The 108,914-nt window shown below is 37.7% G+C and overlaps 2 protein-coding genes and 1 non-coding gene across 3 annotated transcripts; 1 reads left to right on the plus strand and 2 right to left on the minus strand.

The window, feature by feature from the left end:
• Positions 1 to 5,667: 5,667 nt before the first annotated feature.
• On the plus strand, positions 5,668 to 13,276 carry LOC144424605 (uncharacterized). The gene is made up of 8 exons (XM_078114043.1): positions 5,668 to 5,819; positions 6,220 to 6,454; positions 6,877 to 7,019; positions 8,884 to 8,958; positions 9,372 to 9,459; positions 11,209 to 11,333; positions 11,868 to 11,975; positions 12,223 to 13,276. Exons 1-8 carry the CDS (start codon positions 5,768 to 5,770, stop codon positions 12,873 to 12,875), a joined length of 1,479 nt encoding a protein of 492 aa, XP_077970169.1. The 5' UTR covers positions 5,668 to 5,767; the 3' UTR covers positions 12,876 to 13,276.
• Positions 13,277 to 15,326: 2,050 nt separating this feature from the next.
• On the minus strand, positions 15,327 to 79,630 carry LOC120330681 (G1/S-specific cyclin-D2-like). The gene is made up of 7 exons (XM_039397564.2): positions 79,239 to 79,630; positions 78,692 to 78,767; positions 72,514 to 72,622; positions 71,921 to 72,027; positions 56,002 to 56,161; positions 43,910 to 44,058; positions 15,327 to 19,815 (listed from the first exon to the last, which is right to left on the minus strand). The coding sequence occupies exons 1-7, from the start codon at positions 79,361 to 79,363 to the stop codon at positions 19,576 to 19,578; spliced, it is 966 nt and encodes a 321-aa protein (XP_039253498.1). The 5' UTR covers positions 79,364 to 79,630; the 3' UTR covers positions 15,327 to 19,575.
• LOC120332114 (U2 spliceosomal RNA) lies at positions 45,479 to 45,671 on the minus strand. The gene has a single exon (XR_005568069.2). It is a non-coding gene; the product is annotated as a U2 spliceosomal RNA (small nuclear RNA).
• Positions 79,631 to 108,914: the final 29,284 nt, after the last annotated feature.

Here is a 108,914-nt window from a genome sequence, read left to right on the forward strand (position 1 = left end):
ATTCTTAATTTATCGGAGCTGTGATGAATCAAAAATTGTTTTATTCCGCATCTGTGGCGGAATGAAGGATGAAAAACAGGACAGATTGGAATATCTGCAGAAGGCAAACGAACAACTCTTGACTATCCACATATGGGGCCAACCGCATATGGGAAACGTCAGGGATGTCGGAGTGCGTGGTCTACTGGAGATAAAGTATTCCAGCCCATATTCTGCCAGAGACATGGTAGGCTTCTGAAGCCTGTCGGATAATTCCAATTTTCTACCGTTACAGTTATTATCATATGCAGGGCCAACTTCTGGTATCATAAACATCTTGGAGTGACTGTACCCTACATGAAAAAGGATATCGTAATCACGAGGGTTACACCAGACATGAATGTAAAGTACCCTCTTAAAGTTACGGCATTTTATAGCAGTGCAGAATTGGTGATAGTTTAACTTTGATCAGATACTACATTGAGAACGAGAAATTTGGCAATGAAACGACTGCGAGGCGACGAGAGTTATCTACCAGAAGAAGACGCCGACGACTGCACGCCTACTACGCCAAAGAAGCGGAAAGAAGAAAATGTCTCGTACGAATGGGTACCAGTGAATGGAACAGCCCGCGCAAGGTGCAGGTCGTTCACGACAAGAAATGTACAGAATTGGCCCAAAACTCTGCCGAACGGGCTAGCAATCTGGATCGGCCCAATTGAGAGTTCTCATTTTCATTTAGCTCATGGGCTAATTGGGAACATTGAAACGAAGAACGACTCGTCACATCGAAAACAAATGATAGTAAAAGTGCTGAGACATCAGAATATACTCTTATAGCAAACGACAAACACGATACAATATCTACGCTATATTTACAAAACTGCTAAATTCAGTATCCCGAACAGCTTAACAGAATTTATTAACGCTGATGAAAGACTTGAAGGCTGCGGAAAAACTTCAAATCTAAACCAAGTGAACAGAAATGTCTTGCTGGTGTAAATGAAATACCAATCCGACGTTCCTAAAGAAATTGGCCACACACCAACTTTGAATGAAAGTCAAAAATATTATTAGAGTTGGACAATTTTAAATGCATGGCAGCCAAGTAGCGCTGGGAGTTGACGAAGCCAATGAACGTTTCTGAAACTTACCAGAATTGTTGGCGACCTTGTACACAATGTTCCACAGCGAATGGAGCGCAAAAGTGCACTCGACAAGAAAAGACCAAGAGGCAACATTATGCCTAATAACATCAAATGAGTTTGACAACCTTCGTCACATGATAGAAGTAGCGGATGAAGACGGAGCAAAAATACGGCTTGTCATCGCACAATTTCAGAACAACGGCGTATTGCTGACATATACTGTACATATATATTGAATTTGTCAATATTACTGCAATAGCTTAGGTGTTTCAAAAGTATGAAGTTCAATACATTGGAGTATTTTTTGTTTGATTATTTCTGGCCTCAGCCTCGTTTTTACTAGGTTTGTGTTTTTGTAATTTATTTTTGTGTGTGTGCTGGTGGGCGGGCACACGATATCTCTCATGTTTTAAAGGTTTTGCTCGCCCTCCAGAATTCTCCATTTTGAATTTGTGTATATTATGGAGTATTCAAATAAACTATCCATCAATCTAACAAACTAGACCACGGCGACGAAGAAAAATTTGAAAACTCCACATGCGAAGAACTGCTTGAAATTTGGTTTCATAAATTCGACATTGCTGAAGCAAAACTGCAGATGTATAACAGACTCAAAACATAGGACCAACCACCGTTATTCTACAGTGAAATCGTTAAAGCATTAGAAAAATTTAAACGAGTCGAACAGCAAGAAGTTGAAGGAGAAATTCATTTTGATGCAAACCAAGGTGCACAAGTATGTCATGAAGCCGGGCCAAACTGCTGCTGTTAAAGTAAAGGGCAGTTACAACAGGATTGCTACAACAAATTATGGTTAAATTGCGGAATGCGAGAACGCACCGATGATACTGAAGCAGAACAGTGGGGAGCGACAACTACTTGCGGCACTCGATGTTAATAATTTCACCGACTACACCACTGCATGTGGGGAGAATTCGAGTGATTCAAGCGAAATCGAGATCCTGTGGAATTATATATTTGTTATTTTTATTACTGCATTCGTATATACTTCAGATGTAATTCAGAATAATAAAGTGTAAAAAAAAATTAAAAAAAAAATAATTGGTCGGTCCAGATTACGGACGTCGAAATTAGGGTACTCCCGTAGTATGTGTACTTGGTTAGGTTTAGGCCATAATTTTATTACGATTTTCCTCATTTTAATTCTGTTACAAGTTCGGGACTGTCTGTGTTAGCCAAGTGAATATACCCTCTGCCCATGGGGTTCTGTCCCTTTACACAACTAGATGTAAAGTAGGCGAGCAAAATTAGCTACCTCCATTTATATTGGCACACATACTCCTGGAGCGCCGAAATTAGCTGAAAATCGGCAGCGTCTATTGAACAAGAATAAACAGTTTTGTATACCGGTATACAATATTTATGACTGTCTTACTACATAAACGGGACATTTAGGTCTGACGGCGGGACAACTTGCTAAAATCGGGACTGTCCTGGCTAAACCAAGATCTGTGGTAAGCCAGCCTAGTTAACTGCCCAGTGTCGGGAACGACAATGGATGTTTCTCCTAGCAACGCTTGATTATTTATTTTATGTAACAATGACAATCAACAATAAGTTATTAATGATGTAACAATAGAAAATTGTACAGTCGCTAAGATATGTTTTATTCAAACTGACTTTCAAAAATAGTTGTGAACATTTGCGCGTTTCAATAATTTTTGAGTGTTATTTGGTAATTTCAAGTCGTGTTTTCAAAGGTTAGTTACAAATCAAAGAACTCAATGGTCTGATTTAGTTGCAGTAATAAGATTAGTCCCGAAAACGGTGTCATAGACTAGGTCAGGATTTTCCAAACTGTGTTCCGCGGAAAAGGGATCGAAATTGCGACTAAATCGCCCATCATACCCACATAAATTCAGTCGAGGCAATTAGCTAGCTCGTGGTTGCGCTACTTCTTCATCGACGAGAGGGATTTAAGAAAGAAAATACATTTAGATAATTATGTATTGAACAGTCTCATGCTTCCATTGATAAAAGAAGATTAGCATAAATTATGAAGGACATAAGATAACCCGAGCATTATTTTCTAAATGAACGAAAGAGTAGAGATAGTACGGGTTGGGAGGGGCAAGCATGTGTATCGTTCGACCACTGTTGGTGTTTTCGTGTAGACATTTAAATGATTATTGTTGTTGTTTAGGTACACGTTTTGTTAATATTTTAGAATAGTTACTATTTTTTATACAGCAACAAAGTCTACGCCCCACTGTTTGATCATCACTGCTCTGAATCTAGAGCCGCGAATTATCCGATTCGAGGTAATCTTGGTTATTATTTTTAAGCACATAACATGTTCAGCAACAGTAAATAGGACTGGAGGATGAATATACCAAATCGAAGACAAGATAGTTCAATATTATGCAACAAAAAGGTATGAATGAATCGCCACAGCATTATGACGCACACAATAGTAGAGGACGACATAGGTCATTCGCGGGTGTCTTACTTTCGAGTGACCTTATAATGCTTTGCTCTGATCGTTCGCAATCCCAGATAGACAGTGGTGTGATTCAAATTTTTTTGTCAGCCGGTTCCATTACAAACGTCAAATTTTTCAGCCGGTTCTGCTACAAAAAGTCATTGACAGTAACCAGTAATTCCAACCGGCTCGCTGATCTTATAGAATTCCGCGAGACGGTTCTATAGAACCGGCTGAATCCCACCACTGCAAATATAGACTATTATGGGCGCGTAGAAAATTTAACGCCTTTTGAGATTCTTTTAAAAAAAAATTGATTTCGATCATCACGACTGTTTTCTTATTAAAACTATCCAAACGATATCGAATAAGAATGGGAAACACTGCCAGAAGGCAGGGGTGGCCAACACGTTCGATCGCCACTTCTCAAATAGTCGATCGCGCCTGATGTCGAGTGAATTCAATGACATACCCCCAAAAAAGTGAACCAGTATCATGCAGCGCATGTTGTGTTTTTTTTTTGAAACAGAAATGATACAGTATTGTACATGAGCAAAATGCCGAGCTTATTGGCAGCGCTGGAATTTTTTGTATGTGCAGTTATCTGCGTATTTAGTAGTAATTCATGTTTGTTTATGGCCTTATTACCGATCAGTCGATAGCGAGCTATTTTGAAGATTTTAGCCGAAACATACAATATTGCACATGCGAATAACACATAGCGCACGAACGGAAGCCTGCGTGCGGCTCTATTTACATTAGTGATTCATCATAGTCGGAACACCACTCCTCGGTAGAATAATCATTGAGGAAACGTACATTACGTCTGTCTCTCTTGTTTAGGCTCGGCTTAGTTCGAATCAGGGTTGCAAGACGTCAAATAAAGTGGAAATAGTACTAATAGATAAGTTATAGGCTCCCACTGATAAACTTGTTCAAATCCAAATCCCGACACCTTAAAAAGTTAGTGTACACCAAATAAGTTGAGTGTAGAGATATGGTTAAATACTAATTAGAGTCTAAAAAGCAAGTTATGAGTTACGCCTAGATGTTGTTTTTCATACAGGTTTGCCTGAATTAGGTACCCAAGTTCTCAATTGAAAGTGGAAAGAATATTGATAGATGAGTTGCAAGTAATCATTAGTAATTTATAGATATATGATTAAAATAACTTGTAATGTATGAATGTAACAATGTATAGACGCCCCAAATGAAAGTGGAATAGATAGAAAAATGGACTGATAGAAAAGCTGTAGGTTTGCTCGAGGCAAGGCGCTCATCTCCCGAGCCCTCAACCAAAAGTAGAAATGGTACAAATAGAGGTGTTGCAAGTTTGCCCAAATCAAGGACCCAAGTCCTCAACTAAAAGTGGAAAGAGTACTGATAGAAGAGTTGCAAGTTTGCTCAAAGCAAGGTACAGAGCCCTCAACTAAAAGTATGAAGAGTACTGATAGAAGAGTTGCAAGTTTGCTCAAAGCAAGGTCCCGAGCCCTCAACTAAAAGTAGAACGAGTACTGATAGAGGAGTTGCAAGTTTACTCAAAGCAAGGTCTCAAGCCCGCGACTAAAAGCGGAAGGGTGCTGATCGAGAAGTTGCAAGTTTGCTCGAAGCGAAGTCATAAATAAAAAATTATTCCCAGGACAATAAGATATTACCCAGACATAACTAATTGTAAACCAGCCCAAGATAAACAGGATCAAAGGAAACGTATTAAGAAAATTTCTGGTGGGGCCCAATCTGGACAAAGCCCCGCCACTAATGCAAAAATGTGAATCTGAGGGGGAAAACACCCCCGCTACGTTTTTGAAAAAACAAATTAATAATCACCCAGTAAAAGTTCGGGTTAGGAAGGATTTGAATTTTTACCCCAAATTTTGAGCTGGCTACGGTCTTGCAGAAAATAATTGTCCGAATCTTAAGACGTGTCGTACAAATCTCGAGAAGAGTCGTACAGAACCTGAGACGAGTCGTCTATAACTGGGACGAGTTGTACAAAACCAGGGAAAAATCAAATACTATATCCTGAAAACTATCTTAAAGTCTTAAACATCGAATATAGTGATTCTGCCAATTTTTTTTCTCCACAGGAAATTTTGAGGTACCATTAATTTTAGAATTCCTACAGCATATTTGGAACTAACTTGTTTCAAAATTAATAATTGAAGACGCCAAACTTGATTAACGGAAAAAAAATCTGATGGCTTGGATAAGTTTCAACGTTACTCTCGTCTTGGTCTTGTTTTCATCAGGTAGGAAGATAGTTTTTTAGCCGGATATTTTTGGACCAGGAATCAGAAGATACTTACCTGGTTTAAAAACAGCAAAATCGGGCAAGATATGACCCGTATCTCTGTTCCATTTAAAACAGTGGTTCCCAGACCGCGGGCCAATTGAGGCCCGCGTAACGATATAGTAAGTATACGAACCGGCATCGGCCCCTTCGCGCCGTTCCAACTCCCTCTCGGAGAATATCCTTTCGCTACTAATTTTGTTCCCTAGTCAATGAAAGTTGGAAACCACTGTATTAAAGGATCTATATTGGGGCAAATGCGCACAAATTATTTGCTATTTTTTATGTCGTGTATAATTTTTTTTACTGAAAATATATTTATGAATATATATCGAAAATTTATAAATGATTGTTTACAGTTGCAAGGTGTTGTGATGTCACAAGATCAGGTGACGCAATCGTGGTTGTCATTGACAACATTTGTGACGACATAACAACATCAATTACGCGAGAAACAGATTGTTGTGGCATGTTTGAAATTGAAACTCGTTGGAGACTTGAAAACTGTAAAAATCATATGGGGTGTGCAAAGATATCAAAAGGTGTGTTGAGTCATCCGGAAGAGGGACCGTGCGAGGGATTTCAAAACTGCAGGTACTCACGTGTGTAATATTAATTAAGAATGCAGTTTCATTAGTTCTCGTAACCGCTGGTCGGTATGGCTCATCGTGCAAATGGTTAGAAATACGCTCGCCATCGCACATCTGATTACTCTTCATGTGTTCGCAGGTTCGAACCCTATGCGGGGATGGTTATGTGCGAGAGGATTGCTGGACTCTTTGCCGCCATAGGGTGGTTCACGTAACCGCTGGTCGGTTACGGCTTCCTCCACTATCAAGTCCATGCAGTCGAAAACAAATAACTAACTAATTCCATGCCCGACATGCACTGGTAACCAGACAAGAAGCCACAGCTTGCCATATGGCCAAGCCGTCTGATCGGCTTTCCTCTCCCCGGGGATGAATATGAAATCATACCCCCAGCCTTGGTTCATAACCAAATGCCTTGTTCTACAGATGCTGCGAAGGTTTCCTACACAACCAGGACTTTTGCTATAATGTATGGATCATGACCCGTATAACAAACTTCAAGCAAAATGATATTGAAGGATCCAAAAAGGTCAAACTCAGATATATGGATTGCGCGGCAGATAAGATACGTAAGTTTTTTTTGGTAAGAGTTTGCTGTCCATGTTGTTGTTGCTGTTGTAAAATGAATCTAAGAATCGTTTTTTCAGGATAGGATTTACCTATTTATCCGAAGCTAATAAGACGTTTTAACCATATGGTGAGGTACTGCCCCTCGCCCGGTTACCAATCCATGTCGGGTGTTGGATTAGTTAGGTGTTTGTTTTCGGAAGCATGGACTTGAAGGTGAAGGAAGCCGTAACCGACCAGCGGTTACGTAAACCACCCTACGGCGGCGAGGAGTCCAGCAATCCTCTTGCACATAACCATCCCTGCATGGGATTTGAACTTGCGAACCCACGCAGAGTAATCAGAGGTGCGGGGGCGAGCGTATTCCTAACGCTTAGCACGATGAGCCACACCGCCGCGCCTTTAATATTGCGTTTTTGGATTCAAAGTGTACATTTATAAATCATTTTGCTAAATTGTTGTTGTTGTGGTACAATATGGACCTCGGGATCGCTTTCTCAATATTATTATTGGACACAAAATGACGTTGTTGGACCCGAAATGTGAATGTAGATCGTTTTGTTAAGTTAGTCATGAAATCGAAAATACATTTGATGCAAACAAACACTAGGGAAAACATGAAAATGGCATTTCACGGTGAAGGGTGACGCGAAAAAACCAACGTTGGTTATCGAGCAGCGACACCCGTGATAAAAGTCTAACTTTAATACAGGTTGAATAGAAAGTGGAACAAATTTATGTAATTAAAAAAAATGAATGTCTAAAAACCAAAACCGTTACAAAAAAGAGGTTCCAGGCACCGATGAGGTAACCATGGGTTAACATCACAACAGACTGAGTACAGTCAACGTGGGAGAGCTATGCAAGAACACTGCTTAGGAAAGGATTTACATATTTATCTATCAGAATGCCCTTTAGGGCGCGCGGTTTGGTAGAAGCCACGTACGCGGGCATATGTCGTAGGGCAGTTATTAAGAAATATATTTGGAAATATTAAATATATTGTTTCCTCCTTAACTATCGGCAAATTTGGGTTTTGCACTATTGTCGTTGTTAAAGACAAAATTTCCCGTTTGCTTTTAATAGTGTACTTTACAAATTAAAAAAGTTGCACGTGTCTTCTGATAAGCTACTATTATACTGAATCTTTTTTTCGGATACCTGGCAAGTTGCTTCATCAAAAATCACTGGCATCTCAAAAATTGGTCTTTTTTGCTCCGTCCAAGCATAAGCCGTAGGTAACTTAGGGTCAGCATGAAAAATTGAATTTATAACAGAACATTCGGTTCTCAAAAATGTATTTTCGTGAATAACAACAAATCAAGTTTAAAAGGTTAGGGAGCTTTCCAGAACTCAACATTCACTCTTTACACCACGTTTTATAACTTTCATCATGTACAAAGCTATGTTCAAGCATCGGTACTCCCGTAGAATGTGTACCAGGTTAGAGTTAGGCCATGATTTTATTCCGATTTTCCTTATTTTTGTTAAAATTTGGGGATTGTCTGTGTTAGCCAATTGAATATACCCCCATAGGTTTCAGTCCCTTTACACAACTTGATGTAAAGTAGGCGAAAAAAATTAGTTACCTCCATATTGGTTCACACACTGCCGGAGCGTCCAAGCATGTACTGATAGCTATAGGTAAGAATATATCGTTTTGTATTACCACCATATATATCTATAATTTGGAAACTAGGTTAGGGTTAGGCCATAATTTCAGGTACAAATACTACGGGAGTCACTTGGCTAGTCCCCAAACTCGAAATTCTGGCCTAACCTGGTACACATACTACGTCCCGGCGTCCGTCATCTTGGTTTACATACTTGTGGAGCGTCTATAATTTTGCTTATTCAATATAACAGGGACGACGACCGAACCTCAGCAATACATCACCAACTCTTCGGCGGCTATTGAAGATAGTACCAGCGACCATCTAAGTATGAGATTTATTTTGTAGGAGGGATAGGGCACGGCACTCTTCAAATGAAGATATGACCTCACTTTTCTGTTATGAAGACTCTGTTTCGTCATGACGTTACTTTCGCATTGTGACTTCACTTTTGTTTTTATGGCGTCACATCTGCGTTATGACGTTACTTCTGATTGTGACTTCATTTTTATTTTATGACGTCATTTTGTGTTATAACGTCACACTTCATATTTCACTCCAGTTCCCATTTACCATTATTGAATATCAATGTTCATCTGTTTTATCAAACCGTTCGAGTGTCAAGTTCGAGATTGTTTGTGTGTCTTGTGTTGTTAACACCTGCCTCAGTGCTAATATTGGAGTCAGATTTTTTACCTTTTCCGGAGTATGTATCTGGTTAATATTTTTCCTTCGTTTCAGAAAGCGATCCGGTGGCTTCTATGCTGATACCTGCTGTTCTTGCTGTCATGTTTATTGCTGGGCTTTGCGGACTTTTATTTATGGCGAGGTAGGTTTATGTGGAGACTCTTAAAGCTTTGCTGCGATGGATAGGGCCTGGGTTTCTCTTGTAGTTTGCACGGGCGAATGATTCCGGACGACTTAATGGTAGCACCTATACAAAAATAATCAAGCAAACAGAGTTTAAATTGTATATCGTCACGCTAATAACCGAATTGCGTAAGTCATTTTTGGCGATTTTGAGTTTTTTATAAAATAGGTATTTATGTAATGATGCGCACCTGTCTGTTAACTCAGATTTTATTTTAGGAATTCCGAAACCCATAAAAATGGAGATTTAGTATGACATGCACATTTGTGTAATTGTCTTGTCATAATGAATTATCATTGTTACCGCAGTACTATTGTGACGTCACACAGGCAAAATAACCTCGGCGAAGTATTTTCGAGTTTTTGCATCTCGGATTCTAGCTTAGCGCGTATTAATTTGAATTTTTACTACAGTATAGGAAGACGTTCACTTGTGATATTCAATGTCCGAGTCCAATTTACCTTGGTTGGCTTTTATATTGGGTGCATTGCTGTTTTATTCTTTATATTTAATCTTAGTCTTATTTCGGTGGGTGTGCAGAACGTATTATATTGATGAAATATATATTTTTAAACATAAAAAATAATGTAATTGAAACTGATTAGCTATTTTGGGGATTAGACATTGTAGATACTGAGAATTACATTCGTTTTTGGAATGTTAAGTTTTCAGGACTGGTGCATATAGTGAAGTTGCAAATTGCGTATGTCCCCAAGTCATAGACACATTTCTGCCTAAGTCACAGTGCGTCATTATGACGTCACTTAACTTCGTCATACAAACTAACCTAAATCCGGCTACGATCAAAAAATTGAACCATGGCAAATTATTGACTCTCAATTGCATAACAAAATCATTAGGAAGTTTTTTACGTTTTTCTCAAAACTGCTAAAAACGCAATTCGGTTATTAGCGTGACGATATTCCATTGCTAATCAGGGACATTATAAATGAAGATCTGCTATTCCCTTTGGAAGGTATCGAAAGGTCTTGATCGCGATTGCATAACTAACCGGCATCGGTACGGCCTTAGCTGTCCGCTACGACAGCCTGCTGAAAACACAGGCGAACAAAAGTATTCCGCATACATAATTAACACAAAACAGCAATCTATGAAATCATTTATGTTGCACCCAAGTTATGTTAAACTCAATTACACGGACACGAAGATCACGCGCGTATCGGTACGGTGAATCATTACCTGAACACGGAGTTTGGGGTTTTCCCTACACTTGGAATAAAAACAGCAAAATTTTGGAGCAAAACATTTTTCCATATTAATAACAATTTTGCAACGATCCATTAGTTGCAATTCATGTCCATAAATTGGCGCTCGTGAAGTGTGTGTACAAATATGGAGGTAACTTATTTTGTTCGCCTACTTTACATCAAGTTGTGTAAAGGGACTGAAACCAATGGGCAGAGGGTATATTCACTTGGCTAACGCAGACAGTCTCGGCACTCGCATTAAAACTAAAATAAGGTAAATCGGAAAAGAATTATGGTTTGACTCTAACCTGGTGCGCACACTGGAGTACCCAAACATTTTCTTCAAAGAAGTCCATATATTTCATGATAAATAAAAATTTCGATGAGAGTTCTTGAAAAGATTTATATTTTGAAAACTGAGTTCATTAAACACTTCAACATTGATCCAATCATCCCCTCAAACTTTGAACGTTAATCACTTTCTCACTTAATTCGACAGGAAAAAACGGATGAAGCGCGATGGTGGATACACAGATATGAAGGAAAGTAGTAACGCTAACACGAGCGTGCCTGGGACTCCAAGATTTACTGCAGACACAAATCTGTCAAGTGAAGGCCAATTGGGTAAACAGACTATTTTCATGAGATGTTTGCACTCTGAACAAGACTCTATTTACTTTAATGATCGCGGTTAAATTTAGTTTTGACACGAGGCTTATTGTTTCCCACCTTCGCTTTTGTAAAACTGAAAATATTGTTCATAAAATGTAACTTTTTACGTCAGACTTACATGGGCCGCCAGTCTAAGTGGGCAACTTTTTTGGCCCCTGGTTCAGAAACCTTGCCCCCCCCCCCCCCCCCCCCCCCTGTTTTTATACGTGTATAATAACAGCTTTGCACAATAGGATAATATTTTCACATTTATTTCGGAAAAGAGGAAAGCCGATAAGTTGGTCTAATCATAATATAGCGAGCTACATCTTTTCGTCCGGTTACCAGTCCATGTCGAGTATGGGATTATTTCTTTGAGGAGCATGGATTTGGCGGAGGTGGAAGCTGTAACTGACCAGCGTTTACATGAACCACCCTACGGCGGATTTATTCATGAATCAAAACGTTTGGTGGGAAAATAAAGTCAGATTTCTTTTTTATTTTCAGGGAAAAGTCCGGCACTAAGTCGTTATGCCTTACCCCTACCACAAACTAACATGACCGTACCGATGAGCGACAACAGACTTGAGGAACCGCGTAGCAGCCAACAATCAGGTTTGAATTACAGAAGTTTAATTTTGAACAAGTTTGCTCAAAGCAAGTTTCGGAGAATTTAACAAAAAGGGGAAGTTTGCACAGAGCTAGGTCCCGAGCCCTCAATTAAAAGTAGGAAGAGTACTGATAGAAGAGTTGTGAGTTTGCCCAAAGAAAGATCCCGAGCCCTCAACTAAAAGTGGATGTGGGAATTGGAAATTTTTATAATTTTATTTTCATGCGAGCCGACCTCTAAACTTTTTTTTAGAAGGCGGCAATTTTTACAGCAGCATAACTCTAGAAAGCGATGAACCAGTGGCCCCTCTTCAGCAAAAAAAATTGTCCAACGCCTCTGGGAGTTCTCATACTTATGCCTGTATAAGCGATCGAGGAAATGGCGTCGAAGTCCAAGAAAGGGGGACAATATCAGGGAACGAAGAGTGCCAGGGAACCATGCGATCTATTAAAGAGGAAAATTGGAATTATGAAGATATAGATATGAGTCCGAATATTTTATACGCCCCCGGTCTTGAGGGGGGAGAAAAAATTGAAATGAGAAATGTTCTTTATAGCTCGAACGAAGACATTTTTGAGGGCGATGGAATTGATCACTTATCTGTAAGCGCAGATGGAAAACCTAAAATTTCGTCAACTTCAAATGAAACTATGGACCCTAAGACTCATCTAACATCAGAAGCAGACCGAGATTCAAAAATCAGAACCGTTAGTTGGCGCTCTGAGTCTTTGCTAAAATCACCAATAAAACTTGAAGTTAGGAACGAAATATACAGTTCAAGCGAAGATGTATTTGAAAGTGAACACCCACGCGGAGAAAGTTTAAAAGGGGAACACAAATTAGAAGTTCAAGATGTTTTGTACGATTCCACTGATGATGTATATGAAGAAGTTAAATTAGGCTAAATTCTGATGATAAGATGCCGTGGAACTGAGTACTTATTCATCTTCTATGCTTTTACACCGATGGATCCGTATGAATATAATGCAAAGATGCTATAGCAAGAGTAAAGATAACTATCCTGAGTGATTAAAGAGTCTTGCTGCACACTAACACTCTGACACAAATGTATTTCTGTAGGATCGTTTTGTTATTATGCTGTTTTTGTTGTTCTTTTTATCGCTATGACCGCCTTACTCATTAACTACTGGACCAATTGCTTTAAATTTTTCAGTGGTTAAAGATTATATTTTTCGCTAGTTTTGTGTCCATATATTTAACCATAGCTCTCTTGTAATTCTTTTGTAATGTTTTTGTGAAACTAACAACCATTTTTCTTTCATGCCATTTTTCCTCTAAACTTTTATTTTACGTTACCCCTTCTCAATTTTCAAACAGTAAAGTTTACCTGATTAAATTTGTGTACTCTCTTTTACATGTGTGCTGCAAGTAAATTATCTAAAATTGGCGCTAGGCTAAACCGTCTCTCCGTAGTGAGAGCATAATAAACATTTATTACTTAATAGAAGAGATTGCAATGTGGTCAACAGCCTGGTTTGATCGTGTGCTTACTTGTTTTCCCAAAATTTACCTGATGAAATTGATCGCCAAGGGAGTACCATAATTTTGCACGGTGTATGCGATGCCAGGATGCTGTAGCAAGAATGCAGATAGTTTTAGCTCTGCAAGATAACAGATAGCTCAGAAAGTAATCCACTTGGAGTGGTTCCCAATCATTTTTTGACCTAATCAAATTAAAAAATCTCGCGAGCCAAGATTATGCTCAAATATTAAACGGCGTATTTTTATGAACTCGAAACTCAAAATTTAAATCTTTCCTAATACAAAAAAAAACAGTTAACATAAAATTTATTCCGCAAGAATTTATTTCAAAGTGAGGAAGAAGCTGCCCTTGTCTAGCATTGGCAATTTCTTCAAGTCAAGTTTATATTTTTCAGCCGGTAAAAAACAACCGTATATCATATTAAAATGAGAAATAATCCTACAATTTTACTGCGGAGAACAAGCGTTGTTTGGCGTTACTAGCAAAGTAGTTGCCGCCGAGTTTAGATGCTTACCACATGTAAAATTACCATCGAGTAACACTTCAATACCAAATATATATATATATAATAAACAATAAAATTTAAATAAGTAATTTTCAGATTTTTTTTAAGTTTTCATGCTTTGATACTATAACTTATACTATTCCTATTGAGCAAAATTGCAATACCCAATTCAAAATAAACAAACGACTGCGTGAACTCCGACACCCACACAACCTAGACTTGTGGTCGGGCAATGGTCAGGCGCATGGTTAATCTTTCATATCGACCAATCCCAAGCGGAAATCCTAGCCTGGTAAAACTAACCTAGCTAGAATGTATTTGATTCAGACTATCAAACCATCCTCTCATCATAAAATAACTACAAAAATCCTATTTTGACAGAACTGACTTGCCTGTACTGTTCAGATGAGACACTCCAATACTAATAATACGTCGTATCGCTTTCCTCTTTTCTCAGTAGGTATAGGAAATTTTTTTTATTCGAATTGTCTTAGACTATTCAAACGAGACACTCCAATACTGTTAAAACGCCTTATCGGTTTTCCTCCTAAAATAAATGTGAAATTCCGATCTTGTCCGCGGAACACCTACGCTTTTTATCTCGCAGAACACCAAGAAATTGAAAAATAAAATTGATACTAAAATATTGTGCAATGGATTTACTTTTTGTGCATCAACTTGCACAACCGGCTTATCACAGCATCTATTGGGGCTTCTAGTTTTAGCCAACAATCCATTGATAAGGGTGGTTTTCAAAAAATTTAGCCTATGGTAAAATTGAAAAGTTTGCTGTGAACTTGACAATTAAAATTTTAGGCCTACTGTTAACGATATTGAACGAGGGCTTGAATCCTGTCCGCCTGTTCAGGTAGCAAGGCGAGCAACGACCGAGATCTCCATGGCGACCAATCTAGTCGCAATTTTGGGTGCTCCCGAAGTATTCGAACCAAGAAGGCGCACAATCTGAACATAATATGTGTGTCAGGTTAAGGCTGTTCTTCCGCTCAGCGGAACACTGCGGATGAGCTCGCGGAACACAGTTTGAGAAACGCCGTTCTAACACCATCAAAGTGTTCTATCAGCTTTCCTTTCCTCCCGAGATGAATACTAAGATTACATCCTACTCTACTTTCTCACATCTATCGAGATAAGACGCCCTTTCTCTCCCCCAATGGCAAATATAAAAATTCCATTCTATACTTGAGTCATCTTATCGACTTTCCTCTCCGCCCGGCTAAATATAAAAATCTGATAATATGGGTAAGCCGTCTATTCGTCTTTTCTCTCCCTCTGGATAGAATAACCTTGCCTAAATATTCACTGACAATCAACAAAAAAGCTACGACATCCGGTGCATTGAAATTTATTTTATCCGAATGTCATAATACAATATTTTTACAATGACGTGATACGCACGCTAAGGGTGAGAGTAATAAAGGGGGGGGAGGTTATCCGAGAAAAAAATATTCCAAGAATTGAAGTTTGAATTAAGATGAAAGATCTATGGGTAACAGAAACAGGGAAATTGACGGATTATCGAATATATTAAAAAAACATTCCTAATAAATCGGATGGTATATACTCATTTTTAGGACCAAAATGACGGTTTCAGCTAAAATTTTATGAAAAAAGTATGAGTTGGGAATATGGAAAGGGAATTTTTTCTTACCTAATTTATCTATAGTAATTGTTGTCATATTTTGGAAGCTTTTATCATCAGGCGGAAGGATATAGGGAACGAAAATAGGGGAGGGGTGGCCGCACATATCACGTGTCTAAATTTTGGAATGCTACGATAAAGCCTACAATGCTGTTGCTAAGTGTACTACTAGAATCAAACACGGCCGAGCATGAAAAGATGATAACTTTTATAATTAGTGCCATTGCTGGCCGCATAGAAGTAGGGGGTTCCCCAGTAGGAAGGAGACTAATTCATATTATAGGAATTTAAACCGGGGAAAATCCGGGTGGGTAATTCCCCTAAATGCATATTCGCCCCTTCTTAGTAGGAAGGGGCCCAGTCCATAACGTTCCAAACTTGAACCGGGGAAAACCCGGGTGAGTAAGTTCCCTGAAGATATCTTCGGTGACAACACCATTGTTAAACTCGTTAAGAGACAAAATTATGCTAAAACCGAAAAACGATAAAATTATCGCTTTTTAACCAAAATTATTGACAGATAAAAATCGAGGGGGTAAAATTATCATTTCTAATAATTGAAAATTCAGGACTAAATAAAAAATGAGTTTGAGTTTCATGGGTAATCGACATTAAAGTTAGTCATCTAAAAACTTTTAGTGTGAAAGTGTCTTTTAGAAACGACTTATAATTCCTAAAGTGAAACGTCCACGAGAAATATTTGATGATTTCGAAAGAAAACGTTAAACTGTCATCTATTTTCCGAATCAGTGCGACTTTTTACAACATATTTACAAGAAAATCGCAAAAATACAATTCTTTTTCCATTGCTTTACGTAATAATTCAATTATTGTGATGTAATTATCGTAAATATTTATTTTTGTGACGTAATAATAACTACCAACTACTACCATTATGACGAACAATGTAAATGTTAGTTCGCCGATGACAAAAAATTCTATGATTGATTCTTCAGGAATGATCCTTTACGATTACTTCTATGATGTCATAAACAAATGACGTCATAATATAATAAAAAAGCATAAAAGCTTTCTACTCCTAAACGTGACGTTTGAACATGACGTCACAATATTATGACTTTGCGACTAAAGGCGGTCTAAAAAACATGAAAACATGCGAACAATAAATTAACCCAAAAATTTACGTTCAACTTATCTGTACATGTATAGGCTAGGCTCCTTAGCTTTTTGTCATATTTATTCTTATTTTATTCCGTGTCGAGGTCAGAACCGCTTGCTAAAAAAACGTTTTTTGTTTAATTTGTTAGCAGCTTATGCAAATTGCAGTTTGAGTTAAAACTAGGACTGTTAGTGGGAAAAGTCATTCACCGTTGAGACTCTTTGCGCGAAAATGCTGATTTCATATTTTAGTTTCTACTGGCTTTGCGAGAAATGTAATTTTCGTAAAAATGTAGAATCTTATGAGAAATGGCTTTGGCAGTAAAAATCAACGCCATTGCTTTTTTGTTTTCTAATTGGTATTTGTGCGAAACTGTACGAAAAAAGCATTTCAAAATCAAATATCAATACTTCATTGAGGATGACAATCAGCACGAAAGAATTTTCCCGACTATGATATTGGTCCTAACATGTACAGAAAAAATAGAGTAAATTTTTGGACCAAATCGTTGCTAAAATCTTAGTTTTAGCGAAAAAATAAAACAAAAAACCGCCCGCAGCATAACGAATTAAAATATTATTTACAAAGTTTTCACCGACGAAAGACATCAAACCGTACTCGGTATGTTAGGTTTGGAAGTTCTCACAAAATTTGAAATCGAATATTTCTTTGATTCACACAATTTTTTTTTCCAAAATTTGGAGAAACCGTTGTTCAACTTGATCTATTTCTGTTTTACTAGAACACCGCTTCTCAACCAATGGGCCATGGCCCACTTCTGGGCCACGGGAACATTTTCAGGTGGGCTACGTATCTATTGAAAATTCTGAGATATGATGAATTGGTTGACTTTGAATATAGCAGCAATGAATGGTGATTTCCATTCTTATTAGCGAAAGTGTCTATTATTGCGAGAATGAATTTTTCTTGTAGTTTTTTCCTTGCATTGGAAAGTTTTTGTGCAACAAAAGTAGGCCGCGACAGAGAAAAAGTTAGGAACCACTGTGCGAAAAGCAATGTTCTTTACCTAAAGTGGGATCACTTCTGGAGGAATATTTGCAAACAACTGTTGGTGCAAGCTACATTTAAATCGATTTTAGGTAAATGTGCTCAGAATTTATTGACATGAGAATATCAGTTGAAGTGACTAGAAAATCCGCACTGCCAGGAAACCGCCACATACCGAGCACGCTTCGATAAAGAATTTACGAGAAAATTCAATTTTCAAAAAGAAAAAAGGCGCGAAAAAAGAAAGATATTTCGAAAGAACGTGTTTAAAAAAATCGGTAAAATTTATCTGCATTTTGGGGTAAGATACAAATAAAATCCAGCGATTTTGGGTTAAAAATTATGTTTTTTAGCAGCATTGCGACATAACTAATTATATTGGGGGGTCGGAGCCCGAAAAACCCACCTTGCATTGATTAGATAAGATTTTAATCGCAGGGGAGTGAAAAGTTGGAAAAAAGGATAAAAAGGCCACAAAAGAATTGTTACGAAATAATGCTAATCGTTGTTATGATGATTCGGTAGATTATGACAAAAGAATCAAAGAAAACAATAACATTGAACTACGCAACAATGAACAAAGAAAAAAAACGAAATTTTTTTCGAACAATTTTTTTTCTGAATAAAAACAGTTAAAAACACGAAAAGGTAAGAAATTGAGAAAAAAACAACATTTTTCGATAAAAATTACCATACTCTAACATTCTACTTAAAACGGGGATCTCCCTACATTTAGGGGAATTTCCACGATGTCGGGAAATCCCCAAAAATATAAAAGTTCATTAATTCTCCTTCATCCATATATAGTTTTCTGTCGTCACAAACGCGTTCTCAAACCATTGTTACGTCATGATCAAAAAACTAATTCTTCCCCAAAACATTCGTTAATTTATAGAACTCAGTCGTGTAAAGAGAAAAGATCATTTTATGTACAGATTCGTTACTTGGTTTAGAAATTCACGAAAAAACGAAATTCCTAAGAAAAAAAAAGAAAAAAGTTGTGTTTTTCCTACAAATTGTTTATTTTGAGATAAAAATCATAGTTCAAACGAGTAAATTGTGTAAAAGCTGTTTTCTGGCTGAAAAATGCCCAAAAGCGATATTTTGATTTTCGAAATGACCATGCGATACCCGTAGATAAACAGGATAGAAATTCCCGTTTTATCCTGGGCCGTCTATGGCGAACACATGTTGGCAGTTTGGGTGTATTTTGAATTTTGCGCGGGAAAATCAGTGGTATTGTGACGTAGGCAGTGAAATAAAAACGAGATAAAAAAAGGTGAGAAATTGCACGAAGGCAGTGGTCCGTGACAGAAGGCAATTATGACAACACATTTCAATAAAAAATGGCAGTTAAACAAAAGTATCAAATTTACCTTGCATTTTTAGTAATAACATGAAATGCAAGGTAATTTTACAATTAAGGCAGCGACGAATGAGATTGGCAACACAAGTTCTACAAATTATTCTGAATCTTTAATAAAAGCTACAAATATAAAAATCCAACATTGGTTTGTTCTAGAAAAAATAAACTGCTTGTTCTTGAAAATGATCACATGATGGCGTCATAATAGTCTTAATCTAGAATCATGATGACGTCATAATAGTTTCTCATTATTAACTCATGATGGCGTCATAATAGTCTTAATATAAAATCATGATGACATCACAAAGTCTCTTATTTCTAACTCATGAAGTGACGACTATTCAAGCAAATCGTTCCGATTGCCCACCTGATATCCCGTGCCGCCATACCATATTGTGATGTCACCTATGACGTAACATGGCGGGCGTTGTTAATTATTTAATTAAAACATGACGTCACAAACGTCCGTCGGTGTATTGCCATCGCCCCTTTCTCCGTCATCCGTTACTCTGACGTAACCGCCTGTTGCGACGTCATACTTGTTTAAAGAACCGTTATTGTTGGTTGTGACGTTACTTGACGATGACGTCATATCAGACTCATTATCTCCAGATGACGTCACATGAAGCAGGTTGTTTCGTAAAATATTTTCGACTTGTTCAAGGCATTCTCGCAGGAGTTCCTAAAAAGAAAAATGATCTTTGAGTTTTTGCAAAGGTATAATTAGGTTTACGATATCAAACATGCAGAAATAGGAGGGAGTTGACTCTGATGACAGTTTGTTCGTATATATATTAATATATATATATGTTATTGTTGCAATTCTCGTTTTGGTTCTGGTTGACAAAAATAAATCTTTTTCTCTCGTGCAACCGGTCTACCCAACCTCACTTGGTATCCACCGATCACAGAGTTTGGGTAGCGACTCCCGCGTACTTCTGGTAATCCTATTTCCTATAGCTACGGCTACTTTTTGCAGTATAAGTCGCAAAGATTACATCGCAAAAATTACAATATTATTGATATCAAGGTCACGTGATAGACAAGGCGGGAGATCTACACGGAATTATGAACACATAATTCAATTCGTTATTATGTCTCAGAGGAAATCAAGATGCATTTAGGAGGCGTAGAATGGGCGTTGTCCTCTCGTAATTCAATCCTGAGGAAATCTAACCATATCTCCATCTAATTGTGACTTCAAAAGAACGTAATAATAACGACAGGAAAAGTCTCATTATGACTTTATAAAGATATATACATTGGTCGTTTATTACCGAATATTCAGGGATCGGAAATGGGAAGATTTGCTCCTTGATTATAATAATACGCAAAAATTGGGTCTTAAAAGTCTTTAAATTTCTTATTGCCAAGTTGGAGCAGAACAGCTAGCTTGCCGGATGCTATTGCTATGCACGATAAAGATTTTTTTTCACATTTCAGAATGTTCGGGGAGATGTTCCGACTCCATTAGTTTGCCTCCCGGCTACGCCTCTGTACGAGACTATATTATTCAAAGCTGTGGTGTCGGAGTTTCGCATATTCATATCGGAGTCGGAGTCGCATTTTCAACCATCCGGTATCGGATTTGTAATTTTGAATTATCCGGAATCGGAATTTGATACTTTTGTAATGATAATCAAACGTAAAATTCTCGTCGACTTAATTTGAATAAACGTTCTTAGCAGTCTATTCAAGAAGGCTTGCTTCAAAGTTTTTATTATTTCATTTTCCCGATAGTTAGGTGCTGGAATCAAAATATCAAACAATCCGGAGTTGGAGTCACAAAAATTATGTTTTTCAAACCCGGGTTGCGGTGTCTGAGTCAAAATTGTAGTATCTTGTGACTTTTCCCGCTTCCACAGACCCGAATGCAACATCCAGAGTCGTATCCAGGGAAGTGGTTTCGGGGGTCAGAATCCCTCTTTTGAAATGCAAAAAAAATCATTTTCCGTATCACACATAGAAATTGTTTGTAGCTTGGAATGGTTTTTTGACCCTCTAGGACAGCGTTTCCCAACCTTTTCTGGTCGCGGACTATTTTCTCACCGGCGAAAACCTGTGCGGACTCAACGTGAGTTTAATGCAACCGGACTCTGTGTGAAGAAGCAATAAAACAAAACACAACAGAATTTTAACGAATTTCAAAATTGCAACTGATTTCAATGATTTTTTTGTTGTATAAAATATTAAATCCATGACCGATATGCGCATTTTTGAAATGGGTTGCTTCAGCTTTATCAATTGAAAAAATTCGAGTTGCCACTCGAATCAACACCTACCAGGAAAAAACCTATTCCTCGTTGTTCAAACTCGCGAGAAACCACCTGTAATTATTGACTCCCGATTAATGTTATGCGAATAAACTTGCCTCCATGTAATTTCTAACATAAATCGTAACTTGGCCGATAGTTAAGTTTCGCAAAAACATTTGCGACCCGCAGTGAATTTCTGTCTCGTTGGGGACTCATTCAAACGCTCCGCGGACTCATTTGAGACCGCGGACTCGGTTGGGAAACACTGCTCTAGGATATAAAAAAAGCCCACTGTCTGTTATGATCTAACTTGGCAATCGGAAAATTCAGCCCCCCCTCCCCCCCTGAAAAATTTCTAGCCACGCCCTTGGTAACGTCACTTCGCATTCACCGTCAACCACGAGACAGAATTCGTTGAAATCCTAATGAAGCATTTAATATAAAATCCACACATCATGGATATTATAAGGTTATATTATTTCGCACGTAAATATAAACAGGCGAAGGTTACGTCTCGTTTGCGAAGAATAGCTTCCATCATTTATCAAATACCGATCAGTTCACGTCCAACCCATTTGATTCAATGATTTTAGGCGTTTCGATAACATCCGCCCATAGCTGGTTGAATGGTGAATGCAATTAAGTTTTTCCTGCTGTTTAGGTAACGTCCGTCTATAGCTGATGGCTAAAGAGTAAATGCAACTTAAGTTTTTCCGACTATTTCGGTAACGTCCGCCCATAACTGGCGGAAGAGTAAAGGCAACCCAAGCTTTCCTGCTATTTCGATAACGTCCGCGCAAACTTGGCGAGGCAGTGATTAAATTTTTAAAAGTTTTTTATTCGCGGCGTTTTGAGTACTTTCTTCATGCTTGGGGAAAAAAGTAACGGCAACTTGATAAGTAGTTTCGATTACGTCCGCCCATAGCTGGCTAGAGAGTAATGAAAACTCTACAAAGTATTTTTAAGCACTGATTAGCGCGCGTCCCATGCTTGGGGATTTCCCATCAAATTTTTAGCGACGGTTCGAGCACGCCTGGCAGAGGAATACAAGTATCTTGAAAAACGATTTTTTTAGGGCGTTACGAGCACACCCGCCTATACTCGGGAAAAATGAAAGAAATTTTCTCGAAGAAGTTCATAAATGTGTTTAGATAGGGTCCGCTCTTAGTTGGCGAAAGAGTAAAATTTTTCGATATAATTCAACTAGTTTCGTGCACGCCCGCCCACACTTAGCAAATAATAAATTGTCATTTCGTTGACGTCTGAATTTGACTTTTCGAATTAAATTGGCGTTTCGTTCACGTCAAAACAAACAGTTCAAGTTAAAAACATCGTGTCGGTAACGTCCGCGATATTGCTTCAAGTTCAAATACCTGAAAACTATTTATAATGGAATTAATGACTTCGCCTGCACGAAAACCAAGCTGCTTGAACTCAAACGTCCCTTGATTTACTTCAAAGCAAAACAGCGCATCGGCTCAGCTAAGATATATATAGATATATTTCGATTGGCCAAACGAATTACTTACTATATTTCGTTGTATAAAATTTTAAATGACTGAAGCTTCAACGCCAGTGGGCATGAGTGACCGAAAATTGGCACACCGAACACCCCCAACGCGTCAACAAATCTTCTACCTGCGATTTCCCATACAGTTTGCAGCCTTTTGCATATACATGCACGCTTGTTTTCCTCCTTGTTTGGGGAACGGCAGTGCGAAAATGCCCCATACCAAATTATTACTCTAGCAATTTCATGCAGGACACATTTGTTATGATATGCATTAGGACCCGCTAATATGTGGTTGTGCTCCGTGAACCCATAAGCGTATGCTTGCCTAAAAATTGAATAATTATTTGTGAATCAATTTTTCATTGCTTGAATAATTTTACAGTCTTGGCTACAGATTTAGGCTGATTTTGATTCAGAAGCTAAATTAGCCAATCTTAGTATACATGGTGAGTTCATTTCTTGGTCGTGTTTTGGGCAATGGCACGCAGAGCGCAGTGTTTAGACATATTTGAAATGTTTGTGAATCTTAACGACACTTGTTAAGGGCTCCTACGCCATATTCTCGCTTTTAAAAGTGTCGGGATGAACTCTGAAGAGCAGGTCAACGAATACTGTTAGGAAAATCGTGAAATTTCAGCAGTTTTGCGGCATCAGCGGTTACCTTTGAACGGGAAGACCAACAACCACTCGGCGAAGTCCAAATTCAGGATTAGAGCAAGTCTGCGTCTGAATTCGGAGTTCTTCAAGGATAGATGGCAGATTCCATAAGTGCTACTGAATCACTGTTATTCACAAGGTTTCGTTTTGACGCATAGCGGTGGATATATTAGTAAAGGTACATTTGAACCCACGTACATTTGAACCCACAACAATTGCACCTGCATACTATTGCACCTTTGGAAATTTTTTTTGTTCCACGGATATTTGAACCCATACTAACCCTAACCCATGGGTTTCAGCACCCGCATATTGATTGAACCCGCGGATATACACATGGGTTCAAATGTACGTGGGTTCAAATGTACGGTCACCATTGGTAAAATCGGACATATAACCGAAATCGAAAACGACTTCTAGCATGTTCATTTGCACTTACTGATGAGAAAAGAAAGACTCAATGAGGAGCAAAGTTAAAAGCTGAGAGCAATGTTAACCAACTTGAAGTTCAGGTAAATCTGAATATAAAAAGAATATCCTTTTCTATTTTTAAGAAGCGTTTTCACAACTTCACCTCTTGCAAGACCCTGAACAAGTACTCTTCTTGGAAAGATCAGAATATTTCTTATTCTAATCTTGAACCCGTATATCTTCTCATTGAAGCCGTCCCCCAAAAACAGCCATAAAACACTAAATTTATAAAATTTCGCATATAAGCAGACCCCACAAATCGTTACACGTTCATGCTGTAGCTGTTGGAATTAAGTTAACATAAAGTCATTTTGTTTGAGTGTGATCAGAGCTATGCGCGTGTATGCTAGTTTGGCATTTTTTTTTCTTCTGAGTTTTGAACTCGGCCCTTTATGCGAGGAAATACGGTATATTAAATTCATATATATCTTCATATCCTACCATATTCAATTACTCAGAGCCATTATGAAGCACTGAAAGTCTGATATGATACTAGTTTATAGCCTATTTCGGAGCGATGTAGCAGGAATAGATAATCTATATCCAATTTCCGAATAATCAAAGTTAAATTTCTTTTTTTTACCAGCAGTACTTGTTGAGTTAAACTCATCCGGCGAAAGTGACACTAACGAAAGATTAGGAATGTTAAGGATTGTTACGACATAATCATTGCAGCATTGTTCTAACCACGTGATATATCCCGCCAAAACGTCCAAACTGCCAAGGAATGTGCCCGACTCTGGTTCCTACAAACCAATATTCCACGAATTACGATGAAACATCAAAACCGAACCGAAAAGATTCTGGTTTTCACACAAATAGAAGCTCCTTATTTATCGAAGGGCTGATTGTACTAGCTGTGTTAGCCAAGTGAATATAGTTCCTGCTTATAGACTTCAGTTCCTTTACACAACTTTATGGAAAGTAGGCTAACAAAATTAGTTACCTTTATATTGGTACACATACTTCTGGAGCGCCGAATAAACGATACACACAGTTCAGGGTAAATTTAACCTGCAATATCGCCAAGGGTGAAACTCTTGGTGTCCATGGAGTCCCTTCACAATTTCAATTTTGTTATGAAGTCAGTTCTCAATATATCTTAACCAGGTTTGTTGCTTTTTATTCAGTAATTGTTCAAGTATTTTTACTTCATTTAATACATCTGTGAGGGCCAAAACAATATATGGAATCGATAAATTTCCTTTGCATTTTGAAAAATGAATTCAAGACTTTATGGACGCCCTAACTAATCAAATGGCTTTAAAAGGAATGGAATTCCATAATTTGCATTCCTTAGACTTCTTAATACGTCCGGTATTAGATCCGAATTTAGATTAAGTCTGAATAGAATTAGAGGGGGAAGGGCCAACGCCCTGGGTGGGCTATGTTATTTGTGAATGTGCTGAATGAATATGAAAGGGGCAAATAGTCTTGATTTCCATTCGCTAAAATACCGGAAATTAGTGGTGACCTATACATATGCAGAAAGTATTCGAGCCCTTCGCTTCACTGTAAGACGTCATAATTTTTCCAATATTTTAAATTTGTTCTATTATTATTATTATTTGAAATTCGAATAAAAGTGCGTATTGGTGATAGTCGTGCAGCGATTTTCATTTGCTGAAATATCGGAAATTAGTGGTTCTGTTGACCCTTGGATACGCGGAAGTCGTTCGTGTCTTCTGGCCCTCACAATTCTTCATTGTTTTCATTATTATTGAAATGATTCGATGAGGTGCTGTTATGAGAACATTCGAACCTATACATATGTTGCACGCATGAATGCGCCCATTGTTTCATCATAACAAAATCCAGATGCGGAACAAGATAAGAATTATGCCGTGACAATCATCAGTGATAACATACGTTTATGAGATGATAAACGGAAATAGGGTCACTTCCGGGGGTCATACCAATCACAAAACGGATGTAGTCTATTGAGGACAGGAAAAACCTGGGCGGGGCAGGGGTCAACTAGAGCAAATCTTGCTGTTTTCAAACATCGAGGGAATTTTGGGCAATGATTAAAGGAAAGACTAAAATAACTAGTAATTTGTGGAACATATGATGTGCGCTTATGTCAAGTCAACTATAATTGGGAGTGTGTTCGTCGAAGGAAGTCTGTCTGTCTTTGATCGGACAAAACGTCACGAAAATGGTGACCGTACATTTGAACCCATGTGTATATCCACGGGTTCAATCTATATGCGGGTGCTAAAACCCATGGGTTAGGGTTAGTACGGGTCAAATATCCGCAAAACAAAAAAAAATCTCCATAGGTGCAATAGTATGCAGGTGCAATTGTCGTGGGTTCAAATGTACGTGGAACCCACAGAAATATATTTATGTTTGTGTGCAGCAAGACTCTTTGAATCACTGAGATTGGAAGTTCAATATTGCAATCAGTTGAATATATATCTATATTGTGCAAGTCACTTAGGATAGTTATCTTTACTCTTGCTACAGCATCCTTGCATTATATATGCTTATAGCAAAGTTGTCAAAGTGACTCAATAGTCTTACAGCACTCTAAAAGAAATGTACTCCCGTGGCTTTCAACCATTTGACTGAGGAAGTCGGGACCTTGCATTATACGCATACGATAGAATCACAAACACAAAAGCATGAATGGTGTGGTGAATGGTGGCTAGGGTGTCCATAACGTCTTGAAATTTTTCGAAATCGCAAAGGGAATTCAACGATACCATATATTGTTTTGGCCCTCGCAGATGTATTTAATGAAGTAAACATACTTGAAAATTACTGATTAAAAATCAACAAACCTGGTTAAGATATATTTAGAACTGACTTCATAATAAAATTGTAATTGACTTTATGGACACTCTGTATATAATCCGGCTCACTAATTTGCAGAAATTCTATTTCGAGATTAACTTTCAGAATATTTTTAACGATTTTATTTATTCAAGCATGACCAGTTAAAACAACTTCAAAAAGCGAGTAATTTTACTAATATTTTCAAACAAAAATTGTCAAGTGGTTCCCACGCTTAGCACCTGTTGTGGTTCGACAGTGATCAGATGACAATCTTTTTCCCGCCAAATCACTTGGGACTTTATTACGTCATAGATACCAATGCCAAATTTAAACCGACAATCGGATTTGTGTTAATATAGTTGGCAATGTGGTATTTTAACACACTAAATCGGAATTAAAAGTTTTAAATAATTTAAACCAGCGTTTAACCAGGGAGAAACCCTATTTATTTTTGGTGGGTGGGGGGGGGGGGGGGGGGTTGTGCTCTAGGTCAGGGCTACTCAACTATTCTTACCGAAGGTCCGCATACAAAACTTCTAAAATATTTGGGTCCGGACTTTTCAGAAATTATATTTCGGCATCCCTAAAAGCGCATTTCCTCGACCAACAACCAACAAATGATTATTAAGTAATCAAGATTGTTTGTTGTGGCGTTTTAATTCTTTTCATATATATTTTGAAATCTATAAAAGTGATTTTATAAAAGTAAAATTCAGAAGTTGGGCTAATGATTCAAAATAAAGAATTATGCGCGGTCCGAATCGAATACCCGAAAGGTCCGGATTCGGACCGCGGTCCTCCAGTTGAGTAGCCGTGCTCCGTTACACCCGGTGGCGTGTAAGTAAATGTTTACCGTATTTAAAACCGAGGAATCCGAACACGGTAAAACTATACAGTACATGGAATCACGGCCTTTTGTCCGGTTACCCGTTTATGTGGAGTAAAGCGATTATTAACAGTTCATTATCACAAATGTATTGCCAAACCCAAACATGTTCCTTTTTCATAACCGGGGACAAACGCCAACAAGACAGCTTAATCATATGGCAAACACGGGCTCTGGTCTGGTTACCAGTTCATTGCTAGCATGGTGGCAACTAACAGTTATATTGTCTTGGTTTTATTTTAGCATCAAGAAAAAAACACCTCGAAACAATTTAGCGTTGAAGAATTTTAAAAGCGAGTCGTTCTTGACTTGATGCAAATCACAACAACTGCAATAAATCATTAAGTTGTTTTCAAAAGCGCTTTTGTACTGAGATAAAGTATGTTTAGATCTTTGGTTTGAGTGGGCGAGCCGTCGAAATTGAAATTTAGAATATACTTACGTCATAATACAAAATTAAATGTCATAATGGAAATTTGACGTCATAAAACAAGAATGGAGTATCCAAATGCAGAAAACACGTCACAACGCAAAAAATACTTTCGATATTTGAAATAAAACGTGACGTCATAAACCAGAATATATGACGTCAAACATTGAATAAGTGCCGTCATCATAAAAATGTGGCGTTTGCAGGCCTAACAAATCTGTATTTCGTTTTGTTATAAACAAAGAAATTCAAAGTTATAAATCATTATTCCAGGTATTTCTTAGTTAGCTTGAAGCGAAGTTGACTGCGTGGCGTACAACGTTCACAGTATAAGATGCCTTGCCGTGAATAAAAATAACTGTAGTTATGCATTTTTTACTGGCTTTTTTTATTAAAATTCGTGCAAAGTGAGGCTTTTTATGGTATTCCTCACAGATTACTCTGTTTGTGCAGCGGCAGGTGCGATGTGATCTAAGGACATTTGTGCAAATCTTGGGTTTGTTGTTTCAGTTGGTGTCTGGATGCCAATGCTTCATGATAGGAATGTCCACAATTGAATAGTTGGATACTATAGGACTCTATGCTTTTAACAATTTAAATTTTAAAAATGCTATTTTCCCATAGTTTGGCATTAAAACATTTTATTTGGAATAGTTACAACCACAAATATTTTAAATCGTCATAGTGAAAATGGCGAATTATTCAGAAAAAGTCCATTCATACTAAGTTCTTTAGGAATCGCAAGACATGATATATGCTAATATTATTCATTGTAATAGCTGTATAAGGCTCTTGAAATGGTCAACAGCCTCTATCCAAGATAAAGCGACGATTCTTTTTCAATTCAACGAACTATTTTTCTTCCTCAAATCATTTCCGTATACGTGGTTTCGGAGAGGTCAAAGTGACATTCACCATTAACCATGCCGGGACGACAGTGCCTCTTGTTATGGATGTTCACACTCGAATACTTGGTTACTCTAGAATTTTGTATTGCTATTAATTTTTAGAGCTCTCTTTTTCGAATTAACGAAATCTTATTCTTCCGTAAATTACTTCCGTGTATGTGGTTTCGGAAAGGTCAAAGTGGCATTAATCATTTCGAAGTCTTATAAATGCCCTTTCATAGGAAAACCACAACTTTACATGAAGAAACGTTTATAATTCTCGGAAAAAGTTAAGAAGGAATTCGAATAAACAGTGTATTTATATGGGCGGATATTTTCTTTTGCTTGGTTTCGTAACAATGGGAAGAGAGGAAAAGTATAATGGCGTAACAATCAACAACTCGGGGTGGTAATTGCTCGCTTGATTTCGCTTTAAAACATTCGTGATGTCACAACTATTCATTTTATATGGGTTAACAGGTTAAAATTTCCGATATACATAAATATTTTGAAATGATTGTATTTTTTTTTTTTGATAAAAATAAATTTATGGCGTTTGAATTTTATTCATTTACAATCAGTAATACAAATCACAGCGCATTAACAAAAAAATTTCAATTCAAATTACAACGCAAAAAAGTTTCATAATAGATGTATATTCAATCAACGCAGTACACGAGCATTTTAGCTCACATAAGCAATCATAAAGGTCCAAATGTCCGATATACCGGATTCGATCGTTTTATGTTCCGAACGTGGGCGAATAAGACGTAATTTATTAGGAGTTGGATTGATATTTCATGACCACTTGAAATTATCTCCTGACGCACAGTTTGGCAACGGATCACCTTTTGAAACTATAGAATTTGGATTTGACTAAATACTAATCCAGGATTTATTCTAATCCAGTGGTTCGGACCTTTTTCGTCAAATATCTCCATCGGAAATCTTCAGTCCTCCCGGCTTTTCAGTGAATTTTTTTTATTTGTTCAATCTTTAATGCAGGGGTCGGCAACTTTTTATCGCTCGCGGGCCAAAATTGAGGTTGCAAGTCATTTGCGGGCCGTACTTATTTTTAGAAAGTTGAAAAACCGAACGGATGGTACTTTTTATAATAAAAATCAAGCAGTGATACATCTCTCGAATAGAGTATAATTTAATTCCTCATTGCATCTCATAAAATTTTATTTGAATATTTTCAGCGTCATTAAACCCTTTGTACTCGGCATCAACTTTTCTGCGTTTTGTTGCCACTTGCTTGATTATATTTGAATTATATTCTCATTAAACGAGTAATTGTGAATTATGTAATTGTTAGGTTATAATATAATAACCTGCAGCCGCGGGCCAAATGTGGCCCGAAAGAAAAAATTGTGCGGCCCGCGGAGAAGAGCCAATTTTAAATAGGATACACCCCGCGAAACGAGTTTATAATTCAATTTAATCTGATTGGTGCGAGTAATGCCAATACCTTTGCATTGTAAATCTAATACCCGAGTCCAATTCATTATTTATTCCTATGACGTTACAATGCCCTAACAGCTAGCTTGTGCGATGCGAACAACGCATGCCACGAGATCAACAACCAAAAGTTTTGTGCTCACAACTACTAGAAAGCCTATGTTAAATAAAAGTGCGACCCACTGTTTTACCCAGTTATTTGTAACTGGCCTTCTTGTAATAAAGGTTGCACAAACCTGCTTCGAAAATTTGTATGAAACGGTTTTAGTTTGTCAATGGTGGCTTGCATCTCTTCTACCAATAACTTATTCTACTTAAAGTTCAACGCTCATGACCTTGCTTCGAGCAAAATAGCACATAAAAGATTTGATTGGTCGTTTTGTTTACGGTTGAATGACTCAAAACCACGCCCATAAGTTATCGTGAAAGAATTTACGTGGGCGGCTTTGGCCGATTATTGCGTTGAATGCCAAGAATGCTTTTGTTCGGAGCCGAACGAAAATATTTTAGAAAAACAGTGTTCTATGAACACGGCTCCAGACAAGATGAACTGAATTTTCAATGTGGTGTTGAATATTTTCCTCAAAACATCGCACTATACCAGAGTTTCCCAAACTTTTTGGGACGGGGACCCCTATTTGAGAATTTCGCCGTATCAATTTCAGTGCCCAACCAACGAGTAAAAATAATGTTTCATTTACAACACAACACAAACGACATTAATGTGATGAATTAGGTTGCTTTTCACTGCACAATTTTTCAATTCTTGAAGCAATTTGTGACAAGCGAACCTATAGATCGGATGGTAAGTGTCGACCTGTATTTTGTCATCATATTTATAAAAGTGCAAATGCTGCCTCTAGAATGTAGGTCGTTGCAAAAAGATTTTAATTGCCTTTTCTGGCAGCAATAGATATTCGTCCGCAGCGCTCAACCTAAAATATGTAATTTCTCTTTAATTGAAATAAATCATTAAATATCGTGCGGACACCCTCTGCAGTTGCCGCGGAGTTATTGATAAATTTAGTTTCATGTGTGTAACTATAGTTAAATTGTAGTAGCAATAAATGATACTGCTGTTGTAGGTAACTTCCGTTTTAATTATTAGGGCAGAAGTGTATATAAACGGGCGTGGAACTTGCGCATAACCCTAGCTAAGATTCCATTTAAGATTGAATATTAAAGTACTTTTATACAAAATGAGGGAGAAACGAGAATATTGGTCGGAGACCGAAGACTTATCGATCGAAAGACATCCAAAATAAGCGATAGAAAGAATTTAACGAAAAAAGTTTGGAACCACTGGCTTAGATCAGGGGTATGAGGTTCTATTACGTCATTACTCTTCATTACGTCACTCAAATTCTCTTATTTCATTTTTATTTGATACAACCATTCGCTCGCCAAAAATCGTTCAATTATTTGCTATAATATTACATTACTAGAAAGGCCACGTCATCCTTTCCCATCGCGCGGAATTTGGTAACTTATTACATCGCCCACGTTTTATTAAATCTGTTTATGATGTTTTATGATGTGGTCGGGTTTCGAACCCGCAACTTTCCACAAGGAAATAGTTTTATAATGAATAATGAAGGAAGTTTCTCAATAATGTGATGAAAATTACGAAATTGGCGTAAGCGCTGGACTCCCGAGATTTCGGTATATTTTTCAGGGCACTCCAGAAGTGTGTGTACCAGTATGGAGGTAACTAATTTTGTTCGCCTACTTAACATCAAGTTGTGTAAAGGGACTGAATACTATGGACAGGTGGTATATTCACTTGGCTAACACAGACAGTCCCCGAACTCGTAATAGAACTAAAATAAGGAAAATCGGATTCAAATTATAGCCTAACCCTAGCCTGGTACACATACTGTGGTAGTATCTTTTTCGGGATTCGATCCAGGGTTTCGATCCATTTCTTGCATTTAATTCCGGGATTTTAACTTATTTTGGTACAGTTATGTTTACATCGACAGAGCCATATTCGGAGAGATCATACGGTTAATATAATTGAGAAAAATTCACCCATCATGAATACTTCAATTGTTTTTGTATTTTTGATCGATACGACATGATATACAAAGGATCAAAGTCTAATTTTCATTCTTTTAAAAATTTGTTTTCAAAAACCCATTATCTTGCCCCAAAATTAAATCGGCGCCGAGTGGTTACTTACAGAATGATCGATCGAAATATAATTTAGCCCTAATTGTTGACGTAACAATGGTAAGATCAAATTACAAGTGGGTGGTTTGTTTTGTAATAATGAAAATATTATAGAAATGGCGGGAGTTGTTATAGCGATGTAATGGTTGCCTAGAGACATTGTGAAGACGTATCTGTACTTTTAAGTATATTAACTATATAAATATGCTCTAATTAGTAAGGAAATTTGCGCATGGCCAGCGCACTCACTTGAAAAGTAAATTAAAATCGTCTCCGAGAAACCCCTGAGAAGCTCAGAGCATGGATTCACAACCAGTAGGTCACAAACATATTAAAAATGACTACAGGTATAAATTTAGCTCATTTGCGTCAGTATAGTTAAATTTTGATTGTAGTAGCAATGAATAATGACGGTGTCTTTTTGCTACTGAGCGATAATTTTCATTCTAATTATAAAAACAGAAGTGACTAATTTAGCGAAAAATTCCTCGTACTTTTCCCCTGGCATGAAAATGTTAACGCACCATGTTGGCTCGGTATTTACTGTCCATTTCATTGCACCCTGCTGGCAAGTCGATTTAGGTTTAGATATTTCACTTGTGAGGCCAATCTAGAACCAACGCGCTACCAACATGACCATCTAAGGAGCTTCGATTTTTGAGAGAATAGAAAACTTGATCCAGCATTGCCTACCTCGTACCATAACTGAATTTAACGCAATCTCATAAATTCTTTGAGCAATTTTTTAGCAAAGACATCAAAATATGGTTTTAGTTTGGTTGTGGCAGCATCATGCCGTCCAGATTGAACGGGTCAAATTAGGCTCGTGGGTCGCAGTTTGCCCATGTAAGGTACAGAGTATGAATATACATTGCAGTACACAATTCGCCATGGCGCTAACCAAAATTAACAACCACAGTTTCTAAAATTTCATATTTTGACGAAAAATTGCTTCGTCTAATAATTTTCCCTAAATTCTTGGCATTTTCTCTTATCCGATAACATCACCGATAATTGATATTGTCCATAAAACCTTTATGACAAAACACAGAAAGTCTTATTCAATCGAATGTGACGTTGTTGATATTTCGCGCCTTTTAATAAATTCCCGCGGTTTCATCCTAAAATAAATTATTTCGTCACAATCCAAGATCAAAGATGTATTATGACATCAGCACATTCCATCGTGACATTATAAAGACCCGTATTTTGCATAATATCAAATGCCATATGAGTTATTATGTATGCTCCACAAATGGCCCATACCTGGGCGATATACATGGGCGGATAATTTCGGCGCGAAATACAATCATGTGATCAAAAACTGGCGGTCATGTATCCAAATGAGTTCAAGGCATCCGAGACATCTTTTTGCGATACGGATACATCTCGGATATCCGGTTCCAATTCTATATTTTCGATTCCCGATATTTCGACTCCGAGCACATATATATTTGTATATTATTTCAACTTAAATTTATCTGGCAGATTCCGGTTCAAAAGTAACTCCTTCACATATCAGTTGTTACTTCTAGCCTTGCTATAAGTCAGTGGTTCTCAACCTTTTTTCTTCCGTGGCCCATTTTTATTGCACGAAAATTATGTGGCCCATTCATCAGAATAAAAGTTACCCTCCAGTAACAAAAAACAGTATTAATCGTTCATTAACTACAATCCAAATTTAACTATAGTGACACGAAGAAAAACCGAAATGTTCAATAACTCCAGCAATTTTAAATAGGTTTGTGGCCGCCCTGAAAGTGTTGCTGTGGCACAGCGATGGGCCATGGCCCACTGGTTGAGAACCAGTGCTTTAAGCCTTAAAGTGCGAAATGCCCCAAAATATCAGTAATTGCTTGTTTAGAGCCTTTTTCAAAGCGAAGGCGAGAAAACATCATACATGAAGAGAGCCATTTTTAAATTACGTCATCTTGAAAAATTTTATTTTCTTGTCGACTTCATTTCCTTGAGAATTTTTATTGAAGTTGCAAGTGCAACATTCCTTGTGCACCCGGTTTGCTAATTTATTACAAAATAAATTTGTCGAATTTTTGGGGCGAAAAAGTGGCATTTTTGGGGTGATTTAATCCTGAAAAATAGTCGAGTTACTTCTCGCGTGCAACAGACTATCAAAAACAGAATTAGAAAATACGAAACAATGAAATTTTATCTCGACCTCTATGACGTCACTGTAGCTCTATTGTGACAAAACTATGGTGAGAAAAATTCAAAATTCGCGCGTTTCCATCATCAATTTGTTATCTTAGATTATCCTTTTGTCAAATAACGCAAGATATTTATAAAACATAATGTAACACATTGTTTTGATGAAACATTTAAGGCAGTGGGGGGGGGGGGGGGGGAGACTTTCTCTTATTATCTGTTATTTGTAGCTTATTGTTAACTAGTTATATTTAAGGTGTGAGGCTTGACAAATTCCAAAAAACGGGCGCGGCCTAAAAAGTTTGCGAACCACTGATATTCACGCTTCGAACATTCAAACTTACGTAAAACATTGGCGTGATGGATAAATGAGAGAAAAGAGGGCAAGGATGGCTTTTGTGATAGAGCATTGTGATACATATAAATCGGTGGATTTCAACCCTTTTGATGGAGCCCAATGAAACATTCCAGAGACTCGAGGAATTCCTGTGCAATAGTTAAACTGTTGGAATTGTACAACGTATAAATATATATAAAAGCCAACCAAATACTGGCAAAAAATGATCTTCGAAACATGAAAGTTTATTGATAATAGGTTTTTTATTATATTTTAACAATATACACAATGTTTCTGCAGGACTAACTACATATTCTTCTTCTATAATGCGTTGGTAGATTCGTATGTATATAATGCAAGGATGCTGTAGTAAGAGTAGAGATAACTATCCTAAGTGATTCAAGAGTTTTGCTGCACACTAACACAAATTGGTACTCCAGTAGTATGTGAACGAGGTTAGGGTCAGGGCATAAATTTATTCCGATTTTTCTTATATTAGTTCTTTTACGAGTTCGGAGACTGTCTGTGTTAGCCAAGTGAATACACCTGCCTATAAGTTTCATTGTTTTACACACCTTGATGTTAAGTATGCAAACAAAATTAGTTACCTTCATATTGGTATATATACTTCTGGAGCGCCCACAAAAAAAATTCTGCAACGTTCCCTCTGGCCAAGGTGTTAGTGTGCAGCAGGACTCTTGAATTACTCAGAACAGTTATAGAATTTCGTATTAGAATGTAAACTTACGGAGCCCCTGAACAGCACTGGTGGAACCAGGGGTCAAGGTAAATTTCAAGATACACACGAGGTTTATCCGAGAAATAAACCAAGCCATTTTAATCGTATTTTTTACGCATTGAGCACTGAGCTTAGCCCCACAAAACAGGGCGCGAGGAAGGTATGCATGGATGCACATGACTGACCCGGATTATGATGTAATAGGAATGAAAATCAGCTGATTTAGAGCTTGATTAAAATACAGGCTTGTATTTTATAAGGCTCAAACATAACACGAGGCATAAACAAACTCCGTCTATAATATGATCCGGGGTGAGTTGGGTTACGCGGGGGCAAATTCCTTCGAGAGCGCGGACTCCTTCGAAACAATATGGCGAAAAAGCGCGAAATGTCAACTTTAAACACCTTAATGTCTGAGATACTTCACACGACCCCGGTGGAAAGGGCGAGTTCATATGACCGATTCCCCGCATACTTCGGGCTTTGCGAAAATAGGCGAAATTTGAAAAAGCTGTTTCGCAAAAACAAGGAAAACGTATACTTATGATTTTTAACCTCCTATACCTTTTTATCCGAATACATTGATGGATATGGCTCAAACTATGTTTTTTCCTTGTAATATTTCGAAATTCCCGAATTTATTTTCAAACGACGAGCCGACGGTGTTTGTAGATAAAGCACATTGGGATATATCATCTGTGTAATGCAGAGATTCTCGAACACCCGGTGTTATGGAGCCCATGAAGAAGTTGACTATTATTTACGAAAACCCAATACATATTTAATGTTCCTGATTAATGTTGCTGAGTAATTTAAAGTTACTTTATTTAATGACTGGGATGTATTTGCTGCTTATCAAATTTAATCAATGCCGTTATTGCTTCTTTGGACAGTTACTAAATTAGCCAAGTCAGTATTTTGATAAGTAAACGAATAGCTCGCGGAGCCTCCAGCTCTGGGGATCCGTACGTATATTGGTGTAACCGATATTGTCTATGTCTGTGTTAGCCAAGTGAATATACCCCCTGCCCATAGGTTTCAGTCCATTCACACAACTCGACGTAAAGTAGGCAAAAAAAATTAGTTACCTCCATATTGGTACACACGCAGAGTGCTACATTAATTAAATGCTAACATTTACGTGTTACTGGCTAAACATGACTAAAATATCTTCAACACTTGTTTTTAACCTTCTGAATTGCGTTGTCAATTGTGACTAATAATGTTTAAAATTCCTCAATGTTTCGTTTACGGTTCAAGTAGATTGTTTTGTCATAGCTTAACAATGACTACACATTGTGACGTTAGTATTAATCTCACAATCCGATAACAATGTACATATTAGATAAGTCATCCGAACGACGACGTTTGAACAAAATTCGCCGAAGTAGATTGTATTACGAATTGTTGTTGTGTTGTGTTGAAAAAATTAATAAGCGCGACCAATGCACAAATCAATTCCAAGTTTTCATTACTAGGTAAGAACTCGCTTGATGGCTATTTTTTTTACATTTCCCACGAGGCAGATATATCCCCATTAATTGCCCTATTTTAGTTTCATACCTTAGGGAAACACCTTTATATGACATGCAGTACATTTTTTTAAACATTTAGCTGAGATTTAACATACTGGCACCGGTATTGCGATGGCCAATATTTTTCACTTGACATTCTTGTTTGCTTCGCTAAATTGTTTGAAAAAAACGTTTTTTCGTGGCAACTAATACGCCAATCAATTTCAAATTTTCAGCACATAAAGATCGAAGAAGCCGTTGGAAGAAAATCACTTCTATTTTAATTGTTCAAAATACATTTGATCCCTATGAGTTATAATATTTTATCCCCAATTTTGGCGTCACAACTTACGAAGACATCTTTATGTGAAATCCAGTTCATTTAATTAAACATTAACTGTAACTTTACGGAACCGGTATTGCGTGGCCATTATTAGTCATTCAACATTCGTGTTCATATATTTGAACATTATTCTTTTTTCAAACAAATTTCGCTTTTTTACATTCATATTTTATGGGCACACCTTTATATGAAATTTGGAGCAATTTTTTTACCACTTGGCTGGAATTTTGCTGGTATTGCGTGAAGATTTATTAGTCAATTGACATTCAAACATTATTCTTTTTTAAGCAAATGTAGCCATTTCTACTTATTTTGCTGGTTTTTACGATACACAGGCACACCTTGATATGACATTCGGTACAATTTTATTAACATCTGAATGGAATTTTGCTGATATTATCAGGCAGTTCAACTTTCTTCTACATATATACCATTGAAAATCGGATTTTTTAATCAGCGTTAATAATGGATAAAAAGTTCAAAAGTTCAAAGATAATCTTCTTTATTCGTTAACAATGCATTCCGGACGCGAACGAAACGATAGGTCCGGAAGTGTCAAGTGTCGTTTCGTTTACGTCCGAATACATTTTTGAACTGTCGAGTACACATTTGAATCCCATTGTCACGTAATTATACTACTGTCTTGTGACGAAACAATGTGAATGAGTCATGCTTGATTGGCTATAAGTGTCATCAGCTGGGTAAAATATTTTAAACAACATTTCTGATTTGAAATCTGGATGAGAGGGAAGAACGTGTCAGGTGTATTTTAAAGTGCGGAACACGAGCCGAATATGACCGAAGCTGAATAACATCGAACAATTATACGAGAGTTTAAAGACAACAATGGGATAATGTGCAAATTTGCAAAAAAATTGAAAATATTACAAAGAAAAACCGTGTTGTTTAAGTTTCACCAAAATATTTCAATAAAAATTTAACATAGTTTGAAAAAAAATGTGTCATTTTCGTTTTTCAAAACGGTGCCTCAAAGTTTTGCGCATTTGGGTTAAGTTCTCGAATAATAATAATCAGAGCCCTACTATGCGGAAATACTGAAAATTGGTGCTGTTTTCAATGGGTATTCTGAAAATAAAAATCCAATAGGCCGAACTGGAGTTGTCCGTGTGTAATCTGTTATTGTGCCATTCTTATAAGGGTACTCCCGAAGTATGTGAACCAAGATGGCGGAAACCGGAACGTAGTATGTGTACCAGATTAGGGTTAGATACTAGTCCCCGAACTCGTAACAGCACTAAAAAAAAATTAAAATAAAATTATGGCCTAACCTTAACATGGTACACATACTACGCTCCGGCGTCCGCCATCTTGGTTCACCTTATAACTCTTAGAGTACTCTTATTACCAACTTCGAATACAGTATTAGAAAAAAAACATATATACTAAATTTTATTTTCAAAACGGCAACTTCACAACAATATCTTCATTTTATTTTATTTCGAATTTCAAATATATATTCTAGCAAAAATCTTCAGGCATATTTACTTATTACCGAGGTAAATTAATTAACGAATAAAAACACTATCAATCACCGTTGAAGCGAGAATAATGGACCGTTTCCATGGTTACAAAATTGGCGGGATCTAGTGAAGCCATTCAAATTAACATCTAATTATTTTGTCACAATGATGTTTGAGAATTCTTTCAACAATTGGCGGGAAACATCAAAAAGGTAATAATGGTTGCGCGGACGCTTGACACAATTCCTAAAGTCGCTAAAAGTGCTTTTGGCGCAAATCCTGTCGTATAGAAAGCAGGATTAAACGTACTGGGCGGTCGTTAACGAAATAACTGCGCGGTCGTTACCGAAATAACTGCGCGACCGTCAACGAAATTATTGAGCGGTCGTCCTCGAAATTGTTGCCTAAACCACAATCGTCTTGTTCAAAAATACGTGACATTTTGGGGATTCCTTTGCAGTCGTGCAGATTGAGATACTTATTATTATTTTCTTCAATGTTCGCTTAGGATAAGGCTTCAGGCAAGCAGACCTTGGTTTTAAAAGTTTAATATGCGGCGCGTTATCACACCTTTATATTTGATGTTGACTTGCCAATAAACCACGGCCGGTCTATGACGGATATGAGAAAAATCCATGGCCAAAAATTCTGCCAACCTAGACTGGCGGGCCATGTAAGTGTGACGTAAAAGTTGTATTTCATGAATATTATTTACAGTATTACACAAGCAAAAGTGGAAAACAATAAGCCTCGTGCCAAAACTAATTTTAACCGTAATCTCAACGAATTCCTTGAGTCATTTTTATAAACATCAAAATTTAGTTTAGTTGGGTTTGGGGTTGTAGCAGTATCAGGCGGGCCGGATTGAATTACCCAACGAGCCGGATTTGACCCGCGTGACGTAGTTTGCTCATGTCAGGTCCACATGAACTTAACGCTGTGAAGAGCGCTTCATCGTATTAGTGTTGTTGACCGATGGCTGTACTCAACGACCCGTGACATCTGACCTTTATCGTTTGTCAAGTATCTTTGGTAAATGTTGGAGAAACGTCGGAAACGTTACTAGAATATACGAGTAATTTAAATAAACGCTCTGACATGAATGTCAATAACACATGAATTACTGAAAACATAGATTTCATCACCATACGGTTTGCTGAGTGTTCACACACAATCAATTACTCACTAGTAAGAAAAGCAGGATTTCATATTCAAAATGAATATTCCAATGAAAAAAATTGATGAATCTCGACCTTTGGCGGATAGAAAAAAAAAAAAGATGGCGGCGATTCAAAATTTTTTTTGAACCGATTCGAATAATTTACTATTCTATTCGGAATGCCCAGCCCTACCGATGGGACAGTAACTATCGCACAGCAAAACGCTGTTTGAAAACAACACAAAAAATGCATCAAATTTATCCATTTTTACACACATCATTTCAATGACCATCGATAAAATATTCGGGTTAATAACACCCAATGTCTCGTCTGAACTCGCCGAATTGACCAATCACAGTTTCCACGGTTTAAAATAAACAAAAATGACGCACAGCCTTTTACATTTTGCTGGCGGGCGGTCAATATCATTAGCGGTACGATCTGTTACATTGAAGTACTATCGGGCGCCAAATCTGACGGTCAATGGCACTTAAAGGGCTTTAAACAGGCAACACAGGATTAAAGTTGAATGCCTTTGATCGCGTTCGTTGCTAATTAACAACCTTATGGCAGTTTGGAAATAACTTGAACGTATTTTATCGTGTACTTATCCCTCCTGTATGCTTCTGCGTTGGTGGACCGTATGCACACAATGCAAGGACGCTGTAGCAAAAGTGAAGATGAATATTATAATTGAATCAAAAGACTTGCTTCACCCTGATACAAATATATTTTTGCGAAACAACTACTCGTCCTTCCTCTATGCTTTTGGCGCAAATCCTGCCGTATTGGAGACAGGTTTAAACATACTGGGCGGTCGTCAACGAAATAAGAGCGCGACTGTCAACGAAATTGTTGGGCGGTCGTAACCGATGATTGGGTGACCGTACATTTGAACCCACGAACATTTGAACCCATGTGTATATCCGCGGGTTCAATCTTTATGCGGGTGCTAAAACCCATGGGTTAGGGTTAGTATGGGTTCAAATATCCGTAAAACGAAAAAATTCCCATAGGTGCAATAGTATGCAGGTGCAATTGTTGTGGGTTCAAATGTACGTGGGTTCAAATGTACGGGAACCATTGATGGACCTGCATGTATACAATGCAAGAATGCTGTAGCAAGAGTAAAGATACCTATTGTGATTCAAGAGCCTTGTTGCACCCCGAGTCCGTGACACAAATATAACGTGTCCATAAAGTTCATAAAAATTGCAAAGGGAATTTATCGATACCATATATTGTTTTGGCCCTCACAGATGTATTAAATGAAGGTAAAATACTTAAACAAATACTGATTGAACAAAAACCTGGTTAAGATATATTGAGAACTAACTTTATAACACACTTTAAGATGTTAAGGGACTTTAGGAACACACTGTATATCTCTGCGAAACCAACTATCAATTATTCCTTTCTCTATACTTGCGCTGATGACACCCGTATGTATAGAATACGAGGATGCTGTAGCAAGAGTGCGTTCGCGCATAATGCACAGATGCCGTGAAGAAGAAAAAAGGTGATTAGCCATACAAAAAAAAGTTGACTATTCTTAGTTCAATAAAAATAACATAATCTCTCTCCACGAAAACTTTGCTGCATTTTTGCAGTTCAGTACACATTACCCCACAATACACCCTATCTTAGGTCAGAAGTATAATGATATTATGCCTCATGCCATTTTAAATAATCACTTTGAGGAAATATATTAGCTCAAGTTAGCGTTCACCGTTCGTGACATCAGTGAAATTGCATTGTTGTTTAACAATGATCATTTGCAATGCTTTGTTTACATTCCCGCCTTGCAAAAAATTGGCGGGAAATATTTATCATGCATAGTTACGTCATAAACATGATTAATGCAAACAATGCAAAATTTATACGACATCGTTATATCAGTTACATATTAACCGGAGTAAAATCTGTTTTGTCTGCAAGGTCGTGGCAAGGTCAACGCCAGTCCTGAAACGTCGGGACGGAAGTAGCGCTGGGCATTTTAGAACCGAATATTCGGATCGAATCGAATAGTAAATTATTCGAATTGGTTTCGCTCCACGGAAAAGGTTGCAAACCACTGCTCAACCTTTTCTCAACCTTTTCCGTGCCCGGACCCTCCAAGATGTGTAACCTTCAAAAGAAACAACTTAATACGGCTGTTTTCAGATGATCTCTACTGCAAACGACGTCTATTATCAAAACTGCATACAGAAACCGTCTTGGAATCGCAAAATTTCCTCAACCAAAAACAGGTTTGTGTGCTTGGTTGTGGCGGAATCTTAGCAATGATTCCCGGTCCAAAGCAGTATTGTTTCATCTCTCACAGATGTATTAAATGAAGTATAAATACTTGAACAATTACTGATTAAAAACCTGGTTAATTAAGATATATTAAGAACTGACTTCATAACAAAATTGAAATTGTAAAAGGACTTCATGGACATCCTGTATACACCAGCAATACAGCAATGCCAAAATGTTCTGTCCCCACAACAGAACCTTGTTAATAGTCCCGAGCGCCCCGGCCAACCCACCGCTCTTAATTCCGTTCTATTATCTATATTATATACACTCTTCGGTGCTCCCGAAGTATGCCAACCAAGATGGCGGACATCGGAACGTAACTTGGGTAACAGGTTAGGGTTAGGCGATAATTTCTTTCCAATTTTCCTTATTTTAGTCCTATTATCAGTTCGAAGACTAGCCAAGAGCTTCCCGTAGTATTTATACCTAAAATTATGGCCTAACCCTAACCTAGTACACATATTACATTCCGATGTCCGTCATCTTGGTTCGCATACTTCGGGAGCCCCTACTCTTCAATGCATTGTGTGAACTCGAGGGTTTACTCAATGTACCCAATGTATTATATGAAACAACGTAAAGGGTGACCCCGTGACCCCCCAAAAACAGAACCCAAGTAATTTAAATTATATTCCTGGGTGAAAATAATTTTTATGCAAAACAGAGATATTCGGGTACAATCATAAACAAACAGAAGAATGAGTTTTCACACGACCAAGGAAAGATTACTAGTCATTGTTCTTGATATCAATGTTGAAACTAGCGGGCCCTTAACGGCGATTTCGTTAACGGTTAACGGTTCGGTTACCCGGTGATATCGCGCCATCGCTTTTTGTCTTGAGTACACAACGGTTGGGGTTTCGGTTCCTGTGACACTTTCGGTCAATTTTAGCGCGAACGCGTGATTTATTAGGTGTTTAGAAGATTTCTCATCGTCCAATCTTCGCTGGAAATTTTTCTTGAAGTCTCAGAAATTACACGCGCGAATTTTATAGGTGCTATGTCATGGGCAAAATATGACGTAATAAATAGCTTCCAATTCCGATATGACGTCACAAACACGTTATGACTGAATAAACGACTCCAATAGTTCATTAGGACACTTAGCAGTTAGTTATAAACTCGAGATAGTTCAAGAAAAGGAATTTCTAATTTCAGGTGTTATGACGTAATGAATGGCATGATGACGTCATAATAAAAAAGTATGACAAAATAAAGTACTTACAATATCAACGTTTGTGATTTCATAGAGTCTTCCAATCAGCCTTTGCCTTGATGACCAGATAGTATTGTACTCGGTAGGAAGACCGCAAACTGCTGCGCCAACGGTGCCGGCTGCGATCATTGAGGGAGTGTACATTGAGAACTTGTGATCTGGATGGAGAAGTTTTCATCAGAAATAAAATTAAATTTGAAATTATGACGGTATAATACAAAACTTGACATCACAATACGATACTTTTAAAGTCACGGACAACCTTCATAATCTTTGATGGGTACAACGTACATGGTTTGGCAATTCGCACATTTTAAAAATGCATCGCCTTTGTTTTTGAAATAAAAATTGTGATGCTGTAAAACAAAACTCGACATCATTATACAACATTGCCACACTTTGAGTCGCGAACGCCCTCCATATTCTTCAGTGAGTTGGTGGGATCATGGATTGATAGTTAGAACTCTGCAAGAGAAACGATAATAACACATGCATAGAAATTTAATCGAATCTTGGATTCGGATTCATAATGAATCAGCAAATTCAAAAATGTATCGTCCTGGTATGGATTTTATCTATTTGCACTTTTATCAATTTAAACTATTCGCAAAATACCTAATTTGGATATTTAGATAATAACATTTCTGGTTTTCTTTTCTAGGGGGAAAATATGATTTTTGTGATTTTTCATACAGCAAAATAATCAACGTGAAATTCCACAAGGCTTCTGAAAAGCAGATTCTGATTCAATGTTTTATAAATCATGTCATGAATTCAAAATCACTTTCGTCTGTGACGTCGAAATAAATATCGTTACGAAACAAACGGCGCGAAAAAAATTCTCAACAAGTAAGCCCTCGTAAGTTTTTTCGTGAGGATTGCCCTGAAATTGGGCCTGAATATCAAACTAAACAAAATCTTGCTAGACTTTTAAAGATAGTAATTTGTGTTCTTACATGAAATTTGACATTTCCGCAGAAAAAAAGTCCGATTTCCGCAGAAAAAAGACCGATTTCTGCGAAATCCCAAATCTACGTCGATTATGTCAAAATAACAGTATTGTTGCAAAACAAACAGCGCGAAAAAAATACGTGGGAGTAATGTTTTCCTGGGTGCGACACATATGAACAGACGCACGTTGTGATACGTAGCCGCCCACGTTTTCATGGATGCTTGCGTGTAACATTTTTTTTCTTGCGTGGGAAAACTCAAAAACAGATTTTTGGGGTTAAATAATAGCTCCCACATTTGTTGTTTGTCAGTTATAGTCACACCACAATTTTTTTTCTTTCGATATTTTCATTTTATTTTGTTCGTCTTTTTTTAGGTTAATGATTCCCAACCGTTTATGACTGGAAGCTTTTATTACTCAATACTCATATCGCCTTGCCCGAAAAGATACCCCCCCCCCCCCCCCCCTTGAAAATATAAAATAAAATAGCATGAATATCGTAGCATGAAACTCTATTTAGACTTTTAAACGTTTTCCTGCTTGCTGTTACGTTCCAACTTGGCAGTTAGAACCCCCTTTTTCATTACGCTAGGTATATTACGCAGATTGTTACTTTCCCAATAGGAAAGTGACTGGCCAGTCAAGGCTGTAGTGTAACGCCAAGCCAACCTGTTAGAGCGAATGGCAAGCCGAACCCTCGCTCTTGTCGTCGCAAAAATGAAATTGAAACAAGAGTGGGGGAGAACCCCACAATTCAGGTAATAATCTGAATAGTACAGTTACTACACCTGATCTTAGCCAATAGGCCGAAGAAGCGATACATAGTCAAGACTTTTCAACGTTTTCCTGCCAGCTGTTGGCAGTTTCAGAACCCCCTTTTCCCGGCTACGTCGCTGATCTTGATGTTGCGTCACCGCTTATTTTCTTATCCGTTTTATTTAATTCTGCCTATTTTTATTCATTTATTATTTTCCTAGGTAACAAAAAGTTAGGTTATCTATCTCCTCCATTCTTAACCTCGTTTTTTTTTCAAACCAAAACATATAATTGCAACCTAGATCATGATAATTAGCGGTGGAGCAAAAACGAGATAGCACTCCGTGTATATTTCCTCTCCGAATAAGACATAACCAAGCAAACCCGAACTTAAAGCGTAAAGTTTATTTTTTTTACTGTACTATGGAAGGCACAGAAACGAAAAGGAGCTTACAGATAGGAAATCTAGTCAGTGTTTACCAGCTTATGGGGTCGCGACCCAACGTCGGGTCGCCAGAAGATACTTTTGGGTTGCCTGCTTATTTTCAAGAATTGCAACATAGGCAGTATTACAACGCAAAATATGGCTATTTACAAAACTGGCTAACGGCAAACAATCGCAGTCTTCTCACTTTGAAGTTATTTCTGAGAAATAAATGCTATTCAAAATGATTATTTTGTATTTGTGATTATATTTTTAGGATATGAGAGCATCACAATTGGTTTCGAATTAGAGCCAATCTTGAGGCAAGGATTTACAAAATTTATTTTTTCAAAAAATTTTGGTCGCTTGAAAAAAAGCTTAAAAACCAACGCTCTAGTTGTAGTTACAACAAAATTTCAGCAAATTTGCGCTTTTTTTTAATTTTCTGGTAATCCGAAACATTCCGATTCATATTAGTCAACGTGTGCGTGATGCAACACTTCAGTGAGACCACGAACAGAGAATTTGACATTTTGGGTTAAAAACCACGGAATCCATGATTTTCGATCGAAAAATGCCTCATCTCGGTTTTCAGCGGATAATTTTGGTTAGATAAGCGGTTAGGTGGAAAACGGAAACAAATTTGCGCAAATTTTGACATTCTTGGGAAAGGATTTTGTATCGTATTTATCATATTACCAATATACTCAGTTCTTTGATATTCCTACAACACTTATTTAAGCACATATCGCCGGATGAAAACAGAAGAGGCCTAAGTCACATTTTGTGAAATTTAACTTTTCCCAATATTTTGGGGTTTTGAGCCAGGATCTACAAGATGGTGGTCTCGAAAACCTGAATTTCTTGATATTAAAAATTTTAGCTGGACTATTTTGTAGAAGTTAAGAAAGAATAGGCCTTAGTTCCAATATGATGGACATGGGCATCAGAAATAAAATGTCTGAAACTTACATCTCTAAGAATTTGTTCAGTGCAACTTAGACCTAGTCACCTTGTTTTACCTACCTACTACCGAAGTTGTTCAAAACAGAATGGGCCAAAGTCATTTATTTGGGTAAAAAACAGAAAGGAAGTGACAGAATATATTGATTACAAAGATATTCTCATCCACATTAAAATAACCAGAGCTCAGGTCTTTACTAAGTGTGGATATCTAGAAAATCAAAAATAACGAAATTCAAAATTGTATTTTTGCTTTTTCTCAAAACTTAAAGTTGTGACTTGGATCTGTTCTGTTCTCATCCAGCGATATATATAAACTAGTTAAACTGTACAAAAGCGTAAGGCTAGCGCATAACTCTAGCTCTGGACCTATTAGAGTCCAGTAGTCGGCAACTTTTTTCAGTGACGGACTAGTAACATCTGACCAACATTTTGGCGGATCACCTTTATACAAATTACAGACGAACTGATCTAATGTAATAAATTATATGCGCTAGAAAAGGTATGTTGACAATACATTCAAAAACAAAGGTATAACGTGTTTCTTACGTTCGTCCTACTTCAATATTTCGATTTTGTTGGTATCAATATTGAAAACCTGACCTCACATACTGGTAACAATGCTATTAGGGCATTGTACGTTTTTTGTGTCACCTCTTTGCGGACCGGTAGGAATCTTCCCGCGGACCGGCGATGGGCCGCGGCCCGGTGGTTGCCGACCCCAGTATTAGACCCTTCATTTTTGAATGAATAAAGTACTTTTCATGAATAGAGAGGCAGGAATAATGAGTTCCAAAAAAGGCAAAAGAGGTTGGAACTACTGCCCAATAGAATTCGCAAATTCAAGCAAGGTTGAAGAGTCCAGCAATCCAATTACACATAATTATCCCCCGCGGGATTCGAACCGCGAACCCACGCAGTGAATCAGATGTAGTGACGAGATTTTGGCGCTCTCGAAGCATGCGTACCAAGATAGCGGACACCGGAACATAGTATGTGTACCAGGTTAGGTTTGTTCCGTGATTTTTTTCCAATTTTTCTAATTTTAGTTCTATTACGAGTTCGGGGACTAGCCAAGTGATTCCCGTAGTATTTATACCTGAAATTATGGCCCAACCCTAACCTGGTACACATACTGCACTTCAGGAAAACGAAAAAGGTTGGGAGTCATTGCTAACGCGCCAAACGTCGAAGAACAACCACACCCAAACGCTAAAACACCACGTGTCAGTGAAGGCATCCGCCTACGCTTGTAAATGTAGAAAAACACAAATATTAAGTGACGTAAGGGTTCTTTCCGTGCAAAGTTTGAATTCCAATGAGCCGCCATTTTGGTAATTTACGAAATAGAGACTTTTTACTCTCGCTATTGACATTTTTGAATGTTTTCAAGATGGCTTCCTCAACTGGTAAAAAGTAAAGAAAATAAATTCCAAGTGGCACAAATGAACAAAAAAATGTATCATTGAAACGTTCGCATGCTTGTCTGCAGGAGTCTGACCATGGTCAGATGAAACGTTACAGATATACATTCCTATCAGTGTGCAGCATGACTCTTGAATCAAATAGTATGGTCATGTTTATTCTTGCTACAGTATCTTCGCATTATACGTATATGAGTCCAGCAACGCAAAAGCATTGAATAATTTGCTGGCCTCGCAGAAATATATCTGAGTAAGTTTATAGCAAGACCATTATAACACATAGAATAAGCATTTTTATTCTTGCTACAGTATCCTTGCATTGTATGCATACGGACCCACCGAGCACCGACACATAGCATATAATCGGTATTCCCGTAGTATGTGTACCAGAATATCTGTTACAAGTTCGGGGACTGGATGTGTTAGCCAAGTGAATATACTTCCTGTCCATAGGTTTCATTCGCTTTACACAACTTGATGTAGAGTAGGCGAACAAAATTAGTTACCTCTATATGGGTACACATATAGCATATAAATAGGTACTCCCGAAGTATGTGTACCAGATCGGGGTTAGGCCATAATTTTAATCCGATTTTCCTTATTTTAGTTTTATTACGAGTTCGGGGACTGTGTGTGTTAGCCAAGTGAATATATCCCCTGCCCATAGGCTTCGGTTCCTTTACACAATTTGATGTAAAGTAGGCTAACAAAATTAGTTGCCTCCATATTGGTACACATACTTCTGGAGCGCCAATAAATCACTCTTATCTGGTGAAACTTCTTTGCAAATACCAATCTCATTTATAGTTCAAAGCATTGAGTTCCGATTTTTTTTTTAAATTGTATATTTTTGCCCACGCGAGGTTTCAGAGATGACGCCCACATAGACAATGATTGGTGCCCAAGGCCACGTCATCGCTAAAACCTTAACCAAAGGTGAAATGATTTGGTTAGTAAGCAATTCTGAAACCGAAAAATCGAAGCTTCCTAATCGGCGCATTTCTAATCGAATAGTAATTTTATTCGGTTCAGACGATTTCAATTTTTTTATTGCAGCCATATTTTTAGTATGCAATCCGTCCTAGTGAATTATTCGAATTTGTTTAAACGAAAATTCCAAATCGCTGACATCTTGTTTATTCTCTGTCCGCCGTCGAGGTCGAGGTGAATTCCTCATTTTTTTTTATTGAAGCGATATTTTTACAATGCAATCCTAAGGAATGGCTCTTTTCTTCCGAGTGAGTTATTCATGAAACATGTTTCTTTTCGTGTGATCGCTCAGCGAACTATCTGAGTGATGCATTCTATGTTTTCGGTAATTTATTATGTGTCTGGACGATTCGTCACAAAAAAAGTCACATACAATTACATATCTTATAGATATTCGAGATCCAATTCGAATAAAAAAATATCGACTCGATCCTGGAATTATCAGGAATTTAAAATGCCGAGCCCTATCAGTGACTGCTTGTCTAGAGCTTTGTCTGGAGAGAAAGTGTGAAAACGGCTCCTGGAATGAACCAGCTGCTTGTTTTCGCCAAAAATCACGAAACGGAAAAATGCGTTGGCGTTTTGACAACTTTAAGCTTCAAAAGTCAATTTTTAACGCGGAATTGAGCAAATTGCTATTCTTTATCCAAAAATGTCTACATTGGTAAATTCCAAAATAACTAGATAAACGAAAAAAGGTCCGAAAACTGAAAGAATATAACATAGAAAAACTTGTACAGTTGATATTTTTTCGACCACACATAATGCAGTAGATACCTCTGGACATGAAAAGAATATTCAGCACTAATGGATGTTCCCCGACCTTTGACCCCCCGAAAAAATTCTTTATATACTTTATCACTGCAAAAATTTTGCTGCTTATTTTAAGTTTTCGCGGGTCGACTTAATCGACTATTGTCACGTCACTTTTTGAGCCTTGCTGATAAACCAATTTTACAGAAGTAAAGTTTCTGCTCGGAACCTCAAAAAATCAGTGATGACACAGATAATGATAATGCTTTAATCGCTAGGCAAATCGTCCTATTTTCCGGGACAAATGACCTAAATGCGACTGTATATCAATACAACCGTATATAAATACTACAAAATCCTTGTTAATTTCACATTTATTTAAACAGTCCTTTCACACTACGGTCTCCCCCGAGATAGGAAGATATTTTCCCAGACCTTAGAACGTTTGAAGTTGCTCGGGCGACATTTCTCGCCTAATTACATTCAAAACCGGAAATACCTTTGTTCGCTCACACTGAGAATGTTGATAGATTGATTGTGACATAGATAATACGACACTGTTACGAAACAGTCGTCGCCTAGAGATACAAGAATAATTCAATTTCAATACAATTCTGTGAAGAAATTAAGGCTTCATAAAGTCAATTGAACAGTGACGTCATAGTAATAACGTCATTTAAAGCCAACATTTGAGTATTAAACTTCTTTCTAACCATACTGTGTGAAATAGTTAGTTCGAATTTGATGGAATTCAAAAACCATTCGGATTTTGAGAGATCAGAATTCATATCAGAATTTTCCGTTTTCGGAGTGAAAGTGTGATTTACATTAATTTTTGGGGAGTAAAATTTTTGGCAAAACACTGATTTTGACATTGAATAAAATTTCCTTCTTGGAATGTTGAATCGAAGGCGCTTCAGTAGTATTCGTTCCAAGATGGCGCACAACCTGAGCATAGTATGTTTACCAGATTAGGGTTGGCAGGCTGTGCGCCATTTTGGTACAAATACTACGGGAGCGCCGAATTGAATAGTGAGAAGAATGAATTTTTAAAATTCAATTACGTAATAAACTTGTGGACCTCCTGAAGTATGCGCACCAAGATGGCGCACAACCTGAACTCAGGTAGTGTACCAGGTTAGAGTTCAGGCTGTGCGACATCTTGTTGCGCATACTTCAGGAGTACCAAACTTGATAAGGAAAATCAACAAAATGATATGAGTGAAAAAGTCTAACTACCTTGGGACATTTAATTTGTACCAGTAATTGAACTAGTGCGAACGCCACCCTGGTACAAGTAACGGTAAAAAGATTGAACAGCCGAAAGTACCAGTACACATAGTTAGCTTGCGCAATTCTAATGATGCAATAAAATAACCGGAGACGCAAGAATAAACATATCGGGATAGTTGCAATGCCGGTACTATAGTTGAAATGAACATAATTTATGATCGTTCGATATATGAACAAAAAACCATTGAGAAAATAATTTCTATGTAATATTGGATTTACAGAATTTTTGTGTATCACTGCCCAAAATTGAAATTTATTGTAAGCCCACTGGGTAAGGCTCGACAGACCAGTTTGCCGACCAAACTTATAACTTATTGGAAGATAGAGTTCACTCAATCGTGATAAAACCGAAAAACTACATTTATAGTTTACTTTATTGCAATTGACCTTGAATTTTTTGGGGAAAAATTACAACCGGGCGGAAATTGAAAAATTTCGCGAAATCAAAACCGAAACCTGCTTATCTTTTTGTTGTGAAATGCTAGTGAGAAAGTCATACAAAAAACGCTACAAAAATATACTTTCGATAATGTTCAGTAACGGAGCGAAGCATGGCGTTGGGTGTCAGTAACCCGTCTCCCTTTTCGAAATGCGAAAAAAAAGCATTTACCCGTATCACTTATGGCCGTAGCTTGTAACGCAGTGCGTAGCCATGAGAAGCGAGAGTCGGAAAAGGTGTTCTGAAATTTATATTTGCCAATATAGACCGTAGAAGCGTCTTGAGGGCGTAACGAGCGTTTTCAGCTGCGAAAAATTGTTATATATAAACCGAAAATGCCAATGATGCCGTTACAATTCAGAATTATGTTTTTTAAATTTATAGGCTATGAAGTCTGTAGCGGGCCACGTAAATAAGTAACGCGGGCCGTGCTGTGGCCTGAGAGACGTATGTTGCACGCCTCTGTTTTAGAGCCTAATGGTTTACGATTGAAAAAAAAAACCTTAAAATTGACTTCACAAATGGGCTCAGTGAGGCATCATTGGCATTTTTTTTTAGTTCAAGGGGGGGATGTCGTGTTTTCGCAAGACAAATTGCTTTTCTCTACCAGTAGCAACTTGCTCATACACAAGGTTTGAAATTCTATAAAAATAAATTAAAACCAGGAATTCTTCATGTTTCAATACCAGATCATGCAATATACGCTGCCTACAATCGGCCAGAGATAATCATAGTCTCAGTGCCATTCATTATCATTGTATTATCATCAGTTGTGTATAATAACTACCAAATATTTCCCGATCGGAATGGCCACCCAGAAACCTAAAGATTTATTCAAGAATTTTACGCTCTAATAACTAGTATCTGCGAAACGATGCTGCCAAAAAAATTACAAAATAATCGTTTTTTTGTAGGTTATTAAAAAACGCTAAATAACGGTATTTTGATACTTTTTTTAAACATTTTTAGGGACAAAAATAAAACGCGCATTCTGCAAACACGATTAGCGATGAATTTTAAGAAAAACATATAACAATAAGAATTTTTTTGATTATGATAAAATTTGAAATACTATAAAATGGTAGTTACAGTTCTGAGTGTTTTCAAAATCATAATTAACAAAAATAAACAAAGTATGGCGAACCGTGGGAAAAGCTTCGGTTGATTTGATTCAAGAATTTCAAGCGTTTGTGACATGACAAACATTCATTATTACGTCAACTATAAGAGCATTGTGATTTAAGAATGATTGAATTATTTGAATAGAAACCATTAATTGCCATAAGAACTGTCGCCAGTGAAAGAAATTATAGAGGCGATAATAAGCGTTTTTGTTGGGGCGAAAATAATCCGGATAGAGGCATAAATATCAATAGCGTAGCTAGCCCAAATTTTTGGAGTGTCAATTTTTTTTGTATAATGACGTAATACGACGCTTACTCGTGCATTTTGCTCCGAACAAGCCTAGATAAAGCAACCACTGACATCTTGCATACTTTGCTGTCAAAGTTATCCAAGGTATACAAGTGCGCATTTCATCTATTTCGATTTGCTATCTCTCAACTGTTTCCTGCACGTATTGACTTCAAATACTTCAGGTCTTTGGCGATTGGCGTTTACTGGAGAGTAATAATTTAATTCAATATGGCCACAGTGGCAGTGTTGCATTCGCAACATTGCTCAGAGGTAAATATACACTACACGAAAAATGCGTTCCATTTACAAAATTTTCTATCTATGAAGGGTACGGGCGTAGCCAAAATTTTCAAAGGGGGAGGGGGGGGGGGTATCTGAAATTTCCATTTGCCAAGTTAGATCGAAACAGTTAGTGGGGTCAGCCGAACGCCGGAAAACGTAGATTTTTCATGAGTTATGAGGGTCCAAAAAGCGTTCAACCCACAATAAATTGCTATGTAAGTATGATACAGAAAGATGCTTTTATTTTTTTACATTCCAAATGGGGGGGGGGGGAGGTTCCGACCCCCAAAACCACCCCTTGGCTACGCCCCCGATGAAGGGGTTTCCGAAACGAATTAACTTCTTAAGCAGCGTTTATACTGTAATTTACTTCCAAGAAAGTGCGCACAATGAACCACCATAACTCTTTGGCATTTTAGTTGCTGTCACAAACTTTGACCAAGGATGAGTCTTCTTTCAGAGTGAGTGCCCGTAACTTTACGTTTACGCAGAGATTTTTTATTTCTGAGAGGGCGAACGTGGTCTTGCTTGAAGCAAATTCTGCAGTAATGACGTAATTTCTTGGATTACAGGTAAAGTGTTAGGTTACATGAACTCAACTTAAAATGCGCGACCCCGAGTTCAAGGGTAATGAGATACCATGTTGGCATTCCAGCGAGGGCTTTTCCATTTTCTCGACAGAGGGAGGGTTTAAATTTTAATTATTATATTAAATTTGATCCAGGCGAGGTGATGGGCATTCGGACAAAAAGACTCATTTCTGGGATAAGTTGCAGCTGAATATCTGCCCGAGCGAACGAAGTGTTGGAGCGGCTGCAAAAAATAGTGTTTGCTGATTCGTCATTGTTACGGAAATAAACAAGAAACGGGACGACATCCATTGACTCCCAAATCAGAACATATTTAGTAAATTCTTCGTAAATGTAATAATTTCAAAAGTGGGAACTATGTTATGTTATTAACGTATTTCTCACATACTGAAGAATAAGCGATGAAAATACTATTTCTCGATTTCCCCATAGAGCTGCTTATAATCGAGTAACCATAAAATTTTAGAATACGTTACGACTTTTATAAAGTACATATCGAAAACATCAGACGTGCCGAATAAAATTAATTCAGAATTCCTCCATAATGGCGGCAAATTCATTCAAATTTATTTCTATTTTTGAAGACAATCACTTTCATTCGCCGGATACTATGATGTCAACCTGTTCAAAGTTCGATATTTGGAACAGGGACATAACCAGGAATTACCAAGAGGGAGGGGGGGGGGGTGCGGTTCTAATTGTCAGTTAAACTGTAACAGCTATTGTTGCCGACCCGACCCATGGCCACCCTCGGTTCATTCCGTCAAGATATAGAATATTTTGGGTTATTATGACTAAATAAACCACCCAGAGGATATTCATTATGTTTTCACAAACGAGTTTCAGTTGTTTCTTTATTTCATAACAAACAGCATTATTATGAAGCTGTTAATGAAGACTGATTCTCTAATAAAAGCATTTTTCTACTATGGCGTAACAGAGTATAAATAAAACCTATTATGACAACATTATACAACCCAAATTTCAAATGAACGCGAGAAAACGCTTGGCCTTCTATAAAACACACTTGATCGTATATAAGTGGGCCAGCATACCTAAATTCCTTTCTAATGGATTTTCTCCGTGGGCGATTGCTGTGCGGGGCCACGCTGATTTAAAGTTACAGTAAATCAGAAGTCAAGTAAGTAATCGTAGTTAGAAATACACTAAGAGCATGGCTACTCAACTAGCGAACCGCAATCTGAATCCAGATCTTCCGAGTATTTGATTCGGACCGCACCTAATTCTTTATTTTAGCCCGACTTTTGAAGATTTCTTTTATAAAATGACTCTTATAGTTTTGGATACATAAGAAGAACTCTAACACCGGTTAATAATCATTCGCCGGTTGAGAAAGTGCGTGTTCAAGGATGCCTAAATATAAATTCTGGAAAGACCGGACCCAAATAATTTTGAAGTTTTGTATGCGGACCTTCGGTACAAATAGTTGAGTAGTCTTGCACTAGACACACAGGGTGAAACAAATTACTCACAAAATAAAGCTTTTAAAAAAAAATCATGGAAAGACGTATCATCATCAGTATGATTACGTCATAAACTTACCAGTATAGCACGCTAGCCCAAAAATCTTTCTCAAAAAATCACGGAATGACGTCATTAGTATGATTACGTCAAAAACTCACCAGTATAAGAATATATATATAGTACGCTCGCCTAAAAACCTTTCTTGAAAAATCACAAAATGACGTCATCAGCATGATTACGTCACAAAACTCAGCAGTATAGCACGCTCGACTAAAAACCTTTCTTAAAAAATCCCAAAATGACGTCATCAGCATCATTACGTCACAAAACTCACCAGTATAGCACAGATGGATGAAAGTATTAGCATGTTTTCTTGCAACCCTTGTGTTTTCGACACCGATGTCCAGTCTATGCAGGATCTGGTCTACGAAGTCGATAGCCGTCACAGACAAAACATCCCATTTTAGATAAAACAGGACGAGTAGTTCGAAATCCTGGAATAAGAGAAAACATGTTTGTTTAGCGGCAGTAGTATGTGTACCAGGTTACGGTTCTCCTTATTTTAGTTCTATTACGAGTTATCTCCATATTGGTACACTGAGACTAAAGCCAAGACTAAGTCAGGTAGGCAAATGATATAAAAGCAGACCTGTTCTATCCTTTGAAATTTGAATATAGCATTTTTCTGTATCATAAATAGCATATTTTCGTACCCTGAAACACGTTTTAGACTTTGAAAACATTTGAAACCCCATGTTCCAACCCCTATCTGTCATCCTGGCAATTAGAAATTTCAGAATTCCCTTCGATAATCCGTGGTCCCAGGGCTGCATAGGGGAAACCTAGAGGCTCCGCGAGCTATTCGCTAACTAACTAAAATACTGACTTGTGTAAATTTATAACTGTCCAAAGAAGCAACGAGAATATAGGTCAGAGACCGAATACTTATCGATCGAAAGTTAGGGGATTTCCCAAAACAGCGCTCTTACTTCATAGTGACACTTTGTGTCCCATCACTAATTAATTAATTACTCGCTAATTAAACGACAGAATTAATCCAAAATCAATAGGCTTCTGGTCCGAGATATGATGAATGCACATGCAAAATTTGGAGCAGATTCAACCTCGCTTTCGTGAGTTATCGCGTGCATCTAACAGACAGACAAATACCTATCAACATACTTATAACATACTCGATAAAGATCGATAAGTAATAAATGGTATTGACGATATAAAAAGAGTCAAAAATTTCACGAATAATTTTTTTTAATTTGACGAGACTCTGGAATGTTTCAATGGGGTTTCGCTCCATCGTAGAGGTTTAAAGCCGATACATGACCGATACTGGTGGAATTGTGATGGACAAAAACCGATTCGAATAATTTACTATTCGATTCGAAATTTACTGCATGTGGGTTCGTTGAGAATCTGGAACAGAGGTGCGAAGTTTTTTTTTAAATGGGGGCAAAAATTATGCTCATTTCGACTGGCGGGACATGTGAGTGTGACGTTACAATATCAACAAATTCCTTGAGCTATCTTTAGTTAAAACATAGCAATATCGGGCGGGCCAGATTAAATTACCCAACGGGACGGATTTGGCCCGCGGGACGTTGTTTGCCCATGTCAGCCTGGAATGTTTCATTGGGTTTCCGATCCAGCGTAAACCCTAAGCCTACAAATGACCGATACATGACCCGCACTGATGACCCATTTTCGCACGTCGGTTCCGTATGATGGTCACGTAAGCCGGAATGTCATTTGACAAACCTCGCCTGCTTAAGTAAAGTTTGACGAAAATGGATTCTTAGCGCGAACAGAAGCATTAGAAATAGCCTATAAGATCGATGTGTCTGTGAATTTGCGTGCGCGCTCAATACAAAGGCAAGGAAACTCTGTCTAAGCAAACTTACGGGCACTCACTCAGAAGCAAAGGAGACTAGCGAATAATATTCAAAATTCAATATAATTACATTCGATTATCCAGGAAGTGGCGTATGTACGTATCAGTGCCCCATGAAATGAAAAGCTTATTATCATACCGCTGTACGGTACTCCCGTAGCATAATAACAAGTTAGCCCATAATTCTATTCAGATTTTCAGTATTTTAGTTATATTACGAGTTCGGGGACTGTCTGTGTTAGTCAAGTGAATATACCTCTGCCTATAGGTTTCAGTCCCTTTACACAACTATATGTAAAAATACGAACAAAATTAGTCATCTCCATATTGGTAACATACAATCTGGAGCGCTCACTGTAGACTCTTGTTCCAAGAGAACCGCGCTGTGAAACATTTTTGTACCTGCCACGCATTTATTCACTGAATTTTACGATTCATTCCGCGTGTAATCTTTGAAAGAATGTTAAACACAGCGACCATAAAAATGTTATCACATCGCTTCGTCTGAAAGTTTGTTTTATTTCGGCGACGTTCGCAAATATTTGCAAACATGAAAGCCGACGTCAACGAAACAACGGAAGTAAAATGCAATTAAAAATGTTAACACATTCCAATTTCCCACAAGGAAATTTTTCCTTGTTTGGTATTTTCTGGTGTTGCAAACCATTATACACTATGGCAACTGAAATTGTTACCACATCCCAATCTGAATAATAATTTTAATTTTTTTTTTTTTTGGGCGGAGGGGGGGTCATTCACAATACCTTTCGAGGGAGTATAGTACAAATGCAATTGAAATGCGAGCACATTTCGATCTTTCAAAATTTGATTTCTATTTTTCTATTTTACATTTTTGGGGGAATGTGGGGGGGGGGGGGGATTATTGTACACAATGGAAATTGAAATGGTGTTGTTCGAAATGCAATTACCATGTATTCCACACTGGATATAAATGTGATACAAATTTTCGTCCATTTCATTTCTTGTAGGAGAATAAATATTACACAAATATTACACACAATTAGTCGTACTTTATTTATAAATATCAAATACTGTGAACTCGATTTATTTGCGGATGGAATGGAAGCTAGAGAGCTTGTGATGGAGGGAGGGGGTTAATTCCCCAAAAATATTTGAGTTATGGTCAAAATATGTTCACCATCATGACTATTATATAGTCAATGTTTGTAGTGAATCAGTTTTTCACTAAACCATTGAAAACACTATAGATTTCGCTGCTTGAAGACCTAACCAGGTCTCTCGTTACTCCCGTCACACAATTAACGTTACTAGTTTATTTATTCTCAGCACCGATCTTCGTAAATTTGTTTTTTGTGACGACAAATAAACGATTGACAGACTGACTGACTCATAGACACGGGGTTTGAACCAGGAATGTAAGATTTAGTAGTTACTACACTGGTATATGCTGTTCTAACGCGCTGATTACTCGCCTGTTTGCCTATGATAATAATCTATGTGCCTGACGTTTTTATTATTTTTTATAGCGGGTTTGCAGAGTCAAACATTAACTCAATCTTCCGTCAAGTGATTTTCTACCAAGCCAGTGTAAATATCATTTATTATTTATAGAATTTACAGAAAGGTAATGAATGTTTTTACACGAATTTTTCAAATTTCGCACCGGTCGAAGTTATTTGCTTATGACGTCACTACAAGAGGCGTGAGTTGACGAATGAGTTTGGTCAATGCTTGTATAAGGCAGGCTTCCGCAAGTTTCACTTTAAACCCGAAAGTCTATATTACCACATGTATATCGCTTGAATATAACCAAATACAGATTCCGCTATTTTTTGTTTTGGCACGAGGCTTAGTGTTTTCCACTTTTGCTTTGTGTGTACCACTGTAAATATTGTTCATAAAATGTAACTTTTAGGTCATCCTCACATGGCCCGCCAGTCTAAGGGAGCAAAATACCTTGCCCGCCCCTGGTCCAGAGCCTCGCATTAAAAGCTAAAAGATAACCTACATAGGTTTTACAATGATCTGGCATGCTAAGTGCTATAAATATGAGCGTCCTTGTACACAATTACATATAACGCAAGGTCCCAAGCCATCAACTAAATGTGAAAAGAGTAGTGATAGAAAAGTTTCAAGTTTAATCAAAGCAAAGTCCTAAGCCTTCGACTAAAAGTCGAAAGTGGGAAGAGTACTGAGAGTATTCCCATAGTATGTGAATCAAGATGGCGGTTGGGGTTAGGCCATAATCCCAGGTACAAATACTACGGGAGTCACTCAGCTAGTCCCCGAACTCGTAATAGAACAAAAATAAAGAAAATTGGGATCTTTGCCATCGCCATCTTTGTTCACATACTACGGGAGTACCGACTTAATGGTAACCACTAATACGACAATAGGCAGAAGAAAGAAATATTCCTATTGTACGAAAAGTCGAAAACTTGCTAGCTCACGTATCGTCAAACAACACTTAAACCGCAGTGGAGGCGATAGTCATGTCAGAATTCAATGATTTAAAACCAAGATTAAAACGAGGTGAAGTTTCTGTTGACTAAAGATCACAAACAAAGTCGGGTATTGTTTGATCCAGGGGTGTGCGACATTTTTTGTCGATGGGCCGAATAACCAACTTCGGACATATAACTGGAAGAGTCAAAACAATTCAGCCGGAAAGGCAAGAGAAGATAGTGCGGCTATCGCCTAGCCTAGGGGTGGGCAACACCGATCCGCTGACTGTATCCAACCATACATGTGATGTGGTCCAACGCACCATTCCTGAAAGTTGCTGATCGCTATACTCAGAGAGTGTCCAGCATTTAACAAAGATTGGATACCGAAGTATTTTTTGTAATAATCCAGCCCGCCGAGGACTTCATTTCCCCACATCTGGCCCGCCGACTAGAAAAGTTGCCCACCCATGACATAGCCTCACTGTATGTAATAAATGCACCGAGCAAAAAGCGAAGATTTAACGCAGATACACAAGCAAAAACATGTGTTTTTTATCCATTTAAGCGCCTTTCAAACATAAACTGTCGGATTAGGATGTTATGCTCGGTGAAAGTGTCGACATGGGCCACACTGAATGACTTGGTGGGCCGTCTGTGACCCGAGGGTCAACTGTTGCCTGGTTTAAAGACTTTGCTCTCAAATAAACTAAAAAAAAATAATGATGGGAGTTAACCGGAAAGCGCTCACTAGGAAATCCAACAATGTGAGACACAAGGTGGCGTAAGACAACTTTTGTTCCCTCCCACGCGCAAGATTCTTATCTAAATGGATGAACTGGGTAAATATCATTTAGCGCTTCATTGTGATATAACAAAGGCATTCTATGACATAAACAAAGGAACAAAGGAAATGAACTCTTTATACAAACAATCGGACTTTGTAAACGAAAAACAACAAAAAAGTACTTTTTTGTGCAAATATCGCGTTTTAGTGAATTCAGCAAAAAATTTAAATAACGGCTTTAAGCAAACAATATTTTCTATAGTGAGGAACAAAAATTTTTAAGGAATTTAATTTTTCTTTGACAAACAACTAATAGAAGGTGTGGCGAGTGTGTTTAGCGCAATTTATATCGGTGTGTGAAAAAGCACCAAAATTTAAATTTTTTTTTCAGGTTTTTGGCCAAAATTAACGTTTTTTTGAGTTCACGAAATGGGCAAGGCAGAAAAAATTTAATAAAAAGATAACTTCACTATTTGGCCAAACATAACAATGGTTGGGAATATGTAAAAACGTGTATGAAATTACTCGGCGTCGTGGCGGATTGTGATAAGCGTTATGAATACGCTCGCCACTGCATTCTATTTATCCTATGTGGGTTCGCAGGTTCGAATCCCATGCGGGATGGTTATGTGCGAGAGGATTGCTGGACTCCTCGTCGCTGTAGGGTGGTTCACGTAACCGCTGGTCGGTTACGGCTTCCTCCACCATCAAGTCCATGCATCTGAAAACAAATAACTGGCTAACTAATCCAATACCCGACATAAATGGTAACCTAGACGAGAGGCCGTGGTTCGCCATACGATTACACCATTTCATCCGCTTTCCCCTCTATCGGGATAAATATATAAATTCAATCCTATCCTGCTACAATTTTTTAAGTACTGCTTTGGTTACCAATTTGCAGTGAAAAAATGCAGATAAAATCGCAAAATCATTGGAGAGGCATCTGGTATATAGGAACGCATGCATAGCACCTGCCCACGATCATTCAAAAATATAACATTTACGTAGACTAATAAAAAAGTGCGGTAATTGACCTAACATTTTATGGTGTTACAGTTTTTGAGAAAATTGCTTGAGGCGACGTAACGCGCACTCACTCGGCAATAATATATGATTCATTTCTGAGTTAAGTTAAGGTCGCCCATTAAAATGACCAGAGCTACTAAAACGGTGATCCCGAAGTATGCGAACCAAGATGGCGGACATCGGAACGTAACATGGGTAACAGGTTAGGGTTAGGCTATAATTTTTTTCCAATTTTCCTTATTTTAGTCCTATTATCAGTTCGAAGACTAGCCAAGAGCCTCCCGTAGTATTTATACCTAAAATTATGGCCTAACCCTAACCTAGTACACATATTACATTCCGATGTCCGCCATCTTGGTTCGCATACTTCGGGAGCCCCACTAAAATGACCAGAGCTACTAAAACTATATCTAACAGTGATTCTCAAAGGGTGGGCGCGCCAAACAATTTTTGAGGGGGCGTGAACAAGGGGCGTTGCCAGAAATTTTCAAAGGGGGGTTTTGATTTTTTTTTTGCGAAGTTAGATTGAAACTGCTAGCGGATCCGATCGAACGCTGGAATACGCGTGTTCTTAGTAGTCTTGGGGTCTAAAAAGCATTTTAAGGTACGGGAAATCGTTATCTATGATACAGAAAAATAATTTTTTTTTTTTTACATTTCAAAAGGGGGGGGGGGGGGGGGGCGACCCGCAAAACCACCCCCTTGGCTACGCCACTGGGCGTGAAGCTTATTAAAATGAAAATTTTCGCTAGATTTGACCTTGCTCGTCTTGTTTTAGATATTTACATCTCTTTATCGTTTATTAAAGATTGCGATTCCATCCACATATTTTCAGCGTTTTTTTTCCTACTATCTGTTATTTGAAGCTCATTGTTAGCTAGTTATTTTTGAAGTGGGCGCGAGAAAAAAATCTAAAAATGGCGCCACAATGCTAGAACTAAAACTTATTTTACTTTTCCCCTCAAAATAAAACTGCATTGTTTTCCCATTGTTTGGTAACGTTATTTCACAAGGTAAATAACGATTTCGTTTATGCTTTCATATTACATCATGTTAGACAATGCCACGGGGTTTTTACAACGCGATATCCTGTTCGAAGTTCGTTAAAACAATGCTACAGACTTGCATAAAGGTTTTCATATCTTTTCCGGTGAGAGGAAAGCCGTTAAGAAGTTCCTAATCACATGGCGAATCACCGCAAGCTCGCCTGGTCTTCGAACAAAATCTACAAGCATCGAGTTACAACGCAATATGCAAGTATCAACGCAAGTGAACACGAAATATAAGAAAAATATTCCGGACTTTGCTTTAGGACAATTGCTCCCGATGACCAGAAGGGCAGGTGCAAGACTTGTGTGACCTCATAATGTATAATTGTATGCGTATCATGTTTTAACATTCTGACGTCACATAAAGCAGGTGACAACCGGATTATCAGTTGTCATCAGAAGGCATTTAAATTAGGGGATTTTTATTGAAGTTTATGGCATGGCCAGAGATAAATTACACAAAATTATAAAATCTTCGCAAAAAGGCAGGTGGTTGGATTTTACTGCCAGAACCATGGAATCGTAATTTTGAAAGTTCCGGATTCGGGAGTCGATATTTTTGTTCAATCTGAGGTCTGCAGCCGGAGCCGGATATTGGCCTATAAAGATAAACAAACCGAAAGTAGGCCGACTCTGATTTTAAATTGTCGGGTCTCGAATAAGATACAAGACCGTTGGAATGCGAACCGGAAATGTATTTTTAAAATCTCCGGATTTGGGAGTCGATAATTTTATTCAATCTTGGGTCAGCAGCCGGATTTTAGCATTCGATAAACAAACTCGAGTTACTCCGACTTAAAATTGTCGGACCTCGAATAAAATATGCGGCCGTTGAACTGGGAAGCGGGGTTGTATTTTTCAACTGCACTTTTTACCGCAACTTGTGCTAATTGATCATCGACTTGAATGAACAGAAATCTAACATTTTTTACCGCAACAATAACAGAAAAGTCGCTTTTCAACTATTCCGCATGGCCCACATATGTATGAATGGGATTAACCGCCTTCAAGGAAACGCCTATAGCATTGTGAGAAGGAATGCAAAAAATGCGAACAGTTTTAAGAATGGTTAACCCTATGGTTACTAAGGTTTTTTGGCTACAATTGTTCCTTCCTCACTATGCATAAAATGTCGGTGCTCCCGAAGTATGTGAACCGAAATGGCGGACACCGGAACGTAGTATGTGCACCAGGTTAGGGTTAGGCCATAAATTTCAGGTATAAATACTACGGGAGTCACTTGGCTAGTCCCCGAACTCGTAATAAAACTAAAATAAGAAAAGTTGGAATAAAATTATGGCCTAACCTTAACCTAGTACACATACTACGTTCCTGTGTTCGTCATCTTGGTTCACATACTTCGGGAGTACCGTAAATTCAGCTTTCACTAGAAAATTCAGACTTCAATACATCATTAGCTAAAACGTTTAAATAATACTGAGAACCACAACGTAACAATCGGGGTAATTGTGACGTTATTTTCAATTTAAATTTATGTTCATAAAAACTAGAGTCGTAATTTCAGCAGACTCAAGGGGCCGGGTGAAACACTTCAGTGGGCCGGATCCGGCCCGCGGGCCACTGTTTGGAACCACTGAGCGAGCTATAGTAACATGTAACTAGCACTCTGGATTTTGTACCGTTGTATACTTTATGATATGCGAATAACTATGTATTACAACAGTAAAACAGACGTACGTGGCGTTTCTGTATCATGACGTCACTTTTATGATGACGAAATACACTTTCGTCATAATGACCTCTTACCCTGAAATTATGCACCAAATACGCTAATCGACCTTGTATATGTATAAACGATAGATATCTAACGATAGAGGGTCAACCAAAATCGCGAAATATTTCCAGTAATCATAGGTTTGTTTATTACGAAAGAATGGTGTTAGATTATGACAGTATAATACATGGATTATTACGGAATAATACAGTTTATTTTCAAAGAATTTCAAATTGTCATTCAGCCTAAGTTTCGAGTCTTAAAATAAATTCCTAGTATTACAGCTCGCAATAGATCAGCGTTTTCAATTATTTTTATAATTCATTAAATAATATGGGCCGGATTTCGCCGACGCCATACCAGTGTTTCCCAGAGGGTTACTCGGGCCCAAAAATGGGGTCGGGGAAATTTTGGTGTGTGCTCGCAGTTTCTCATCGGGCCTACAGTGAGTCCAAATGAAACGTCATCAATAACAAGTTGCAAAGAGGAGATTTATACTTGAGAAGATTTTGCGCACAGTGAGGGGTTGAAAAGGGGGGGGGGGGTGTAAAACAACAGCCGGGAAAGCCCCTTTCAAAACAAATTCGGACGCGTACGATACTTATTCGCCTTACTTAATCATTGTTTATTTAGTCCGCAACTCCGACTGCGGAAAGTTTAAACTTTTTGACTCCAGACTTCGGAGACTTCAAAAATCGACTCCGACTACAACACGCTCAAATTATACCCGTCTACACGACTCTTAAAGTGCTGGATATTACAACGGATTAACTAACCCGCTAATTGTAGCTTATTTGCTAAGATTTTATAATGAACGGTTACTGGGTCACGAAGTAAGATAAAAGCGCGAACGCGAATTTTACATCATAGCACTGGAAGTTTTTAAAAGTGAAGATTATTACGGACTTTATCACACGAATGATACCAAAAAGTGCGCAAGTAACCAACAAATTGATTTCGAAAATAAAGAATTTATATGTGGCTTTCACTACGAACAAACTGTCAGGTAATGAATGAACTTATCTATTATGAAAGGATTGAATCTTCAAAGTTCAGATTTCTTACTGAATTTATTCCAGCTGCAGTGATGTGATGGATATGGGATTGGTGCCAAAGCTTTAACTAGCAATGCCAGCATATTAAAGTCAAACGCTTCAACCATCCGGCCACCATCATACTTCAGCGGAGACGTGCTACGGTTAGTACAAAGAGAAGGGAAACGACGATAGGACGGCAAAATTGTACTGTGATGAGCGACCGGTTTCATTGATACATATTTATGTATACATTCCTCACTACAGACAGAGTGCGAGCCTACATAATGTTTGCTAATGAGTTTTTAGGTTTGACGAGGGACGGGATAGTTTCAAAATAAATAAACTGAATGTATCGGAAAACATTGGGAATCACTGATCTGAACAGACTTTAAACGTCGTTTAACTTCACAAACATAACACGTTCGCGCTAACATTATTGCAAAACAATCTCAAACCACAAGAACCAATCATGATCAACCAATCAAAGATCGAGTTCGAAATTCACCATCACATAGACGGACATGATTGGCCCATGGTGAATCACTTATTACGAAACAAACAACTTCTATTACGAAACAAAGAAACACAGTATATGATTAAACCATTAACAACATGAAAGCACGAGACGATATGTCTGGCTCGCCTAGAGTTGGCGGAATAAATACGGACAAAAAGAATCAATTATAACTTGAAGTTTATAACAGAAATCCAGATTTCGATATTCTTCTGGTTTGAGTATCATTCTAAAGTTCTATATTGTTCAACTTCGAAAAGATTTCGTCGGCATCTTACATAGTTATAGGCAGAATTTTTCAAAAGGGGGGGGGGGGATTTCTAGTTGCCAAATTGGACCATATCGGCTGACTGGTCCGAAAAAAGTGGGTTTTCAAAAGTTTTGAGGGTCTAAAAGCGTTTAAAGGTACCCAAAACTGATCATTTTTTTTTTCACATTTTATAAGGAGGGAGGGGTGGTTTTGACTTGCAACCCTTGCAACTCCGTATTTATGCGGCGAATAAACGAAAAAAAAAATTGAAAATAATTACTGTAAAACTTCTCTATCGTTGTTCGGGCGACTACGATTTCATTCAGAAAAATAAAACCTCAAGAATTTTATCAAGATTTATATCTGGTAAATATGCCAAAAATTCTCACGTTTTTGGTGAATAAATAAAGAAATGACTATTTTGGAACATTTCGAATTTTCAGTTTCGAACGACAAAACTACACAATATATAAGAAACGAATAGAATATTCGAATACGAATTATTTTCAATATTTTAAAATTTGTAATCTTAATAGTTTTATTTAAAAAATGATTATTTTGAGCAATTGAAATCTCAAAGCATGACTGAAAACGACTTCATCAATTTCTGAAAACTTTAAGAAATAGAGAACCAATGAAATCACTGATCCCAGGGCGTGTCCAGAAGGGGGGGGGGGGAGTTGGTTCTGAAATTTTTAATTGCCGAGTTAGCCAGTAACTGGCAGCGGCGGGTCCGTCCGGAAATCGTGGGTTTTAAGAGCGTGGTTTTAGAAGCGTTTCAAAATACGAAATGATAAAGAAAAAGAATTTTTCAACATTCGGATTTTCGCCTCGAAACTCTCGATGTTTTGTCAAATATTCGAGAAAATTACAAGACAGCACCACAAAAACGTTTAATTTTTCCGGTAATGCTTCCGTGAGTTCCGCCTACGTACGAAGGGGTCGTGGGATACGATCTAGGTTCAGTCGGATAACGGTAGAATTACAGCCATTAACGCTACAAAGAAAAATGCAAATTTAAGTGGATTTTTGACGTATTTTCACTGATCACTTTGTACGAGCACTTGACAGGAGCTACACGCTTTCTAGTACTTTTTGACGGTTTTCACTGTTTTTGCACGTTCTGGCATTCCTATGTCTTGCAACAGATTTTTAGTTAGTGTTATGCGCGATTCACCATCACGCTTTTGTGAAGTAGTTTATAATTTGTGGATAACTTATTATTATCGTCATAATAAGAAACTGAAGAATTGCAGTAATACAACAGCAAATACAAAGAAAAATTCTTACCCCAAAATGGCAAAATTTCTACCCGCCCCCAAATGACAAAACTCTTGACTCGGGAGTAATTCCTCCTCGAACTCCCCCCCCCCCCCAAAAAAAAAAAATTCCTGCCAGGAGCGGAATCACATTATAAACTATTCAAACTTCAGAGCTGCGCGTAGCAGTAGCGAATGATACATTGAAGACTAAACAAAGGGGAAAACATTCAAAAAGAGAAATGGCGGAATGTTTTAAAAAAAGTTTGGAATGACTGTCCTACAACTTACGTATTTATTTTGATAATAAAGATCAAATTTTTGAACATTTGTCAAATTTTGACGATTCCGACTTATAATAGGTCGTATTGTCTTCACGACGAATCAGAAAATAATCAAAAATGCCGCTTTGACATTGAACACCTAAAAATGTTGAAATTGTCGCCCTCGGTGGTACAAATTTGGCGATAAAAGTTATTTCTTCCGGATAAAATTAGAATTAGTGCCAACAGGGTGAAAAATCAATGACTTTCCAATTTTATGCGTAATATTATTGCTATATTTAAGTATTGGCTTGTTTCGAGCCTTGCTCTGAGCAATTTTATCTCCTGGGAAGTAAGACAGAGAGAAAGGAGAAACATGCTGCTCGAATAAATGTGCCTATACTGCTTAAAACCGACCGAGAATAATTTGGCATATATGATCATGTTTATTCCGGCTTCAGCATCGTTGCATTATACGCATTTGGGTTCACTGGCATAAAGGCATAAAAAAAGGATTGGGTGTTAGTCTCGCGCGACCTAACCCCCAATATTCGGATATTTCGAATAGTTGCGCTATAATTCTTAAATGCAAATTTAATTTTACGTTTTTTTATAGATTTGTCGCCCAACGGAAATTTTTTTGCGATCCAGCAGTGGATCCGCATGCATATAATAAAAGTATGCTGTACCTGTAGCAAGAGTAAAGATAACTATCCCAAGTTTATCATAAATTTGTCGATATATTGCTCAGTTTTAAAAATTTATAATCTAAATTAATTATGAGAGAAAATTCTAGAAAAACATGAAATTGTACATAATGCGAATCTATTTTTTATCATATTTTCCAGGTTTTCATCCAAAAGAATTGATTTCATTTTAGACGCAAAAACATCAAAATGTTATCATTATTTAAAATATTTAGCATTTGACCTTGAAGTATGACTTTCAAAGCACGATGTGACCTCTAAACGACCTCTAAATGCGTTCAATGTCACACGTTATCACTAAGTCCAATCCCACGACCTTTCTACAAAAAATAAAAATAAACATCCTAGTTAAACCTATAAAGATAATTGGACATGTACTGTGACGTCATTTCCGTTGTTAATTTTTTTCCATCAAGGCCACGCCCCATGTCAATCACTCGCATTAAACCCCGCCCATCATTATTGCTCAACTAGGAATACGAATAACAAATAATAATTTCATTTGCTTGACATGGCCGATGATAAAACCCACCCAGAATGTACGATTTATCATTAAATTATGCCTGGCCGTATATAAATAAGTTCCGCGCAAGAATTCCAATAGTTCAAGTGTTTATTCTGTATTCGAGTCGACGTCCGATCTCATTCGTTACACTTCACAAACAGCTGGTCAGCTGAGGGGGACGCGAACATTTTTTTCTTTTAAAGGGGAGTACGCCGATGTGGGGTAAAAAAAGATAAACAAACTTGTTAATAATTTCTAATACAATACTTCATCACTGTTAATATAACAAGGCCAAGTTGTGCGATATTTGAAAGCGTGGGTGTTCGGACACAAAAAAAAAATTTGAAAATCCTGGCCTGAAGCATGAAAATTCTATTAGCAAAATCTGGACTGGCAGAACACTAAGGAATTACAAAGTCAAATTGATGGGTGGTAAAATATTCAGCCTTTGGTAAAATTAAAAGTTTGCTGTGCACTTGACAATTAAAAAATTAGGCTAACGGTTGACGGAAACGGTTCCATTACATTTGAACCCACGTACATTTGAACCCATGACAATTGCACCTGTATGCTATTGCACCTATGGAATTTTTTTTGTTTCACGGATAGTTAAACCCATACTAACCCTAACCCATGGGTTTTAGCACCCGCATATAGATTGCCATGGAAACCAGTTTAGTCTCAATTTCGATCGCTGTTCTGCGGAACACAGAGTGAAAGAAGAAGCGTACCATAACCCTAGAAATACTCGTTCAAAAAACATAAAATTCAGAATAAAAATGAAATTTTCTTACAAAAAAATGACAACTTTTATGAAGTGATAATCCAATTCCAAAATATTACTATGACGTCAAAATGTACCTCAGTGATAAAACAAACACGTCAGTGACATCACAGAGCGAGCTGCATTCCTTCTGCAAAGTTATGAATGGCGAGGAACTTGTGTCAACATCCGCTAGTGAAGTGTCTCGTGAGGTCGTAAATATGTCATAACCAGGATAACCCTGCCGAGTATAATCAGTATATAATCCGCGAATACTCGTGTGTATTATGTACGATCACACTCGGTCCGGAGATAGCGAGAAATTACTAATAACGCAATATTTCTCCTAATCCGTGAGGCTGCGACGAATAACTGATACGGGTTTTATTTCCAAAGCATATTTTCAAAGACCGCAAAAATCACAAAACAACAGTTGCATTTCACTTTATACTTTTTACAGAACCCCCCCCCCCCCCCCCCCCCTCATGAGAACACGAAAAAAACATAAACTGCCAATTCGAATACTGTATTTAGCGCTATCCTGATATTCCTACTAATTTTCTGCGGGTGGGAACCCCGTTTCCTTCCTTTTAAAATACAAGCAAAAGCATATTCCTGTATCGTGCATAGGAATTTTCGGTAGCTTGAAACCTTTTTAGACTCTCAACGTCTCAAGTCTCTTGAAAACTCAGTTTTCGGACGGGGTATGGTCTAACTTGACGATTAGGAATTCCAGACCAACTCCTGAAAACTCATGGCTTTCTCTCTGCAAGCAGCCAATGGATAAACCTAAGAAGTTACTATTTTTTAAGCAACCCGATTTACAACCTTAGTGGGGTGAGGCGCATTAGGGCTGAGCCAAAGCTCCACTTGTGACGGGAGTCAAAACCGGAGTCGTGTTTTTAAACTCAGGAATCCGGATATTAAACTTTGAATTGCGATGCCAGAAGAAAATTTTTTGTAAAATCTGTAAATTTTATCCGACTACACGGTTCTGATTTGAACTAAAAACTAGAAATTCTCAAATGTTTGACAAATAACCCAAATTACGGTCGCTTTTATCGACTATTTTATGTCAAAAACCAATTCTAAACACAAAACAAACGGAAACCGGTTATCAACGCCTAAATTTCATCCAAAATTGGTCGTTGCCATGGTAATTATAGAGCGAATTTCAGCGATAGCAATCAAAGTGCGCGTGAAATGACGCGTTTGAGGCACATCATCATATATACATGCTTTCATCTAGTTAAACAGGGTAAGCGACATCGCGAAGTATTGTGATGTAGAGAAGATTTCTCAAACTTTTGGTGTTATGGCAAACTTAATGGGCATTTCATTATATTTAAACAAAATATTATTACGGTATTCAGGTCAATTCGAAATTATATTTGATAATTCAAGGATAAACAAGAATAGTTTCATTTGAACGATATGACCAAAAACGTTCTCCTAAAGCAGATTTCTCAAAATTTTGATGTCACGGAGCCCGTGAAGATGTTGAACATTATTTACGGAGCCGCACAACATATTCATGAGGATGAAAACAAAAAAAACATCGTTGCTTGTTAAAGATTAATTTTCCCGAGTAAATTAAAATTACTTTACCTAACGACTCGGATGTATTTGCTGCTTTATATTTAAAAATATTTTTTATTAATGTCGTTATTGCTTCTTTGGACAATTGCAAAATTCTTCAATCAGTATTAGCTTTCTGTCCTCCTAACCAGTGGGTAAACCGTCGCGAACCATCTATTTATTTTAACATCAATTTCATGGAAGCTTCCAAACTTCTTTTAACTTAATAATTATTTAAACACAAAGTACCCCCCATATTCTTCCCAAATCCAAGTAAACAACATTCAGATGAAAATAACAACTGAAAAGTGAAAAAAAATAACCCAACATTTTCTGGCGAAACTTGATATGAATCAGTGCTAAAAAACAAAGTACCCCGTTTCTATTCCCTAATTCAAGAAACAAAATACCCCCCCCCCCAACTGAGGAGTAAAAAAAATGAGCTTACCAGGAGTTCTTGATGTGTTATGGAATGGTCGGTGTAAATCACAAGTTTCTGGGCGGTAAGGGGAATCGTTTCTTTCACTTTAGATGCAATCAGCATGCAGGAAGCGCCTGGAATGAAAGTGGAGTCAGTTGGTAATCGAGCGCGTAATCTAGTTGGGGTGAACGTAATCTACAACTCAATGGACGTTTCCCCGACCTTTGACCTCTGAAAAATTCTTCCTATACTTCACAATTGCAAAATTTTTGCCGCTTCCGAATACCTTCTATGTCAAGAGAGTGATGATCAAATACATGGACATGAAAACCAAAACGAAGTAGTACTGGTATGCAATCTATCAGGGTAGACTTCCCCCAATCTTAACGACTTCGCCTGGCCACCAGTTCGCAAAATCAAAACAAAAGCCGGCCATTACTTTGTCATAAAATGTCACCACGATGTCATAAAACGTGTTCAAACAAGTAAAATTTTACCCTTCGCGGGCCAATTGCATCTTTAACCACTCTGAATAAAATCACTAGAAAAATACAAATAAGTACCATACCAAAAACGGGCATTTTTCAAGATTTAAGTTAGTAGAAAAGTAGAAAAATTACCCAAAAGTTGAAGCTGAGTTCGGCTGATAGCTCGCATGCCAAGGAAACGATCCAAATAATTCATAGACAAGGGGAACACATCGTCTTCGCAACGCTGTTCCTCGCATACCTGGAAACAAAAAGGAACACTGAATAAACCCGTGTGTAACGATGATAGAATTCCGCGTCAAGGTCATTTGAATGCAATGAAGGTCATTAGGTGGTAATGAAGGTCATTAGGTGGTAATGAAGGTCATTTGAATAAAATGAAGGTCATTTGGTGGTAATGAAAGTCATTTGAATAAAATGAAAAATATAAACAATCGTATGCTTATTATTAAAGCATATGTATTGAAATATATACATTCCCAAGAACTTGAATTTGCATACAAGCGGGGAAAGGCCAAATAACGAATAATTTGTAATCCCAAATAAATTCTAGAATGATAATTATTGCAAAAACAAAATATCGAGTGTAATCTCCTTTAGGGGGCTCCCGAAGTATGTGCACCAAGATAGCGCACAACCTGAACCCAAACTTGGTACACATACCAAGTACTTGGTACACATACCATATTCAGGTTGTGCGCCATCTTGATGCATATACTTCCGGAGCTCGGAATTTAGGCCATGTTTATTAAACAGCTGCATACTAACAAAAATGTATTTCTGTAACGTTTGCATGGCCAAAATCAGACCTAGTCAGACGAGCAGTTATCAAAATTTACTGACGATATGTACGTTCCATAAACTGACTATTGTACACATCGTCGTTGTGCCGTACCTCTTTGTCTTGTGTATTGTATTAGAGTTTTATTTGTATAGCCTATTCCATGTTTTTTGTCCTAGTATAACGCAGCTGTCCTAAACTGCTGTTATAATTGTTGGGGTGCATGTCGCACATCTGTGTCTTAGGCCAGTTAGGTCTCGAACATGTATCCCGTCTCTGTTATTATTATGCATGTTATATTTTTGAAGCAAATAAACATACATACATAGAATTATATAGAAAAATGGTGGCAGTATCGAATGACGCGAGAATTGCAGCAGTTCAAGTTACGGTCAGAAATTAGGACCGAAGTTTTAAAAAAACTTTTGGCTTGACGATGTTATTTTCTATAGGCGACACTATTCTTTCCGTTTACGAGCTGAACGTTGATAGATAAGTGATGGTCCGTTGGCACCGGGTATTTATTTGACATTTCGGGGAATTTTCAAACCGTCATTTCGATTTTAAGAATAAACAGGAGAGCGATGCTCAAATATATGATCACGAAGATCACAACGCCATAGTATGCAATCTATCACAGTAGATTACCGCATGACCACCAGATCGCTAATGCGAACCGGGAACTGCCACAAGGTGCGCAATTTTATTTTTATGACGTCAACGCACACAAAAAACGAATCACATAGCTCACAAAAATCTTGGAATAAATAAACGTAATAGCCTTCTAGCGAAAGATGCAATCTTTAATCACTGAAAATTTCAAAGCAAGTGGTCCAGTAGTAAATGAGAAAAGCGGCTTTTTCATAACAACAAGAATATGAAAAAGAACAAAACGACCTGTTAAGCATGGCCCTTGCCAACACGTAGATTTTCCCCATCAAGCATATAATCCTTACCCGAGAGTTTATGTTTGAAAAGGCGCTCACATGGTGAAAAATACATAATGATTTTGCTCTTGTCACGCGTTAAATCTTTTGCCGTTGTAAAGCTGATAGCCGCATTTTCTTATCTTGCATATCCTGCTGTGGTTGTCACAAATTTTTTACAGTATGTGTACCAGGTTAGGATCAGGCAATTATTTTATTCTGATTTCCCTTCTTTTAGTTCTATTACGAGTTCGGAGACGGTTCGTGTTAGCCAAGTAAATATAACCTCTGTCCATGGGTTTCAGTCCTTTTACACAACTTGAGGTTAAATACGCGAACAAAATTAGTTACCTCCATATTGGTACACTCACTTGTTGTGTGCATGGAAAAACTAATGTTTTCGCGTGTCCCAATTAGATGTCCGAAGTTGGTTATATGGTTAAAATTTGTTGCGCATTCCTGTCCCAGAAAGTCTGTTGATGACCTATGGCGTGCAAGTCAAGGCAAGTTGAAGACATTTCAAGACTCTATGACGTAATATTGCATAGCCTTATTGCTCCACAATTGATCCGGTCATAAGTTAATTCAGACGCAACAATATTTTATAAATTCATTATGACGTAATGAATACCGGCGAGTCTCAAGAACGGAGGTGCATATGAGGCCAAAATTGGTTGGATTTGATGGAAAATAAAACGAAAAATGTGTGAAAAGTCCCGAAATTGAGTAAATTGTTGCAAAATGTTTTGAATTGCCCACACAGGCGCCACGTTGCCTGTGTTCACTAGTTTATTATTAGAAAACAGCTGATTTGTAAGTTTTGACCTAAGTTTTTGCGAGTTGGGCGATTTCGTTTATTTATCCAAACCTAAATAGTCAGGTCAATCACGAAAGTTGGCTCGAATCAAAATTTTGGGCCATCAACTAAAAATGGAACTGAAATGTTTCAAGCCAACAGTGACGCGCAATGAGTTATCCACGCACAGTGAGGCCGCATTCGGAACAGCGCATTGCGCACAGTGAGTATTGCCAATTCATCCTGTTTGAGATGAGCGTGATATATTTTAGCTCCTCCCACTCCCCCTATCTCGAAAAAAAAAATAACCAAAATATAACGCAAATTCGTTATTCGAGCTCATGGAGTGTTGGTGTTAAATTCCTGATGCCTATTTCCGAAGCGGTTATTAATAGTCGCCGTTACCGTTAATTTACCGTGGAACATATATGGATCGAGCGAAGCAAAAACGATTTCATGCTTGAATATATATGTAATATATGTATATGTATTATATGTATGTGTATAATGGGGTTTAATGATCGGTTCGTGCGCGTCGGCGCTGTAAGATGAGAATTTTTGTGAATGAAAAGCGGGAAATGAACTGTGAAAGAAAAGAAAAAAATTAACCTCAATTTTGAATGTATGTAATATGTAAATTGTAGTTACGCAATCTATATATTTTTTCCGAAATCGAGAAAAAAAACATTGCGTGGCCGAAATTTCTGTTTAACCATTTCCCGATCGTGTAGACTTGAAACGCTTCAAGTGTTGCGTCTCAATGGTCGCTTTAACTTTTCTCGCTCATTTACTTCTGCGTGAGGTAATGTTTTGAACGGTTCCATTACATTTGAACCCACGACAATTGCACCTGCATACTATTGCATCTATGTATTTTTTTTTTTGTTTTACGGATATTTTAACCCATACTAACCCTAACCCATGGGTTTTAGCATCCGCATATAGATTGAACCCGCGGATATACACATGGGTTCAAATGTACGTGGGTTCAAATGTACGGTCACCGTTTGAACCAATTTCTCCAAGAAAAAAATTCTCAATATTCGATTATATTTTTCAAATCCAAAAATAGCATTTATTCCATTAATGCATATTGTGGAGGCATAATAACTGCGTTTGCAAAAAGCGCGGGATTGACTCGAGCACTTCCAGTGGTGAGCGGGAACGAAATAAAACTGTCAGATCATTTCACGTATCATTGTATGGCCCGGCAGTTATGCTCGAATTCCTATTGTCCTGTGATTTTGCTCAGTCAAGCATATATGGACAGCATCACCAATTTTTATGGTTGAATGATTTGTTCTGCCAATGAGGCGAATTAGTCGGAGTTTTTTTTTTAACAGATTCACAAATAATGTCCGTATTCAAAAGTAATAAAACTCGTATATATAGATTCAGTTTGAATAAATTTTCCCGATTCAATAGTTTTGGGGTAGCAAACATAATACTAACATGCCACAAATTTTTATAAAAGTTAGAATTTTGCGTCGAAGTTCGAATCTGTTTGGATATCCTATGCGACGTAATTGTACTGATAGTCAAATGACACACTGTTCCATAAAATATATGAATTCGCCATTGAATAACAGACTGGAATACAGTTCGAATATGATTCTATTAAAGGCACCACAGTGGAATTTATTCACTTGAACGTCGACAAATAAAATGAAATCGATTATTTTGTAAACAAAAGCACACATATTTCCAATTTACATATTAACGCCATTTCAACTGTATCGTTTTTCTAGTGTTTACTGGTAATCGTCAACCGTTCGCCGGTCCAGTATCCGAGGCGCGAATGCATGTTTGTTTACTGCTTGTATGATACGAAACAACACTAATGAAGGAATCGTTATATTAACCGACATTCGGTTAGTTATTAGGGTACTCTTGAAGTATGCGCACCAAAATGTCGCACAACCAGAACACTAACCTGGTACACAACCTGAGTTCAGGTTGTGCGCCATCTTGGTGCGCATACTTCAGGAGGTCCGTTATTAGTCTTTACTATCCGGGAACGTAGACAGGGGAGAGGAGGCGTAACCAAGAAGGTGGTTTGGGTGGCGATACCCCCCTTTTGAAATGTAAAAAAATAAAACCATTTTTCGCAATTTTTCATATCTTGAAACGTTCTCAAGACTCGTGGAAACACACGTTTCCCGGCGTTCGACCCGTACCCGCTTGCTGTTTCGAACTAACTAGAAATTTCGGAACCCACCCTTTGAACATTTCTGGATGGCTACGCCTCTGGGGCTAGGGTGGGGGTTGATTCACACTAAACGCTTCGGGGTGAGTCGTTTCTTTAAACATTCTCATTTTCCAGTTTATGAAATTTTCCCAAATAAATGTCAAAACTCGTTTTGCTGTGACAACATTTTATTTGATAATTATTTTGGAACAATCGCCTTTATGACTAACAGTGATGACTAGTTTCAAAATGTGTTAAAATCCGGTAAAAGCGGGAATTCTGTTTGTGACATGAATGGGAAATGAAATCACTTTATAGCTATAAAAAACTTATTGCACAACAATCATCACGGGGAAAATAAGGGAAACTACCAAAGACAGTTTAAAGATGGGAATTTATTTATGTAGGATGGTCGCCTGAATAGGAAGGATATAATATTTGTGAAACAGGGGCCAAAAATTTTGCCTAACTGGACTGGCGGGCCATATTAGTGTGACCTAAAAAGTTATGTTTCATGAACAATATTAACAGTGTTACAAAGCAAATGTGGAAAACGATATGCTTCGTGCCAAAACTAAATTTACCCGCAATCTCAACGAATTCCTTTTAGCTAAAACATCACAATTTTATTTCAGTTTGGTTGTGGCAGCATCAGGCAGGCCAGATTAATTACCCAACAAGCCGGATTTTGCCAGCGGGCCGTACTTTGCCCATGTATGATCTATTATCAATCGGATCTGAGTCAAATCAGGCCTATATGCTTAGAAATTTATTTTCCGTGATTTTACAACATTGCCATCTTAAAATATTCACTGTCGAATTTTTGCTTTGAAATCTTCGTTATCGGTGACAAAACACGCCCGAGGGAGAATGTAAAATTCTTTGAGCAAATTTATAATAAATCACAGGTCAAGGGTCAGGAAGTAAACGCGGATGACCGTGAACTTAGAAATAAAATACAAACAAATAAAAAAAGTAAACAGGGCGAGTTTAAAGGCCTTTTTTCACACTTTAACATAATTTATTTCGTATACATATAAAGAATAAAATTAACGCAAGAATTCGGACGCATCGATAGAAATAAAGTTCAGTCATTTAAAGTTGGTAAGTTCTTATATTCAGTTCAGTGAAATATAATCATTTTTTACATTCATTTTTAAATGTAATTTCGCGGCATTAGCAGTAAGACATAAATTTATACGCCTTTCCCAATACCATTTCGCTCTATTCTCAAACGATTTACTGAAAACTTGGATGCTATCAATAATCTTTTCACCAAATGTACCAACCGAGATAAATGAAATGCGCCCGTTATAGCGTGGATAACTTCAGCAGCGAAGTCCGTCTGGGGGGTCTTTGAGATCTTGTTAGATATCAGGCTTTGTTCGGAGTAAACTGCACGTATGAGCATCGTACTACGTCATTATACTAGAAAAATGACCCTCCTACCCCCCATTTTTGGCTGGCTATCATCTCGTTCAGGGTGTAATAAGTTCGAAAAGCAAATCCGAACCAAAAATCTTGTGCTTCAAAGTTACTTCTTTGACGCCTCGCTCGAGTGAATTCCGCTTAAAATGCGCAGAAGGAGCGCAAAATATTTCTCAATATCAAAAAATCACCTCAAGCATCCACGTTGCCACGACCTTCCTCATGTATGGCTTGACATCTCTCTGAACGCACTCGAAGTATGTAGTCCTATAAATTTAAAAATAGAGAAGGTGAAAAATAATTAGAGGTAGGTTTGAGGCAGTGGTCCCGAACCGGGTCCCGCGGGCCAATTACGGCCCATGTACCTATTTAATATGGCCCGCTCAACTTTAGCGAAATAGTTGAATTGCACTTTATGTTTTTACCTTTTTGGCGTTCTAGACATGCCAATTGTTACGTATGTATAACAGTTTAAGCACGTGTATATTCATAATAAATCAATCATATTGGTGTCTTAATTATACGTAACGGCATGGGCCATTGCGTTTTTAATTTTGGCCCCCAGCAATCAACTTTGGGAAACACTATTCTACTGGCTTGGCATTATACGATCATATTTTATGCGAAATGTAGTTTTTATGAATCGTCTTTAATAAAACAAGTGGTTAACCGGTTAATTTTGACAAAAATCGGGAAATGAATGGTGGGGCGATATCAGGGTAACAGTAAAATCCTCACCTTGGCAAATACTTTTCTTCTTGTTTTAATAAATTCTGCAATACTCTGTCGTCCTGTACCAATACTGGGTCCTTCTTCGCTCGTTTAATCCCTTCCAAGGAGCTTTCCGTGCATTCAAGACTCATTTTAGGGGGTATGGGTGGTTTTAGCGGGGTCTTTTCTTATTTTCTTTAATTGTAGTGCAAAAAAATGGCACTTTTTTTGGTCGGAGATCGAAAAAATTCTTTTTTTTTAGTAAAATGACTAAAACCACCGATTGAAAGTAAGTCTCATTGATACGTCATAATGACGACGCCACGGGTCATTGGAGTTCAGGGCTGGTTAGTGTGTTGTCCAATAGGACGTTGACACGTGGCTGAACTGTACTTTATGGGAGTATTATGTTTTAATAACTGAAAAACAAAAATTTCATTTTCAATAAGTTACGTTCGGATTCGAAATTTAAATTTTCTATCGGCTGGTTTTGACATAAAATACTACCTTGATTTTGAATTATGAACTAAAAAAACGATTCTCAAAGTTCTTATTTACAACGAAATTTGTTAAATTCTAACACGACTAGGGTTCGAACCTAAGTCGTAAAAACTCTAATTTTTGGAATCTAATCTATCATTTGAACGCGTCGGAATTTGAAAATTTATTTCCCACAGTCTGTTCCAGCGGTGGTTTCCGGTTGCCGTTGACAGGAATAAAACCACACACGGTTACTTATAAAAATTATGTAAAGTACATATGAGTTTACGGGTAAATGTGGTAATAAAGCAAGGTGAAGATCGGCGGTTCAAGCCCCGTGTCTATCATGTTACTCAGATAATAGTTAGGGCAATACGAACCGGAAGTAATTATACAAATATTGTAACCCCTAGAAATCAGCGGCTGCTTACACAGAGCCTGGTTCGTAGTGCAAATATGAAACTGCCCGACTCGATAGCCGGATAGGTCGAGTTTCGAACTGCCGTTCAATGAACTTAACTATACAAGCAAAATTATATATACTAATTTTTGCACCACAAGTTATTCACACTAATTCTCTTTAACCAAGTAAGCTGTTTCCGAGACAGTATTGGACTGGAATCGTTTCGAGTCCGACATTTATTCGATATTCACTCACGCACACATAATATAGCTTTAAAGGCTGCACACCCGATCTGCACAAAGGACAGTTGCTTACATGTTAAGTATCTTGAACCCTGGTCGGATAATATGCGAAACGCCCGATACAAAATTCTGGAATGGCAATTAAGTTGAGTTTTGATTACTCTCTTTTTTACAGTTTTCGGTAATTAAATGAAGCATTTTTATAAACACTGTGAGACTAAAATGTTATTATCACATTCGAAAATTACTAATTATTATTAATAATACTCACTGTAATGTAAATGTAATGTCTGAAGCCAACGTCTAAATAGAGTCCTAAATTTTGCCTCAGATATCGAGATAATAAATTTCAAAAAAAAAAGTTTGAAATTATTTCTAAAATTGTATGTCTACTTTATCGAATATCACCAATTCGAATATTCGATTCGTTTTTAAAGACAATACTTAATTCGGTTGAAGCATAAAATTTTCTTCCACGCTAAGATCTCGTGGGAATGTAATGGCCTGTCAAGTACAAAGACTTTTTCTGTTTCAATCTCAGACGTAAAGATAAAAGGATTATATAACTTTCAAGCATGGCCCGAGGGTACGGCCCACAATTACCAACAAACCAAGTTTACGCGGAAATAATCTCTCCGCAAAGGAATGCCATCGACCTTTCTAAGCGTGGTAATTTTTGACAAAAAATCGACTATAAAAATGCGAGAAAATAGCTCGGATTTCTCCCAAAAATTGCATTACGTATTGTTAAAAAGGTCGCCCGAGGTAAGACTCTATTTTTTGCTAATTTTTTTACTGATAGCTTTCATAAGGCAAGGCCGCCGCAGGTTATTGCCTTTTAGTGATGCAAAAACGAATTTAATATCAATTATATTTGAATTTTTACTTTTCATTATAAGGAATAATGTTTGAGTTCTTGATATTTTGGGATAATGCAAATGAGTTTCATTCGAAAAATTATTATTAACCAATTCTCAGACAAGAGCGCGGGCTTAAAACAAATTAAGTTTCAGCCCAAAATTCAAATGTTTGAAAAAAAACGAATCTTCAAAAAGCTGTTTTTGAGAAAAAAGAAAATATATACTTTTGATTTGTATTTCGTGAATGCCAGCTTAAAAAACACCTATATTTTTGTAATTTTTTCAAATAAAAATTTTCGAAATTTTAACATCCGCATGTCAAGCAAACATCTTTCCGACCCCCATGCGATCCCTTGTCAAGGTTCATTGAATATTCAATCAGGCGTGTCAATATTCCGAAAAACCAAGTTTTGCCAACAAAACGTATCATTTCGGAAGTCAATATATTATCCCTGGCCCAAGTGTAATCCGTACTTAATAATTATAACTATATAGCTTTTAAGTAAGACCACTGATAGTACCAGAAACATTTTTGACGACCACAATTATTTTGAAAACAAATTTCCGGGTTGTGGAGGGTAAAGGTTACTTGGCTGTAGCGAGGTCGCAGCTGGAGCTTTACCACATGTTTATATTCCAGAGTCGAATATACTTTTGCCAAGTGTACGGTTTCTCAAAAAATGATCTCCCCGAATAAGACGCTAAGTATGCGGCAAGACCAGGGGCGGGCAAGCTCTTTGAACCAGGGGCCAAAAATTTTGCCCACTTAGACTGGCGGACCATGTAAGTGTGACGTAAAAAGTTACATTTTATGAACAATATCGTGCTAAAACTAAATTTAACGGCAATCTCAACAAATAACTAGAGCTATTTTAGCTGAAACATCAAAATTTGATTTCACTTTGGTTGGGCAGCATCAGGCGGGCCACATTAAATTACTCAACGGGCAGGATTTGGCCCGCGGGGCCGTATTTTGCCCATGTCTGAGACAGGCTCTTGAATCACATAAAATAGCCATGTTTATTCTTGCTTCAGCATCTTTATATAGTGTCATGGCCATGGGGCGAAATTTTCGCGGGTTAAACCAGACTTGAACCCTGCAATAGTGACCACATAATGGCAATAACAAAAGATCTGCAGAACGTGGGAAGTATTAATTATTTTACGTCCCAAATCCTCCCCGACGTAAAAATTGTAAATTATAGCTCCCTGCTAACTCCATGGCTCAACTGAGGAAATCCTAGGGCGTCAAAAAAAATCAGTAAAAATTAACGGAATTTCACAGTCACCACTGCTCTAACCACTAGGCCAGGGCTACTCATCTATTTTTACCGAAGATCTGAATACGAAACTTCAAAAATATTTGGGTCCGAACTTTTCAGAAATTATATTTCGGCATCCTTAAACACGCATTTCCTCGGCCGACTAATGATTATTAGCCAATCAAGATTGTTTATTATGGCGTTATAGTGCTTTAATATATACTTAAATCTATAAAAGTGATTTTATAAAAGAAAACTTCAAAAGTGGGGCTAATGATCCAAAATAAAGAATTAGGTGCGGTCCGAATCAAATACCCGAAAGATCCGGATTCGGGCGTCGGTCCGCCAGTTGAGTAGCCCTGCACGAGGACATCGCGTCCACTAATACCTCTAAAGCAGGGATGTGCAATCCCGTGCCCGCGGGCCAAATGAGGCTACAAGAAAAAACTGTGATGTCCGCGCAGAAGAGCCAATTTTGAATGGTGTGCGTCCCGCACAAAGAGTTTTTAATTTCGTTTAATCTGTTACGTGCAAGTAATTCCAATCTCTTTGATTTGCAAAGCTTATAGTCTAATTTATTATTTATTATCTATGCCTATGATGTGACAATGCCCTAACAGGTAGCTTGTGTAACTACTCGAATGTTAAATAAAAGTGCGACTCACGGTTTCACCCAGTTATTCGTTTCTGGCCTTACTGTAATAAAGATTGCACAGTTGCACACCCCTGCTCTAAAGTCTAACATAAGGCCTCTCAAGTTATTTCCTCAGCTCTACCTCTCAGATCACACATATCTCAGTTATGAGCACATTTTCCCGCGCACAATCGTACAAACTAAGATAACATACGAACAATAAGCCAAATTCGGTCAAAATACCGTGATTTAAATTATTAAACAATAGAGAGGAAACGGATAAAAACAACGGAAACCAGATAAACGTTTTGGGTTTAAACCGGTTTTGGACCTCCTGAAGTATGCGCACCAGGATGGCGCACAACCTGAACTCAGGTTGTGTACAAGGTTAGAGTTCAGGTTGTGCGACATCTTGGTGCGCATTCTTCATGAGTACCCTAATAACTATCATACAAGCGGTAAACAAACATGCATTCGCGCCTCGGATACTGGACCGGCGAACGGTTGACGATTATCAGTATACTATAAAAACGATACAGTTAAAATGGAGTTACTTCAGGAGTACCCCGGTTTGTATTCTATTGGGATCCTCAAGTTGGTACTATAGCTTGAGATCAACACAACTTATAGCACTAGCTTGATGTAGATCTCGCGCTAGAGCAGGAACGGGTGATTCCTTTACTAATGGGCCAGTTACAGATAATATACTTGGTTAGACTGGGCTGAAGGCTGCTCTCAATATGAAAAACTGTGAATAGAACAGCTAGGCTTACTGACGTTTATTTAATAATAGGAATTACGATGTAACACACGAGGTCATTGTGACGTTATTCTCGTCGATATTTTCAACGGAATTTTATATCCATGAAAAATATAGTCGTAATTTCAGAATACGCAAGTGGGCCGGATCCCCATCCCTGCTAGAGTGTGTCAGACCACTCGCAATATCAGACCACTATTTGTACAACGGAACCTTTTCAGAACGAAAGACCGGAAATAGCGTCAAATATTTCGGATGAACCCAGAGTCCAGGACGCACGCGACAAAACAGTTAAAACGAAATCATTTTCCGGCAAAAACGAGTCAGTTCTCGTTTTCCAATTAATATGGGCTAAAAATGGCGGGAGCATCAAGGGCGCCCTCCATCGATATCCCACGCTTGGTTGAGTAAGGATCGCATTTATACAAAATTGTGACACTGGGATACTGCTAAATGAAACTAAATTTACTAATTTTTTTTATTTAGTTAGAAGAATAACTTGGAAAGCATTGAAATTTCAGCGAAATTATTAAAATTTATGAATCAGTGACACGGAATAGTTCGCATGCTATTGTTAGAACAATATAATTCAAAAAATAATTCAAATTTTATGGTATTCTATGGTTAGATGGGGTTGCGGAATCGGAGCATAGACCGATATGAACAGCTTTCAATTTATGCGAGTTCAAGAAATTCGTCCGAGATGCGTGACCTGCAATTCTAACACCATAACCCAGTGGTACCCAACCTTTTTTTAAGTGACCTAAATTTTAAAAAACTTAATTTTGTAAAATCTAGCGACCCAAGGTTATGCTTAAATATTAGACGGTTTGTAAAGCGTAAGCCTCTTATGGCCCCAAAAATTCACTCAGAGTGAGAAAACTGCGTTTAACTTGCCATAAGTGGGTTTTGGAAATCGTGGCGTGGCTTTACTAGAAAAACATCATATGCCGAGTTTTTTTCGCTATGATATTCCCACATACACATTAACTATGAAGCAACACTTCAATACAAATATGAAAAAAAACTAGAGAATAAAAGCAGTAAATTTTAGAATTTGTTTGAAAAAACAGGCTACCCAAGAAAATTATCCGGCTACACAACTTTCGGTGGCGACCTATAGGTTGGGAAACACTGCTTTACCCACCGGGTTGGGATATTCGTTTTCGACTCCCCCTCCGCGAAATTCACGATTATTTGTTCCAAATTTCCGGCTTTGAGCGCAAAGCTAACAACACTTTGTGTAAATGGGACGACGTAATGCTGGAAAAATAATCCATGAATAAAAAAAACGCGAATTTAATGGGGGGTAGGATGTCAAACGCATTGTGACGAGACAATACATCAATAGGGGCAATTTGCTCCGTTAATGGGGGTATTGTAAAATACATTACCCTATAATCAAGTATGGGCGTTACATAATAACAACAATTATAGTTGGACCATATTTGGGAATGGTATATTGAGTCTCTTTTATTTGAGAACAGTTAAAAGACCCCCCGAACAATGGGGTGATTAAAAAGGGGTAATTTTAGCCCCCACTATCACTTTTGTGAATGTAAAACGGTTGAATAACAAATTTAATCCGTCTTCTGAGGTAAATTAACCCATTTTTAACACAAATTAACCCTGTGAAAGCTGTGATAAAATATTACGTTTTGACGCAAGTTATTTGTCGAATAATACAGCATTGCAGTTGCAAATTTACTTCGAGAATTATCCAAATTCGAATACTCGATTTTGAAAATATACTTTAAATGCAAAATTTGGGGAAAGAAAAATTAACATATTTTCAACAAAAATCAACCTCTGTGACTGAAAATTTGTCGCGTTAACAAGTGTTATTCGTCGAATAATTCAGATTTTTAAAATTTCATTTGTGTTTTTTTCAAAGTCACCATGAGAAGAAATTTTATGGTTTTTTTGGGGGGCGGAAATTTAACTTTGTATTCGCGAGTACTTTATCATTTAATTAGTAGTATTATTATAATACATATCGACAAATTATACACCATACAAACCGTAAAAAACGGTGCGTTAAAAATTGGATAAAAGTGGAAACAGTTTTTCTTCATAGTAAGAGAGGAATATGTCGAAGGGGGGTTGAGAGAACTTGCACTTCGCGCCTATTTCACCATTTTTTTTTTACAATCACCCGCAACCGCACGTCCGCAATAATTTTTAATACTCTTCCAAATAACGATGTAAGATTACGCCACCCACGTTAAACGGGAGAGAGAAAAAATCGCTTTTCGGTCGAAAAATAATGTGTGTAGAGTATGTTCCCCAGCTTTTTATTTATTTGGGGGGGGGGGGCTGTTTGTAAATTGAAGGGGTGGTAGATATTTTGTTATTAGTGAGAAAACTATTTGTGACTTATAAAAATGTGTTATGAATTATGATCATCTGCATCGGCATATGAACCACTTTTTGAATATTCAAATAAATTTATTTACGTTAAGAATTGAAAAAAAAATTAGGGGGATGTTCGAAATTTTATGGGGGGTCGGGAAATCACTGTGTGTGGTTATTATGAAAAAAACTCTTTTTCATTTCCCCCAGCTTTTTTTGTGTTAATGGACCCTCGCTTGTCTGAGAAATCTGACTTTGTTTAGGCAAACAATTTAATGCTCAAAGCAATGATAAACACACTCACTTGGAAGTAAAGGGGGCTGATTTCAGAGTAAAGTTACGGACAGAAGGGAAGCTACCCAAGTCCGGGTTGTTCCATTGTTACAATTTATCAATTTTTTTCAAATTATCAGAAATAGAATGCAAGAAATGAGGAATTCAACTAAACTGACCAATTCTAAACCAAATTTTTAGGCAATCGAAACCTTCCAATTTATTACTACGTTCCGTAACCCCTGTTCACGTTTAAAATACTGAACAGTTCGAAATATGCAAGCACGACTCTTCTTTGGTTCTATGTATTCTATCGAAATCGTGAGATTTGTGTTTTTGCACTAGTTCTAAAGACAGAAGAGCAGCTACGCGGGTCGGAGTTCAAACCATCCCCTTTTTTACGTATAATATGCTAAACAGTTCAAAATATTTATTTTTGATATTATATTGACACATCCGCTTCTCGGGTCTTGCAATCAAAGTTTGCATTAGTATGCTAGCACACATGTGTTAATAACTGTGTTTTGAAAGTCCAAAAAGAACTATAGATATGGAACTTTGTGTAAAATTGGCGCTCGTGAAGTATGTGCAGTTGCTGGAGAAATTCTTTTGAACGAAAAACGGACAAATACGGCTTAATAATTATACATAAGAACTAATGTCCTTTGAGATTAATATTAAAATCTCAAGAGTTTTATCATAAATTACCAAGCGATGTCTGAGTGGGGATTTCCATACATTAACCCTCTATTTATCAACCTATGTAATATTTAACGAAAAGTAAACATTTCATGACAACGGGTTAAAATTCTTTACGCAATATCGCAACCTGAATAAGTAACCCAACACGAATGTTTGATGTAGCTTTCGGAAGCCGTAAAATTGTGTTCACATCGTAAAACAATTTTTAAAAATAAAATTGAAGTATAAAAACACTCCCAAAAATTCTTTTTTCGCATACATTCGCTACGGATTTATACATAAAATACAATTTTTCTCATATAAACGTTTTTTTTGTGGAAATTTTAATCGCAAAAGACGCGTAATTAATGTTAAAGTGAGCACAGAAATTCGTTTCAAGTGGCGGCCCATTTCCGAAAATCCTTATGTTTAAATGTCTTAAAAGTATTTTTTTAATGAATAACTACTTTAATTATCACCGGCACATGTGTGGCCCGCATGTGGATCTTGCTTTGACAAAGATACTTTGACAGTATTAGATTTATTACTACTTCATACACAGTGCGACATTTTGTGAGTGGCATTCTCAATATTCCAATTTTTTTGTGGGGGGGGGAGGTAGTCGTGAATCGAACTGGGCCTTTGGCATGTTTCCATTAAAATTATCCTCGTATTGAATTGGTAATCGATATTTTTTCAAATTTAATTTTTTTATGGTGATAATAGAAATTAAAATTTTCTACAAAAAACGCCAGTTTCGTACTAATTCAGCTTCTATGTTCTAATATATGTTATAATTTCAATCCAATAAAACTACATTTCGCTATTTTCCTCAAAAAGCGAAGCACAGACGAACCGACACGTGTCGTGAAGAATGTAACTTGATCAAGTAGACACGTGTAATGTAACCAATAGCGAGGGGCGTCTCGTCATTTCGACTATATTATATATCTGGCATGGGGTTTAGTTTTTATCTTAATTTTTGGGGGAGCCAAGGGGTTATCCAATGACGTCATATATTATGACGTCATCGGCATATTGAAAAAGTTACTGAAATTGTAGGAATATACATATTAGCTCGTTTAATGTATTTTAGTCTGTGGGGGGGGGGGGGTATTTGATGACGTCATATATTAAGACATCAGTGACATATTAGGAAAATTACTGAAATTATAAAATTATACATAATGACTCGCAGAGCGGTAGTTTTTGCTCAACGCGTTTATATTTGGGTACTCCCGAAGTATGTGAACCAAGATGGCGGACACCGGAACGTAGTATGAGTAACAGGTTAGGGTTAGGCCATAATTTCAGGTACAAATACTACGGGAGTCACTCGACTAGTCCCCGAACTTGTAATAGAACTACAATAAGGAAAATTGGAATAACATTATGGCCTAACCTCAACCTGGCACACATACTACGTTCCTGTGTTCGTCATCTTGGTTCACACTTCGGGAGTATCCAACATGTCCACTGCTATTTGTAATATATGCAATTTTTGAGTTATCTTTAGTTAGTGGTACCAGCAACTCGCACTCTGGTTAATGCAGGTTATAATGTGTGCAAAAAAATGTATTACAATAATACTACACAATACTAGTAAAGCTGTACCAAAGATCGGGTAATATTGATGAAGTTACCACCCCCCCCCCCCCCCCACCCCCCCCTCCGACCACCAAAAAAGACAAAATTCTTCATTGGTTGAATAACACGGGTCTACGCTCTCTTTTCTAGCGTTTTAAAAAACCAACTTCGCCAAATTAGTTGATGAATAACAGGAAACAAGAGTTTGACAGCATTTCTCAAGTTACCATCATGATTAGCTTAAAAATTAGATACTTGTATAAAATTAGGAAACACCAATCACCGAACAGTCGTTAATTGATTGCTTGAACGGGTCGGGCGTTTGTATGATTCATGGTTTTTAATTTATTAAATCGTTCCAATCGTAAAAGCCAGCGCGGATATTAGCACAGCAAGATTCGTTCAGTTATTAGTACAACAACGGTTTACTAAGAAACACTTCTTAGACCCTCAAGATCCATGAAACACACACGTTTTTCGCGTTCGATCGGGTCCGCTTGCTGTTTCGATCCAACTTTGAAAACTTCTGTCTATTCCCCTGGTAATACTAATCATAAATACGCCTGTCAATTTTCGAATACCTGAGAATTCCCGAATCAAATATTTTTTTCGAATCAAATCTTGAATACTTGGAAGATAATCAATTGTATGCGACTTTTCTTCATTTTAATTGGTTCTCTCAGCATATAAATTACTGAAAACATAGAATCCATCACCTAGTTAGTTAGCTGAGTTGTTATGCACAGTAAGAAACATATTTCATTGATAATAAACAAGATGGCAGCGATTCAAAATTTTCGTCTCAATCGATTTGAATTATTAACTGTTCGATTCGATTCGAATTTTAAAATTATTCGTAAACTAACCTAGTTAGTTAAGTTAAAAACGGTGATAGATGACGTGTTTTCACTAATTTATGTGCTTGAAGAACCGATTACAATAAAGGGATCTCCCGAAGTACGTGCATCAAGATGGCACACAACCTGAATCCTACCTGGTACACATACTATGTTCAGGTTGTGCGTCTTCCTGGTACACATCTTTCTTGAGCTCCCAATAAAACAGTTAATACAACTACATATCTTTCAAGTGTTTTGAGTTTCGATTTAAATAAAATATTCGGTTCGATTCTCAAATCGTCATATATTCGAAAATGTCCAGTCCTAATTATACTACATACAAAGTCAAATTTCTTTACCTCTTTAGATTCTTAAAGCACGGGCCAAAATTCCCACAAAAATTTAAATTCCTAATGTGTTTTGGTTTGGCAGAATTACGGATTCAAAAAATGTCGGTTCTTTTGTGCGAAATTTGAACGCAGTCGGCGTCCAGCTGAGAGACAATAGCTCGTCTGAGTGGTAACGACGACCTTTAGCCGTCCGCATTATAAGAAGTACGGCGTGTTAGTTTTTTTTTTTTTTTTCAGAAATTGCAAAGGGAATTTATTGATAATATATATATGGATTGATGTATTAAATCAGAGATGTGAAACCTGCGGCCCGCGGGCCGAATGCGGCCCACCAGGAAAAATTGTGCAGCCCGCGGAAAAGTGCCAATTCTAGTGTGCGCCCGCGAAACGAGATTTTAATTCAGTCCAATCTGGTACGCGTGAGTAATTCCAATCCATTCAGCGTTACAAAGCCTATACCTGATGCCTATGGCGTTTCAATCAATGCCCTAACACCCGGCTCGAAAACTTTTGTGCATGCTAGTCTCCTACTACTGGAAAGCCTATGTTAAATAGAAATGCGACCCGCGGTATTGACTAGTTATTTGTATATGGCCCGCCTGTATTAATGGCTGCGCACCTTGTATTAATTGAAGGAAATAAACAACGATTAAAAAAAAAGTAAAGTTGAGATATATTAAGAACTCACTTCATAACAAAATTGAAATTAGGCAATAGGAGGTCATTCAAACAGCGATTCTTCCTAACCTGCTGTCTATAGAACAGCCCAATATCCCTGTATGTAGGGGACCATTCAAATGGTGATTGCGAACATATATCTAAACCCATTCCCTACCTACTGTCTTAATGGTAGCATAATCTATAAAGAGGAGGCCATTCCAATAGGATTGGAGCCATATACCCATCCCTATTCCTAACCTGCTGTCTATATGGCAGCCAAATAGCCTTGTATGAAGGAGGCCATCCAAATGGTGATTGGGGCCATATACCCATCTCTATTTACTAACCTGCTGTCTGTATGACAACTTAATATCTCTCTATGAAAAAGGTCATTCAAATGGCGATTGCAATCATGCATCCTTGCCTATTCCTAACAGTTTAGTGGCCTTCCAAGCGTGCGATAACATAATTGTACGCTTCATTAGGCGGCCATCGTGAGTTAAATACCCAATGACTTGATTAAATAGGATATCCGGGCTGGCGACTTTGTTTCTATTCTTTACATAATTAGGTCATAATGGATGTAATTGTGACTCACAAATTGAATTATTAAGTCATAATAAACATTCCAGGCGCTACACAGGATGACAACGAACACATGAACAACCCTTAGCGAGGTCAGAAAATTATGAACTTCGAATGTAACAACGAATTCAAAACTATACATAGAAACTTGCGCTATCAATTAGATTTCTGCGAGACTTATTACCGGTACTTATCCTTCTTCTATGCTTTTGTGCCGGCGGATCCGTATGCATATAATGCAAAGATGCTGTAGCAAGAGTAAAGATAACTATCCTAAGTGATTCAAGAGTCTTGCTGCACACTAACATAAATATATTTCTGTAACGTTCGTGTGTCAGTCTGAGGTGTGATATATAATAACGGAAATTCTTACCGTAATTATAATCGTATTTAAATTCATTGAATATAAAATATTTATCAGTGCAGATGGCCTGTCAAATACATAACACATGTTTATAAGTTACAAATAGTTTTAACGCTGATAGCAAAATATTCACCACCTAAACATCCTCCTAAATTAAAAAGCTGAGGAACATACTGCATTAACGCTTACACAGAAGTAAATGAGATTCATCACAGAGCAACGTTACGGGCTACAACTAAATACCAACAGCAATTAAAACTATAAAAAATTATTTCGTAGAATTGCGCGTTTGTAAATACCGATCGCGACCTGGCCTAATAAAAGCATAAACATTTCAAATTTCTCACCAAAAATAAAAGATAAACAATAACAAACGAAATCAAAACAAGAATGCCCTGATAAACGGGTAACCTTAATCCGAAATCGCAACTAGGAAAAATAATTGCTAATCGTGTTTGGGCCGTACATGAGATACTCTCAGGTCATCTTTGGCCACGTTTAAAGTATACATGAAATAAGACCTCGTTTTGGCATCTGTTAGTTAAAGGGAAAGTGTCCTACGGACTTCACGACGGAGCTGACCGTATCAAGATAATTTGAATTTTTAGAATTATATGAAGTATTCTTTTGTTTCACGTGATATTATAAAATACGCGAACATTTTCAACCAATCTAAATTACGAAGATTCAAAATTTGATCTATTTTACGACAATACATGATTACAGGTCAAAATTTTTACTTAAAAATGTGCCACGAATGACGATTTGAACACAAATATTTTGAATTTTGCATAAAACCCTAATTTCCGCAACCCAAATTTCTAAACAACCTTTCATATAACCTGAAAATCTTGTTTGAACTATATTATTTAGACAAGCCTACAACTGAGGCGACGATTTATTTCAAAGCACGCCCGCGAGCCGATATATACCGGTTCATCAACAACAAGGCCTAGTTTTCGCATCTGCGAGTTACGAAAAAGTTTACAGACTTTAAAATAACTTTGCCTATATCAAAATAATTTGGTATTCACAATAAATTTTGTGATTCACAATAATTTAATAAAGATATATTTTGCATTTTCTTTCCATCTATTTTACAGTTCCATCAGCAATTCGGTGAATTTTCCGGGCGAGAGTGTGACTTTGCTTCGTACAGTTTTAAAATTTTGCTCTTTTCTTGAACGATTTACTGAAAACCGGACAGGACCTAATTCTTTCGCCAAATGAACCGAATAAAGTAGATGGAAATGCGCGCTTATATACCTTGGATAACTTCAAAAGCAAAGTAAGTGTCTTATTACGTCATTATTAAAAAAATTCTACTACTACGCTCTACGCTCTTGGAACCGAGCCCGACTATTCTTTAAAGTTTAGAGGTCTTCATTATTTGTAAACAATTATGACGTCACACCCAATAAAATTATTACCGAACAATTATAATTTCCTCAATGATCATCAGGGAAGTCCTGAATCCGAAATTACGCGTTCTGACAAAATAAAACATATTTTGTACAAATTTAGGAAATTCATAACATGACTAAAGTCGAACACGCTGATAATTACTATTTATACATAAAATAAATATTATCTAAAAAACGTAGTCTAGTGAGTTAAGCTTCGGACTATGTTAGCAATGGGTTCGGTACTCCCGAAGTTAGCATACCAATATGACGGACATCGGAACGTAGTATGTGTACCAGTTTAGGGTTAGGCCATAATTTTATTCCAACTTTCCTCATTTTAGTTCTATTACAAGTCCGGGGACTAGCCAAGTGACTCCCGTATTATTTGTACCTAAAATTATGGCCCAACCTCAACCTGGTACACATACTACGTTCCGGTGCCCGCCATCTTAGTTCACATACTTCGGGAGCGCCTTGGGTTCTTATCGTATATTCTTGTACAAAGCCTTATTCGGAGTAAATATGGTGTCGTATAAAAGTGGTTAAACATACTGAATTTTGCCTCCACTGCGATTAAAAATCATTGAACCGTGCATGGTCAGAACAATCTCATCCTAATATAAACGTGCCGGTGATGCGATTTTTCGCTTTATTATTATATCTGCTGGATAGTAACATCATACACTAAATTGCCAGGATCTACCAAACCAGAGTCTGACAATAGCTAACTATTTCATAATTAGCAATATTACCCTGATATTGCTCCCCAAATAATTCTTTGGTGTTTTGTTTGATTCTATTTATCTTATGCTAGGTTAAGTTAGGTCATTTATATTTATCACCGTTTGCCCAAAAAAACTAAAATTTGCAACCCATTCTAACTTATCTTAAGAACTTCGGTATTTGAGTATTTAACAGGGGGTGTAGTATCTATTCAGATTTCCAAATATCAAAAATGTTCAAAACTTTCCTGCCACTCTAGGTGTGTTTTAAAAATGCAAAAGCTATAACGAGTAGCCGCGTGTTCATAACTTGTAAGATACAGAAATACAGGTTGTTATATTTTGCGAGAGAACGTTATAACAATTTTATCATGAATCAAGATTTTAAAGCTAGATTTAATCATATCCTTAAGCATCTATTCCATCCCAGAACACGTTTTCAAACTCAAATTACCTGAGCAGTTTCTCGCGCATGAGATTTGCGAACAGAACGCGGGCTGCACTGAACACACAAAAAATTATTGGCATTACTAACCGAAAACAGGGGTCCGGCGTGAACAGTTTTGTGTGGCCCTGACATCGTGACGGACAGAATAATGCCACTAATATAACAGTATGTAAATTCTGCCAGTTACGGTACATTGATTTTCTGGTGAATAGGGGCCAGGTTTTACGTCAGAACTGTAAATACACGTGGTGTTGCTTCACAGTAACGAGCGCTTTCGCTTGAAGCGAGGTTTTGGTATTTTCATGTTACACACTAACCAACTGGTAACTAACTAACACAATGCTAAAATCTTTCCGATTCTACACCCTGCACTTAATTGTTTAATTGATATTAGTATTAATAAGCCACGGCGTTAAATAACAGGGAAACCAAGTCCCTGAGTTCGGTAAAATACGATTTCTAATCGAGCAGTTATTTAACTGACTCGCGCTTGTCGAACAAATATTCACCGGTATTGTCAACAACACGCCGGCAAATGTACACAAAAGTTTCTAGTCTGCGCCGCTATAAAACCCGGTACCCAGCGAGCAAAAATGTGAATAAAGGGGGCTCAAGTTGTATAATAATAAATGTGCATGCTTATTTCATTCCAACTCATTAAAACGCTTTAGTTTAATACGATTTGTCATCAACTGCCGCTACTAAAAACGTAAATAGAGCTTTTGTGTGTGATTCGCAGTTAGGATGAGATTATGCCGGGTGGTATCGCTGGCATAATTTCTGATATTGTAGTAGGTAGCGTGAAATCTGTACTGAACTACATACAATTCCATACTAAATATAGATACGACCATCTACCAGTTAAAAGTATTAACGCTTTAATTTTAAAATAATAGGATAGGATTTACATATTTATCCCGTAAATATACATAATATTACATAAAAATTCTCGTTCCATACAATATAAAGCGTGGTTCTATTCTACACAATGCTGCTAAAAATTGTCTAAAACCCCAAACTTGCCAGAAATAAAAACAAAATACCTCTCAGTAGATTTAAATTGAGGCTACTAACATTTCCACATGCTTTCGAAAGCCCACGCCGAACACAGGAGCTCTTCACAACACTAGCGCTGCGATTGAATGAATGCCGACGGGTCATTTTTTCCCCGTATCTCTCATAGTGACGTAACCTACCCGCCATAGAAAATATACCGGCACTTTTTTCACAGCAATCGTATCGGTAAAGGCTCTGTAATGTTACTTACTGTTCACCTATCAGTAACGAAAGTCTGTCACATCGAAGGTGTGGCCGTGGATGGAATAAGGAACTATGATATTTGAACACATTCACAAGTAGTGGCTAGCTATGTTATATGTTACCGGTACTCTAGCAAGAATTTCGTAATGAAATCACGATTTACATGATTAGAAAATGAAAGTTTCCAAAAAATATTCAAATTATTGAATTTTTTGCCTGTTTACGTCCGCTGATTCAAGTTCTAGAATGCAAAATGGTCTGAACTTTTTTCACATTCACAATAATAACAGACAGTCGCGAAAAACTTATTTGCGGAAGCGCCAACCAGTTCTCGCCGCCGCTAACCGGTATAAAAGTTTCCAAGCACATGGCGATTACATTACGCTACTGGTATTGCAACATCCTAGTATGCTCATTAGCTTTTCATTTCAGGGGGATTCCAAATTTTAGGCGTGGTAAATATTTAGCAATTAGCGATAAAACTATTTGTAACCCATAAAAACGCGTTATATATTTGACTGGCCATTGGTATATAAGCCACTTTCTGGATACTCAAATACAATTATATTCAAAGTTGTAATTTATAGTGCAGTTTCACACCTCGATATTATGACTTAGTGTGTTAAAAATTTTAGGAGGGTGTTCACCCCCTATAAGTGGGTGTAGGGAGATTTGTGCACTGTCCTCCATTGCGCAACATAAGATATTATGCTCTCGCTATCATGATAGCTTATCCATTTATTTTTTTCATATTTTACAATGTAAATATACGGTTCCATTACATTTGAACCCATGACAATTGCACCTGTATGCTATTGCACCTATGGAATTTTTTTTGTTTCACAGATAGTTAAACCCATACTAACCCTAACTCATGGATTTTAGCACCCGCATATAGATTGAACCCGTGGATATACGCATGGGTTCAAATGTACGTGGGTTCAAATGTACGGTCACCTAAATTTACATACACCCCACACGTAAGAGACAGTGTAAGAACTGTAAGGGGGTGAACTTCACTTTCGTACTTTGCTAAACAGGTAACTATAGAAATAAGGTTTAGAACCCATGAATTAGATAAAACAAAAAGGTACCGAAATATGGGAAATCACTGTTTGCGATTCAACTCGTATTGAGTCCAAGCTTCTGAATACAAATAACTGACTGACGGATCCCATACCCGATACGGACTGGTAACCAGACAAGAGGCCGTGGTTCGCCATATGATTAAGCCGTCATATCGGCTTTCCTTTCCCCGGGATAATCGTTCCGAGAGAGGCCCAAACCAGTTCCGGGAAGGCTTGGTGAGACATATCGGCTCCCATAAGAGTCAAAGAAAGAAGAGAGCGATGATCAAATATATGGATACCAACTAGTATGAGTATGAAATCTATCACAGTAAACTACCGGTTCCCGTAGATTTGAACCCATGACAATTGCACCTTCATATATTGCACCTATGGAATTGTTTTGCGGACATTTGAACCCATACTAACCCTAACCCATGGGTTTTAGCACCCGCATATAGATTGAACCCGCGGATATACACATGGGTTCAAATGTACGTGGGTTCAAATGTACGGTCACCTAAGTCCTAAACTACCGTACCGGTACGGCAATCTTCACGACTGCCGCGAACGCGAAGCAAAAACGAACCGCAAGCAGTCTTCACGGCTAACGCAAACATAACCGTAACAAAACGACCAATAGGCCCATTTCGTGTCCAAAAATAGCATAGCTTTCTAGCGACGTAATTGTATAATTAAATACTGGAATTTCGAAATTAATTGGCGCATTATTTCCTGAGAAAAGCGATTTTTCACAAAAACAACCATTTCGAAAAACGACCCCATGAGGGGTCGTCGCCGCGCACTTTGCAAAACGCGCGTACATTTCGTCGGTTGATTCACATCAGCTGATGTTAACGCATCAAACAAAATCTATCAGCTGGGTTGAGCAGGAGTGGGATAATAAAAAGAGAATAAACTCATATTTTGAAACGCGTTCGTTATATCAAAGAAAGAAACATATTTGCCGCCCCGCAATTCTCTCGAATTCTCACTCCGAATTCCTGCGGTTTTTCTCTCTCTCTTTCATTATCTTTCAACGGATAAGTAGAAACACTTCAAATGCCTTTGATGTCGGCCACACACGCTCAGACAATCATTCAAATCTTTTAATCTAACATGGCCGATCATTTTTCACAAATTATTATCTTAAATTTAACTCCGATAAAGCAAGGCCGTTGCTGAATACACCTACGAGCTTTTGACGCATATTTTAACATAATTTTCGATCATATGAGCATTTTATCGCGAGCTGCAAGAGATATAATGGCCCAAATAAGGTCGAATTTCCGAGTGCCGTGAAAGCAAATTCGTCTCGCTTTGTGAATCATACGATTTTTATCAAATGTTTCACATGTTTGCTCAGTACAAGGCTACAGAGCTGACATGGTCAAACTACGATCCGCGGGACAAATCCGGCCCGTTTGGTAATTTAATCTGGCCCGCCTGATGCTGTCACAACCAAACTAAAACCAAATTTTGATGTTTTAGGTGAAAATATTGGCGTACACAAATACGAGGCGTTTTGTTTTCCACCTTTGCTTTGTAATACAGTGAATATTGTTCGTAACATGTAACTTTTTATCAGTATTATTCATCCTTGATTTGATATATCCGGATCTTTCGTACAAAGCCCCCCCCCCCCCCCCCCTCACTAATGCAATAATGTGAGACCCCGTCACGTTTTTAAATAACAAATTATTAGGTGCTCTTGAAGTATGTGAACCAAGATGGCGGACACCGGAACGTAGTATGTGTACCAGGTTGGGGTTAGGTCATAATTTCCAAATATTTTAGTTCTAATACGAGTTCGGGGACCAGCCAAGTGAATCCCGTAGTATTTGTACCTGAAACTATGGCCTAACCCTAACCTGGTACACACACTATGTTCCGGTGTCCGCCATCTTGGTTCGCATACTTCGGGAGCGGTGACCGTACATTTGAACCCATGCGTATATCCGCGGGTTCAATCTATATGCGGGTGCTAAAACCCATGGGTTAGGGTGAGTATGGGTTCAAATATCCGTAAAACAAAAAAAAATTCATAAGTGCGATAGCATGCAGGTGCAATTGTCATGGGTTCAAATGTACGTGGGTTCAAATGTAATGGAACCTTCGGGAGTACCAATTATTAACTATCTAGTTCGGGTTAAAAATGATTTGAAAATTTGAATTTTCCTCGCAATCTGCATTCCTAGCACCCACCCTAACCAAAGTGACTATAAACCAAGTGGAGACACCGTGGGCAATGATGCATATCGGACGCCATTATGGGTCCGGCGAATCGCGGTAACGCGGCAGCCTCGGTTTGTTTTAGCTTCGTCAGTCTGCTCAAGTCACATAGATAATATATATTATTTTATACACTCCGGATTATTAGTTGTTCTTGTAACCTCGACATATACCGTTATCCTCTATTCCATGCATGTAGTATTTTTTTTAATATTTTTTGGTGATGCACACCGTGTTGAAAATTTTATCATGTATAAATAGTTCCGAGTTTTTGTAGTGTAATTTGTATAGTATGTTCTGTCAGTTTGTTAAAATAAGTTCCGCGCAATTAGCGATACTTACATCAGGAGCTCTTGTAATCCGAGCCGAGTTATCTGAGAAACATCTGCGGAAAATTAATTTTTCAGAAGAATGTTCAATTGTTTTGCTTCTGCGAATGTTTGAGTATCGTTTTTTTTATTCAACTGTTTAACGATCGCAGGTTTAAATCACTTAGTTAGGTACATACAGCGATAGAACTCTGGACCCAAAATGGCGGGTGTGGCGTCACACAAGCGCTTATAACGTTACCAATGCATGTCCTCACTTGTGTTATAGCCCTAACCCAAACTCAATAATTACTAATTTTCGTATTTTGAGCGATGGCGGGACTTTGTGCAAAAAAATTCAAATACTATATTATCCTATACTGCCGCCATGGGGTAGTTCACGTAACTGCTGGTCGTCTGGGCTTCCTCCACGAACAAGTCCATGCACACGTCAACGAATAACGGGTCAAATATTCCTATACTCGACACGGACAAATATACCCGGAGGAAAGACCGTAATTCGCCATATTACTAAGCTGGTTGGGAAAAGTTTTATCTAAAACCTCCTATCGTGAAGTGGTTCACGCAGGGGGTCGGGACCTCTCTTTTGAATATAAAAAATAAGCATTTTTCTGTATCATAACATAGCAATATTTCGTAGCTTAAAACGCTTTTCAGATCCTCAAAACTTGACTCTTGAATTCCACGTTGTGGGAAATGTGAGATTTCGTTAGATCTTGTTCTAACTCAGTAATTTCCAATCGTTTTCGCTAAATTCATCCCTCGCTAATTTTGGGACTCTTTATTCCTCCCTCGTTATGCATAAAACTACCTAATGTATTCAATCTTTAATGGAGCCTTAACTAGTTCTATGCGCAAACCGCACCCCCGCTTGTGTACAGGTAAGGTAATTTATAATGTATCCATAACATAGTAACGAGAATATCGGTCAGAGACCGAAGACTTATCGATCGAAATTTAGGGGATCCCCAAAACAGCGCTCTTACTCCATAGTGACACCTTGTGTCCTATCACTAATTAATTAATAACTCGCTAATTATACGACAAATTCATCCAAAATCAACAGGCTTCTGATCCGAGATATGTTGAATGCATATGCAAAATTTGAAGCGGATTCATACTCGTTTTCGTGAGATATCGCGTGCATCTAACAGACAGACAAACAAACGAACAGACAAATACCTATCAACATACTTACTGATCTTAAGATCGATAAGTAATGATAATGAACTGAAGAATATTAGTAATACAACAGCAAATAAGGGGAAAATTACTTCCCCAGAACAGCAAAATTCGTTTGCTACCGTTTGGGTAACGTACATCTAACTTCTCCAGACTAAACTTGGAATTACCAATTTTAACAAGAATAATTGACTAGAAAGTAAACATCGAGAAAGGACCTGCAATTCAACACACTATTCTCTAATACTCTCTGTATTTACAAATAAATATACGTGCTATTCCATGGAAAGAGATTATGCTCCTTTATTTATTGTCATAATACTATCTCATTCAAGAATCTTACGATCTTTACAATTAACGTTCACATAAAGATCCGAACGAGAGAGTAAGCAAGGAAAATGGGTTAGGACATAATTTTATTCCGATTTTCCCTTTTTTAGTTCTATTACGAGTTCGGGGACTGTCTGTGTTAGCCAAGTGAATATACCCCCTGTCCATAGGTTTCAGTCCCTTTACACAACTTAATGTAAAGTAAGCGAACAAAATTAGCTACCTTCATATTGGTACACATACTTCTGAAGCGCCAAAAAAATAAGTCAATGAATTTGTTGTGATTGACATTAAATTTAGTTTTGGCACGAGGCTTATTGTTTTCCATTTTTGCGTTTGTAACAGTGTAATTATTGTTCATAAAATGTAACTTTTAACGTCACACTTGCATGGCTTGCCAGCCTGGGTGAGCGAAATTATTGGTCCTGCCCTTGCATAAGATTCTTTACTAACTTGATTGAATACACATCAACGTCTATGCTTTTTTGTTGAGTGATACAAATTACTAAACGTATACAAACGACTATAAACGTATATGAACTTGTAGAACACTCGTTTCTAACCATCCCTGCTGAGCGCCTGCAAGTTTACCAAGACATCTAGTCTTTTACATTTGGCAATACCCTTGCATACACTTTTCTAGTAACCCGATACACTTTTGTTGAACAGAACCAAATTTCGTGCCCATTTTATTTGACAACACCCTTACAAGAGCTATTCTAGTAACGCAATTGAATACATTTTAGTTTATACGCGCATTTATTGAACATAACTAATTCCTACTAAATTTAAAATTTTTAACAACGGTCGATCTTCGTTTTTAGCTATCCCTGCTGAGCGCCAACTTACTAAATCGCGTCTTATCTACTTGGCAATGGAAACCGCCTTTACTTAATAACGTTATAGAAAGCTGTTGCGAAAGCATAATACATGCATGCAGGTACCGCCATAGCGTTGGCATTTTTCGTACGAGTAATTTGAGAACTTAGACTATTGTTAGTTCATAATGGAACCGGTAAATGGCGCGAAGCCAACAAACGACTACCGTTTGTCATAACATTCAGTATACTGATAAAAATATCAGAAAAATATCGTTGAATTTAACAGTTATTTTTAGGCCTGTAGTAGCGGAGTCGCAGGATTCCGGTTTTTCCTGGCATTCAAATCCGGAAGCTGAGTTCCGCTATGCGAAGCGTTACAGATATACCTTTGTGCTAGTGTGGCGGGGACTCTTGAATCACTTGTATACAGAGAAAATCGTAATTTCAGCGGACTTGGGCAATAATCATGACTCAATTTTCCTCGTGTGAATAAGTCTGACCTTGGTCAGAGGAAACGTCACAAAGATATTTGCGCTGGTGTGCAGCAAGACTCTTGAATCATCAAGAAACATTCCGCTATCGCAAGTTTGTTGCGCACTCTTCCACGGCAGAGACCTTCATGACTTATTACTTATCGATCTTGTTACTTATCGATTTTAATCGGTAAGTATGTTGATAGGTATTTGTCTGTGTGTTAGATGCACGCGATATCTCACGAAAGCGAGGTTTAATCTGTTCCAAATTTTGCATGTGCATTCATCTTAGCTCGGATCAGAAGCCCATTGTTTTTGGATGGATTATGTCGTATAATTAGCGAGTTATTAATTAATTAGTGATGGGACACACGGTGTCACTATGGAGTAAGACCACTGTTTTGAGGGATCCCCTAACCTTCGATCGATAGGTCTTCGGTTTCCAACCAAATTCTAGTTTTATTACTAATTGATCTTAAGATCTCATGTTGATAGGTATTTGTCTGTCTGTATGTCTGTTTGTCTGTCAGATGAACGCGATATCTTTTTTGGCATGTGCATTCATCATATCTCGGACCAGGAGCCTATTGATTTTGGATGAATTATGGTCGTATAATTAGCGAGTTATCAATTAATTAGTGATGGAACACGCGGTGTCACTATAGAGTCATTAATCGAAACCGCAGTTTCGATCGATAAGTCTTCGGTCTCCGAGCGATATTCTCGTTGCCATATTAATTGTCCGCGATTTCAACGGGAGATTTCGAATTACAACTACGCTCCGGCCAGGGGAGGATTGCAGGGGCAGCCACCTTTCTATTAACGAATGGGTTTGATCTCATTCATGTGAATTGATGATTCAGATCACAGGTGTGCAACCTGCGGCCCGGGGCCAAATGCGGCCCGCAAAAAAAAATTGTTAACCAATTTTGAATGGTGTGCGTGCCGCAAAACGAGTTTTTGATTTAGTTTAATCTGGTTGGTGCGAGTAATATCAAGTTAATTGCAAAGCCTATACCTGAGTCCAATTTATTATTCATTCCTATGACGTCACAATACCCTAACATAGCTTGTGCGAAGCGAACAACGCATATCATAAAATCAATATTCAAAATTTTTGTGACTGCGACTTCTAGAAAGTTTAAGTTGAATATAAGTTGGGTCCGCCAATGTTGGACCGGTTTCAGCCAGCTATTTTTATCTGACCCTTCTGTTTTAAAGGTTGCACACTCCTGGTTTATATAATAATAATACGGTGCTCCCAAAGTATGCGAACCAAGATGGCGGACATCGGAACATAACATGGGTAACAGGTTAGGGTTAGGCGATAATTTTTTTCCAATTTTCCTTATTTTAGTCCTATTATCAGTTCGAAGACTAGCCAAGAGCCTCCCGTAGTATTTATACCTAAAATTATGGCCTAACCCTAACCTAGTACACATATTACATTCCGATGTCCGCCATCTTGGTTCGCATACTTCGGGAGCCCCAATAATACAAACATTTCAATCTCATACCTGGCATTTAATTTATTCGTTCTCGTGTATAACAAAATCTATAATTAGTTTATCCCCAAATTATTTTTGAAATTAGGTATAAAAGGCAACATTATCATAAACTCGCCCCAGGCAGCAGAAAAGTTTGGCACACCTGTTTCCCACTCAAGTTATTTTTGAGTCTGTGGGAACGGAGTCTCAGGTAACTGGTTTTTTACTGGTATGTAAATCCGGAATGAAAAGAAGGAGCGTCCGGAGCTGGGCTTCGGAAGTTTTACACACAACCTACAAGGTAAAATATTCGCAAAAACAAAATTGTCGGAGTTGGAGTCGAATATTTTTTCAAACCCGATTTTTCAGGTCCGAAGTAAAAAACGAAGTCGAAGAAAAGGCTTATTTTTTTCACAAGCTTGCGCACTCACTGGGGGGAAAAGGGACTTATTTATGAGCAAAGTTGCGGACCCGGGTTAGGTGCCATATAGGACATGAGTTTTCATTTTTATCAATGAGACGGCTTAATAAATGGCGAACCAAGACCTCTGTCCGGTTAACAATCCATGTCGCGTATAGCTAGCCAGGTGTTTGTTTTCAGATTCATGGATATATATATATAGGATGGAGGAAACCAGCGGTTACGTAAACCACCCTCCGGCGGCGAGGAGTCCAGCAATCCTCTCGCACATAACTATCCCCGCATGGAATTTGACTCTGCGAACACACGCAGAGTAATTAGAGGTGCGGTGACAAGGGTGCTGCCATCGCTAAGGAAAGCCCCAAACGGCGAGCCCAATAGGCCACGAGCAGTACGATTTGAATTACGTCCAATTTACGTTAATTATACAGGTTTTTTCACGCAGCATTGGTTAAATTAGAATCGATTTATATTCGATCGCATTCGGTACGTGGTTAGATTGAACAGGTGAAAGCATTTTGTGACGACACAAACGTTGTTATGGCTCGCCAATCTTCAAATAAAACGGTACTTCAGTGGCACCTAGTGGTTACAAGTAAACCGTTGTCACTTTATTTTATTAAATCCACGGGTGGAAAAACGTTTAGAAAGTTTCAGCCATAAGGAGTTGTTAAAAACGAATTGATCGCTCATCGGCTCTGCAGCACATTTAAGAAAAAAAGGAAAGGAATAAACGAATCAGTCAAGTTGTAGCGTAACCGTAACCTACTATCCAAAACCAGAGCCGTATAGTCGGGTATGCATTTTAAAACTTTCGGAGTCGAAATTGCAGGTTTTCAATGATGTTAAAAACTTCTTACTGACACTCAAAAATTGACTAGTACCCAGTGTTCATAGCAGTCTATGAAAGCGCGCTTTTACGCCAAAGTGTAAAGGTGTTTTGTGATTACTTGGCCTTGTTCGGCCAGCCGGCATCGGCTCTGCAACGCATTTAAGAAAAAAAGAAAACCAATCAATCAAAATGTAACTCAACTTTAGCTAACTGTTCCATACCAGAGCCGCAGCGTCGTAGTTTTCACCGGATTCGTATTTTAAAACTTCCTGGATTCTCAATTGCAGACTTTCAATGATGTTAAAAACTTCTTACTAATACTCAAGAACAGACATGGGCAAAGTAAGACCCGCGGGCCAAATCCGGCCCGTTAGGTAATTCAATCTGGCCCGCCTGATGCTGCCACAACCAAACCGAAAGCAAATTTTAATGTTTTAGCTAAAAATAGCTCAAGGAATTTGTTGAGATTGCGGTTAAATTTAGTTTTATCACGAAGATTATTGTTTTCCACCTATGCTTTGTAACACAGGAAATATTGTTTAAAAGACTTTTTATGTCACACTCACATGGCCCGCCAGTCTAGATGGGCAAAATATTTGGCCCTTGGTATAAAAATCTTGCCCACCCCTGCTCAAGAAGCATGACTTGTACCAGAGATTCTTAAAAGGCGCTTTTACGCCAAAGTTCAAGGGTGTTTTGCGGTTACTTGGGCATTTAGTTCGGCGAGTTTGAGTGAGACTAATTCTGAGGCGGAGTTTGGAATTTTTCAGTGAAGTCGGAGTCCTATTTTGAAACCCACGGATTCCCAACTGGAACTCTTCCGGAGTCTGAATCCGGAATATTAGATCCCAAATGATGATAACGAAGTCGAAATCTTATTTGCTAAACTATATTCTGACAATACAACGTTACCATAAATATAAATTCACGAGGATTACTGGACTCCCCGTCACCGTAGGGTGGTTAACGTAACCGCTGGTGCAAAACAAATACCTAAACTAACCCCATACCGGACATAGACTGGTAACCGGGCGGTGGTTAAAAAATAAAGGTTCTTCAAAAACATAACTGTTTTTATCACAAATACTTGTTTTACAGCAAATTGCTGTTGCGGCGTTTTTCTCTGCGGCGAAATCTGCGTCGAGTTTTCCTGTGGCAAATTTTCCTTGAACTTATTTAGCCTTCTTGAAGACCTCTCCTTGCTAAATAAATGTTGTGACCTTATTCTTATTTCTTACTATAGATCAAACTCGCAGTTCTCAAACTTTTGCGGCTCCTTCCAAAGACCTTCAACACGCCTACATTCCTAGCTTTAACTGGATAAATATTAATTTTTTATTATTCTGAGCGACGTCGGGCTTTGGGGTGGGGGCTTTGTACAGAAGATCACCGTTTCGTGGCCCCTGAGTGAAGCTGATACTCGGTTCGAGAAACCTTAGCTGAACTATTCGGCGAACGCTAACTTTTCCGGCAACACTGAAATAGTCTGACCTGTTGCCGGCACTTCTCTGAGGCAACTGAATCAATTGTGACGCAAGAATAATAGAAACGAAAATTTCAATTCCTCAATTATATCGATTCAATAGATATTTATAAACAAATAAGTAAATTTAATAGGTATTTTGAAATAAATAACATCTTTTTCAAGAGATTTATATTTGCGCGAGACCTGAATTGTCCATCGTGCTAAAATATTTTACATCATAACTTTTTTTAGGGGATATACTATAAAATGTACTCGAATGTTCATGCATTACTAAAAGCACAATATGAAATATGACCCATTATTTCTAAACAATGACATTGACAATTGAACGTAAAACGAGACTATCTGCTCATAATAACATCTGCCGAGACTCAAATTTCGGAAAGGAACCATTATTTTCGAATACCTGATGATTTCAGGAACAAGTCGAATATTTTTTTAGAATCAAATCTTGAATATATGGAAGATATTTAATTGTATGTGACATCAAAATTATCGTTATTGGAATGCCGTTCTAATCGACAAACTCGTTAAGGGTTGAACTCCTTTCTTTTGAAATGTAAAAAGGCACCATTGATCTTTAAATCCGTAAATATTTGAACAGCGAAGTAGAGTGAATGTTCGTTATCTTGACAAGGCCCGATATTCGAATATTTCATAGAGATTTATTGGACACGAAATGTATCTATGTATCGTTTTGTTATTATTACTTATCGATTTTAATCGGGAAGTATGTTAATAGGTATTTGTCTGTCTGTCTGTTAGATGCACGCGATATCTCACGAAAGCGAGATTGAATCTACTCCAGATTTTGCATGTGCATCATCTTATCTCGGACCAGAAGCCTATTGATTTTGGGTGAATTATGTCGTATAATTAGCGAGTTATTGATTGATTAGTGCTGGGACACAAGGTGTCACTATGGAGTAAGAGCGCTGTTTTGGGGGATCCCCTAACTTTCGATCGATAAGTCTTCGGTCTCTGACCGATATCCTCGTTATGTTGTTGTTCGAATCCTTGTTGTTGCATAAAATCGCTTTTCTAAATAACTACTGGACTAATTGCTTTAAAATTTGTTGCTGTGGCTATAAAGCTATTGCTTTTATTCATTTCAAAAATTTCTGTATAACGTCATCAAAACTGAATCGCGCACTTTGTAGCGATTCCGCGTTCGCAATCGTTGATACATAGTGGTCAGTCGAAGTCGTGAAGACAACGATACTAGTATTGTAGAGTATTTGATATTGCAGTTCGGATTCACAGGATATGATATAACTATTTATCCTGGGGGAAAGGTAAACTGAATAAGGCGGTTTAATCATATTGCAAACCACGGCCTCTCATTCTGTACTAGTCAATGTAGGGTATGGAACTAGTTAGTCAGTTATTTGTTTCAGATGCATGGACTTGATGGTGGAGGAAGCCATAACCGTCCCCATACTATAACAGAGAGGAGTCCAGCAAGTCCCGCCGAGGCGAGTTGTGGCTCGAATCATTTGGTTTTGACATCCGTGTCCATATACTTGAGCATCGCTCTCTTGTATTAATTAATAATTGATAAAAATATTATTTGAATAAAAGTCAGCTTCTGAATTCATTTCTCTCAGGCGTCTCCTGACTGTGTATACGCGCTATCGTGCTACCATGTTACCGCATCATCATGTTAGAACATAATGTTAATTTTGTGAACGTCAAAACGTAATTTTACATGAAATTGTACCAATTGTCTTACGTACTTGTCCCGCGAGTCCACTTGTCGCATGGAAAATACAAATGTACCCCCTCCCTCCTGCAAGCCTGTAGTCATGGTAACACATGACATGGGAGAAGGGTTGCCAACCGTCCTTTATTTCAATGGATAATTCTTTATTCAAACTTTCTGTCCTTGTCCTTTTTAGAATTTGGAAAAGATGCTAATTGTCTCTTATTCTTTCCAACGTCGTTCTTACCGTTCTTGAATAATCGCCTCAGTTTATGTATTTGCAAGCTTTTAACTATTTGTTTTTGATTTCGCTTTGGTCCGGCTCAAATATCCGAAGAAATAACAATTTTATTACCATTTCAAATATTTTACATTAATTTTCCGAAAATGGCAACACTCCAAGATTGAGTAAATTCTAGTTCAATAATTGAAAATTCTACGTATAATTACTTGGTCTCTATGACGTCCACAATCCAACAATCCTGTTTTTGTAAAGGCTTGTGTAATCATAGTATGTTATAAAGATAAAACTGCTGGACTTCACGTGGTCGCAAGGCGGTTTACATAACTGGTTTCCATCCACCATCAAGTCCATACATCTGAAAACAAATAACTGGCTAAGTAATCCCATACCCGACATGGACTGGCTGACTGGTAACGGACGAGAGGCTGTGGTTCCCCATATATTTAAGCCGCCGTACAATCTGCGTTCCTATTCTCGGTATAGAAATGAAATGCCCGCCTTTTTCATAATAAAACAAATTTTTGGACTTAGGATTTTGCTTTGAGAAAAACTCGAAACCCTTCGATCAATACTAGTTAAGGGATCGGGGCCTTGCTTTGAGCAAATTTGCAACTCTTGTTTTAGTACTTTTTCCACTTTTAGTTGAGGGCTTGGGGCCTTGCTTTGAGCAAGCTTGCAACTCTTCTATCAGTACTCCTTCTACTTTTAGTTGAGGGTTCGGTACCTTGCTTTGAGGAAATTTGCAACTCTTGTTTCAGTACTCTTTCTACTTGCTTTGAGCAAATTTGCAACTCTTGTTTCAGTACTCTTTCTACTTGCTTTGAGCAAATTTGCAACACTTCTATCAGTACTCTTTCTACTTGCTTTGAGCAAATTTGCAACTCTTGTTTCAGTACTCTTTCTACTTTTAGTTGAAAGTTAACCGGTGA

This window comes from Styela clava, chromosome 6 (genome assembly GCF_964204865.1).
Source record: "Styela clava chromosome 6, kaStyClav1.hap1.2, whole genome shotgun sequence".
Lineage (NCBI taxonomy): Eukaryota > Metazoa > Chordata > Ascidiacea > Stolidobranchia > Styelidae > Styela > Styela clava.

Bases quoted from the DNA above. Each gene is read 5' to 3' on its own strand.
- LOC144424605 (XM_078114043.1), top strand. From the start codon at position 5,768: ATGGCTTGGATAAGTTTCAACGTTACTCTCGTCTTGGTCTTGTTTTCA. The intron at 8,959-9,371 runs GTATGAGATTTA...CCTTCGTTTCAG, and splicing joins TAGTACCAGCGACCATCTAA to AAAGCGATCCGGTGGCTTCT. The intron at 11,976-12,222 runs GTTTGAATTACA...ACTTTTTTTTAG, and splicing joins GCGTAGCAGCCAACAATCAG to AAGGCGGCAATTTTTACAGC.
- LOC120330681 (XM_039397564.2), bottom strand. From the start codon at position 79,363: ATGAGTCTTGAATGCACGGAAAGCTCCTTGGAAGGGATTAAACGAGCG. The intron at 72,028-72,513 runs GTAATTTTTCTA...CTTTCATTCCAG, and splicing joins AACTCAGCTTCAACTTTTGG to GCGCTTCCTGCATGCTGATT. The intron at 44,059-56,001 runs GTGAGTTTTGTG...TTCTCCATCCAG, and splicing joins CATCCATCTGTGCTATACTG to ATCACAAGTTCTCAATGTAC.